This window comes from Microtus pennsylvanicus, chromosome 7 (genome assembly GCF_037038515.1).
Source record: "Microtus pennsylvanicus isolate mMicPen1 chromosome 7, mMicPen1.hap1, whole genome shotgun sequence".
In the NCBI taxonomy this organism is placed as follows: domain Eukaryota; kingdom Metazoa; phylum Chordata; class Mammalia; order Rodentia; family Cricetidae; genus Microtus; species Microtus pennsylvanicus.
In genome coordinates this window covers 88,942,045-89,086,223 of record NC_134585.1, presented here as the reverse complement: position 1 = coordinate 89,086,223, position 144,179 = coordinate 88,942,045, and the positions used below count along the sequence as shown (strand labels likewise).

Here is a 144,179-nt window from a genome sequence, read left to right as displayed (position 1 = left end):
AGCTGATGGCTGATGGTAAAGCCAATCTAGAAAATGTCCCGCCCACCCCAAATTACCGAGATAGTAAAATCGCTGAACTGAGCTACCCAACCATAAAGGACTTCCAGAGGTGTGTAGAAAGTCTGTATTCGTCCTCCCATCTCTACTGATGCGGCACTGTGGTGATGGACAGGAGTTGTGCTCCCTGATATCAAGCGCTTGCTGAAGTTGGTTTCCATCAACAATAGAGGAGAGCGTGGAAGCTTGAGCTAGGGTGTTGCAGTGGAGTCTCCAAGATGGCAGACATCCCAGGGTTGTGAAATGTCTGGGAAGGAGAGCCACAGGCAAGGAGCAGGAGCAGCCCAAGAGAGAGATGTGTGTCGTGGGAAGAAAATCCGGAAGGACGGCGCCAAATGTGCTAGACAGTTTATGTCAAATTGACATAAGCTGGAGTCCTTTGAAAGGAGGGTGAGAAAATGCCTACACAGGATTGTACTGGTAGACAAGACTGTAGACAGTTTTCTTCCTCCCTCCCTCCCTCCCTCCCTCCCTCCCTCCCTCTCTTCTTCTTCTTCTTCTTCTTCTTCTTCTTCTTCTTCTTCTTCTTCTTCTTCTTCTTCTTCTTCTTTCTCTCTCTCTCTCTCTCTCTCTCTCTCTCTCTCTCTCTCTCTCTCTCTCTCTCTCTCCTCCAGTTTCTTGGGACGGGATTTCTCTAGTCTCAGTTGTCCTGGTACTCACTCTGTAGACCAGCCTGACCTTGAACACACAGAGGTCCTCTTGCCTCTGACTCCCAAGTGCTGGGATTGAAGGCATACACCACCACAGCCAGTGTCCATTTTTTAAATGAATATTGATGCAGGAGGGCCCAGCCCATTGTGGGTGATGCTACCCCTGGGCTTGGTGGTCATGGAAAGCAGGCTGAGCGAGCCGTGTAAACAGCATTCCTCCACGGTCTCTACATGGGCTCCTGGGGTTTCAGGCTTCCACTTCCTTGGAGCTCAGGTCTTGCTTCTTCCCTCAGTAGACTGTGATTCAGGATGTGTAAGCCAAGCAAACTCTTCTCTTGCACATCGCTTTTGCTTATGGCATTTCATTACACAAGAGTAACCAACTAAGATGTCATCTCAAGTTCTTTGCTACTGAAGTTCCAGACAATGGATATGGAGCTCCAGGACTTGGGGTTTGTTCTGATGGGTTTCAGTTGTGTTTTGGTTTGGTACTCCCTCACAATGTCCCAGTCCTTACTTGTGGGCTGATAACATGTATTCTGTGGAAGTTTATGTTGGAAGTACATACTTTGCTTTTTTTTTTTTTTAGTTTACAGGCAGTTACAATAAGGAGGTTGCCTTGAGTCTCTGAAGAGACTTTGGACTTTACACTTTTAAACAGTGTTCGGAATGTTAAAGAGGGGCTGGAGAAGTGTCTCAGCAGCTAAGAGCACTGGCTGCTCTTCCAGAGAACCTGAGTTCAGTCCCAGCACCCACATGGCAGCTCACAGGTGTCCTTAACTCTAGTCCCAGGGGATCCAGCATTCTCTCTGGTCTCTGCTGGCAAAAGCATGCACATGGTACATAGACACATGTGCAAACAGAACTCCCATGCACATGAAATTAAGTTTAAAAAATTTTTAATAGGAACAAAAATCTCTAATGGGGACTTTTGAAGTGGAACTAAATGCATTTTTGTATTATGGTATGGCCACAAGCCTAAGGGGGCCAGGGAGGGAATGTGGGGGTTTGAATGAGAACAGGCTCAGATATCTGAACATTTGGTACCTTTGCTGACTCTGGGGGTTGACTGTGAAAGTCTGTAGCCTCTGCCTCTTGACAACTGTCTCTGCTTTGTGTGTATGGCTGAGGTGTGATCCTTCAGCTTCCTGCCTGCTGCAGAGCCTCCAGCCATCATGGAATCGTAAGCCCCAATAAACTCTTCATCCTATACATTTGCCTTGGCCATGGTATTTTATCAAAGAAAGAGAAAAGTAAAATAAGTACGCAGGCTAGTTCATGGGTCACCAGGAAGCTGGAAAAACGGTATCTTCTTTCCAGAATGAGGTTGGCATGTCCCTGGCATTCTCCATGACTTGTTTGTGGGAGAAAAATGAAATGGTAAAGAAGTAAAGAAGTCACGAGGGGCACTACCCTGAGAATTAGCCTTACAGGGCAAATGGTGCTACTTGAGAAAAGGTAACAAACTTTAGGAAGGTCAGATGTGAAAATCCCATTCAGAAGAACAGCAATGTTTGCAGGCATTTCCAAAGTGACCTGAAAACTGACAACCGCCCCTGTCAAGAAACAGACTCACAGCAATGTTCACAGAAAGGCTAGTCATAGCTATCAAAGTTGGAAACATCCAAGAATTTACTCAGGACAACCATACAATGGAACTTTATTAAACAGCAAAAATGAACAATAAGAATGAATCCTGATGTAAACAATGGACCAATGGACTTTGGTTAGTGATAGTGAGCTGTTATGGGGTCATCAATGATAATGAAGGTATACTGATGCCAGATGCCAACGAGGGAAAAGAGGTGGGTAGAAGGGCATAGAGAAGTTCTCCACATTTCCTCGTTTTTCTGCAACTCCCCAACTGCTCTTCAAAAGTAGCTTATCCATTCGAAAGGGAGGAAAGGAGAAGGGGTCCCTCTCCAGCTGTAGCTCTGTGAATTAAAATGCAGGCTTACTACACTTAGAAAAGTTCCTCTGACTGAGTTAAAAACAAGTGTCTAAAACCAAATATGTATGAAAATCAAGAGTAGGACAAGCCATAAAATCAGATTTATAATTCTGTGAAAGAACAATAAAATTTAAATATAAAAACTTAAGCTACTCATTAAAAAATGCTTTCTAAATTCATTTATTGTATTGCATAACTGCTTTGTCTGCAGTTATGTATTTATGTGCACCACATTCATGCCTGGTTCCCACTGAGGTCAGAGAGCGCCCTGGATTCCCTGGAACTGGAATTAGGAAGGCTGTGAGCCAGCACGTGGGTGCTGAGAACTGTAGATGGGTCCTCTGCAGAGCAGCAAGGACCCCTAGCCACGGAGCCTTCTCTCCAACCTCCTACTGCCCTCATTTTCAACTGCATCACATCACTAATGCAATCTCAACCATGTCTTCCTTCATTCTTCCAGGGATTTTAACTTCTGAAAATGTTAAGGCTTGGGGAAAGAACTTTGGCTTTTCTATCGTTCACAACGCAATCTTCCCCAATGTTTAGCTCTGCTGACTTAAAAATCCATAATCCACAGGTCCTGGCCCGGGAGCTTGAGATGCCATCAACTGCAGGTTCAGCTGGAAGCCTGGGAACTGGGAGCTAGGGTCTGTCGCTCTTCATTTGGTCTTATATTTATAAAACTGTGACTCGGTATCTTTGTTCCATCTTCTACCTTCATGGGCAGAAATCATAGGTGAAAAGAATCATAATTCATCAGTAAAAACTAGAAAGATATAAAATAGAAGGTGGGAAAATATTTAAGAAGGAAAAGGATTTTGAAATTCTGAAGACCAGAAAAACAAAGTTGCTTCTGTTTGGTTTTGTCCCAGTCAAAATTCCACCTGAGATGTGATCCTTTTCAAATTTTTATTATAGCAAAACTCTAGTGTACAGATCTTAAGAATATGATCTAATGAATTTCATAAGTGTATGTACATACTTTACCAATGGCTCTGTCAAAATACAAAATGCCTCTGTTAGCCAGACTGCAACGGAGCCATCGCATGGTCAGCCATTGTTTTTGTTTTCCTTATCCCAGGTTAGATTGTTGTTGCTCTTGAACTTCATATGTCTGCAGTTGTATAGTATATCAACCATGTGCTGGGTTCTTCTGCTTAGCAGGTTTTGAGATCTGTCTGTGTTGAGCATATTAACACTTGGTGCTATTCTGAGCTGGATGGTATCCTTCTCTAAGGATAACCATAGTTTGTTTACCCAATATCTTATGTGTATATATGTGTGTCTTCATGTGAGTGCTCATGTATGTGTATGTGCTCATGTGTGACTGCCAGACGTCACCCTTGAAGGTCATTCTTCCAGTGCCTTTGTCTTCTTGAGACAGCCTCTCACTGGAACCCCCAGCTTGCCAGTTAGGCCAGGCAGGCTAGCCATGGAGCCACAGGGACAATTTGTCTCTGCCTTCTCCACGCTTCTAGCACACCAGCTTTTTACATGAGTGTTATGGGGGTTGAATTCAGGTCCTCATGCCTCCATAGCACGCATATTACCATCTGGCCATCTTCCAGCCCCATTTATCTGGAGCGAGTCTTTCTCTGTACCACCAGCTCACTAAAAACAACATGGAAACTTATTATTCATTATGAAACCTCAGCCTATAGCTTAGGCTTGTCCTACTAGCTCTTGTAACTTAAATTCATCTATCTGTATTAGTCTACACTTTGCTCATGGCTTTTTACCTCTCTCCCATCTTGCACCTCCTGTTTCCTCTCTGTCCTCTCTTTCTCACCTAGATTTATCTCCTCTTTCTCTCTCTCTGCCCAGAAGTCCTGTCTAACCTCTTCCTGCCCAGCTACTGGCCATTCAGTTCTTATTAAACCAATCAGAAGAAGCCTTGGCTAGACACACCTTTATAATGTATGAAAAGATGATTCTACAACATTTATCCACTATCTTCATGGTGGCCATCTGGGTTGTTCTAAGTTTAGGTCAATGCATGTTTTCATTTCTCTGTAGTTAAGATTTAATAGCTGGTTCATAGGGTAGGTATATGCTTAACTTCATAAAAAACATCCAAATATGTCTTCAAAGTGGCTGCCTATATGAGGCTCTCACCAGAAATGTATGTAAGCCCCATCACGCCTTGCCCTCACCATCACCACATAGTTAGTCTTTTTAGCTTTAACCATAATTGTGTGGGTGACATAATATTCATAATTTCAATGTCTTTCTCTGATAACGGTAGTGTTGACCATCTTTTTACAAGTTAATTAATGAGCCCTTCATGTCCTTTGTGTCATTTTTATCCCCTTCTAACTAGAGCTCTTGACTCTTTATTATTTCATCGTGTCAAATATACACGCATCTATCATCTATCTGCCCCGTCTTCTGGTTTCTGCCAACTTCTTTTATGTCTTCTCTACAGTCAGAATTTCACTTCTAAAGTTTCTTTGGCTGCTGGCGTACGCCATAATTTGCCTTGTTGGCAAAATGAAGCAGTTTTTTTTCAGTGATCCATAAAGATTGGTCTATAGATAATAAGAGGCAGCATTAAAGTTGATGGATGGTTGTGTTGGTCATCAGGGATGCTTCAGTTGGCACTCAAGACAGGGAAATGAAATATGAATATATGAAAACAATACCAAGAATGAATGCAGGTGAATGTACTGTTTGTAACATAACCAATAAATGGTGGGACTCCAAGTTCTACACAAAGATTTCTATGTGTACTGAGAAAGACAGGAGGAGAGAACAGAGGCACTTCTGCTGGGACGAAAAGACTAATTGAGCCAGTTTTAAAAGCCCAGTATCTGAGATCACATGATAGCTTACTTGATTTAAATCCACTTCATCGAAAGGGCTGGTTCTCTCTTAAGGCTACCAGGGCTCTAATTTCCCTGGATGCATTAACACATTCATCTCAGTCCTTTCAGGACCTGTATTTTGGCTACACTAAAACCAAGACCACAAATCGAGGCATTTGGGAAACTGTACAAACGGAGGAGGAGGAGGAGCTGTCTAAACCATGGGACAGATTCTGTGTGTAAAGGGAATTTTTTGTTGACTTTGCAGATTGAGCCAGTGTTAACATTCATTTCGAGTCTCTCCAGTGCTGAGTGAGAGAAAATGAGGTGACCCATAACGACACAGACACAATTAAAGCCTCCATCCTCCCGTGTTACTGTACGCAAGGCTTAGGCCACAGCTTGTCCAAAATGTAACTTCCAGAGGAGACAACTTACTCCACAATCATGTCAAAAATGAACAAACAGGCAGAGGGTTGTGATGGTCTGGCCTAGTCACGTGGCAAACGCTGCCGCAATCCCTAGATTATATTCTTATTCTATATGCTAACAAGTAGTATATTTTTATCTCATCAGTTGATAAATGGTTACTTTGATATAAGTCCAGTTCTCTCCACTTTTCTGAAAATGACAGAATTTTATTCTTTGAAGTTGAATAATTTTCCATTATATACATGTACAGGAGCAAACATATTTCTAATCTCCCATATTTACTTCAACAATTGTAAAACGTGTATAACTGTATTGAAAGGTAGACTGAATTTTGTTGATGATTCACAATGGATGTTTACAGGGTCGTCTTTATTGGAAGAGCATTTAAAATGGCATCAGCGTCCACCTGTAAGTTGTGGTTTGCTCTGCTTTAGAAACACATTCATTTGGAGAGAAACAAGAGCTACAACTACGGACTCCTGATCATCTAACGGAGCAGGCTTGTTCTGGACCCTGCCAACTTCTCTCCACTCCTTTCTCGAGGTCCCTAAAATACCATACTCTTTGACAGATGACTTGTTTTTATTTTAAGGCTAATTACCTCAGTGGAGGTTCCTCCAAAATGCTTCTGCCAGGTTCGTAAGTCACATGACCAACCATGCCTCTTGGCCAAGTGAGAAGCCCTGTAAACCTCACACAACCTCTGCTTAGAGCAAAGGAGGCTCTCGGTAAAGATATATTAATATATTTAATATATTATTATAATTAACATATCCATTATTATATTTATATTATACCATTTATATATAATGTGTGATATATTATAATAATTTGTAATTATACATATATCATTAATATATATTAAAGTGAATGAGTGAATTGTTACTAGATTAAAGTGAAAACGCAGAGGAGAAATATTTTCCAGTGTGTGTATATGCAGACATAAATACAAAGATTCTCAACAGATAGGTGCACCAACCCTCCATGAGGTTGACGGTTATATAAATGTCATTTCCTTGTGGAGATCATCCCCAAATACAGCATCAGTCCACAGGAAGACCCAGCTGACAGTTTGGGAATGTCTGAAGAGTCCCCAAGGAAAATGTGCCATTTCTACCATAGAAGGAGATAAAAACCGCATGAGAGGGAAGCGAGAATCCCTATCAACCTCATGCAACCTCTCAGCTGCCCAGGGAGCAAAGCCAAGGAGTGGTTCTCAGAGCCAAATGCCAGGATGAGAGAAGGACTCTGGACTGTGGCATCCGAGCCCCGCAGCTAGGGACACACCCTGTTTTTGATCACAGCTGTCCATGCTGTTCTTGGATGGCAAGGGCAAGGAAGAGGCCAGCTGGGTACAGCCTTAGAGAACTTTGGCTAAGGTCATGGGAGTGAACCTGGCAACTGGACTCACTAACTGAGCAAACTGACCTGTGCTAGAATGGACCCATTTTAACCGAGAGCTTGAGCTGGTGGCGCCTTGTTCCCGTTTTCTCCAGCATACCAATGCAACATAGCTTGCGGCAGTCTGTACTTACCACCCCCTGTGTTAACATTCACCTGAAAACAGCAGTTAGGGAGGACAGAAGGCCAGCAATGGGCCTTTCAGCTGCTTGGCTGTAAACAGCTATGTTTTCCGAAATGTACAGAGAGTGTTCTTAGCACATTAGTCTACGCATGCTCTTCTATTTCTAGCCCCAAACGCCCGTTTAATTGCATTCCTGCAAAGGGTGACTTTTCTGGGGGCAGAAAGACTAGCACTGGCAGCTATTTCCCCAGTCACATTGACTCTCTGGTGCCAAGAATGTCCAGGTGATGTTCAGGGGAATGTGTCCCCCCTAAGGTCCCCTTGGGTCACCTGCATTGAGTTTAAGCTCATGGAGCTGAGGAAAATTCTATTGCACACTTGATCCCATGACTCCCAAGCAAACCTTGTTGTCCTGGTTTGACTCCGCACCAAGTAATTCACCTACATGAAGCTGGCAAGCCTAAGCATCCCCAGAGGCACTAGTGTCCACAACTGGTGTGTCGTTTTGTGGCCCTGTGAAACAGGAAAACACCTGAGTGATCGCGTGTGTGCTACAACTTGCTTTTCTAGAGCCGCTACATCAATTCTCCGTCTTGAGAGATGCAAAGAAACCATAGGTTCAAGGGTTAGTTCTAGCTCATTCACAGAGGAAATCACTTTGAAATTTATTAGACACATCTGTTTTCAATTCTCTTAAATCTATTGTGTAGATTGAAATATGGCTAGAGAGGTGCACAGGTGTTCTTAACCTAAGACCAAGGTTCTAGTCCTTTTCTCTTATAGGAAAAGTGGTGATGCCGCAGGAATAAGAGCTTTAGAGCCAAAGTTTAAGGAAATGTTGCTCGAATCGTCTTTAAATTTGAAGTGGGTAGCATGGGATAGGCTTGGTTAGGAAGCACACACACAGGACGGTGGCTCTCAGCATCAGCCAGGCGCTGTGTAATCTCACACAGACAGTGCATGTCTGATGAAGTCTGGTTACCAGGCTTTAAAAGCTCCAGTGCAGCAGTCAGGTCTGAGACCTCGAGGAAGAAGCTTCTGCTTCTACTCTCCATCACCCTTAAGATGGGCAGAATCGCTCCCAGATTACCATTTTTTTCTGGATGACACAGTCAGCCGGGTGAACTCGGGACCTCCCCACGGTGTGGACCCAACTCACAAAGAATCAACTCCTGCCATTAGTTCACTTCAGAGACAACGGAAATGTCAGACAGGTGTGCTTTCAGACAGATGTGCTTTCCCATTGTCACTCCCTGTCCATTTTATCATCAGTGTCTGACATTCCCAATGTAAGCAGCCTGATTTGTCGTGGAGTTCTGAGAAGTATTTTTAAATTAAAAACATTGAGGTCACTTTTATTTCACTCAAGTTTGACATTGCATCTACCCTCTATTTCACATCATATATAAATCAATGCATATAGATTTTAAATTTCAAAGTGAGATCCAACTATAGAAAGCACAAAGACTCTAGAATGTATCTGCACTGTGGGAAGAAAAGGCCTTGCCAGGCATAGGGAAGACTGAAGCTATTAGAGAGAACTCTCCTGACCAAGGAGGCCAAACACTAGAAACAATGCTAGAAGATGAAACTAGGCAAGAAGCGCCCCCCCACACACACATACACACACTCACAGCGAGTCACCAATATTTGTAATAGTTAAATGTTCTTGCAACTTACAGAGGCAAAGATCTTCAACCTAATCAGAAAATGTGTGGAATTCTAGAGCAAGCTATCAACAAACAAAAACAAGACAAACAAGCAGCAACAACAACAACAAAAGAGCAAGTGGTTTGAACAGATGTTCAGTCTCAGCAAAGAAAACACAAATTTAAGCTAAAATTTGAAAGGGACTATCTGGCCAGCCACTGACTAGATGACTATGGAGATACTACCCAGGGCTTCCAGAGAAGGGCAGGAAACAAACACTCAAGACAGAATGAGTCTAATATCCCAGGGGAGAGCAGTTTGGATCGGAAGGCAATTGTCTTGATGCTTCTCCCAGAAATCTAACCTCAGAGACCATCTGAACACATTGTCAAAAATCAGGCTGGGCAGTGGTAGCGCACGCCTTTAATCCCAGTGCTCAGGAGGCAGAGGCAGGCGGATTTCTTATGAGAGGGAGGCCACCTGGTGGTCTACAGAGCAAGTTGCAGGACAGGCTCTAAAGCTATTCAGAGAAACACTGTCTCAAACAAATCAACCAATCACCAACACACAAACAAAAGAGTTAAATTAGGAACTCATCAAGCATTTTGTATAGTACAGCATCATGGTCAAACTTCTCCTGCTCAGGATCTAATTTTGTGGACCAACTCTGTCCGGTCATTCTCTCCCTCTCTCTCTCTAAGGCAGGTTCTACCATAGGACACAGGTTGGCCTGGAGCCCTGAGGCTCCCTTGTCTCGGCTTCTCAAGTTCTGGGAGTGTTTGATGCCGCCTGGTTGCATTTGTTTCCTCTCTTCTCACTCTGTCTTCCGCGAACGCTGCCTCTCTTATCATTGCCCCTTCTGTAGACGTCCCCTCTTCTATTTTCTCCCCACAGCTCTAACACTGAGCCTCGCTCTGCTTCTCATGTCTTCCTTAGTAACTCTACCCTGGGACTTGCAGCGCTGCCCTTGTTTCTCTATGCCCCGTAGTTACTAGAGTTGAAGTAGCCATTGCTTGTAGTTGCCTGGTCCCGTGTTTTCATAGCAGGCTTACCCATCTGTGCAGTTCCTTCTGCAGCCAGTATTCCGCTCTCAGAATGACGCTGAGGCTCATGCCCTGTGCTCCGAGTCACACCCAGTCCAGTTGGGGAGAAATTGCACCTGAGCTCTACTGCAACTTAGTCCTACTTGAACACTGCCAATGTTTCAAATGTAAGATGTCAGTCACCAACATCATCCCAGATGCATGTGTTCCAATGCAGAACACAACAAACATGGACAGTCAAGGCAGTGGAACTCCTTCTGCCATTACCAGTTCCTCAGGACGGGTTCCAATGACAGGGAGTAGATGAGATCCCAAACAAGGACCTTGAAGAATGATTCTAAGAATATGCAGCAAAATCAGAAATTATATGAGTAAACTCCAGAAGGAATTCAAAAATCCACATAGGCAGGCGATGCAAATAAGAAAGAAATTATAAGATCTGAGGGATAAAGTCCTCAGAGAGGTAGAAATTCGGGGAAAAATCTAATTGAAAATTTGAAAATAAAAGGCTCGCTAAGGGAAATTTTTTAAAAATCAGTGCAATTACCCAGCAACAGAATGGATTAAATAGGTTGAGTGGTGGTGGTGCACATCTTTAATCCCAGCGCTCAGGAAGCAGAGGCAGGATCTCTGAGTTCGCAGCCAGCCAGGTCTACAGAGCGAGTTCCAGGACAGGCTTCAAAGCTACACAGAGAAACCATGTGTCAACGCCCCCCCCAAAAAAAAGTAGAATGAATTAGATGAAAGGCAGAATATTATAGTTTGAGAGAGAGTGAGGTGGATAAATTAGGACATTCTGGCAATTAGACAAAATAATAATAAAGTACAAATGAGGCATGTAAGACAGAATATCATTAAAATATTAAGCTCAACATCATGGCATTAAGAGGTAAAATACAAAGTAAAGGTAAGAAAGTAAGTTTATCGCAGAAAAGTGTCAAAGCCTAAAGAAAGATACGGTCATCCACATACAGGAGGCAAGCAGAATTCCAAACAGACCAAACCAGAAAAGAATCTCCCTGTGTCACCTTCCAGGTAAAACATTAAGTACACAGAAAAAGAAAGTTGGAAGCTGCAGGTGAGAAACATCGACTCATCGTAGAGGCAAAGCCACCAGCAAAACAGCAGATTTCCCAACAAAATCTGCACGTTAGGAGCGCATGGAGTGATGTGTTTCAGGCTCTGAATGACAATATCTGCCAACCTGGATTAGATAACCAGCACACCTGTAGTTCATAATTGAAGGAGAAAGGGAAAAATCCAAAATAAACTAAAAGAATCCACAATCACTAAAACCATCACTATGACCAGAAAGGAAAAAACGACGGAAGAGTAAGAGCAGATGAGCATTATGAAAGTACTGAACCCTAAAAAACCCATAAATGGCAGGAATTAATATATAACCCTCAACAACAACTCTAAATGTTAATATCCTCAATTCACTAACCACAGATCTAGACTAACAGATTGGATTTAAAGACAGACTTACCTATTTGCTGCCTACAAGAAATGCATTACACTGGCAAAGACAAGACAAAGCCTTTGGAAGTTCTTTAAAAAAAAAAAAAGCCTTAAGGCAAAAGCAAAGAAAAAACCAATCCAAACAAATGGAGCTCAAAAGCAAAGTTATGAAGCTTTGACTATCTGATAAAGCATTCAGGAGCGATAAAGGCCATGTCGTGTTGATTAAGGAAACAGCCTATCAAGACCTAAAACAACTTGCAGCATACATGCTCTGACATTGGTAAACCCAAGCATTGCTAGATATAAAGACACAGACCGATCTCAATATAATCCCAGCTCTCATCAAAAGATAGGAGATCCAGATGATGAACCAACAATGGAGCGTCTGAGTTAAATGATATTGTGGACCACAGTGACTTAACAGACAACAACAGATGCAACAGCCTGCATGCAACACTTGTAGAATATACACTCTATTCAGCAACCGTGGAAAGTCCTCCAAAATAGACCATACTTTAGGGCACATAATGGATGAATTTCTACATACATAGACAAAAGGGCAAAGAGTTCTCAAAAGATGTGCTACAAATGGCTAATCAACATGAAAAAAAAAATGTTCCATATTCTAAGCCACTAGTGAAGTAAAAAAATCTAAATTATACTGAGATTTCATCTCACTCCACTTAAAACAGTTGAAATCAAGAAAACAAATCACAAGACTAGGACAGTAACTTAGTGGGTAAATCCCTTTCCTTGTAAGCAGGAGGCCTCTACTTCACTCCATTTTACTAGAATCGATGCAAACGTCAACAGCCACAACAAAATGTCGGGTGAGGTAGTGGTGACTTATAACCCAATACTAGCTAGGGGCAGATAGGTTATCGGTGAGCCATTCTAGCAGCCAAGAGAGCCTACTTGGTGAATTCCATGACAGTGAGAGACTCTTTCAAAATAAGTAAGGCAGTAAATAAAAAGGTGGAAAGCACCCGAGGGGAAGAAGGGAAGATTGTTGTGTGACCTCCATACACATGTACACACATGTACCTGCAAACACATGAACAAACACATGCACCAAGAGAGTGAGAGACAGAGAGAGGGAGGAAAAGCAGAATGCAGAACGTGGGAATCTTTATACACTTAGGATGAAAACGTGCATTGGTCAAGCCACTATGAAAATCAACATGGAAATTCAGAAAAACTAAAAATAGAACTACCATATAACCCACAATTATCACTTCTAGAAATATTCCAAAGGAGTTTAAATCTGCATGCTACAGAGATACCTGTCTGTATATCCATGTTTTATTACAACATGGTTTTTTTTTTTACAGTAGACAATATATGGAACTGAGCCTGTTTGACTATCAGTGGATAAGTGGAAAAATGCTGTCTCTTCAGAGACCCAAATTGGAGCACAGGACTGAAATCTCAAGGTCCAAATCAGGAGCAGAAGGAGAGAGAGCACGAGCATGGAACTCAGGACCGTGAGGGGTGCACCCACACACTGAGACAATGGGGATGTTCTATTGGGAACTCAGCAAGGCCAGCTGGCCTGGGTCTGGAAAAGCCTGGGATAAAACCGGACTCTCTGAACATAGCGGACAATGAGGACTACTGAGAACTCAAGAACAATGGCAATGGGTTTCTGATCCTACTGCACGCACTGGCTTTGTGGGAGCCTAGGCAGTTTGGATGCTCAACTTACTAGACCTGGATGGAGGTGGGGGTTCCTTGGACTTCCCACAGGACAGGGAACCCTGATTGCTTTTCGGGCTGGGGGGGAGACTTAATTGGGGGAGGGGGAGGGAAATGGGAGGCGGTGGCGGGGAAGAGACAGAAATCTTTAATAAATAAATTAATTAATAAAAAAATGCTGTCTCTATGCAAATCAAGCTTTAGTCGGCCATAAATAAGGATTAAATTGTCATTTTCAGGAAAGTAGATACAACTAAAGATAACGATAGAGATAACCCAGACTCAGAATGACAAACATATTTTCTTTCACATGCAATCCTAGCTTTAGCTAATCTAAGTCTATGTCATCTATATCTATACATCGTACACATGTATGTAAGAGCAGAAGCAAGAGTTTCTGGGGAATGCAAGGAGAATGGGAGAGGCAAAAAGGAGGAGAGGGGATGGTTGGGGACATGAATATAATCAAGTACATGCGAGACCAGAAGGAGAACATGTTTATGACAAACAACCAGCAGGGTGTTGACACTAAGCAGGTACATAGACCGATGGAACAAGACAGCAGGAGCCTGAAAGGAAACCTACACATCTACAGCCAAGTGAATCTCTTATAAATATGGCAATAATAACACATTGGGGAAATTGTCAGCACGTGTTCCAGGAACTAGATATCTACATGCAAAGAATAAACCTAGACCCCTATCCTGCACACGTTACAAAAATCAACTCAAAAGACTCAAATGCAAGACTCGAATCTAAGAAACTACTCTGAGAAAATGTATGGTAAATGCTCCAGGACACTGGAATGGGCCGGAATATTTCACACCATGGCCTCAAAGGGACAGGAAACCAAAGCAAATCCAGACAGAGGGGAGCACACATCAGGAAAGCGTGCGTAGCCCAGGGAATATCCACATGGCATTGAGAAAAGTGGAGCAGGAGGCACCTTTGCAACTGTGTGGCAGACAAGGGTTGGTATATAAGGAACTCTAGGACATAACAAAGCTCCCAGAATGGGCACCAGATCTAAACAAACACCTCTCAAAAGAAGGCGTATGTTGTGCGAGGCTGCTTCATTTTCTGGCCACCCAGACTCCCGAAATAACCACACAGAAACTGTATTAATTAAATCACTGCTTGGCCAATCACTTAAGCGTATTTCTGGCAAGCTCTTACATACTAAATTAACCCATTTCTATTTTTTCATGGCCTACCAGCAAGGTTCCAGCTGGCAGGGTCTTTTAGTGTCGTTCGTCATGGTATGTCATCCCTGTTCCATCCCCCCCTCTATTCTGCTCTATGCAGACCCAAGACAGTTTCTTTATTAGTCAATGGTATTCACAGCATACAGAGGGAATCCCACATCAGGCACACAAACAGCCAACACTTCCACATCACCAATCACCAGGGAAATGGAAATCAAAGCCACAAGGAAGCATCCCTACACCATAGTGAGGACAGTTATTATCTGAAAATCTAAAAATGATGAAGATGTAGGGGAAAGGGAGTCTTTGTACAGTGTTATAGGAATATGTAAACTTATATTATGGAAACAGTAGGGAGGCTCCTGGAAAAAATTCATAGCTGAACTACTTTATGATGTGAAAATTCCACTACTGAGTATATAACAAAGAAAGTGAAATCAGCATTGAGAAACATCTGCAATCCTGTATTGATTGCAGTGTTATTCATAATAACTAGGAAGTAGAAACAACCTATTGGCTGAAGAACAAGTAAGAAAAGGTGGTATGCACACAACAGAATACTATTTGCTTATAAAAAAATGATGCATGTTTGAAGCAGCCAAGGAGCTGCGACACGCCCACAAAGAGCACTTTGAAAGTAAAAATCCTGGGTGTCCAATTGTGCAAATGTGCAAATTTCTGGGGGTGGAGGTAGGAGTCTACTGAGAGCAAAGGGATGTGGAGATCGGAAGGGAATGTGGGAAGGGGGTTGAAGGGAGCCTGCAGGAAAGGGCATTCCCTGAATGTTCTATTTGTGTTTTCCAGAGCTAAGAAACCTACTCCATCAGGGCAGAGGAAAGAGAAACAGCTGCCATTTGAATGGCACAGGCCATGTTTAAGCGAATACCGAAAATGCCAGTTCCACACAGTCATGTTCTAATAGTACATTTTCAGCGTCCCCTCACCAAAGGGATCACATCGATATCAATGTGCAACTTGCAAGTTCTCACCACTGACTGCTTCACCAGCATTGGTCTGCCTTTAAGAAGCCTCCAAACCTGGTCAGTTCAGGTCACAGAGGCTCTTGTGTTTCTAGTAGCATGTGTTGAACATGCTTACATACACACATACATACATGATACCCAGGTTCTAAGCCCCAATACAATTCCACAAGTCTTTCTCCTTGTCTTTTTCTGTCTCGCTTCTATATATTCCTCTATCCCAGGAAAACCTTGGTTCCAAGATGTCAACTCATGTGCTCATTTGTTTTACCCTAAGATGCAGAGGAAACAGCTTCAGAATCATGGAACCGGCAATACTCCACAAAACAAACCTACCAAAGATGCTCAAGTTGCGTTCTCTTGATTTCCTCAAATCAGGATGGGGATGGATAGTGGGTTTTGTCTTTCCTTTTTTGAAGCTACACTCAACCTCTTTGAGTAACTTGGAGAGACAGAGCAGACTTACTCATTCTCCACCTTCTAACCAAAACTCCAGTATCTCAGACTCACAGGTGATAGAAACGTCCTGTAACAATTTTAGCTTAATTAAAAGCACTTGCCTGAAAACATACAATAAACACAGATTTAGCAAAAGAGAAGGCAGGGACCTCAAGACCTAATAAGAGTTCAGTCCTGAATTTCCATTTATCATTTGTTGTTACTACTTTTGGGTTCTGTGCCTTAGATGTTCCAGCATTAAACTCAACTGGCCAATCCAGCTGTGGCGACCCAACAGACGACAATGACAGCCATAGTGTCATTGTCACTATCTCAGCAAGGCAGGAGGGAAGCATCTCTACAATAACTATTCTATTTCAGTCAGACACTACAGGGACAAGTGGACTCCAACAGACCTATGTCGGCAAAAGCCAAGGAAGATGCCAAGGTTTTTACCTCTGTCATCCTAACCGCTTCTCAATCACAACCTCAAGTGAAATCTCAATTAGCTCAAAATAAAAATGATAACTTAAAAACAAAAAAGGAGCTGGGGAGATAGCTTAGTGGATAAACCACTTGCTGTACAAGGGTAAGAACTGGAGTTCGGGTCCCCAGCAGCCATGGAAAAGGGAAGGGGAGGATGGTGGCCCACCTGTAGCTTCAACATCCAGGAGACAGAGATGGGATACCCGTAGGGCAAGCTGGGCAGCTATACTGGTAGAACTGGCAACCTCTGGGTTCAGCCTCGGTACATAAATGGAAGCCTACCAAGGAAGACATACAATGTCAATCTCGACCAACCCCACAGCCGTGTGCATGTGCATCCACATACTTGCAAAAATGCACATGTGCACGTGCATACACATACTCACGTGCAGGCACGTATACACACACACACACACACACACACACACACACACACACACACACACCCCAAACCCAAATTCCAGTACTAGGAAAGGCAGGGCAGGAGAAACATCGGTTTCAGGCCAGCCTAAACTGCGTTATGAGACCCTGTCTCAAAACACTGAAATCAAAACAGTGAAATTACCTGTATCTTTTTCTTCCTTACTTGAAGATACAGTTGAGGTTCATCTGTTTCTGTTTATATTTAGTATTAATTTTTATTTGCCCATACTAGAGGACTCGTTTCTGGGCTTAGCATGTGTACAGCCGTAATCTGCTTCCAGAGGGGAAACATGGTACTGACAGACACTCAGGACACACTTGCCTTCCCCTGCTCCTTCCTCCCAGATCACACCCTCCACCCAAGTCACCTGTCCCTAGACACGGTGTTCCTTGTCCCTAACCTGTTTTTCTGCTTTCTGTTTAACCTTCCCTGGTTCCTTTTTACAAGGGCATGGAGATTCACGCGGTTGTGTTCATTTCGCTGTCTCTACGAGACGCTGTACTCTTATAGATAACTGCAGCGGGGATAGGAACTTCCTTACCTTTGCAATTTCTTTTCGTTTAGCAATGCAGCCTGCAGGTCTCAGCGTATCAGTTCATGGGCTCCTTCTTTCAGCTTTAGAGTAGCAGAGGCTTCCATTGTGTTAATGTTCTACTTGGTTTTTAAAACTAATTCTTAATACTTGAAATTTAGATATTATTTTTTACAATGACAGATGATACTCGAAAGAATTAATTCTGTGCATCTTATCTTTTTCAAGGAATGTGTTTAGAATGAATTTCTAGAAATGTGATTGCTACCTGCATATGAAATATTTTAGACACTGTCAGGTTCTCTACCATGGTCCTGCACTTTGCATTCTTCCCAGCAGTGGATAAAAGAATGTATCTGTTTCCCAACAATAGAAGAAAGGGGAAAGATTGTGAAGTTTTGCCAAGCATATGAAAGGGAAATATCCCAGATTCTTCTCCTCAATACAGTGCATTTCTCTCCCCATAAATTAAACTCAAAATATGTTAATGTGTTTAGACACAGTGTGTTTTCTCACATCTTACCAACAGAAGTATCTTTCTCCTTTATTTTAAAGATTTATATATATATATATATATATATATATATATATATATCAAGTAATATATATATCTACACATATATCTAGGTATTTTGTGACAGTTTTGAAATATTTTCTTCCAATTCAATCTTCATATTTTTTGCTATGCAAAAGTTGCTTCACTTTTATGTACAAACACATCAATATTTTTGTTGCATTTACATTTTGAACCATAGCCATAAAGTCCCCTTCTAAAGCAAGTTATAGAGAAAGCCCTTGGCATCTATTACATGTGAAGTTTCGGTTTTATAGTTAGAACTCTGACACATACTCATTTTATTCTTTCAGTGTGAGAACTTGATCTAATGCTACCCTTTTCAAGTGACTGATAAATGATGGCGTCACCACCATTTAACCAAAGCTGGTCCCTGTCTCCAGTGAGTTCAGATGCCGTCCTTATCACATACTAAATCTCCACAAATGTACCCTGCTCTAAATGTTAGTGAGGCTATTTCTAGTCATCTTTCCTGGTACCCTATTTTTATATTTGTCTACGTGCTCAAGATAAAAATCTTGCATCGTAAAACCAGGCTTTCCTATCTGGTAGAGATGATCCCTTCCCTTGCCTTTCAATGCCTCAGTTCCCCCCTATGAAGCTAGTGATGACTTTGCCTTGTATTTTCCTGTGCGAGTTCGCCAATGCAGCTAGCAAGACTATGAAGAAGCTCTGCAGTCACCCAGAGGAGAGCGTTCCAGCTCAATCCAGCCTCTCTCTGTGCCCACAAGGACACCAGACGCGTGAGGGAAGAGGTCATCCTGAAAGTGTGTCCTGCCCTAGCCACCCCTGTTGATTGCTATGTAGATCGTGCGGGTATATGAACAGTCCAACTGAGCTTCTTCCAAATGCCTTGCCCGTAAAATTATGTGTAAAATATAATGCTGTTTTAACCTCTCAGTTAACGAGGAAAATCTCTGTTCTCTGTGGCACTGTAAAGGAAAGTTTAGCTTTCTAGAAAATCTCAGCTTGAAGAATGCACAGCCAGGCAGCTCACAGGCCCAGAGGTGAACTTGCTACTATGATTTTGCTAACTGGACAGAGTATAAAATCCGTATTTCTCTACCTGTAGGTTAGTGGAGCTCTCTGACCTCATTGCAGAGTGTCTTTGTGCCACAGAGGTCACAGAAAACCAAAACTGATCAAAGTGCAGAAGATCAATGGAGTGCTCACCCACAAATGAGACATCTGTATCACCCCCTCTCCGCAAGGCTTGAGGACCATCACACAAGAGGGCATGGGCAAGTTCTAAGAGCCAGAGGTCAGGGAGGACTGGACTGAAACAGAGGCTTCTAGATGACACCATTCACTCATGGACTCAGAACGGCTATGGTTGCCTGAACGCGACCCACACGAGATCAAGCCAGTCAAGATTCTAGCACAGATGGGGAAAGGGTTCGTAGGTCCCCACCTGTCATTGAGAAGCTATGGCCCGTTGATGACTTCTAGGGGAGGAGAACAGGTCAGCCAGGGCTCAGGATGACCCCACATCCAGAAGGACGTGGGCAGCACAGCTGGGAGGTGACAGGAGCTGGGAGAAGCTAAAAAGGGAAGAACAGTAGAGACGGGTGTGAGCAAAATAGCTTGTGTGAAATCTCACAGACTTGAGTACAGTAGGCCGTGTGTGTGTATGAAAATAGCTCAGTGAGGCTTGTCATTCTGTCAAATTAATCCATCAATTTCATTTATCTTTAAGGTTTTTCTTTAATGTGTACATATGTTTGCCTGCATGAGTTCATGTTGCAGGTACCCACAAGGGCCAGAAGAGAGTATTGGGTTGCCTGGTACTGGAATTTCAAATGGCTTTGAGCTGCCAGATATGGGTGCTGGGAACTGAATTCCAGTTCTCCGCAAAAGAAGTGAGCATTCTTATGTGCTGAGCCTCCAGCCTCTGCCTGCTAACTTAATAAAGAAAATCTTGCCTTGCTTTTCCTCCCCTCAATTCCCTTGCAAATGAAGCTCCATTCCCTTGTTTATCATTTTAAAGACTTCTGATAGAAGCCTAAAATTTTTAACTTTATAACTAATTTAATATTTCTGTCTGGTGGCCCTGAAAATATTTGGTCCTCAAAGATTAACAGTTTTCATTTTTATATTTCCCGTTTTCCTTGCTTTCTAATTTTGATTTTTGTTTTCATCTGGGTATTAGAAAGGTATCTATTTTGGTCTTGTTTTTAAGTGACTTAGCTTTTCCCCCAATATTGCAATTTTCCCTCTGGACCATAACTTGTGAATAATATCCTTTGACTCACACATTCCTTCAACAGCAGTTATCTTTCTACTCTCCTTCGCCAATATTTACTTTTGATGCCCGCCAGTATTTATAACCTTTTCATGCTCTTCCTTTAGTCTGGATCCATAATTAGATTATTAGATTTCTTGAGTGTCCCAAGTCAGTATTTAACTTGAATTCTCCCCCTTCTGTGTTCTTTCTCCTACTGGCACACTTTTGAAGGGCACCATGCCATGTCAAACTCTCTCTCTTTCTCTCTCTTTCTCTCTCTCTCTCTCTCTTTTTCTCTCTCTCTCTCTCTGTCAACTCTGGCCTCTCTAGCTTCAAGCCCTTCCTCGAGGACCCGCTATGAAGCCCTGAGTTTCAGATCTTCATCCAGTATATTAGCTCCTGTTTGATTGCAATTCCTGGGTGTGATTTCATCTGTGCTGGGCCTTTGCTGCTGGCTCCTCTCCACTCCACCTTGCAGTCCCCAAACCTCTTTCTCTTTCTCACCACAAGCTCCACGCTGCAGCAGGACTCAGGTCAAATTCGGTATTTCTTTCTTTTAAAAGCAATTTAAAGTCCAGGTGTGTTCTCCCTGCTAGTAATCCCACAAAACTCAGGCCATATGTGATATTCGTATTTTATAAGGTTTGTTGCTGTTGTTTGGGAAGGATTTCTAAAGATACCACAATATACAGAGTGTGTTATCACACAGACTTGTTTTCTTGCTTTTTTAGGCCTTTTCTCACCCCAGAAAATATAAGCAGCTCGGCACCATCCATAAAATTATTTTAGGAATATAACTCTTTACTACGGCCATGTTAAATTTTTGGGAAATTGGATAAAACAGAACAAGTAACACTTAATAAAGAGAGTGTTAAAATAACAGCAATAGGAACATTGCTTTTCCATGAAGACTTAACTGAGCTAATGTATTACACCAAGTCAGTGCAGGAACACGGCAGGTTTTCACCTGAGCAAAGTCATGAGTGTGGTACCCTATGCAGAAGGCAGCAAATACAGCAATGAGTCCTACCCCGTTCTGGTTTTGTTTGTTTGCTCTTTTTCTCTTGACCACAGACAATCTGGCCCTCCTTCTCCCCCAGTGTTTACCTGAAGTTAAACAAGGAGTTTTCTGATCTAGAGGAACTAGATGTAGATCATGGCTCTGGTGGTCTTTGCCCGCTGCCCGAATCACAGACCCGGGCACAGCCCATCTGTGGCGTACTGTCCAGCTTGGGCGCTAAGGAGGGCTGAAGCAGTCTAAGCCTGACTGCCCCCTCACCTTCAATGAACTTTGTATTTAATATGAGGTTCAAGCTGGTATCTCAGGCTCGTAGGCCAGCTTTGGGGGTCTTATAGTTCTCCGTTGGGAGCAGTGAGACCCCAGATCCTGAATTTCTTGTAAACAACTTGTTTTCCCCAGCTGCCTATAGCTGCTCTGAGCACGAGACCTTCAGGAGTTCCTGATGGCAGGAGAGTGGTTTCTGGTGTGTTTGGCTGGGGTGTGGCTATCCTTATATAAGCTGCCCCTGGACACAATAATGAGGGCATTCTTGGGGGCATCTCTGGCATCAAGGATGACATGTGTCTCTGTCAGTGTGTCTTTATGTGTTTCAATCTCCAGCCCCTTACCCTGCACACGAACTGTATGGTGGTGCATGTAACGCAGGTGGGTGTGGTGCGCCACAGTTCTCATATGTGAGAAGCTGCTAGCCGAGCCTTCCACTGGAGGGGAATGGACTAGGGGCTCTTGGTCCAGCATCTTCCTTACACTGAGATTCTGGCAATGCTGAGGCATGCGTGGGCAGCCTATGTGGCGGTTCTCTTGACCTTGTCCATATTGGACTTCATGGTCTGAGATGATGAAGATGACTGACCGGGTCTCTCCCTCATCTTCCTTACCCTAGTCTTCCTTATTCTTCCTACTGAAAAGGCCCATAGTCACACCTGTTCCCTTTCTTTCTCCATTCTCAGTTCACCTATGGCTTTTCTGACATTTTGACAGCAGCTCTGCTACATTCCTACACTCTAAATCTCTGTACCCCCTTTCTGTCCTGTGCACAGGTCATTTAACAGCAGAGAGGACAAAACAGCCACTAACTGCTCCCAAGCTATCACCTGGAGTCTTCTTTATTTCACAATTTTTCACCGAGAAGTTTTGGAGTTTAAAAATTCCTTTCATTGGCTGTAATGTAGTATTTTCTGTAATCCTGGTACTCAGAAGGCTGATGCCGATGCAGGAGGATTGTGAGTTCAAGGTCATCCTGGCATATAAAAGGAGAATTTGTATCAAAAGAAAAATAAGCAATCATGAAATATTATTTTATGTATTTATTCAGTTATGTATTCAGAACCTGATGATATACCTGTTATTGGAATTGTGAGTCTATTCCATAATTCATAGTATAACCTTTACCCATAAGAAATTAGCTATTACTAGTTTTTTTAATCTAAATCTCAGTTTTACAATCTATTACAAATAAACACATCAATAAAACTGATCAGCTTTCTGTCTTTAAATTTTTTCTTTGTATTATCTATTCTCTTAATTTCTGTGGTGTGTGCATGTATGAGCATGCGTGTGTCTGTGCAGGCATGCATCCATACATATGTATACTGTGTGCATGCATGCGCGGCGCATGAACATGAGTGGCGCATGAACACAGGTACACAGATGCACACGATCTTGAGAGCACATGCGCACTGAAATGAAAGTCCACCCTTTTGACTAGCCTGTCGGGCCAGCAAGCTCCCAGGACCTACCTGCCTCTGCTGGAGTTATGGGTCAGTTCCAGGCATCCACACGGTCATGCCTAGCTTTCAACATGCTGGGGATCTGAATGTAGGAACTCATGCTTGTATGATACTCTTATCTACAGAGCTGTCTTCTTATCTTTCGTACTCTTTTGGAGACCCATGTCCAGGGGCCAAAATTATTATTTTTTTTAACTTTTGTAAATGTTTTCCAAATTCCAGGACATATTTTCTTGACTCTATTCAGTGCTTACTTTCCCCCCCAACATTTTAAAAACCTGGATATTTAAAGCTGGAGAGATGGCTTAGAAGTTAAGAGCACTGACTGCTCTTCCAGAGAACCAGGGCTCCATTCCCAGTATCGATATGGTGGGTCACCATTGTCTGTAACTCAGTCCCAGGGGATCTGATGCCGTCTTCTGAAGGTCTCCATTGGCACTGCACACTTATTAGATACAGACAAGTTCAGGCAAAAGGCTCATACACATAAAATAAAACTAAATAAAAATTTCAAAAATGAATCAAGATATTTCGATATGTTCCATGGTATAGCCCATGATGACAAAGTAGAATATTTTCCTAAGTGTAAAATATTGTAATCACTGAGGGAAGCATCGTTTCAGTGTGTGTGTGGTACATGTGTCAATAGGGCATCTCTGGGGACCAGAGGGCAACGACTGAGTCAGGCCCCTCCTTCCTTCTTTACAAATTCATGTCATCAGAACACCACCGTCAGGCAGCCAGTGCCTTTACTTCGGAGCCATCTTGCCAAACCTCACAATCATTTTTAATCGGCAGACCCACTGGCTGTGTGTCACTTAGGTTAGCTCAGCACAGTGTCTCCATGAACATTCTTAAGCTGTTCACTGTACGCATTTCATGCTGCCCAATGGGGCTTCAGTCTTCCCTACCTGAGAGAGCATCCTTGAAAGAACAGGATAGCAATTACATCACCAGGATATTTTGACTAAACCTCCTATGTGCTTGCTTTTAAAGAAGATGGCTTTAACTCTTCGTCATGAATTGCAACATACCTCATGTGCCCCACTACTGAGCTCAGGGTAACACAGGGTTTTCTCCTGGCCTCCTGACCCCAGACCATGTCCCTGCCAGCTTTTCTCTGATGGTCAAAATCAACTCCAGGTTGGACTTGATTTTGAAGGAAATCAGTAACGTATTATGTCTGATGTTCCAGGCCTCCTGTCTTGACAAATTGCCTTTGTAAAATATGGACACCTCTCCATAGCCACTGGCAGGCTCGGAAATCTGAAACAGTCTCCCACAGTAATAGAATTCCTAATAAAGTATGAATAATTCAATATCTGAATCTTTAAAAAATCATGATGACAAAATTGAATGACACCTATATCATAGTAAATAAATAAAACTTTATTAACTTTTTTATTTAAAATAAATTAATCTAACATAAAGTGAAGTTAGACAAAATTATTTTGAAAAATTCTTTTTAAAATACTAACTGGCTACAAAACTAAAAGCTTTAGATCATTCGACAATGAATGCACTCATTGGTGAGAGCACCGAGGATACACAGGAGTGGGAGAAAAGGGAAAGAAAGGAAAGAAAGGGGAGGGGGAAGAGGAGGGAAATACAGGAAGGGAGGGGGAAAGGCAAAGAGAAAGATAAAGGCAAAGAGGAGGGAAAGAAAATGAGGAAATTATAAACACAGGGACGTTTTGGAGTCTAAACACAATTTCTTTTTAACAAAAAGATGTTTAGAATTAATAAATTAATTCTCCAGTTACTTATAATTCCTTGGATATAGTGCATTAAAAGCAAACAGATGACTTAGACAGATTTATCAGAACTTGCTTCTTGGATTCCTGACACAACTTTAGAAATCTATCCTATGTCTCAAAATCTTCACCATCCAGGGAATACAAAGTTTGTTGTAATGGTTTCTTCAATAACGTCCTCACTATGCCCCTGTGATTCAGAACACGGGCAGGGTTTCTAGTCACATCCAGGGATGTCAAGGGAACCTAAAGGATGGATGAAATTGTAGATAGAAGAGGAAAACAGTAACTAAGACAGAACAGCCTTGCTTCTCCAGGGAACCAGCCAAGCCAGGTGCTGTGTAGGACAATGTGGTAGCGATGGTCGCTTTCTGTGGGCTGGACTGTGATGGGCAATGCCTGTGTCCTGCCTGTGGTGTGGTGACTTGAGTAAACTTGAGATTATTAGTTCAAAGCCCTCCATCTTGGCAGAAGGACTTGAGCATTCCTGCCCAGGGACTGCTGCCATCTAACCCCAGCAGGGGTCACAGGGCTTGACCTGCCCCTTAAGAGGTCATGTCGCCTCACTGAGATGGTACCCGGACGAGCAGAGGACTCCAGTCACAATATCATGTGATATTGTGATGCTGATAATAGGTTGAATCTAGGAGTCTGTGAAGGGTTCTCCATTGGTGGACAGCCGTCAAGCTCCCCAAAGAGAAGCTGCACCTTAGCCGTCTTCCCTACCTGGCATCATGGTGCCAAGGAACTTCTAGGTGAGCTGCTCCTCTCCACGTCTGGAACTGAAGACTTATCATGTAGCACCCAGAGCTTCCAGACCTTTCCTCCTCACCAGAGCCTGTCCATCATCCCCAGAGGCTGGACAAACTCAAGAATAATTTTGGCAGATTTTGCTCAGTGGCAGCCTCCACAGTAGAGGTGCACAAAAGTGCGAACAGAAGGCAGTAAAGGACAGAATGAAGAACACCTCCAGGCCCACTGGGGAGCAGTCCATGGGGCGGCACCCAGGTTCTTGACCACAGCTAACTACCAGTCACTCTCTCGGTCCTCCCTTAGGAACGGAGGTCATCGTTCATTGAAGTCCCTAATCCCATCTTCTCACCGGTTTTCAGGTATCAGCATTGGCCGCTTGCCCAGGGCCAGCTTTTCTCCTTGGACCAAACATCAAAGATCAGTCAGTTTGGTTAGCATTTCTTTCTGGAAGTGCTGTATAAGATGGATAGGGACCACATGCTGGGGGCATGGCCACACTCCTTCAAAGAGGAGATGACACAGACTAGGAAATCCCAGCCCAGAGACCGTTCTCGGAGTTTGATGGATGCTTCCCTTCCTCACGTCTATGTTCAGCCATACCTCTTTCCAGGTGTTTCTTTCGTAAACAGAATAGAATTTCTCGTAAAGGCTAGCTCTTTACCACGGGTCACAACTATGGCTGTGCTGTGTTAGTCCTGTTTCCTGGGATATCCCCAGGCCAGGTGGCAACACACTGCTGAGTTGCGGTGTCTGTCCTCCAGAATGCTCGGCTGCATACTGTGGCCTTTATTAATCCCCATAGCCACACTACAGCCACTCCTACAATGTGTATAATGCTTGTGAAAAGTTATTTTTAAAAACCAAATAGTATTTATGAAGTCTTTATCCCACGTGTTCATTGGACCTACTTCAATGAATCCACTGACACTTCTCTTTCCAAATGTCAAAACACCCTTCTAGGACAATGTCTTTCAGCCCATTTATGTGGGTCATTACTGCGCTGGCTAGTTTTATGTCAACTTGACACAAGCTAGAGTCATCAGAGAGGAAAGAGACTCAATTTAAAAAAAAAAAAAACGTTCCTCTAAGGTTGAGCTGCAGACAAACCTGTAGGGCATTTTACTAATTAGTGATTATTATGGGTGGGCCTATCTACCACCCCTGGGCTGGTGGTCCTGGGTTCTCTACAAATGCAGTCTGAGCAAGCCATGGGAAGTAAGCCAGTACACAGCACTCTTCCATGGCCTCTGCGTCTGATCCTGCCTCCAGGTTCCTGCCCTGTTTGAGTTTTTGTCCTGACTTCCTTTGATCATGAACTGTGATGTGGAAGCCTAAGCCAAATAAACCCTTTTCTCCCCAAGTTGCTTTGCTAGTGGTGTTCTATTACAGCAATGGAAACCCTGACTAAGACAATTGCATTTATTATCACTTGCATTGTTGAACCAACCCTGCATCTCTGGAAAAAAGCCAACTCAGTCGCAGCAGGTAGTCTTTTTGATGTATGCCTGTGCTAGGATTGCAAGTATTTTACTGAGTATGTTTTGATCCATGTTCACAAGGGCTATTTTGGCCTCTTCTCTTTCCTTCTACCTCGCCTGATTATTTGCTAGCTTTCTTGCTTCCCTGCATCCTTTCTTTGGTTGCCATGTCTTTATCTGGTTAGGGATGAGCATGAAGCTGGCTGTCTAGGAAGAGTTTGAGAGTGCTCCTCCTGTTTGTGTATTTTGTGTTTGTTTCTTGATTTCTTTTTGACCCATTCATCATGCAGTAATGTTTAATCTCTGGTTCCAGTGAACTCGATGCCCACTTCTGTCTTCTGAGGGTACTGGGCACACATTGAGGTCCCCAGATGTGTATTCACGGAAAACACCAACCCCATGAAAAAGAAAATAAATAAAGGAGCAAACCACTATACCTGAAAAACAAAAACAACAACAGCAAAGAAATCTCAGAGGCCTTCCTTCTACCCAGACAATAAAAATACAGGGAGGCAGAAGACAGCTGAGCTTGCAGTTCGTTGGTGGCTGGGCATCTTCTGTCTCTTAAAAGGATGAAGAAAGGAAAGTGAAGGAAGACAATGAGATGGGAGGGGTGGAAAGAAATCAAGAAGATCATTCTTAAATGAACACATCATGAGGCCCAAACAGACAGTCTATCAACTGTGTTAAAAATACAACCGCTAGGTACTGTGTTAAAAATACAGCCACTAGTACTATAGAGATGCTGTTTGTTACTATCCTCATGCTGTACTTAATTTAACTGATACCTGACTTTAAAGGATTAGGGAAGAAACTACATGTTGACACAAGATTCATTAGGGTTTCACGCTCGCACGCCAGGCAGCTGCGGCAAACGCCCCTAGTAAACTCTTCAGAGCACTTTGAACATTCAGGGTTGCCAGTCTTCACTGGCAATGCTAACATCTCTTGACTGCTAACATGTGTTCTTTCAAATGAAGAGGTTAGCTATTGTATTTTTTATAAACTTATTTTAGGAACTAAATTGCCCTAAAATTACTATAAACTTATTAAATACTACTAAGAAATTATTTACTTGGACATCATTTGTGTAATAAAAAATAAAGGTCATTTGTTGTTATAGCTCAGATGTTTCTCAACTAAATTTAAAAATGCATCAAAAAATGGCGTTTGTGATTCTCACAGATGATAGGAAAGTCTGTCCAAAAGTCATCCAACAGAGGGTCTGTGACAGCATTAGATCCCTCGGTTCTTGGCTCACAGTCATTGCACCTGCACAACCTCAGCAATAGTATTCTGGTCTATAATGGTCACACTTAGAGTTCAGCTGAGAGTCCGCACTTGCCCGAGAGCACAGCAGCAACTTCTCTGTGTCATCTCTGTGCCTCCGTGTCCACAGCTCTCCTATACTTTGTGACCTGGGCGACAGAGTCTCAAACTGGATATATGTCTCTTTCGCCAAATCATCTTCCCAGAAAGGGTCTGATGTACATTGTAGTTTACACACTTTATATAATAAAAAACAAATTAGGGGCACGACTATAACACAGGCAGTGCTGGTCACCACGATGAGGAATGACCACTGGGAGTCACGTTCTTCCACTCCGTTGGTAGAAAACACGATACACTGGTCCTTCCGAGGAGCCACTCCTTTGGGACAGACACATGCCACATACTGACTGCCGGGTTCTAGGCCATCTATGGTTGCCTGGTTCTCGCCATAGTCTGCATCCGCTAGCAGCAGGTCCTTCTCTCCGTACTTAGAATACAGCACAGTCACATCAGCCCCCCGTGTGGTGACGTTCCACGTCAAAGTCGCGCTCACTCCAGTCTCGCTGGCCACCCTGAGGTCGGCTATAGAGACATTTGTTTCCGTGGGCATCGCCTGATCCAACAGTGCCAACTCCTCTTTCTTACTCGCGCTGACTGGCGGAAACTTACTTCCGTTCTTTTCTAGCTTTGCATAGCTTTTCCCGCCGGGGTGGAGCGGGAGTGGCTGGTGGCTAGTCCTGACGGTGCTTTCAGAGCTGCTGGTTTTTACACTCGTGGGTGCAGAAGCAACAGAGAAGACAGGAGGCAAAGAGAAGGAAGAAGGAGGTGGTGGAGACGTAGACAGAGCAGTTGAGGGAGTGGAATAGGAAGAAGTGGAAGAGAGGCCGGGTGGCAACCGCGACTTAAGTAGAGGTGGCACGCTTCCTTCTCCCTGCTGAGGATCCTCATCAGGGCGCTCTCCGGGGTTTCTTTCTGAAGTGTCTGGTAATAGGGTGGTAGTAACGGTGCCAACAATGGTCACAGACACCACAGCTTCCGACGTCCCAGCTAGGTTCTTGGCTTTACATCTGTAATCCCCAGCATCCCTGTAGGAGATGCCCGTCAGGCTCATGATGGACCATCTGGCTCCTTCTCCTGGAGACTCCTGGATTACTAGGAGAGAACACACGAGAGCTCTGTGACAGGTAGGAGCACTCATACCAACTAGGATTGACAGAGATTCTGTGTGCGTCCCTCTCACACAGCCGGGGGAAAAGGCACTTTGTACGGCGGGTGAGGATGAGGAAAATGGTTCACATGAAGTCTGGGACCTGCCCAGAGCTGCCGGGTCTGTCTGTTTGAGAAATGACCCCCTAAAAGTGTTTAGGGATGGAAATCAGAAGATCCAGGTCTCCCCAGCAGCACACAGTTGTATGCAAGGAAACTGATATGTACAGACTCAAGTCTCTGTGTTTGGGGAAAAATTCGGATTAGAAAAACTAATCTCAAAATCTCCTTCCAATTCTGATTGTGAATCTATAAAATGTTTATCATAAGACTTAGGGTTACGCAGGAAGACAACAACAAAAAGGCTTTACTTAACGGTTTCTCAAGATTTTTTTCTCATTGTAATTTAATGCATCTATGCAAATACCCAGTAGGCACCAAAGGTCATGTTTTGGCATAAGGGAGCTGTGACTTTTATTCTAAACTATCTGTCCCCTTTTTTGTTTGTTTGTTTGTTTGTTTGTTTGCTTGCTTGCTTGAGACAGGGTTTCTCCAGGCTGTCCTGGAACTCATTCTGTAGACCAGGCTGGCCTCACACTCTGAGATCTGCCTGCCCTTGCCTGCTGAGGGCTGGGATTAAAGGCGTGGGCCACCACTGCCCGGATGTCATCCACTCCATAATAAACTCAGATAAACTAGAGAATTATAAGCTCACTTGTTTGCAGAGTAATATATAGAAATATACAGAAAATTGCAATATTTTTTAGCTAAACACTAGAATGTTATCTGAAATGAAGACAGAAGCTTCCTGGAGGACAATATTACATAAAGCAGGGTACCAATAGCCCAGATGTGAACTCAGTAGCCATGTGTCAGCAGTCTACAGGACTATGGACCTTCACTTTTTATTCCATCAAGCTTTATGTTTTTCAATCTTAATTGTCATTTTATTTTGAAGAGTCCCAAGACTAATCTTATCTTTGCTTAAGTGAGTAGAACTTAATCACCACAGGGTTTAAAAAGCCTATATAATTAATATTTCCAAAAATTATATTTCTGCCCCATAGTAAGCACTCTGTGTAATTGAGTGTTTAAATAGAGTTGTTCAAAATTTGTATAAAAGTCTTTTTAAAAATGTTTCCAAGGTTTTTCACTTTAAAGTGAGTGTATCCAAGGTAACTGAACAGGACAAAAGCCTTGGTGGCCTTCGTTTATTTACCTGGACATGCAAAAAGAGCTCTATGGTCTAATTCTTTTCTAAGTAGTTATATAAAGTGAGAAAATATTGATCAATAAAATGTACTCTTGAAATCCCCTGTGTCCAGGGAGCTAGGACTATAGCACAGAAAGCCCTAGGTTTGATTCCAAGTACCAAAACAAAATTTCATTTGAATTTGTAGGCTAAAGGTATAACTTGCTGGTAGAGCACCTGTCTGGCCCTGGAGTCGGTTTCCATCACTGGAAACAAAACCAGCACTACCAATCTTGGTGTTATAAGAATTAACCAGCCATTTAAAGTTTGTACAAAAGAACCGGATGTGGAGGTGTGGGCCTTTAATCCCAGCATTCCAAGGTAGAGGCAAGCAGATCTCTGAGTTTGAGGCCAGCCTGATCTAAAGGACTAGTAGCCAGAGTCACATGAAGAAGAAACCCTGTCTTAAAAACAAACAAACAAACAAACAAACAGAGATGGCTCAGCAGTAAAGCGCACTGACTGCTTTTCCAGAGGATCTGGGTTCAATTCCAGGCACCCACATGGCAGCTTACAACTGTCTGTAACTCCAAGTTATGACACCTTCACATAGACATATATGCAGGCAAAACACTAATTCAAATAAAATAAATAATTTTTAAAAAAGATGTAAAAAAGAAAAATAATAATAAAATAAAATTTTCACACAAAAAAAACCCCATGAAATGAAATCTACATTTTTGTAAACTTGTTCACGCTGGAATACTAATCGTACCTGTATAATTAACTGGTGAGCCGTTGGATCTGGTCCACGTCAGCTGTGGGGTGGGGTAGCCAGTGGCATCACACCTCAGCAGGACATTACTACCCACAGCTGATGTGATCTTGGTAGCTGAGGTCATCACTGACGGCTTCAGACACTGTTCCAGCTCCGCCCTCTGAAACAAGATTCCTTCGAGGCGCTCGGGTTCACTACAGACCATCAGAGGGTCAAGAAGCACAACGGTGTGGTCAGCAACTTTTGACAACTCAATCACTTTGGAAATGTGACAGTCGCAGAACCAAGGGTTGTCCTGTAAACCTAAAACACAAACACAGAGTGGAAAGGAACAGTAAAGGTCGCCCTGATGAATTAAATTGGCAGTGCACCTTGTCTTGTGGCAGAAGGTTGGCACGCTATCTCCCTAACAGATGAAGCTTTGGGAAGGACAAAGTACATTCACCTGTAGGTCAGCTGAGGTTACTGGCTTCTAGTCCCTCTGTGCCCCAGCTTCTTAACCTCTAAAATGAAAATAATAATAGCAATAATAATCATAATAACAATACCAACTTCCTCATAGGATCATTGGAATTAAATGAGAGGGTAAAGGTTAGTATTTGGAGTAAATGTTGGGAAATAGTAGCTACGAGTATTAACAACTTCGAGTGTTCTGTTCTCTACTTAAGGGAATGCCCAGGAAGAATACTGAAGCTGTTGTTGTGGGAACAGAGGAGCTTCTTGTTAGTAAAGGTGGTCACAGCCGAAGAACCATTCAGTATAAAAGACCCAAAGTCATGGGCCCATTCTCAGCCTTTCCAAAATTACCAAAAACAAAAAAGGCTTTCAGAACAACCTGCAATGAGACTTGGAAAGTTTCTCGGAGAGACCGAGAATAGAACATGTCTCTAAAGATGCTTCCCTGCAAGCGGTGGCCTTATCACAAACTTGAGAAGAAGGTTGGTTTTAGGGACCTGTAGTTACAGCTTTTGCGATAACATGGGACCCGAGCTGAGAAGGGAACAGAGAACTGTGATTTCAGGAGGCCTAGCAGTGCTGGACACTGAATTGACTGCTTGCAGGGCGATGTTTCCACTGTGACTTATGGGTCCTGTAACAGCAGGCCATGAGGGCTCATTCTTCTGCCAGGACTGGTTACTTTTTAATCTCCTACTGGAGGAGTTTGTTTTTCTCCTGTGGGTGCATAACCTTGAGTTCTTCCCTCTTACATTAAATCCTGTGACTCTGTGACTGGTCTGATAATTAATGCCAATTTGCACTCTTTTCTTTTAATACTTTAATTTTAATATTTTAATTTTCTTTTAATATTTTAGTACTGAAGGACCACCCAGTTGTGTTGTAAGCAGACTTCTTGGTTTCTTTCTTATATTAATAACTGAGTATGTCTAGGAAACCTAGGCTGAAATCCTAATTCTAGAAAGCTCCACAACATTATGCAATGTGCGATAATCTCTCCCAGAATGTATATATAATGTAGCTCTTCAGCTGCAGATTTACTTAGGAAAAAGTACACTTAATTAGAAGAAAGGAGATGTCAGAAAAATGAAATATTACAATCTGGTAAACCAGAAAGCCTCTAAAATGATCTTTCTGAATCAGCCTGAACAACAACAAAAAAAAAAAAACATTCCAAAAGAGACCAAAAACCTTTAATATAAGACCTTAAACTAAGAAGCTACCAGAGGAAACATGTCAAGATATAAGCATAAAAAATAAATTTCTAAATAAGACTTCAATACCTTAAGAAGTAATAGCAAGAACCAACAGATGACATTGTATCAAACAAAAAGGTTCTGCACAGCACAGGAAGCAATTAGCAGCAAAGAGACAACCAACTGACAGAATGGGAGAAAATTCTATCCAGCCACTCATCCAGCATGGGAGCCATTACCAGGATTCATGCAGAACTCAAAGAATTAAATAGGAGGAAAGATTTTTCAATCCATCAAAAACATGAAGCCTGTTCATTCCAGTTTTGAAACATCTAAGGTCAAAGTACAGTTTTTAAGATGTGAATAGAAACAGTTTTACAAGGACTGACCACGGTCACACATCCACCTTGTGTTTTTTTCATGGGGACAAAGGTACAAAAAGTCCCAGGGTTAAACTATTACATTCTTTGAAGGAACTACACCAACCACAATCACAGCCTTTGCATTAATTAATTTATTTCATGACTATTCTTGGATGAGGCCACTTCATGCCTTCTGAAAGAGAAATTCAATGTGTTTCATGCATCAGAACAGCTGGGTTACATAGGCTCTTTGATTGTGTGTGTGTGCGTGTGTGTGTGTGTGTGTGCGTGTATGTGTGTGCATGTAGGTATGAGCATGCACACGTGAGGAAAGAAAACAGATTCTTGTACAAAGCTTATTCTGCAAGCCCTGCCCTTCATAGCCAAGCTGAGGCCTCGTTTAGCTTGTGGAGACTGCTGGGCAGCCATGCAATGGGAAAGGAGAGTCTTCAACAAATGATGGTGGTTAGGACAGCCCGACCTCTAGAAAATAACAAACCACTACTCCTGCTTTGCGCCATATACAGAGACTGTCTTGAGGTGTATCGTAGTCATAAGCGTATAAGATAACAGACATAATGTGAAAAATAAATTGCAAGATTCTGCCCTATAAAGAAAGCAGAGTCCCTCCGCGATCTTGAGGTGGGTGGACACCTACTTGGATTTGTCAAACAACACACACACAAACACACACACATACACACACACACACACATCCCTAAAACCATGCATATCAAGATATCTACACATAAGATGCCCAGAAGTTTGTGAGCTCACCAAGAATAATTCTTCTTGGTGGAAGATCCAGGCTTCTAGAAGGTGTCACAGCTAAATGAGACCAGCTCTCCAGGAAATCTGGTGGCAGTGTGGCTATTCTGTTGCTTGACAAATCCAAGTAGGTAAGGTTCTTCAGATATCTGACCACCTCATTTGGCACACGGGTTATTCTGTTATTGTGCAGGTCCAGTGTCCTCAGGTGGGGCATGTCCAGCAGAGACGCCCAAGGGAAAGCAGTCAGAGAATTGCCATCCAAACGCAGCTCATGCAGTTGCTTTAGGTTATAGAAGCTGCCAGGTTCTATGTTGGCCACTGAGTTGTAAGTAAGCCAGAGGTACTGTAGCTCCACCAGGTAGTAGAAGGCCTCTGTGGGGATCCTTTGGACCACAGTCTTCTCTATTCGAAGCTTCACGGTGTCCACAGGGAAGTTTGCAGGGACTTCATTCATGTCCAGGTCATTACACAACACTGACCTGGTGTCACAAGAGCAAGGTCAGAAGATCGACTCTCCAAGACTCATCTTAAAATAAAGCCCTATTTGAAACATGTATCTATTTTTAATTCCCTACTAGTGTTTTACAAAACATTTGGTTAGTCTGGAAAATCTATTTATTAATAATGCCACATTGTCATCATCATCATCTCCTTCCTCACCTTTATCATAATATGGCAACCATTAAATTGAACCATACAAAATGGCCATTCTCATAGTAAAGTTGATCAAATCTGAGCAATTTCATGGTGTTCAATGGGTATTTATGAAGGACTTTTCACGCTAGGACTCTGAAATACAGATTATACCCGTCTCTTTATTAATCATCCTGCCTGTCCAAAGAGGCAGATACTGGATGACATGCCAGGCAAGAGCTGAACCATTGAGCTGTACCTCAGCTCTAATCATTATTCAATTAAAGTTGTGATTTTCTTCTGTTAAAATTTGTTTCAAGAACTCGTTGTTTACTTTAATTGTCAAAGTCCCAAGAATTCATTTATTTTTTAGCAAATATTCTAAAATAAAAAAAAAACACCCAGAGTCTACTGTGCCTGACTAACAAGAGTCCATTTTGTATTTGCCTGTACGTTAAGGGATTCTTGTGCATCCTAAAGGAATTATAATTCTTACTAGGTTAAAGCAATGTAGAGGCTTAATAACTTCTCTGAGGGCCTATAAAGTCTGAACAGGTGCTATTTTCTAAACATAATTTACTTTTGTAAATTCTGTTAAAAAAAACTAATTATTAACCTCACTGACTTCACTCTTGGTCTTCCTACTACCAAGGTATTAGTGAACAATGTCTCCAGATGAAATGGGAAACTCTGAAAGCAGATTACATGGATAAGCTTGCAGCTCCGACCCAGCCTCACTCTCTTGTTCTTTCTGTAACAATCCTGCTCCCTCCCACCCCATACTGAACGTTGATCTCCAGAGAGGAGCGTATTGTGCATGTGAGTGTAATAAATTTTTGCAAGACAGAAAGTTCTTTTGGAATTTCAGAGAATCTTTTGAGGCATCTGAGAGGTGAACTGTTGCTCACAATAAAAATTATAGGACAGTGGGCCACCAGCTAAGAAAAACTGAACCAAGACTCATGGAATTTAAACTTCCCCTGATTTTTAATAAACAATTTGCTTTCATAAAGTCAGGATGATTTGCTTGTGTCCTCTTCACCAGGACAGTCAGGATACTTAGCAGCAAAGAGAGGGCCATACCTTGATCCCGAGCCGTCGTTCCTGCCGTGATGATCACAGGTGCACTGCGCTGGACAGGTGCAGCTCACGCCTCCCAGAAAACACAGCACAAGGCACAGACAGGCAAGGAGCCACATAGCTCCAAAGTGGCCCTCAGAACAGAAGGTGAGAGGCGAGTCAAGAGCATGTGGAAGCTGGTGTGCCGGGATGCCAGCCGACATTTAGCATCAGCAGCTTAGCCAGATTAGCAGAGATCTGCAGCTATTTAACCTTCAAGTGTCTTGCAGGGGATCAATCCACCCAGCCTTTGAATATGGGCTCGACCAGGTAACACGCTTGCCACAGCAGTGAAGATCTCACTCATCAGGAAAATTTCAATAGCTGCCCATGTCTAGATTTGCAAGGAACCCTTATTGGGCCCCTTTCCTGTAGAGGGAACTGTCACCATAGCTTAAGAGCATATCCAGTGTTAAATAGAGTTCAGTGTCGGGCTAGAGAGATGGCTCAGTGGTTAAGAAAACTGACTGCTCTTCCAGAGGTCCTGAGTTCAATTCCCAGCAACCACATGGTAGCTCACAGCCATCTATAATGAGACCTGGTGCCCCCTTCTGGCATGCGGGCACACATGGAAAGAATGCTGTACACATAATAAATAAATAAATAGTTATCTAGATAGATAGATAGGTAAATAAATAAATATAAAAAACAAGAGCTCAGTGTCTTGGCCTAAGCTACAATTTCCGGTAGTTTATTTGTACATCCTCACCTGCAAGTGTGACTTTACTTCACATAGAGTTACCAGCATTGCCCCGCGCTGCTCATCTCCCAAATCCAAGTAAGCTCGACCCATGTCATTGCCATTGTGTGAAGACTCTTGAATCCTCTCCTGATGTGTCAGTGACAGTATGTCCTGAGTCTCCCCAAGGTCATCTCCGTATCCACATGATTTCCCCAAGCATGTTCATTTCTAGTGAAGGTACTTATTTCTATTCAAAACCATATTTCACTCCATGTTTGGAGCACCAAAATCCTAGAGATGAGCTGAGGGCAGAGGATTCAGCTCAGTTGGAAGAGTGTTTTCCTGGTATGAACAAACCACTGGGTCCAGTCTCCAGCACCACATAAAACTGGGTATGGAGGTATGTACATAGTCTCAGCAGTTGGGAGGTGAAGGCAGGACAACCAGATATTCAAAGTAGTCCTCAGTACATAACAAACTGAATGCCAGTCTCATAATGGACACCCCCTAAAGAAGAGTCTCAGAAGGTCAGTTGGCATGTCTTTAACAATGTTTAGCAACAAAATCATCTTTGAGATATTGTCTCACTATGTAGACCAGGCTGGCTTTGAACTCATAGAGCTCTATCTGCCTCTGCTGGGATTAAAAGTCTGCACTACCTCACCCAGCTACAGGGAATAAACTTTTAATCTAACTTAAAATCTACCTCCACTCACAAAATAAGTGAAATTCATGATGATAATAAAAATATTTCATCTTCATAGTATGTGACTCTATCATGTTTAGACATGAGAAGAATGAGTTCTATAAAAATAAGAATATTACGTGATGTTATCAAGCACTCATAGAATTCGTATATAGACAATACAGTCTGGAAAACATTGCTCCTTCTAAAAAATAATCACATTGCAGCTGTTCAGAGACTACACAATTCACTTGGTCAGCAAATATTATTAATGAGTGCTTGCCAACCTCCGAACCAAGTTCTAAAGGAACAAAGATAAGCAACACCTGGTCCCTAAGCAATACCTAAGGAAGCCAAATGATGGAGACACAGGCCAACGAGGAGGAGAAGGAACATCGTGTTCAGACTGTGTAATCAGGCCAAGCTTTCCTGTTGGGTGGCCCCTGAGCTCCCAAGCAAGTAGAGAGAAGCGGGAAAAGGTGTGCTCTGTTTGTCTGTCTGTGTGTGTTTGTGTATGTGTGTGTGAAACTTCAAGAGAACCTCAGGGAAGCACAAGCATTTTCTGTTGCTCAGAGCTAAGCATCTGAGGCTGAGGGTGCAGAGGAAAGGCCTTAGATACCCAGTTAAAGAGCCACACTCAGCCTCCAGACAACAAAAACATAAAGTTTAAGCTGTGAGTGGCTCATCAGGTCAACAGATGACATGAATTTCCTGGTGGCTGTGTGGAAAGGTATAGAGCAGTGATTCTCAGTCTTCCTAATGCTGCGATCCTTTAACACAGCTCCTAATGTTGTGGTGACCCCGAACATAGAGTTATTTTTGCTACTTCCTGTCATTTTGCTACTGTTATGAATTATAATGTAAACATATTGTATGTAGGATATCTGATATGGGAAAGGGTTGTTGGACACCCCCACCACCAAGGGGTCACAGTTCACAGGTTGAGGAGCCCCTGGTTTAGAACAGGTAGGAGGGAAGCTGGAGGCTTTTAAGTAGGCACCACTAGCTATGGTCCAAGTGAACAGCCGTGAGTCACAACCTCCCTGTTCTGGTAAAAAGTGTGGAGAATATGGTTTTGAGAAATAGAGGCGGAAGAATCACTTGATTGGGTGTGGGGATGAAGAAGACTGGATTTAAAAACGATCCCAAGGTTTCCCAGTGCTCGGGACACAGTGATGGGTGGTAACTCTGAGTTAGTGAGCACAAGAGGAAGAAAATAAGCTGGTGGCAGAACTCTGCTCACTAAGTGACCAAAATGGTCTTTATATTATCAGGTTTATGGAGGTTTTGACCTAGAGAAGCAGGACGTGGCCAACTAAGTATAGAAAAGCTGTTTAGTGACAAAGTATCAAGCTAGTTAGCCCAACGGCTACAGGGAACCAGATTCAATGATTATAGTCAGTCTCATTGTATAAATTAGTTGATTGATACAGTGTTAAAATATTAGTGCACCGCTTACATTCATTATATTAAAGTGAAGTTATCCTTTGTTGGTAGACATGAACTCAAAGCTCTGCAAACTAGAACTCACAGTCAGTTCTCTAGATAATGTGTCCAATACTGCTGGCCATCCAACCGCTCTGTGACTATTGTCTCTCCCATCTAACTGCTCTCATGACCCTTGCTGTCATTTTGTCTCTGTAAGCAGCTTAACTGCAGGGGCTGAACAAGCCAGCAGCTCCTGGCACAAAGCTCTCAGGAGTACAACACATTTTAATGTTGTCACAGGAGAATTACAAAAAGATGAGACGTCTCTCTGGGGCCAGGCTGAGGAAGGAAGTCTCTCTGAGGACATGTTCAGGAGAACTTCGACCTTTCAGCTAAGGGATCCTGATGTGAGATTCCCCTCTATGCTATGAATACGTTTTATTACCATTGATTAATAAAGAAGGTGCTTTGGCATATGACAGGGCAGAATAGAGCTAGGTGGGAAAACTAAACTGACTGCAAGGAGAAGGTGGAGCCAGGCAGATGCCATGTAGCTGCCAAAGGAGAAAGATGCCGGAACCTTACCTGTAGTCCATAGCATCATTGTAATACACAGATTAATAGAAATGGGCTAATTTAAGTTGTAAAAGCTAGCTAGGAATATGCCTAAGCTATTGGCCAAACAGTGTTGTAATTAACATAGTTTCTATGTGATTATTCAGGTCAGGCAGCAGGTAAATGAAAAAGCAGTCTCTGTTTACAAATGGTACCCACCATCTGGGGCATAGATCCACATAAGATCTAAAAAAGCTTAAGAAAAAAATAGAGGGCTTCTAGACCAACAAAAACAGAAGCCAAGCATAGCTTCTTGGTAGCCTCATTTGGTTTTTTCAGATAGGCTCTCTTTGTTGGCTGGCCACAAGCAGAGGCACGGCTCCTTTAAGAAATGGCTTCCTGGTCCCTGCTGGATCTTTCAGAGAGGTCCTGCTACCAAGCACTTAGGGTTTGTGAGCAGAGTGCTACAAGTTGTTTGATGGTGACACAGACCCACTGCATCCCTAGAGCTAGGGATGTTAGCATGGTTCAAAGACGCAGTGAACATACCTCTGCCATGTTGGATGGGGCAGACCCAACAGGCAGAATTGGTCCTAGCCACACTACTATAACAGATATAACAACAGGTGTTACACTACTGTAACAGATATAACAACAGGTGTTACACTACTGTAACAGATATAACGACAGATGTTACACTACCATAACAGATATAAAGACAGATGTTACACTACTATAACAGATATAAAGACAGGTGTTACACTACTATAACAGATATAAAGACAGGTGTTACACTACTATAACAGATATAAAGACAGGTGTTACACTACTATAACAGATATAAAGACAGGTGTTACACTACTATAACAGATATAAAGACAGGTGTTACACTACTATAACAGATATAAAGACAGGTGTTACACTACTATAACAGATATAAAGACAGGTGTTACACTACTATAACAGATATAACAACAGGTGTTATACTACTATAACAGATATAACAACAGGTGTTATACTACTATAACAGATATAACAACAGGTGTTATACTACTATAACAGATATAACGACAGATGTTACACTACTATAACAGATATAACGACAGATGTTACACTACTATAACAGATATAAAGACAGATGTTACACTACTATAACAGATATAAAGACAGATGTTACACTACTATAACAGATATAAAGACAGATGTTACACTACTATAACAGATATAACAACAGGTGTTATACTACTATAACAGATATAACAACAGATGTTACACTACTATAACAGATATAAAGACAGATGTTACACTACTATAACAGATATAACAACAGGTGTTACACTACCATAACAGATATAACAACAGGTGTTACACTACTGTAACAGATATAACAACAGGTGTTATACTACTATAACAGATATAACAACAGGTGTTATACTACTATAACAGATATAACAACAGATGTTACACTACTATAACAGATATAAAGACAGATGTTACACTACTATAACAGATATAACAACAGGTGTTACACTACCATAACAGATATAACAACAGGTGTTACACTACTGTAACAGATATAACAACAGGTGTTATACTACTATAACAGATATAACGACAGATGTTACACTACTATAACAGATATAACGACAGATGTTACACTACTATAACAGATATAAAGACAGATGTTACACTACTATAACAGATATAAAGACAGATGTTACACTACTATAACAGATATAAAGACAGATGTTACACTACTATAACAGATATAACAACAGGTGTTATACTACTATAACAGATATAACAACAGATGTTACACTACTATAACAGATATAAAGACAGATGTTACACTACTATAACAGATATAACAACAGGTGTTACACTACCATAACAGATATAACAACAGGTGTTACACTACTATAACAGATATAACAACAGGTGTTATACTACTATAACAGATATAACAACAGGTGTTATACTACTATAACAGATATAAAGACAGCTGTTACACTACTATAACAGATATAACGACAGGTGTTATACTACTATAACAGATATAACGACAGATGTTACACGACCATAACAGATATAACAACAGGTGTTATACTACTGTAACAGATATAACGACAGATGTTACACTACTATAACAGATATAAAGACAGGTGTTATACTACTATAACAGATATAACGACAGATGTTACACTACTATAACAGATATAAAGACAGATGTTACACTACCATAACAGATATAACGACAGATGTTACACTACCATAACAGATATAACAACAGGTGTTACACTACCATAACAGATATAACAACAGGTGTTACACTACCATAACAGATATAACAACAGGTGTTACACTACCATAACAGATATAACAACAGGTGTTACACTACCATAACAGATATAACAACAGGTGTTACACTACTGTAACAGATATAACAACAGGTGTTATACTACTATAACAGATATAACAACAGGTGTTACACTACCATAACAGATATAACAACAGATGTTACACTACTGTAACAGATATAACAACAGGTGTTATACTACTATAACAGATATAACGACAGATGTTACACTACCATAACAGATATAACAACAGATGTTACACTACCATAACAGATATAACAACAGGTGTTACACTACCATAACAGATATAAAGACAGATGTTACACTACTATAACAGATATAAAGACAGATGTTACACTACTATAAAACATATATGAACAATAGACTGGCATGATAGAAAGCAGCTGTATTTAATGTTTGAATATGTTTAAATAATATGAATTAATAATTGATTCTAAATTCAAACTTTAGAGATACTAAAATGTTTTTGCATAGCTGGAAACATTGACCAACTCATTTCGGCAATTAATTATTCAGGATTATAATTTAGATCAGTCTCTTATTAACTTTTCCTAATATTAAAATATTCTAATATTCTAGATGCCATTTCTTGTCTAATGGAAACTCAGCCAAGTTACATGCCATCAACACACTGTAATGTGTGCCTTCTAAAGAGAAAGAAGAGAGGCTGCAGCTTTGTGTGCCTGGACTCATCCAAGGAGCCTTAGCTACGCAATTCTCCTCGAGGACACAGTGAAGGCTCTGCAGCAACTCCTGCACAATGGAGCTGTACTGACTGGGAGGGAGGAAACTGCTGTCAATAAGGCAATGGTGTCTGTGTGCACTTGATCTAAATGAATTCATATTTAAAACAAAATCAATGTACTGCCAAAAAAAACCCAAAGAAGTAAAATATTTGATGTCATATTCTTTTCTCGCATTTCAGACTCTTCCAGGAGTCAATGGGCTTTGAGGCATATCCATTGGTACAGAACTTGTCTCAGGTATTGCTTGGTGAGGCTGGCATTTAAACATGGCAAACACGGCCTTCCTAAACCTGTCATAAACAAAAGAAAAAATGTTAGTCTCTGGTAACATGAAACTTTTTTTCTTTTGTTTTCTTTTTATTTTCTATTTTATTTATTTTTTTTAAAAAAAAGAAAACAAACTATCTCTTTTCATTTTATATACCAATCCCAGTTCCCACTCCCTCCCCTCCTCCTATCCATGGGATGTACCCATCATGGTCTTGACCTCTTTGCTCATATTCTCACTCCTCCCACTCCTCAATTGGACTTTGGGAGCTCAGTCCAGTGCTCCGATGTGGGTCTCTGCCTCTGTTTCCATCAGTTGCTGGATGAAGGGTCTATGGTTATATTTGTCTAAAGAGTCATTACTGTTGATGGGCCTCTCTAAATAAGTCACTGCACCCAATGTCAACATCTCCAATTGAGAGCCTTTATAAATATACAGGACAGATGGATAGTTCAAGGCCAATTTTGTATCACTGATGACAAACATGGAGACATCTGATAAACTCAATACCTATGTATGTTTAAAATGACACATCAACTGCCAAGCGCAGTTACTTGTTTGAATTAAATTATTATTTTACACAAATCTGGTCCTCTGTGCAAAGGCCAGTTGGATCTGAGGGGGCTTGAGAATGGCTGGTCTTGCCCAGAGAACTTCCAGCGGATTCTGATCTCATAATATGTCCTTTGGTCCTCTGTGTGCTCTACCTCATCTTAAGGCTTGTGTGTTCTTTCTCTCACATCTTTGCATTAGCACACACACTTAGACACAGCTGTGGCATTCTGTGGTGTACCAGGATTCAGCACAACAAATTGGTTCATTAACCAACAGTAACAGAAAATGAAATAATCTAAACTTTACCCAGGAGTTCAGTGAGTCTGTGATTGGCCACTCCTGGTAAGTAGACAGCCAATTACCTACGGAAGCCAAGTGTCTTGTCTGGGCTTGCTGCCTGTCTACTCTTTTCTTTGGAAAACACTATTCCACATACCTGGTGGGGCAACCACTCAAACCCAGCTGACCAATGACCAGCCAGGAACTTCCCTGCCACATGGTCATTTGAGATAAAAGCTGTCTTTGTTTGCTGAGCTGGTAGAATTTGGGTCTGGGTTGCCCGAGAATATTTCTGCCACCGTGTGGGAAGAGTCTGTCACAAGAGTAGAGCTCTAAATATGTAAGGTCTTGGCTGTTTTCAATAGTTGTATAAGCCAAATAACCTTAATTAGGTGGTTGTGCTGGCTGGTTTGATGTCATCTTGACATAGGCTAGAGCCATTTGGGAAGAGAGAACCGTGACTGAGAAAATGCCTCCATCAGGCTGGCCTGTGGACAAGGCTATGGTGCATTTTCTTGATTGACTACTGATGTGGGAGGGCCCGGCTCATTGTGGGCGGTGCCATCCCTGAGCAGGTGGTTCTGTAAGAAAAAGGCTGAGCAAGCCTGTAAGCAGCACTACCGCACGGCCTCTGCACCAGCTCCCGCCTCCAGGTTTCTGGCCCGAGTTCCTTCCCTGACTTCCTTCAGTGATAGATTGTGATACAGAACTGTGAGCTGAAAGAAACTCTTTCCTCGGCAAGTTGCTTTTGACCATGGTGTTTTAGCACAGCATAAGAAACCCTAACTGTGACAGTTGGCATTGGTTTCTGTCATTTGCCTCTGAAAGTCCTAGACACTAGTCACACATGGCCTTTAATATTCTTTCTGTGCTATCATTTTGTTCAAAAACATATCAAACACTACTTACTTCTTGTTGGCAGCGACATAAATACAGGGGTTGTAGAATGTAGAGGATTTTGCAAACAGTGGAGCTATGATGGCCATTGAAGGAGGAATCTTTTTGGGGTCTCCAAAACAAGCCCATAAGCACACAATGGAATAAGGGGACCATGCCAACAGAAACATCAATATCATTATCACAGACATCTAAAAAAAAAAGAGATAATCACCAAGGCTAGCATCTAAAGTGTACAGTAGCATGAGCATTTAGGTTAAAGTTTTGTTGGTAATGTAAAAGAAGCTGGGGTTCTGCCTTCACCACTCTTTGTTTCGGCTCCTGAAGCCATCTATGACAACTGCAAAAGTGGCTGTGTTTGGTTTCAAGCAAATATGCAGGCAAAACCTCCCCAACCCACTTCTGGTTTTACTGACAGCTGCCCACCAATTTCAACCAAACAAACTTCCTAAACTCAATCTGGAAACACAGTCCTATCTTAAGTGAGTTCCATTGGGAGCCATTTGGCAGCCTATTTTACTTACTGTACAAATAATGTATAGAGGAGCCCTTTGCCCCTTGTTTGTATGATAAAGGAAAAGTCTCTGCTTACAGAGCATCCTGACCAGGGGAATCAAGGCTCTCAAGGGTACAGGAAGGATCAGCTCCAAGGGGAAGGCAATGTGAACCTTGTGTCTGGTATGTTTGTACATACCAAAAGAAGAGAGAAAGTTTTTTAATCTAACCAAATACCGCTACCACACCTCAGGTTTAGAAAGAAGGGGGTGGGCAGGACCAGGTTTGACTTAGGAATCCTCACAATCTACAGGATGAAGCCCAGGGATCATAGCACACAGAGACATCCAAGGAACAGACAGGCATAGTATTCAATAATATGGGACAAACACCAGCAGAAAGAGCTGAGTAGTAAAATTACGGATAAAGGAAAGGAGCCTGGGAGAAGCCCCAGGACTTTCCAGCTATACAAAGTTAAAGCTTTATTACCAACAACATTTCAAGGATTTTGGCTTCTTACCTTTGTTACATCTGCCTGGTCGGCCCAGTCTCGGTTGAGGTACGCAGTGCAGTTCCGGGCAGGATAAATTCTCATGGACTGAGTGACATGGTAATAACAGTAAAACATCACTGTCAAAGGCACAATGAAATTCACCACAACGACCATCATGGTGTAAGACACGAAAGATCTGGATATGAGAAGAAACGATCATGACAACTCACTGATGCCCTAAACCAGGGGAAGGGAAAGAGGAAATACTTGCTAGAATTAATGGTAACAGTCATTTTATTGTTAAATGTTTAGGAAGTGTGTTTGACTTAGATCTCATACTTCACTCCAAGCATTAAACTACGGCCTCTGAGCTATCTGTTCCTGCCAGTCGACTGTCTTTGTGATAAGGTTTACTAAAACACAGCCACGTACACTCACATACTGTCGAGGGCGCTTTCTCAGTGTGATGGCAAAGCTGAAGCATGGCCTGACGTGTGACTCTTTACAGAAACTACTTTAGAAAATCTTTGTTTTTGTTTTGCTTTTGAGTCATCATTCATTTTCCTTGGTGAACTAAATGATCCTCATTTCCACGGAAATGAGGGGTGTCATTAACCCATGGCAAATCCCTGCAGGGACCCCCACTCTAAGATGAGTAAAGAGTGGGAGGGTGTCGCCATTGCTGCCTGAGGACAGAGGAAGGAACAAAGGATCAAAGAAAGGGGGCAGAAGGAGCCTATAAGCAAGCATAATCCACTCTTTCGTCTGTCTCCATTTGTATCACACTACCAAAGAAGCCTTTGCTGCAGCCTATACAAGGACCCCCATGGGCAGGAGGAGGAGAACTGTCTACCTCAGGAGCATCTGACGATAAGATGTAAACACATCTCTTACGTATCATTTTTCCGCCAGTTTATGGTACAGGTGGCTCCAGTAGGATCTGGGGCATAACTAGCCCACCCCATGATGGGCATCGAAGCCCAAAACAAGCCATTGATCCAGGCACCCAGGATCATGCTGAGGTAAGCGTTGGTGGTCATTCTTCTTCCTGTTGAGAAGCACACTCAGCATTAGTGTTGTTCACAATGACAGGACTCACTTGGTTCCACTGCTGACTCAATGGAATGCATTCTCTACAGAACTCCTTAGAGTGCACGATGCTACCTATGAGGCTTCACGTTCTGACAAAATGGCAACCTAAAACCTGAATGATAAACATGGAGAGGATAGGGATGAACAATAGCTTTCCAGGACACATACGAAAGTCCCAAAGGGTGAAAGTACCCAAGAATGACCCTGGATGAAGCTGGAAAGGCAACCAGGGCCTTACAGGATGCCTAATGAAATCTAGATTGTGCTTTAAGGGTTGTAGGGAGCCATCAAGACTTGTGCACAGACGTTTCTAGAGAAGTAAGACAGTCTGATTACAAACCATAGTCTGTACTTTAAAATAAATAACAAGGTGTTACATAATGAATGACGCCACTGAGAAGGACAAGAAACATGCCATTACCTACATCAGGGCAGCAGATGGTCAGGTACCGGTCCACAGCTACAACTGTGAGCAAGCCAATGCTTACCATTCCAAAAAAGATATTCAATCCAGCATAAATCTGAAAAACAAACCGTTAACAGTCCATCATTCCAAAACCCTCCCATGAAACATTTCCATTTTTATTGTGTATATATGGTGTGTGTGTGTGTACGTGCATGTGCTGTGTATGTGAACATGTGCATGCCATGGCACAGGTTTGAAGGTCAGAGGACAGTTTCTGGGAGTTGGTTCTCTTCTAACACAGAGAATGAACTCGGGTTGTCAGGCTTACACAGCAAATGTTTACCCTCTGAGCCATCTTGTGAGCCCTAACTATTTGTAGTTTTGTCTCATTGTTAGACTACACCTAAAACATATTAAATGGTCATCTGGTGGACAGTGGAACAAAGGTTATGGGGTAAACAGTCACTTTTAGATTGAATTTGAGGCCTGCTCTACAGGAAGGAATTCACGCACTCTATAAATCTGGTCAAAAAGGAGGTGCCTATCACTGTTGTCTTCCCAAATGGGCGAGCTGTTAACTGCCTTCTAAACACCTGTCTGCCCTCAGCAGAAGCTTCTTTCTGCAGTAGTCAGTTCTCGCAAGGCTCTTAACTGGTCCACGTGCTAAGAATAAGTTGCTGGGAATAATTGAGTACTCAGCATTAAAAAAGACAGCTTTATCAATCCCTCCCCAACAAAAGGCTCAGGGCACATCACAAAGGAGGGGGCAGAAAGAATGTAGGAACATGTTTAGAAAGACCACTATGCAATGCTATCTTCCGGACATGACACGGCCGTTACACCCGTGAACTCACAACAGTTATGTTTACCTGCACAAGCCAACAAGTTCAGTTAAAACTCAATAGTCAATACTAATCTCATTCAGTGGATTACAGAGTGTGTGCGAGAGCGAGTGAGGGGGAAGGGAGGACATGAAGGGGGCAGAGAAAAAAGTATAAGCTATTAAAAAATAAATATATCCTCAATTACTGCTGACGCTATTTTCCACAAAAGCAAACCTCTTGTCCTGCAATCTCTTGTTTTAAATTACTGGATTTTTGTTGTTTTGTACGTGTGATGTGTACATACCTGTACATGTGTGTAGGTACACACACCCATGTGTAAACATTTGAAGGGCAGAGGTTGACATGTCTTTTCTATTGCTCACCACTTTTTAGTTTTGTTTTGTTTTATTTTTATTTTTTTGAGTTAGGGTCTCTCCCTGAACAGGGAGTTTGGCTAAACTGGCTTGCCTTGAAGCCTCTGGATCCAGTCACCTGCCTGCCTCTTCTTCCCTCGAGCTGAATTAAAGTTGTGTGCTGCCACCCTGGGCTTTTCCACAGGTGTTAGCATCCTAATCCAGGTCACCTTGCTCCTAAGCAAGCACTTTACCACCCACTGATCCACTTCCCTAGCCCCAGTTCTTAAGATTCTTAAAAAGACATTTAAATTTGAATCTGTTATTTCATCTTGTTTTATTCCAAAGTTCCCCAATACCTGACAGCCTGTATATCCAAATTTCCAGCTTCCATGCAGATCTGAAGCAGCAGACATGGGGTAGCCGATGCTACTGACCCCAATATCCGTGAGAGCCAGGTTAATAATCACTGCATTCGTAGGTGTCCGCAGTGCCTTGTACTTAATGAAGATGCCCAGAACTATTATGTTGCTGAGAATGCTTATTATACCTAGGATACACACAAAAGGACCATGCGTTTTGTTTAACTTTAATATTTAGAATAGAATAAAAATTAAATATTTGTTACTTCAAAAAAGATAGCAATTCAGCTTAGTCCTTCTGTTTGAAGAGGTTCCACTTCTCTTAAGACTGTAACATCTTCTGTGAATGAAAATGGAATTAGAACACAAAGAACCTGTTGACTGCAGAAGCCAGCACTAGAGGCTGGTTTAAACGTCATCACCCACTGACCATTTGTCCCTAAATTCCTCCTGTAGCTTTCCATTAACTCCAATGTACTGGGGTCTTTAGGATACAAGAATAACCAGCCACCCTGTCCTGCGGCAGACTAAATCCCTCTTCATTCTGCCTAGTTTCCTTCCTCAAGCCTCAAACAGCAGTCCATCTTAACAGCATCTCTGTCACTTTTCATATTTTTATGATTCATTATTATTAAGCACATTAAGCTTGTAGTAGTAAGCTTATGTGACTCAGTATTTCTTAAAGTTCAACATGAAAAATTAAAATTCTTCACTCAACGCATGTGCACGCATGCACACACACACACACACACACACACACACACACACACACTATACTAGAATGCATACTGCAATCCCTGACCATCCAGACAACAGGCCGAGACAGATTTCTGGTTCATTGGAATATCACAGGTGATAGCACCATAGCTATCCGATTCTCAACCCTGGAATCAAGAAACTCAGTGTTTTCAGTGTCCCACAGTTGGACAGGTCTAGACAGCTGTATAATTTGAGGACTAAAGTTACTAACCAGCATGCTAGTGTGGTCACTAACAATAAGAACCATCACTGAGCACACTGGGTGCAAATGTTAGCCGGCTCAACATTCTCTCCATGCTGAAAGGATGCATATGTTTTTCATGGGCCAGATGTAGGCCAGTCTCAGGTCCCAGTGGTAGAGGCTGCTGCAAAATCAGTTTCAATAGAGAAGTTGCAACCATTACAGGACTTGTTATGCAACATAAAGGAAGAGAATCGTGTTTCCCAGGAAAATAACTACTTAATGAGCAGTCCCCAGCTACTGTTCAAACCAGTGGGAATAATCCCAAACACCAACACACAGAAGGACCGGCTAAGAGAGAACTTCCATTCTACCTTGGTGCTTCCATCAAAACTTCCTGACTGGCTTCCTTTTACACCAATCTTCCGTATTCCTCTTCTCTCTTCTCCACATGGCTGCTATGCTTGCTGCATCAAATAATAAGCAACAGCTCTACAGAAGCTTCCAGGTCCCCAGTACTGAAGGATGAAAAGCCCGGTGTCCTAACCTGATCGTCTAGGCTCTTTGCCCTAATCTGCTGTTATCCTCTTTCCACGCTTATGAAATAAGCCCACTGTTCTGGAAGTTTTGCAAATACATCAAGCTACAAATCTTGACTTCATATTTTCCCATTTGAAATACCCTGCGCTATTCCTCTGAATGTTAAAGTGCTAGCCACCCTTTAAAGTTCAGGCAAGCACTCTTGGAACATATAGCTTCAGAGCAGCCTCCTATCTTCTCCATAGGTTCCGAGAGTGCTTGCTTATTCTTATTCTTGAGTGATGTCATTCAGCGTTTATGTTGCCCTACCTTATACACCTCAGGCTCCTAATGAACTCTATCTCGAGTATGTGCCATACAGCAAGATTTTGATGATTGGAATGCCACTAACTCCAGTGGGCCCGATTTCTATTATTCTTTAAAGCACAATAGTAGCAAATTTGACAAAATCCTTTGGATCTTTTTAGCAAACATACAAGAACTATTATGGGGGGCAAAAAAGAGAAAAACACATTATAACCTGGATTCAAAAAGGGTTAAATACAGCACATAAATTGCTGCCTAGCCAGCACATAGCCACAAGAAAGCAATTACATTTTGGAGAGTCTCTAATACAATGTTGGTACTAAACAAATAATTTGCCTATTTTCTCTCTTCTCTCTAGCTAACTTATACGCTGCATTATTTCGCAGATTGCAGAGACTTTCTGCTGAGTGGATAGCAGATCTGTCAGTCTAAATTCTGAGCAGCCCTACCCTCCCACCTTTTTAAATCATTCCCCTCCCCATTCCTTTAGCTCCCTCCCATCTCTTTTTGGTCTACCTGATAGTTTTTCTTCAACACCACCACACTAAAATATATATTTTCCACCTCTGTCCTAGACCCCTTTCTTTCCTAATTCAACTTTCTGTGTGGCTTCATTGTGTCTGAGATTAGTGTTGTAAAACAAGGCCATATGTAAAAGCTGAACTCAGACACCACCTCCCACCTCCCACTTGTTTTTCTCCAAATGTGTTTCTATCTCAGTGAACTACATCATCAATTGGTAGCATACCCCAGCCCAACCCCCACTAGAAGTTAAATTTGATGCCCCCTCTTCTTTCCCAGCCGCATAGCAAATCATCAATTCTACCTTCTAGCTCTTGAACGAGTCTAATTTTTTGTGCCTCCACTAAGTCCCCAATTGCTCCAACTTCAGATTACTGCAGTGGCCTAATGGTCTCTTAGCTACCATCACAACATATGTCTGAAATGCAAATCAGATACTGTCTCTATTCAACCCTTCGGGGACTCGCTGTAGCCTTGCAGGTTATGTGGTCCAGTACTGTCTGGTACTCAGTCATCTTTCTCAGCCAACCTCTCACCACAATTTTACAATTCATCCATGATGAATTATTTCAAATCCATCCATTTATCATACTCTCAATTCTCAGCTTTAAGCGATGAAGAGAGAGTACTCAAGCATACTAAATTAACAAGATGTCTATAGCAATGAAAATGGTAAAAGTATATAGGAGCTCAAATCCAAATGAAAGATTAAAATATAAATTAAATCTAGAAGGTTGTAGCGATGGCCCAGTGGCTGAGAGCACTTGTTGCTCTTCTAGACAGAAGACTTGAATTCTGTTCCCATCACCTGTGTGGAACAGCGCAGAATTCCCTGCAATTGTAGACCCAAGGACCTGACGCCTTCTTCTGGCCTCTGTAGACATACATGTGGCGATCATTCACAAAGACACACACAGACAGTTAAGTAAGAACCGATTAATAAAGACACACACAGACAGTTAAGTAAGAACCGATTAATAAAGCTAGGCCAGGCACAGTGACAACATACCTGTAATACTCAGAAGGCAAAAGTGGGAAGACCCTGATCTAGACCAGCATTAGCTACATAGATAGCTCTAGGCTAGAACACACACTACAGCAAGCTCCTGGTTCAAAAGAAATTAAATAAATCATATATTTATAAATAAACTCTACAGTAAAAAAAAATCTCCATAGGTCCATGGCCAAAATAACAAATGGAATGATCCTCAAGTGCACCCTTTCCCTCGGTTTTCATCATCTGGAGCTCAAGTGGATTTTTGTTAAAGGAGGAAGATGCGGGGATGGGAAGCACAAGAGACACTTGACACACAGCACAAAAGCAGAGGTGGGATGTGTTTCCTCCAGTTCCTCTGCAGAAGCATAAGCAAAGACTGCATGCTCTGATGCTTCCTAACAAAGCCGACCTACCTAGGGTTAACCAAAAGGCCTGCTCAAAGCCAGGTAGCCACTTAGAAGCTCCTCACCTGTGTGGATTTGGGAAACAAAACTAAAAAGCAACTACAAGATTTTCTTAGGAAATCCCTTAGCATACTGATCTGGTGAGCAGACTCTTCCCCTTTGAGAAAATCTCACTATGTAGCCCACTAGACTCTGAACTCAACAATTCTCCTGCTTCAGCCTCCAAAATACCAGATTAAATTTTGGATTTTCCCTGTCACCTACAATTAGTTAAACCAAAACTTATATATAGTGTCTCCATGTGATTCTGGAATTTCAGACCCACTATTTGCTCTTACCACATAGAAGTATTCAAATAAATTTGTAGCACTAAAATTAAATTATTTAGAGCCCAAGTCAACTATGAAGTAGACACAAAACAGCTATAAAGTAGACACACAGAGATGTATCTCTGTCTTTAGAAACATGACTGAAAATTTTCATAAGTCAATGCAAAAAGCAATGAGCCCAATAGAAGAGTTACTAAAACTCGCCACTGCCTACAGTTTGGGATGAAGTGATTGATTGTAAAAGCCACACCCACAGACTTTGTCATCTCCCTCATGCTCTTTTCTACAGACAAGCCTTTATCTTAATCTAATATTTGTACGGCAAGAACATATTTGCCCAACAACTATCTATGCCCCTTAGGAGTCTCGATGACATTTAATATACTCTTCCTATCTATCATGACAGATCCCTTTATTATCCTCATTTCACACATGAGAACATGGAAGAGTAAAAAGGCGCACTATCTTTCAAAGCTACCCCCTACAGCCCTGCTTCCCACGACTGCCTGCTAGAGGAGCTGAATTTGCATGCCTCATCTGCACCCTTTCTCTTTCAAACTCTTCCTCCAATACCTTTCAATATTAAGTCTACCAAGAAGAAAACTCTGCAAACTCTGCATGAGAATGGTAAATGACACAAAGCATGCTTTTACCATGGTGCGCAGTATTTATGTTTACATTTAATGTAAGAACCAAATATATGGACAATTTCTCTTCTAAAAATTCATTTTATAGAGCTTTTCTTGCCCCTTTTGCTCTCATTGATTAAAAAATCTTCCATGTCAAGAAGCAGCATAACACTGCTGTCATTTATTCCTTCATTTGCATTTCCTCCGGCTGGTACAGTCCCCTTGTTTACCAGCTAGCCCACTCTGCATGCTTGTACCAAACACCTCTTCTTTCTCCCATCCAAGAAGCAGGTAACTAAGTGAACACCATACCTGCCACAATCAGGTAAGCTGCAATGATGCTGTGTTCCGTCTTTGAAAACACAGAGTCGCCTTCGTTCCTAAAGCCTGAAGTGTTTGAATCTAAAGTGTGGCTCAGCATTCTGGAGAGTCCAGACCACCTTCTGCTGAAGAGCCTTCGGGCGATCGCAATCAGCTTCAGCAGCCTGTCAGGAAAGTTCTTTCAGGACAAATCATTTCCACTTCTAGACCTCAAAGAAAGGCTTTTTCATTAGAGGCCCTCCATTAACACTTAATTGGGCCAAAGAGGAAAACATTTTAATTCCTAGAACAAGGGGAAATCTTCTTAAAGAGAAACCCCAACCACCACACATCTTAAGCAATTTAGGCTCCTGTCTTGTATTTATCAGCAGATTACCAAGCAAACCAGCCTGTTCAAAGAACAAAAACAAAAACACAGAACACATAAACCCAACTCAGAAAGGCAGTCAGGAGCAGCCTGAACTCAAGCCCTCCCCACATCTTCAGAAGGGCTGCATTTCTGTACTAGAAACTGAACTGCCCGAACTGGTTGAGATTCTTCACCTCAGTTCCCTTTGTATTTACTTTTCCTAAAAATTTGAATACTCTATTGACTCCCATACTTCCAAATCTCCCCATGAAAGGCACCAATACTACCTGGCATAATCCTAATGCTTTTTTTTTTTGCTTATGTATTTATTTAGTCACACAAAACTATACCCTAAGAACTTCTTTCCTTTCACACAAAAATGAGGGGATCTACCATGTGGAACCAGTATGTCAGTCTGTATGTAACACACAAACACACATGGTGCAGCTTGTTCCCCTGAAATACCAGTCCATAAATCCCTGCCTAAGCCTAACAGCCACATGTCCCACTGCATGGTTACGACCTGCTCTATGCCGCCTCAGTTACTTCTCCCACGATTTAGCATGCATGAGTTCACACTATTTAGTCAACCACTCAGCTTATCAAGTACAGGATAATCCTAATTGTCTATACTGTCACATAAAAACCTAGTATGAGCACGCATTGCTATGGTAAAGGGGTATAGGTATCTCAGTTACTTTTAGAGCTTCAAAGCAAGGCTCAAATGTCACCAAATTCCATGCAGCATGAAACAGAACCACTAGAGGGCTGCACTTGCTCATCACCACTTCATTGGAGGGCCTTTCTGTTGCAGGGTTCCGTCTAGGGAACAGGTTGGGTTGGCTGACCAGTATTTGAATTTTTAAAGTGATTAAATAGTAGTTATTTTTAATAACTGAATATAAACCTATCATGTAAATCTCCAAAAGTTCAGGAGGTAAGGTCGATTTGAATTCGATTTGAACTGAAATATTTCAACAAAAACCCACACAAAACAGCAAGGGTGAGATACAGAAATGAATGTTTAACCACTTAATTGTTCATGTAAGGTAAAAAGAGAAGTTTCACTGTGCGTGGCACTGCACTCTACAACCCCCCAGCACTGGGTATACAGAATTTGAGGTCAGTCTGGGATATGAGTTATGTCTCAAATAAACTAATTTTAAAAAGTGTGTATTCTCCAGACTTGTGTAGTCTCTACAATCCTGTCACCTTTGCCATGTTCACGACTCTTGCTGATGTTGCGTCCATCCTTGGGTGTTCATGCCCTTCACAAACTGATCAAGTGGACGAGAATGGTTCCTTTGGGTTCATGTTTGAATACTTTGTCCCTAGCAGTGAAACTACTGGGGAAGGATTAGGAGCCGTGTATCCTGGAGGCCAGCTTCCAGCTTTCAGAAGTCCATGCCTTCCCACTGGCAGATAAAGATGTGAGCGCTCACCTGCTCCTGCCACCAGGCCTTTGCTTTCGCCTATGTATTTATAGCACTGCGATCCCATTAACAAAAAGGCAGAACTTAGACACAAAAACACAATTTCACACTGCTAAAACAAGCAATTAAGAATAAGTAACTCATGCTAAAACAGACTTGAGAAGAAACCAACAAGGGAGTAACAGAACCTACAATTGCCAAAAAAAAAAAAAAAAAAAGCTGGGCGGTGGTGGCAGCACGCCTTTAATCCCAGCACTCGGGAGGCAGAGGGAGGTGGATCTCTCTGAGTTCGAGACCAGCCTGGTCTACAAGAGCTAGTTCCAGGACAGGCTCCAAAACCAGAGAAACCCTGTCTCAAAAAACCAAAAAAAAAAAAAAAAAGAACCTACAGCTGGCACACGGTTCCATACTGAGGCAGGCTTGCTTGCTGGCACTCAGTTCCATACTGAGACAGACTTGCTTGCTGGCACACAGTTCTATACTGAGGCAGGCTTGCTTGCTGGCACACAGTTCTATACTGAGGCAGGCTTGCTTGCTGGCACACAGTTCTATACTGAGGCAGGCTTGTTTGCTGGCACTCGGTTCCATACTGAGGCAGGCTTGTTTGCTGGCACTCGGTTCTATAGTGAGGCAGGCTTGTTTGCTGGCACTCGGTTCTATAGTGAGGCAGGCTTGTTTGCTGGCACTCGGTTCTATAGTGAGGCAGGCTTGTTTGCTGGCACTCGGTTCCATACTGAGGCACCCTCACTTGCTGTGGTGCTTAATTTCTGACAACACACTAGCAACGGCAATTTCATGTATAGCATCCCTAACCCAGGATTTGAAAAATGTAATAGGTAGTCAAATATTTTCAAAATAAAGGTAACTTTTCATTAAAAATTTTATTTTAGAAAACCTTTAGTGACCCATATTTAAATTTCTATTCCTAAATTTCTTGAACTATAGTTTTCACATGAACAGAGCTACTCAAATCTTAATAGACTCAAAATAAAAATTTTAAAATAATTCTTAACTGTGGTTACTGAAACAGCTTTAATCTGCGTATTATAAAACACAAAAGTGAAGAACAGCAAAGGCTGCTGTTCTGCTCCTATCCAAAAGGCGTTCTGAAGGAGGAGCTCACTTCTGAGTGATTTTAAAGTGCTGTTCCAACTGCCTGACTTGTGGGTGGGGGGTGAGAAGGGGGTGTTCAATTGAGCTTATCTGGTATCTTTTAGAATCAGAGTATTTTTAAACAAAACTCACCCACCCTACCTTTTCTATCTGTAATTCAATGGGTTTAAGCTTTGCTTGTTCTTCCAAATTTCAACAAATAGGTTTCGATCAATAAACAATAAGTTAAAGAAATAAAAAATTTTATTTAAAAAACTCAAAGTATGCTTCAGAGAAGTCCTGTTGTTCCTTAAGCACCCACCAGGCTTAAGTCCCAGGTACTGCACAAAGAGGGGTCTTCATGCTTTTTCTGGGCACAAACAACTGTTCTGCCCCACTTGTTTCTATCCAGTGCTGACAGACAATTCCGCTCCACTGACAGAGCAGCATCCTCAAGACTCCAGACAGACTTCAATCACAGCAGAAGATCACGCAGAAAAAACAGAAGACGTGAGGTCTGCCAACTGCCACATCTAATGTCCTCTTCCTGATCAAAGGAAAATCAAGAAGGCTTGTTACAGAGCTAATACCCAAATTCAACTTCAACAGGAGTTCCTACAATGTTTGATAAATTTACATTATCAAATACAACTACCATTCATATTACATATTTTTTTGTTTTTGAATGATTAACATAACAAAGTAATTTGGTGAGAAATTAATAAGTAATGGTAGAGAGTGGAGCCATAAATTAAGCTAAAGCCAAGAACATCCCAGTGTTTGCCATACTTGTTGGGAAGAGAAATAAACCTAAACGGAAAGAAACGAACAGACAGCATCGATCTACAAATCCAGTTCTTTAAAGGCATCTTCCTCATACTCACCTCGGAATCCACCACCTCCTCTTCCTCCTCTGAAGCCCCCACCTCCACCTCTTCCACCTCTAAAGCCACCTTAAAAAGGAAATACTTGTTAAATAATGATGCTTCTCATTTTCTGATAAGCTGTAAAAGTTGTGCCATTCCTATAATCATAAAGACTAAATACAGGTTCATCTATTGTGTTTTACAGTAACTTTTAAAAGATAAAGATGAAGAAATAGCAGTTTCCCAAGTGGAGCAGTAGGGTTAACTCAAGATCACCACCTTTCCTGTTTTCCACATCACATGTATTTTCTGCATGTGTATGTATGTGTATATATGTACATGTATGTGCATGTATGCGTGCTAGAGCATGCACATGAAGGTCATTGGAAAACTTGCTAGAAAAATTAAAAGAATATGCTTAGACATTAAGTAGACATAAGGGTAGCCCTTGGCATATAAAATCAAAATACTCATTGATAACTAAGAAACTACAATTTGGTTAGGAAATTTTTATACATAAAATATAAGATAGCGCTTCATGCATAACATATAAGCCTCCTAAAATAATAACGGACCTAGAAAACCCTACTTTTTCACATTGTAGAGCAAGACATGACTCCCACGCTCACAGTACTGTTGGAATATGTAAGCCTAGTCATCTAAGAGCACAGCACATTTAGTTGTGTCCAGCAGCCAATGCCTGACAGTGGTTAAAAACAACTGCTACCGGTTTGTGTATTTACTTCCCTTTATACTGTGACTCTTCAGTACATCCCTTTCGCAAGAAGCTAATCATAAAGCAGCCTGCCCCATTTCACCAGCATTAGCCTCCACCTCACAACCCTCCACTGCACTAAGAAGCCATGCTGAGCGATAACGCTCTACATGAGGATCTGTCTAAGTGTACATAGTGAAACTGGCCACATTGCATTTCTCAGAATGAATCTCTTATTAAGCAATGGGTGACAGTCTCTATTAAAATCTCTATTAAAACAAGAATAATCCAAGGGTCTGAAATCTTGCAAAGGTAAAATTAAATTTTTTCCTCTGTTGAAGCTGTGGAAACAATATGGGCAATATGTAAGAGAAATAAAGGTAAGGGAAGTCTGGTTACATGCTAAACTAAAGTGTACTGTATAAGTCAATCCTCATTAGAAACCCCCACAATAACTTACCACCTCTTCCACCACCTCGGCCACCACCTCCTCTTCCTCCTCCTCGACCTCCCCTGCCACCACCACCTCCACCTCTGGGAGGTCCTTTCTCGCCAGGAGGACGAGGTAGAAACCTCTGCAATGGCAGCAGCTTATACGGATCTATATAAAACTGAAAGTTGAACAGTAGCAGTTAGATAGCCCAGCCTACTTAGGTTCAAATCCCATACACAGCTCTGAGCAAGGACTTTCCCCACCCCTCTAATTACCTAGTTTTCTTATGTATAAAAATGTAGTGCCAATTATAAAGTTCCATGGAGATCATAAGATACATAAATCAGTGCTTTAGATTGTATACATACAAAAAAACTAGAGTCAATTCAATCTCATTTTTTAGTGATACATGTCTCCAAAAATCTACATATTTATTTAAGAGAGCTGACAAGAAAAAAATGATCAAAATTGACATGGGATTAAATTTAAGTTCATGAGATATGTCAGGATATTCAATGTGTCCAGTGCTCTGTGTGACTAACTGTTACTGAATTAACTCCATCACAGAAAGTACAATTAGGTCAAAATGCTATCTTTAGACTTTGTAACAACCTAGGCTGGCTAAGGAGAACCTGAACTCCAAAACACCAGTAGACTGGAAAACAAAATAGAAAACAAGGGATGGGGATTGGGAGGGCTTATATCACTATAGAAATCCTCAAGTAATCTTGCAGTAAGAAAGGCAGGGATCAGCATGGCTTCAAGGGTCTCTAAGGTAACTTTCTACTTTCAAGTCACACAGCCATGAGAAGCCCTCAGCACTGTTTCTCTCTAGGCTCTGCAGCTCCAAACACCCCTTTCAGAGCTATCTACAATCAGTACCACTTGCTATCAGCAAGTCACTGTCTCCACCTAATTTCCTGTTCTGACCTGGCTTCTGGAACCACCACTCCCCCAGCTCTTTGACACCCGACTACCACGCTGTTCCTAAACCCACTGAGTGCTACGTGCACCCCCCTGAAAACTATTCTACTTTAGGGACTGTGTGTACAACATGCATGTGCCCCTCCCCTTTCCTTGCAATTGTGTCAGCCTGCACTAAGACATTTAAATTTGGGACGGGGCCTGAGGCTCTCATGAGAACTCTACTGCTTCCACTCTTCATAGCCTATGTCTGTATATCAACAACTTCCCAGTTTTATTTATTATGCTCCGGCCCCGTGAAGTCCTCATCTTTTGACTATCTCATTGTGCCCCAAATTAAATTCACCATCCTACCTCAACCTATGTTCTCCAATGCTGCCCAAGTCAGTAAGTGGAATCATAACCCACAAAGATGTCAAAATCAAACTTCTAAAAAATGGTTGGTTGAGTTATCACCAAGTCCCACTGATTTTTCCTGTATGTTCACATCCCCACAGCCTCTTCTCATTTTCGTGGACTCTACATAGCCCACAGCATCCCTGGCTTTGTACAGCCTACATGACTGGCCCTTTCTAAGAGTGCTGACCCCTTTCCAATGGGCTTTTCGGTTTCGCCAGTGTTCTTTTAAGCACAAACGTAAAAATCAAGCTCACCCTATTATTTAGAAACAATGCTAAAACTAAAACCTAATCTGTCTCATAGCTTATCAAGCTCCTTCCTATCTCACCAGCCTTTTAATTCAAGAACCTTCCCCACCCACGCTAAACGGTCTATACCCATCAGAGCTTTCTGCAGTTTGCCATCCTGATGCTCCAGTTTTCTCTATGCAGAACCCACCTTCTGCTGTTGCTAGCTCAGTGTGTAAGTACTGGCCTAACCACATCAAAATTCTCTAGCTTCTCTCTTGAAACTGCACGATGGATGCTACTTAAGGGCAACTGGGTCAAATTTATAAGAAGGGGACCTAGGGGGCTGGAGAGATGGCTCAGAGGTTAAGAGCACTGCCTGCTCTTCCAAAGGTCCTGAGTTCAATTCCCGGCAACCACATGGTGGCTCACAACCATCTGTAATGAGGTCTGGTGCCCTCTTCTGGCCTGCAGGGATACACACAGATAGAATATTGTATATATATATAATAAATAAATATTTAAAAAAAAAAAGAAGGGGACCTAAAAGGATGACATCTTAAGAGCTGTCCTCAGGTATCTGAGATGTAAAAATCTTTCCTGGTTAATTCTGAGCTTTCAGTTTCAAAAGTACCACCTCTAGGAAGGCTAGAATTAAATATGGCCCCACTACAGAGTTTCATGGCAACCATTTAATTTTTTTTAGACAGAATATACCATGTTAACGAAATACCTATGAAACCTTTTAGTATCCATCTCCATCTACCAAGTAACTTATATGCTTTTGAGACAGATGATTGCTAAGTATCTCAAGATGGCCTGGAATTCAATATGTAGCTTAAGCTAGACTCAAAGCAACTACCCTCCTGCCTCTCCGGCTCCAAGTGCTGGGACTACTGGCTTGCAACACCATGCCTGGCTAAATCATTACTTTTCAAAACTAGTAAGTTTAGAGGTGTAAAAGCCCATACCTGTAATCCCAGGACTCAGAGGTGAAGGCAGGAAGAGCACATCAGATCAGAAGCCAACCTAATCTCAACAAGTGAGGTCCCAGCCAACCAGGGCCACAGCAGACACTTTGCAGGAATGTAGACTCAGCCTGTGTTACTACACACCAGCTGCAGAGCCCCACTGCAGCACAGTGCAGGAGCCGTGACTGCCTCCCCTAAGACTATCCCTAAAGCATGCACCATTCTCCTCCGAATCTAAGAATTTTAATTATGAGTTTGACTCACCTTTTGGAGCTTTTTAAAGGACGATGCCTTCATGTTTTCTGATAGTTTGACTGAAAAATACTATTAATTATAATTAAGGAACAAGTAAGAAAGAAAGTTGTAAAAAGATAATAAACTTTTGAGTTTAAGCATTTTAAAAAGAATGCCTGGCTATAAGAAATCAAGAAACCTCCAAGAGGAAATGAAATTTTCTTTAAAAACCATAATTTAAAAAAAAAAAAAAAAATCAGTACCTCCCAATCCTATCATGATAGTCTAGTGGCGCCATCATCTGTAAAGCAGCAGCAGAGCAAATACAATCCTGCGGCTTGTATCCAAACGGCCTCCATTCCTAGAACTTTCCATAAAGTCAGTGGGTGAAGGCATTCTCTCCTACAGCCCTCCTTATGGTCTACCTGTAGCATTGCTATCTACTAAACGAAGCAGTGAGTTTGCTTTAGCTGATACTTACCTGGCTGGGGAGGGGAGGGACAATAATTCCTGGATGAGATCACTGGCTCAGCCCATTAGAAAGGATACAAAATCTCTAAGTTGTCCAAATATCTCATCCACTTTCCCAATCTGTTCTTTGTTTTCTAAAAACACAGGAGCGTTGAAGTACGGCACCTTGTTCTCCTCTGTGGTACATTTACAAACGATGTCATCTTCACAGGGATGCATGAACTCACCTAACACTGAAAAGAAAACAGACATGGGCCCATTTCAGACACAGACCAACTTGCTGACCATTTGGTCTTTTCCCACATCTCACCTCCAAGGCAAAGCTTGGTTATCAACACCGTGGTCCTAAGTTAGCACACCATTACTGAGGGCCCTCTTAGAGACTCCCCTTCTCTCTGTGCCCTTGTACATGAAGCTAGTCACATCTCACTGCAGCCACCCTAAGACATGGTTAATCAGAACAAATGAGATGCCTGGGACACGGAGATCACCCAACCCAAGACAGTCACCCTGCCATGGTTACAATGAAAACAGTGTAGTCCACTGACTATCCTTTCTTTTCCCCAGCCTATAAACATCTATCAGCCTGTTTTTGTTGATTGTCCCCTTCTTCCTTAGAACTCATTATTTTTACTACTTCTTCCAATGATTATCCTTTTCAGGAATTACAAAATAATTACCATTGTTTCTATAACCTAGAATTAAACACTGTATTTACAAAAATCACTCCCCATCCTTAACAACTAGAACCTTTCATTCCCGGTATTAGCCAAGTCCTACTTATTATGTTTCCTTTGAAACTTCTTTTCCATCCATCCGCCAAATGTACGGACTTCAGGTCAGCTATGAAGAGTTATGAACGTGGCCAATCACAAAATGGTACACTCACTTAAAACACGATTTTGCAGGGTTGTGCAAGGGAGTTTGTGTGTGAGTGTGTGTGTGTGCTAATCAGGCTGCATGTTTCTGGGGTGTGAACTTCGCCGACACTGCCATGCTGAAATGTCAAAAGGTTGGCCACATCTCCTACCCTCCCACTTTTTCTTCGTGTCACCTTATATTGAACATAAGGCTGCCAGTATCTCCTCTATGGCTTACTACAACACCCCTTGACTTTTAGCCACTCTGTCCAGCAAACCAATCACACATACAGATCCACCCCTCTCTTTCCTCTTATTTCCCAAGACTTCCATCCCACCTCCCGGATAATTATTCAAAATTACTTTAGGTAGGCATTTTCCTTGCTTTCTCCAAAGCAAATTTCCCTGGCTTTTTGGTAACGAACAGCGCGGACCAGGGAGGCTAAAAACCTGGCTTTGGATTTCAATTGTATCACTAGGGATCACAGCAAAGAAACTTAATCCCGAACTCTTTCCTCTCTTTTAGAACGGGCTATCCACTCAATAATGACTAATTCTCGTGTTTTCAGTCCAAACTCAAGTTCACCACCGCACTACTTCAGTTCTCATGATCGCTTCCTCACAGCTCCGATAGGATGCTAAGTCAGTGTGCCCTTTCGGAGACTACCATCAAACTTGCTAGTCACATAAACCCCACCAGACTCCACTCCCACTGCAGAGGAGATTAAGCTCTGAAGACGACTTACAGACGACATGTTCTGGAGGTCCTTGATCTTGGAATTTATTAAAGCCTCCACGACCGCCCCCTCGTCCAAACCCTCCTCGGCCGCCGCCTCTGAAATTGCCGCCGCCACCGCCCCCTCGGAAGTGGTTGTTGCTACCGCCGCCGCCACGGTTGAAGCCGCCGCCTCCGCCACCGCGATTAAAGCCTCCGCGACCTCCTCCTCCTCCTCGGAAAGACATGTTCTCTCCGGCCTGGGGAGAGAGAAGGCCAGCTCCCTCTGGTCACTGCGGGCTCTGAGCATTCATCTGGTCCCCGCAGCGTCACTCAGGACCCCAAAGAGAGGACAGCAGAAACGCAGCCCCGTCACCCGCCCCACAGCCAGTGAGGACCGCGGAGACAGGGGTGTGTCTTCGCCCCAGCCCCGGGGCCCAAGCCTCGCCACCACATCCCCGCCCGCTCCTTCCCACATTCGTCCCCGCAGCACTCACCGCGCCACGTGCGTCTCTAGCCCAGCCAGGCGCGAGCGCGGAGGACGACTTCCGGCGCGCTCAATCCTCCTCGGCCACCGTACCGGTACTACCTGACCAGAAACGCGAAGGCCTGGTCTGCTGGAAGAGCCTGCCACTAGCGGACGCAGCGATCCTAACGCCTTCTCTAAGACAGTGTCCAGCGCCGGAAGAGAAACAATCCAGTCTAACCTCACCTTCCCCAGATCCGCAAAGCCCGGGGAGCGGAAGTGACATAAAATAGCAGCGCCCTCCGTACGAGACGTTTCAGGAAGTGAGGTATCTCGTTGCCCTTGGAGACAGCGGGGCGTCTGAATCCTTACGGTGAATAACTAGTGAGGCGTTCTGTCCGTCGACAGGCTGGTTTGGCTGTAATTGGTTCCCGTCGCTTCACGGGCTGCGAGAAGATCCCGACCTGACTCAGCTCCGCCCTGGTCCGGTCGGGGGCACGTCAGATCCTGCCACCGCCAAATGAGATCTTTGAAGTTTTACCTTCCCGCCTCCCCCCCCCCCAAACCTATGTAACTCTGTGTGCTATATTATGTTTTGTCTTGTTATTATTAAAATAGGAAAAGGTGTATGATCTGATAGAAAGGTTTTAATTTTAATGTTTTAGCATTTAATGTTTTAATATTTAGTCCCAGATAGTTTATTCATTCATCAAATACGTTTTGAACACCAACAGGCTGTGTACCAATCTATAGATACACCTCACCTTTCTTCTCCTTGACCCTCTCGCCTCTGACCTCAGTTTCCCTGTACCACTAAAGCATAATAAATGAAGTGACCTCTAGTTATTAAATTTGATTGACTTGTTTTATCTCTGGATTGTCTGAAACATCTCGATATTTGACAATATCACCTTTTCTTTGAAAGAAGGCAAAGAGTGATCCCCATATCAGAGGGTTATTGTGAATAACTTTCAAAGTTCTTTGTAAGAGATACAAAAACATTAGGAATTGTACTATACCATTCACCCTAAACTATAAACTTCTTGAAGAAGTATATACCAGCCAAACGTATAAAAAGAATCTGGAAAATGTCTTAAATTCAGATGTTATAGCTGCATATATATATATATATATATATATATATATATATATATATATACACACACACACACACACACACACACACATATATATATATAGGTATATCATAGAAAAGTAGAGATATTTCTATTTTTCATTTTGACATTGTCATCTAACATTAAGTTCATGTTTGTGTCTCCATTTGATGTCCACTGTTGTGTCCAACTCAGTATGATAAAAGCATTGTACGTGTACAAGATCTTCAGGAACACCTGGGGCAGCTGACCATTTTTCACCTAAGAACTGACATTCAGAGTAGAGAAGAAACTTCCCTAGCTAGTGAGGGGAACAACTAAAACCTCAAATTCTCATGACGCTATCCTTTCCCTTCTCCCCTTTTTAAAAAAAAAATAATTTATTTTTATCTTATGTACATTGGTGTTTTGCCTGTATGTATGTCTGTGTGAGGCTGTCAGGTCGCCTAGAATAACCACTTTCTCTGCATAGCGTGCCTAATAGGTCTCTGTCTCTCACCCACCGGGAAGCTCCCTGCCTGGGACTGGCTGCCTTCGTGACCTGTGGTCCTTTGGCGTGGTCTCATGCCCTGCTGCCTGCTGCAGCCACTCTGGGAACAGCAAGAAAAACTAATCCAGTCTCTTGCAGTCCTTTTACTACAGAGGAGATTTTATCATTTCTAGGAATAGCTGTCTTCTTTAGTTCCTGGATCCCCTCTTTTTCTCTGCTTGCCTGCCCCCTATAGGAGGCAGCACTAGGTTCTCCACAGGAGTTTCTCCCCCCTCCCATTACTAAGCCCTTTCAGAGACCCCAAGAGGCCCTTATCCAGGCTTCACCTCTCCATCTCCCTAACTCATCCTTTTTCCTTCTATGTAACAGAAAAGGAGGGGTATGCCCTTGGGGTCCTAGAGAATCAGCTGGGACCTTCCTTTGCACCTGTAATGTACCAGTCTGTGGAGACCCACTGAGGGGTATATTAACCAGTTGGAAATTAAACATGGGCGAATTTCCAGTACTCACTGAAAAATTCCCTCCCGAAACTATTCTATATGTTTCTGCGTTTTATTATTTTCATTTGTGTCTTCATATTCTTTACTATATTTCTAAATTCCTACACCTCCACTCTGGTATTTTTGTCGAGGCTGGCCCTGACACCTAAGAAGCTAGACTTTAAGCCAGATGGTGGTAGCGCACACCTTTAATCCCAGCACTCGGGAGGCAGAGGCAGGCGGATCTCTGGGAGTTCGAGGCCAGCCTGGTCTACAAGATACAAGAGCTAGTTCTGGGACGGGCACCAAAGCTACAGAGAAACCCTGTCTCGAAAAACCATAAAAAAAAAAAACTAGACTTTACCACTCAGGGCTTTAGCGACTGCTGAGCTTCTTTTTCATGAGTCAAAGAAATTAACCTTTGGGTCACCCACCACCATCTTTTCCCACCACAACCTGTCCCATCTCTTACCCTCTAAAGGGTTACAAACCTTACCTCCTTCTCGAGTTCTTTCCCTCCAAGTGACACTAGTGGAAGATGCCACAGTCACTTTTTCAATCCTGCCCACTCCACAATATCTCAGATCTTCTCCCTCAACCTAATCCCGACTATCCTCCATCTCATTCCTGCATAGAAACCTCAGAGGAACTACTGCCCCACCCCTCAGACACACAGGAGGACACAGTGTCTCATGCCACTTATGCCTGGCACACAGATGGCCCCTCCTGTTTATATGAGGGAACCCATAGGGCAGGCTTGCCATAGTGTCAGATACTGAGGTGGGGCTGGCACAGGCACTCCCTGCCCATACAACTAACCAGCAGGCTGAATTAGTAGCCCTCACCCGTGCCTTCCAATTGGCACAGGGACAATCCTTAAATGTTTACACAGACTCCAAATATGCTTTTCCTATTCTCCCAGCCCATGCTGCTATCTGGAAAGAGCACGGGCTTCTTACAACAAAAGGAGGATCCATAACTAACTCAGGCCACATTATAGCCTTGTTAAAAGCCTCCCATCTCCCCCAAACTATAGGAATATACTATAGGAATATACCATAGGAATATACTATAGGAATGTACCATAGGAATATACCATAGGAATGTACCATAGGAATGTACCATAGGAATGTACCATAGGAATATACCATAGGAATATACCATACGAATGTACCATAGGAATGTACCATAGGAATGTACCATAGGAATGTACCATAGGAATGTACCATAGGAATATACTATAGGAATGTACTATAGGAATGTACTATAGGAATATACTATAGGAATATACTATCACTGCCAGTCTCATCAGACTGACAGCTCCTTCCAGGAAAAAAAACGAGCTGACCAAGCAGCCAGGGCAGCAGCCCTCCAGGGCCTAGACTTACCTCAATCACCTCAGGGGTTACACCCACATTCTCACAATCACCCCATGATACTACGCAAATTTTGTCCGACCTACATCAGCTCTTTCATCCTAATAGTCAGGCTCTGTCTCATTTTGTCAAGGTTCACCTCCAACCCAACCCCGAGGACATAGAGTTCTTAAAAACTAGTCAGATTCCACAGATCAGGCACAGCAGAAAGAGATCCGACTGCCAGAAACATTGTTCGCTGGCCTCCATGCATTGTTCGCATGCCAGCCATGGCTCAGACACACCTGCCACTCCCCCACATACACAACACAGAAAAGAGAGTACTTATTTTTTTGTATGGGCATTTGTGCCTGATTGTATGTGTTCAAGACACATATGTAGGAGCCTGAGGAGGTCCAGAGAGGGCAGAGTGGGTCCCCTGGACCAGAAACACAGATTCGGGTCATCCCAAATACCATGTCCCGATATAGCGTCAGTCTCATGGTGTTTCTGTAAAAGAGAACAGAGAAAACCATACATCAAGAGTCTTGTAAAGGGCTGGAGAGATGGCTCAGTGGTTAAGAGCATTGCCTGCTCTTCCAAAGGTCCTGAGTTCAATTCCCGGCAACCACATGGTGGCTCGCAACCATCTGTAATGAGGTCTGGTGCTCTCTTCTGACCTGCAGACATACACACTGACAGAATATTGTATACATAATAAATAATTTTTTTTTTAAAAAAAGAGTCTTGTAAATTGCAGTGGTGGAGACATGAGGTAGGCAGGTTCGACCGAAGCTGGAGACCTCTGCTGTAGGGCTGGCTCTCTTGCTGCCTGGCTTCTCTGACTTCGTATTGGCAGAAGACAGGGGTCTGTTGCTACGCACCAAAACCAGCCACAAGGCAGTTAGGCCACGGCGGTGAGCAGCCATAGGCTATTTGGGGTGGGAGATAATACAAAATGATTTGTCTCTGGTCCTGCAACACTCCATCCAGCAAGAAAGTTCACCAAGCCAACGGGGCGAAGGAGAGGGGTGTAGTGTCACCCCTGGGTGTCAGTTGGGGGCGTGGTCTCTGCAGATGAGGGTCGCGCAGGGGCTGCTGCATCCGCAACCTCTGCGGAAATGCGAGGGGTTTCTAAGCGGGCGGCGTGGAAGAGAGCGCGGGTCTGCTGGTGGCAGCGGGGAGCATGAATCCAGTGTGCGCGTCCGGGGCGATCCTGGAAAAAGCAGAGAAGTGACCGTGAGTTCAGAGTGCAGGGCCGGTGGTGCTGAGTGGGGGCTGCGGGTAAGAAATACATATTTACCTGGCAGGGGAGACGCCATGATCACGTAGGTGGTTTTCCCAGGGCGAGGCTTACCCATTGCACTTGGGGTGTGTTGACCCCTGCTATTTCCCCAAATGCGGGAAACACGACTGCATAATTTTTGCTTTGGGGGACTGCGTTCGCGCTCTCCTCCTCTCATCTTCGTTTTAAAGAGAGGTAGCTATTGTTTCCTTCTCCTTACTGTCTCCTTTTATTTCCCTTAGTATGTGTTTAGGTGACTGATCTTGCCTTAAGTGATCTTTTCTTATCTTAGATTTTGGCCTGGTAGTTAACACCTTCCTTGACTCAGCACACCTCTAGCTGAAAGACATCAACTGTTGCTAAGAAGCAATTCTTCTGGTTAATTAAAAACAAAACGAAACGCCCCTCGTGGTTTTATATATCCCTAAACATAAGCTCCAGTCTCTTCATAGTCACCATTCTCACGGAGACGTCCTGAGTTCCACCCGGCTCCGCCTCAGATCCCTGCGGTGTGTGGTCACAGTCTCATCCACCCTCGTCCCTCTCTACTCCAGGTCAAGTCCCTCCTTCTACCCGTCTGTACCGCCTGAGCACTGGCACCGCACTGGCTTTCCCACGCGGGGCCGCGCCGAGGCTCCAGCACACACCTGGGGTGACCAGCTCCTCGCGTGCCCGTGCTCCGGGTTTGCAAATGATCGGACCCTAAGCTCACTTGGTCTCCTTCGCGGAGTCCTATTGGAAGCCTGGACCGTGAGTCCGCCAGCATGGAATCCCCGTGGCCCCGACACCCGGGTAGCTTCGGGGTCCCAGCGTCCCAGAGGCGCCGGGTCCATAACGTTCTCGTGAGCTCGGGAAGCGGCCGTGGAACACGCGGATGCTCGGCCCCCGCAAGGTGGGCCACCCAGGTGTGGCCGCCGCAGTGAAGCCGAAATCACATAGGAGACACGGCAGAGCCTTATGAACTGTGGCTGTGGCACAGTCGGTTAGTGGGTTCTAGTGTTGATCAGAAGATTGGTGGTTCAAAGCCACCCAGGAATTACAACTTTTGGGCGTCTAACTTTTCCAAATTTGCAGCCACTTGTGTGCTAACTTGGCAACTGGAAAGTGCACATCCCTACATCCTTCTCAGAAATTCCCGAAGCCCACGAAAAACCCAGCTCACCTACTTAGGACCTTCCTTACCTGTCACATGCTGTCTCTTTATGGCCTGGCCTCTGGCAGGAAAAACAACAAAGCTAATTTTTTGGGGAGTGGGAAGGAAAATTATGGACAACAAGTCACCAAAGCACAGGAAACGGGCCAGATTTTAATAAAATAGGTAAACTTTCCACCAATGGCTAAAGATATGCATATGACAATTCATATGCATATGAATTAGGCGACCACAGCCTAATTCGTAATCACAAAACCCTGGAACCGATTTATTTCGAAAACCATGGGATGTGGAAAAACCAAAATAAATCACAGAAACGGGCAGGCCCGGCTGTGTTTGGTATGGAGTCTGGGGACTGGCGGTGACGGTTTTGGTCTCTGCCGGTGGGCGGCGTCTAGGGAAGGCTTTGGACCTCTAGTTCGCCCCCTCCCCAGGTGGCCCAGCCACCACGGAGAGGAGGGCAATGAAAGGCTGTCACGTGCTTGGGGGAAATACTACACCTGCAGGAGTGGTATCGATCCACAGACTTCAGTTAGCGACTGCCCTCACCACCCAACCGAGGCACGGACGCGTGCACTCGGCGCCGCTCCCAACCCAGCGGCTTTAGAGAAAACATTTCTGCAGCACAGGCCGGTCCGCGCCGGGCTGAGCTTGACTGAGGCTTGGGTGAGCATCCGCTATAGAGCACATCACTCGGTGTGGCTCGCTGTGATCGTATAGTGGTTAGTACTCTGCATTGGGGCTGCAGTAACCTCAGTTCGAATCCGAGTCACGGCAATTATCGTCCTTCCCGTCTGGTGTGCTGCTTTCTTGGCCCCGTGTCCCCATGCCTAGCTAATATCTTGACACAGACTCCAGTCTCCCAGTCTCCCTAGTTCAAGTCCTGCTGACATGGAGGAACTCAAACACTATTATTACAGTTTGCAGTTTGGAGTCTTCACTGTCGATCAAGCTGTCTCAGGTGGAAACACAAAATCGCCTTCATTGTCAATCACCCTGAGACCAGGGCATAGTAAGCACCATTTTTGAGCAACACCCCTACCCCTGGTTTTGATGCAGGCTCACTCTGAATGTTCCTATCTGGTATTTTGTCTTAGTAATAACACATTAGTGGGAAAGCTTGTTTTCTATGTTCTGCCCTCCCCATTACTAGTGATGGCTCCTAGTAATGGAGTCTCAACTGGCCATCTCCTTCACCAGGCTTCATTCCAGTGGTAGGACTGGGCTGCATTCAATTCCAAAAACTGCAAGTGGGTTCCATTGCTGAGGTAACATCCACACATGGAACATGGGGAAGTCAAGCTGGGTCATACAGGAAGCCTGCATCCCTACTTTCTAGTCTCTTGGCTGAGGGAAGGTACTCTGTGGGCTATTGAAAGAGAAAAGCAGACGCCAACCAACCCAGTCACAAAACCTTTGACCTACAAAATGTCCTGCCTACAAAATATGAAAGACAATGGTGGTGCAGAACGTGTGGGAATAGTCAACCGGTGTCTGATTTGACTTCAGGCCCACTCCACAAGAAGGAACCCACACCCAGCACTTGCTTGGGTAACCAAGAACCAGAGTAGATGATAGACAGATAGTAGATAGGCCAGTAGCAGATAGCCCAGAGACCTAGGGTAAAACCAACACTACTGGTCTAAAAAAAAAGTTTTTGCCCTAGGTCTCTGGGCTATCTGCTATCTATCTATCTATCTATCTATCTATCTATCTATCTATCTATCTATCTATCATTTATCTACCATCTCTCTCCCTTTTTCTAGTCTTGCACAGAAACACTCTCCACAGGCTCCTTTTACTCCAGCTAGTCATAAGGCTCCTCCAAATATTGCTTAGTTAGACTATCAAGAGGGGTTCCTTACCCCACCTCTACCCCCAGCAGGGTCTTCTCAAATTCTGCATTTCATTAGACAGTCCTAACCTGCACTGTCATCCTAGATGAGAGGTGAAGAAAATCCGTTCCAGTCTGACAGTCAGCGATGCTGGGGCTGGGTCCGGAACCTATGTGAGCCCTGCATGGATGTGTGGCAGCCTAAGACAATTAGCATGCCTACTTCATAGACCTGTCCCTACAGGTCTCAAGAAACTTCTGTCTTTGGTTGCGGTGATCCAATCTATCAGCAGAGCACATATGACTGGGAGGAGAAAGTTAAGAGCAGGGATTGGAGAGGTGGCTCATGCATTAAGATCTCTTTTGGCTGTCTAAGAAGACACACATGACAGCAAATAAACGTCTTTAACGTGCATGCCGGTGACATCCACTGCCCTCATCTGGCTACTTTGGGAATTGCATGTATGTAGTGGCAAAACACCCACAATAGAAATAAAAGCACCACAAAATGACCCAACATGTCTTGGAGGACATTATTTCTGCTGGGCGGTTATCATTTTTGCATATCACCCACGTTTCAAGAAAATCAGAGAAAGACTGCTTTGCATTTCCTTATTTTTTGTACACTCTTTTGTTGAATGTTCTCATTTCCCGAGAGGCCAGGAACAATGTAGTTGTGTGATGTCGGACACCCCTCTGTATGCTGTGAATATGTTTTACTGCCATTGCTTAATAAAGAAGCTGATTTGGCCAAGGGTCAAGCAGATTATAGCTATGCAGGAAATCCAAACAGAGATACAGAGAGAAGGAAGACAGAGTCTAGGAGATGCCATGTAGCCAGCCACTGGAGGAGTGGGATGCCAGAGAATTAGTGGTAAATCACAGCCATGTGGCAATGCACAGATTAACAGAAATGGGTCCATTTAAATGTAAGAACTAGCTAGTAATAAGCCTGAGTCATTTGCCAACAATTATAATTAATATTAAGCCTCAGAGTAATTATAAGCGTCAATCGGACAGCACAGAACACAGAAAACCCTCGGCTACAGTTAATTGTGTTTTCCTTTAGTTTTCTCTGCATGATGATGTCATGAACGTGTTGTACAGTGTGTGTACCACATTCTACTGACGCTGAATATATGACCCCGAGGATGCGATATGTCTAGTTTCTCTGTAGACTGCTGGGTATACACGGAGCAGGCCATGCCATCCGTATCCATATCCAAGGTGCCATCTGCCTGTGTAGCCCATGGCTGGGAAATCATTGTGCAGCCCAAGTGGCCTGGAACTTGCTGATACAGATCCATGCCTGTGAGTTGTGGGTTTACTGGAGTGTGACAGCTCGCCTGACTAAAGAAGAGTCTTAAGAGTGGGAAGTTGGAAATTGCTTTTTATTCATAAAGCATTCATTTATTCAATGGGGGCTTTAAGACAGCGGTCATTATAGACAGTGTGTAACCTTAACAAACTATTAAAACAATGGAAAGAACAAAATAAATAACAAAAGATAACAAAACCTTACACTAAGATGAAGAAAACCAAAAAAAACTAATGCAGATATCCCAATATATAAACCAAACCAAAACAATCTAAAACATAACAAAAACAACCAACCAAACAAAATTAAGCAAAATTCCCACTTTCCTTTGGATTTTCTTTAAGTAAAAGGAAATCAATACCATGAGACAAGAGGAAGTGGATTAGTCTCTGTAGGGAATTATCATCACCAACACTTGTGCGTGATATGGGGTCAGCGTCAGCTCTGCAGTAGAGAGAGAATCTTAGGCTTTGGGTGTGGTCTATCTGGATAGCAGTGTGACAGAGTCTTCCTTGTCAGATTCCACATCACATATGGAGTCAGCTTGCCAAAGCCCTTGACAGTAGCTGACAGATTAACTCTTGTTCACCCACATAACTCCCTCCATGTTGTTTTACCCACACCAGGGCCACTAGGTGATGGATGTTAGGTTTCTGTGTAATTCATGGGGTGTCCTCTGAATCTCAAGCTTATTTATGATGTAGTCTTTTCTCTGGATGTGAGCCAACAGAGGTGGATCAGATTGCGGCTGGATCCTCTGATGGTAGGTTGATGTTTTCCTCAATGCTGAATTCACAGCAGAAAGGATGTGGCTTTTTCAGAGGAGGCGTGGATCCTGGAGAGTAGAATGTCATGCCTTCAAGGCGTCTCTGGCTTCCTCCTGCCTTCTCAGTTCTCTTAAGAGGTGCTGTCAGAGAAGAAGTGGAAATCAGACATAGAAACTGTCTCTCTGGGGCATAGGCAAGAAAAAAAATCAGGACCTATTCAACTTTAGTAAAATAAAGTCAAGGAAGAAAACCCACACCATGAATATCCAGGTTGGTGGGAATGGGGCTCCATGGTGGCTCACTTGCCTGGCACATAGTGCTCCTGCTGCAGCAGCTCCATCCTCTCCTCCTGGGCTGTGGTCTCTTCCAGTTCATGCTGGAGATGTTCAGATCTAGAGGAGATGGACAGCTAGGACGGAGGCCTGGTGGGGCCCTGCCATGCCAGCTTTTGAGCCCCCACTAGCTACACAATCCAGCGTCACCTTTTAGCTGAGCTCATTCCCTGTTTCCCCCAAGGGAAAAGGGTCACAGAGACCCTGGGCTGGATGTTTTCTCAACTTTTAAAAACTGCTAAAAGTTGAACTGGAAAATACACTGTGCTGACTAGAAAAAAAAGAGTATATTTTCCCAACAGCCCAAACATTAATTTGGAGAAATGTCAATGTCTGAGTCACAGTTCAGGAAAGATAATCCGGGCCATGATTGGATACCAGGTCAATGTGAACAACCTGTAAAACTCCATGTCTGCCCTCTAGTGGAGCCTACACAACATTGCAGAGAAGGCTCTGATTATTCCTACAGCTCAGAACCTGCATGGGGTTAATTTGTCAGCTCCTAATCTGTTTATGGCCAGAGTAAATCTTCTCACAGGAAACTGATGAACCCTGCAGAGAGCCTGCAACCAGCAGGAGTGGGCTGCATTCAAATCAGCCACAGACTAGAAACTTCTCTCTCAATGTGACAATCCTGAAGGAAAATAAAATGGCAGAGGACACACCATCCCTCACAATTGACCTCCTGCTTCTCACAAGAAGGGGACACGATCCTCAAAAGACCAATAACCAAACATATTGTTTCCTGGACAAAAGTTCCTGGTATTAGCCAACTCGATACTCTGAGGTATTCTTTCCCTGGCTGTGGCTGGGAGCCTTGCCAAATGAATAAAACCCAAAGAGGACAGAGATCCAGGTACAGGGGATCCACTAGGCTCCATCTTCCGCCAGTCCGTGCTCCTACCTCGTCTGGGACTCTGTGAAGTGATGCTGCAGCTTTCCTGCTGAGTCCTTTTGCTGGGTAACCAGTTTTCTCGGCTTCAGTAGGGAATGAAGATGTTTCTCCAGTCTTTGTTGTTCCTAATCATTAGAAAATTGTGTTCTTAGGACAGGGTTGTCTGCACCCACGTAAACATGTGTGCATGCATGCACACAGACACACACAAACACACACACTCCTGAACACACAGAAGTACATGGATGCACACATACAAGCACACTGCATTGCATCCACATGTGTAGTTCCTAGCGAACACTAATGGAGGAAGAGATCACCTGGGATCGTATAGAGAAGAGAGTTAACTTTCATTAGGCCACACCCTCTCCACCTTTATCCTAACCCAGGCACAGGGATGGGGTGATGTGGTGAGAATTGTGAACTCTGTCTCTGTTTTGGTAAGTTTTCATTCTATTTTTGCTTTCTATGTGTGGGTGTTTTGCCTGTCTGTGTGTCTATGCACTACTGCATGCCTGGTCCCTGGGAGAAGAACACAGTGGACAGAGCAGTCAATGTAGTGCTTGCCTTAGAAACCCAAGCCACAAAATGGTGGATGCCAGGGTTCCTTCACCCAGTTAGCCATGCTTGCATAGCAAGTTTTCCAGACTGTACAATAAAGGCTTAGTTCCGTGGTACAGGACCACTGCCTGGTGGTGGACCAGCCCCCTGCTCTCACTCAGTGCTTCCCAGTGACTCCAAGGGGGACAGCTTCCTCCAAAAGGAACTCTCTGAACCACAGGTTACCTCAATTTTGGCCTAATGAGTTCAAGGAATGAGTTCAGAAAACCAGAAAATCTCTACAACCAGGAGTCAAATAAACCTTTCCGTCTAGTAAGATGATTATGTCGGGATTTCTCTAAGTAACAGAAGGCTGACTGACTCATGGCCAAATGAGTGCATGTATTATTTCCTGCTTAACAGTATTCCATGGCAGGGCCTGATTTCACTGAATTTTTACTCATCAATGATGGGCATTTGAATATTTTCTGGTTTGGCGGTGCTCTGAGGAATGTTTCTATAACCCAGGTGTCCCCTAGATTCTCTGTGGACCCTTCCTTCCCATTCTGGGATCACAGGGTCATCTTGAGACTGCAATCCAAGTTTCTGAAAAATTATACATAGCTTCTCCCAGGGCTACACCATTTTACAACATAGCAATGCCAGGGGGGTCCTCATTTCTGCCAACGTTCATCAGGCCAACTTTAACTCAGTGTAAAGAAGCTGGGAATGAAAGCAGCTTCTGAGCACTGTAGACACAACATGCAGTGAGTGCTTTAGACTATGATGAGCCTAAGTGGGCCGCACTAAGACAGCCTGTTCTCACAGCCCAGCATGGCTATGGGACTTCTGCTGGAGGGAGACACCTCTGCAGTTCAGAATTTCATTTATTTATTTATTTATGTTCAGAATTTCTTTTTTTTTTTTTTTTTTTTTTTTTGGTTTTTCAAGACAGGGTTTCTCTGTGGTTTTGGAGCCTGTCCTGGAACTAGCTCTTGTAGACCAGGCTGGTCTCGAACTCACAGAGATCCGCCTGCCTCTGCCTCCCGAGTGCTGGGATTAAAGGCGTGCTCCACCACCGCCCGGCTTGTTCAGAATTTCTTAAAGAATAAAATCCAGGCCAAGATCCAAGGACAAAGCCAACTGAACCAAGATTAGACAAAGGTGAAAGAAAAATGGTAGCAGGCAATGATGAAAAGAAGAACAAAACAGGATGCAGGAAAGTCGTTAGTGGACAGTCACCTTTCACCCAGAGCAGAGAAGGACACACATCCTCAACTGGTCTTTCCTATCAGGTTCTGTGTGGTGAAGCCAACGAGACAAACCAGACATTTCCTGGGAGGTTACCTCAGTTCGGTGAAAGGAAAGAAGTCCACTTTTTGTTTTCAAGAAAGCTCTGGGGTTTGAATTTTTGTATTATAAAACACATTAATTCCAAAATAGTAAAAATGTGTAAAAGTTGAGAGAAAACACCAAGTCCTTTCTCTTTCTTACCAAAAGAAACATTTAGAAATAAGATGATGAGGCAGAAAAAGATAGGAAGCTCTACCTGTGTGGAGATGGGAGATCCAAAGAGCTCTGGCCTGGTAGCTTAAGCGGAACAGAAATATTCTGTTCTAGCAAGCAAATGATCCCCAGCCCCTTGTCCTCACTCACACACTCACTCAAAGCTCTGTGATTCTCCCTATGTGGCTCCCAGCATAGAACCCTTCCTACCGTACTGACATGTAGGTGCGTGAAATGTGATTTACTAATCTCCCTCAATGGACTGCAGCTTCTACCAGAGCAGGATGATTTGTTTTCCAGTCAGGTTGTGTGTTCCAAGAGGTTACTCCCCAGAGAGACTTGTGAAGGATCCCAGATATGAACGATTAGACGGAATGGAGGTGGTCAGCTGGGTAACTGAGTGGACGGTTACATGATGGTGTACATATGTGTGTGTGTGCGATTAGATAGGTGGGCAGCTTGCTCCTGCTGCCTCAGCTTACCTGCTGCTGCTTGCTCCAGAGGTTATAGATCTTCTTATGGGCCTCCTCACAGAGCCTCCTTGTCTCCTCACAGGACTCTTGCAGGGAAATCTGCTCTGCTTTCAGCTTTCTCTTGTCTTCGTTCAACATGTCCACTTTTTCCTTCATCTGTGTCCATTCCCCCAGAAGCCGGCTGTGGAGGGTGCTTAACCATCACAAGCAATGATGAGCTCCAGTCCACCTCCATCTGCCACTCCTACCTACTAATACCACCTTCGCTGCAAGGTCCCATGTCCTCAGATAGCACCTGACTGCAGACCACATTAGCCAGGCCAGTGTCCCCCAGGTGATGCACCTCTAAGAACTCTGCACCCCCAACACACACTGGTCCTACACTGATCATGGTATTGGGAGACCATCATCAGGTATAGAGCAAACATGGTCTGAGGGAGGACAGAGGACCCAAGGTGAATACATTCCACATCTGTGTCCCATAGCAACAGGCTATGTAAGCCCCTGTCAGAGTCCCAGAGACCATTCATGGTGCAAACCATGTTTTCTATCTAGAAGCTCTGGAAGCTGACAAGATCATGTTGGGAGGGGCTCTGGGAACTCCTTGCACTTGGGAGAAATCAGTCTGGGAGGACAAGTACAAGGTAAACAAGCTAGAACCACAGCCCTCACTTTGGTTCAAAGGCAAAGTGGGGAAAGAAGCTATCCTTCCGAAGTACAGGGGTCCCCTCCAATCAGACACTCACCGGTAGGAGTTGATCTTCTCAGTCAGCTCCTTGGACTTGTATGAGCTCTCTCTAATTTCCTTGTGGAATTTCTCCAGCTCTGACATCTCTTTCTGATGATCCATTTTCAGCTCCTCAAGCTCAGATTTCAGCCTATGGTAGAGCATGGGCCCAGGAACAAAGAACCCCATGAACACAGGAATTACGGCTGTGTCTTGAATTATCCTAGTCCACTGGATGTCACATCCTGAATCCTAGGTACCAGGACCTGTTGATGTTTCTTAGACTTGCTAAGCTGCCCCAGTGGCAGAAAGGCAGAGCGTCAAGAGACAGACAGGGCTACATGAGCTTCTTTAGTAGGCCTGGAGGAACAAACTAGCTCTTTTTAAGATGTCCCAGGAGTCTGTGCCACAGGTCTGGGCCTACATGAAACCTGTAATGACATGTCTCCTGTCTTCAGAAAAAAAATGTTTATTCTGTGTTCCTGTTTTCACAGGGATGCTCAGAACTCATAATCAGGATTTCCATGGAGGAAACCATACATTACAATGACTTTATAAACTCCCCAGGGAATTCCATTCAGTCACCAAGGCAACCTCGAAGAATGAGGGCAGGGATGCTCAAAGTGGGACTCTCTGGCCTCAGCACTTATATCACCTGAAACTCTGAGTCAAACAAATCATCGGCCCTACTACCAATCTCTGACTCACAGCATCTGGACGGACACACACACAAACACACACTATAAAGGAACCCCTCAGAGACAGTACAGAACACACTCAGACATCACAGCACAAAGAAGATTTAGTGACTCAGAGGAGCAATCATTGAATGGGGGGGGGGAGCTGCCTCTGAATCAGGCAAGGGCTGAAGGCAAGCAATGGTTTTTTTTTTTTCTTCCAGCCGTGGGTTTTAATGAGATAAGGGGAAGTCTGTGCTAGGATGAGTTGGTGAGACCTGATTGGACAGGTAAGCCAGAACAGCCAAATAATGAATTTTGATTTCTGGACCTTGGTGTTTGTCTTCAGGAATGAGTCAGTGGCCAACGAAGCCCTGGGGACTAATTTTAGGAATGCAATTAAATGTTTTATCAAGGGAGAGGGAAGTGAAAAAGGCAAAACCTGTCACTGCCATATTGGCAATGTTTGGGCCTCTTAGCCTTCACCCACATAAACCCATACAGAATTAGGATGTCAGAAATAGGCAGGTAGGTGGCGTTATCTCAGAGTACAAGAAACAAGAGCAGATGGCTTCCCAGATGAGCTGCAGGCCTCCCATTAACACACTGAGATGGACCTAGTGGACCAGGCCCTGCTCTCCGAGCAACCAGCAAGAAATCACCCAGTCAAAAACAAAGACTCCCCATGAACTCAGCCCCAGCATCTCCCACAAGCCAACACCTATCCAGGCCTCTTTGAAATGCACGTTGTGAGCTCACACACTACTGCCCCATCCATAGAATGTGACTCAGGCAGCAGGCTCTGCTTTTCAGTAAGTGGAGGCAGAGCAGCCTGTGTCCCCATCTCACTCCTGCCCAGGCTTCAGTTCTGCCTCTCAGATGCACATGGGAAAAGTAGTTTGGCCAGGAGGACACTTTGGAGGTGCAGCCTCAAGTGACATGAGGAATGAGGGGTGGACACAGGAGGGTCAAGACAGTCACCAGAGAACTGGACATAATGACTACCTGTTGTCCAAATCATTGTTGGTATAATTGGCCAGGATTGCACGAAGTTCATTCCTCTCATTGGTCATCATCTGGAGCTGAAGGGTCAATTCATCGACCTTGTTCATCTCCTGCTCCTGCTCAGTGACGGAGGTTGAGGTTGATGTTTTTCCAGCACTCCCTGTAGGTAGAAAAACATCAGTGAATTTGTCCAGTTAGATGGTACGGGGCCGTGAGAGATTATGTTGAGTCCCAAAAAGAGGCCTAAGGAAGAGGGAATGCATAAAGACCCCCAAAGAACAGAACAACTGTCCTCAAGTTGGGACCCATAAGCCATGTCTCCTTCCCCAATCACCATTGCTAGATATTTCCATTAATATTTAGAAATGTTATTTTCAGCTGTGTGACTTTTGTTTATGCTGCATTTGTTTAACTCTGTGAAGGTGTGTTACTGTGCCTGTCTAAAATAAAGAGATGTTCAGCCAATAGCGAGACAGGAGCAGGGATAGGTGGGACTAGCAGGCAGAGTGTGTAAACAGAAGGTGAACTCTGAGAGGAGAATAAGGAGGAGCCCAAGAAGAAGACGGGAGGACTCAAGGAGCCAGCTACTAACTCACTCAACAGCTATGGAGTAAGAGCGAAAGTGAGATTTACAGAAAAGAGAGATAAAATCCCAGAGGCAAAAGGTAGTCGGGATAATTTAAGTCAAGAAAAGCTGACAAGAAACATCCCAAGGTAAGTATATAAAGCCTCTGTGTGTGATTTATTTGGGATCTTGGTAGTGGGTCCCCCAAGAAAGCCAAAAGAGTAAAATATCCCACAACACATCAGTCCCTACTGCAGCCCCACTGACCCTAGGAGGTACAGGCTAGCCCAGTCATGCTGGTTTCAAAATGTCAGCTCCTGTCTGATGAGATGCAGGAAGGTCCTGATGCCCTCGTGAATTTCACCTCCCAGACCAGCTAACTTGTGTCCAAGACTAAAAGCAACCGAATGTCTCAGACCTGAGTGCAGGGATGGGGAGTTTCCCTTCCTGATATTCACATCAGATACCCATGGAACCTACAGATATCCATTGAGGAGAAAGTGCAGGAACACCCAACCTTGACGACTCACAGTGACACTGTCTCCTGCTGCATTCTTTCCCACTCAGAATTATAGTAAGGAGCTCCCAGCACAATGGCCGCAGCCTTGACCATTCCTAACTCTTGGCAGAAATCCTCCAATTGTGGTCTGCTCTTTAGGAACCCAGAGAAGAAGCATAGGCCCATTGCTTCAGATGGTCCCACCTACCAAACCCCATTTCTAGAAGGTCCCATTTGAGTCTCACCTTCTTCTTAGAAAACCAGAGATCGCTCTTCCAGTTGGTGTACCTAGTCTTGTACATATCTCTTGGTGAACCGTATAAACAATAAATGCCTCTAGGGCAGTTGGCATTGCCACCACACTGGTGTTGCCATGGAAGATGCCAAGCGCTCTCCAGGATACAACAGAATGTTCAGACAAGAGACTGAACATTTTGGAATCATCATCTATCTGATAGATAGCTTTTTCCCAATTCACAAAAAACCAAGCTACCCTTTCCAGGAGCCTTCCCTGAGTCACAGCCAAAGCTCTTCAGCACCTCTTCCTTTCAATCCAGAGGTCTCCCCGATTATTAGAATCTAGTTCATTCTAATTCACAAGCTCATCCTGGGTGGAGGACAAGATTTACTTTCCAGAGACTTCCCAGGAATGGCTCTTGCCATCCCTAAGACGACTAATCAATAAGATGAGAAATAAAGGATGCTAAGACATTAGCCCAGGATGATGGGGAAGGAAGATCAGATCCATACAGTGGACAAGCACATCAGAGAAGACCCATGGGACTGAAACATTGTATGGGGCGGTGGGGGATTGGGGGTGTCCTTTCAGAACAATAATAAATCACATGGGTAATAATGGAAAATTGATCGAAAGCTTCAGAAGAATACTTTCCAGACCTCACAGTGTTAGCAAAGGCATGATCAACTGTTCATAGGTGAGGCTGAATATACCTAAGGCCTGGGCATCCCCAGGGGAGCCCCCAGACACCAGGAACAAACACTTCCAGGAAGAGTGATAGCCCATTCCTGCACTCTGGTTAGAGGAGAGATGATTGGCTAGCGAGAGGAGAGGAATTCAGAAACCTTAGGGGTCACTGACATGCAGCAATAATTGGTGGCTCCTGCCCAGCAAGGGGTTGTGATGTAAAATGTGAGAACCTACTGCTTTGTCCGGGGGACTTTACTCTCCCTGTTTTTAGTGACACAGAAGCAAAAGAAATCCAGTGACGGTGAAGGGCAGGGCTGGAACTGGAACCTCGGTGATCCTTCTGTGCTTCCCTCACACAGGCAGAGGGAAAGCAGAGGGCCCCCAGCACAGCAGTTGAAGCCTTGACCATCCCTGGCTCTCTGCCAAACACACCATCAGAAATCCTCGACTCTGGATCTGCTCTTTAGTAAGTCAGAAAAGCAGAGAAGACTCCCACCTCCTGAGTCCCACTCCTGAAAGGATCAACTTAAGCCTTCCTCTTCAGGAATCTCTCTGTCCCCTGCCCAGGACTCACTGCGCTTTCTCCGGAACCATTTATTTCTTGATGTGTGACTCGGAGACTGAAGGCCATCTTCCCCGTGCCTCTCTCTGGCCTCCCTGCGCTCTCCATCCTGTCTCCCAAGCAGCCTGTTCAGTCGTGTCAGCATGGCTGTGGGTGAACCACACAGGCACTGAACGAATGCCTCAAGGGCAGTTGGCGTTGCCACAACACTGGTGACATCACAGAATTCCAGGCTCTCCAGGATACAGTAGAATGTCCAGGTGGGAGACTGCTGACGTCATATGATACACATTATTTTACATACAGAATTATTTACACTGTTTGCCTAACCATCTTTCTTCTCTAGACTAAAACATAAAGATTCATCATGAAAGAAATCTGGGGTAGAAGCATGTGGGTGTACAAAAGCCAATGGGATGAAGCCTTCAAGTCTCTTGTTTTACACAGCAGCATCTACGAGAAAGCACCCCAAGAGAAAAAAACATTATTGTTTTTATGACAGTTTGATATCACCCAGACTCAGCCATCAGTCAGTCCAATGTTGGCATGATGAGCAAACCACAGCTGTGGCCTTGGAACCAGGGATGGTAGTTACCAATGAGTTATTTAGCCACTGCCATCAACAAATGCTCAACCCAGTAGTGACAGGTCTAATACTGTGTCCACAAGATGGAACACTTCATCAAAGAGACCAAGTACCAACTCAGCGGCTGACTACATCTGATCCTGCTACATCTGACCTAGAGACAGGAGTCATATATTATCATGTATCTATAATATGTTGCTATATATTGATATGTAATATCAATATTCATCGATATATATTATATATATAATATATATTATCACATATATATTATCACCACATGAGATGTGTTTGAGAGATGGGTGTGCCTCTTGGGTCTATGGGCCTAGTTAGTAGCATGAGTCAAAGAACCTCAGAGTATTCACATCTTCCAGCAAGAGAGTCCACATAAGAACCTGTCTGGCAAGGGTATTCTTGTGACAGCAAAAGAGCTACACGAATCGGCCTACGCTCGTGTATCCCTCTGATCACATACCACACCCACAACAGACAGTAGCATTAGAGGGCCTGCTGACTGCAGAGCTGAGGTTCGGGTTAATAGCTTACTGAGAAAACTGTTGCTATCTTCTGCATTTGATGATGGCCTCTTATTTAACATTGTGTTTCAAGTAGAAAGAAAACCTGTGTCTGGTAACATCCAAGGGATATAGGTAGGAATGACCATGCTTCCCATCACTCAGTGATCAGCTGGGTATTCAATGCTTCCTGTTCTTACTACTGTAGACTCTCTGGAGTTTGAGAGAGGTCCTGGTCCCCAAAAGTACTTTCACCGGGGGTACAGTAAGGATACTCTTGAGCCAAAAGGGATAGCAGATACCTGTAATCCTAGCGCTCAGAAGACAGAGCAAAGAGGCTCCCTGTAAGTTTGAGACCATCTTGGTATGCATAGTCAGTCACTGAAAATAATATGTAAGCAATTCCCTAAGTCTATAATCTACCATTACATGGATGACATTTTATTATCTGATTCAAATGTAGATACTTTAGAAAGAATGTTTAAAAAAGTAAAGTAAGTTTTACCTAAATTGTGAATACAAATTGCTCCTGAAAAGATTCAGAGAGGAGATTCTGTTAATTACCTAGGTTACAGAATAGGTTTACAGAAGATTAGAACACAAAAGGCACAAATTAGGAGAGACCAGCTGTGGACACTAAATGACTTTCAAAGATTGTTAGGAGACATTTCCAGTCTACGACCAGCTGTTGGGATAATACCTGATCTAGTAATTCATTAAACAAAACCTTAGATGGTGACAAAGACATAAATAGTCCCAGAGAATTAACAGCTGAAGCAGAAAAGGAATTGATGATTGTTGAGGAGAAATTATAGGAGGCACATGTGGATAGGGTGAATCCAAATCTTAATTGTGTTCTAGTCATATTGCCTTCCAGAATTTCTCCCACAGGAATTTTAATGCAGAGGAATGATATTACCTTAGAATGGATCTTTTTACCACAGAAATCAAGTAAAAAATTAAAAACTTATATGGAAAAAGTCTCTGAATTAATTATAAAAGGTAAATTGAGCATTCATCAACTAGCAGGTAGAGTCTCAGCAGAGATTGTAGTGCCTTTCACTACTGATGAAATAAAAATGTTATGGGAAGGCAATGAATCATAGCAAAGAGTTTGTGTTAATATTTTGGGAGAAATTAATAGCAATTGTCCCAAAAGCGATAGACTTAACCTTATAAAGAGAACTTCTTGGATTCTTGCCAGAATTGCATGTGATGCACCAATAACCAGAGCCTGTACATTTTATACAGATGCAAATACATCATGGAATGCAGGTTACAAATAAGAAGAATTAAGTAAGGTGAAACAAAGCACTTATAATTCTGTCCAGAAGGCAGAATTATATGCTATTCTTATGGTGCTAAGGGATTTTAAAGAACCTCTCAATATAGTTACTGATTCATAATATGCAGAAAGAGTTGCCTTGCATATTGAAACCACTGAATTTATACCAGATGATACAGAATTGACTTCATTATCCATTCATATACAAGAAAAATCAGGAATAGGCTTTGTCCTATATACATAACACAATCCATCTCATATGGGTCTGCCAGGTCCCCTAGCACAAGGTAATGCAGAAATTGATCAATTACTGATTGGAAGCATATTGCAGGCCTCAGAATGTCATGACAAACATCATGTCAATAGCAACGGTTTAAAGAAAGTTTTCTATTACATTGGCAACAAGCTAAGGAGATTATAAAGTGATGTCCTATTTGCTCTTTCTATAACTAAACACCGTTGCCTGCAGGGAGTAACCCAAAGGGTACTCAAAGCAATGAGATCTGGCAGATAGATGTGTTCCACTTTATGGAATTTGGAAAATTAAAATATGTGCACCACACCATACACGCATATTCAGGTTTTCAATGGGCAACTGCCCTGAGCTCAGAAAAGGCTGATTCGGTAATTACACACTTATTAGAAGTTATGGCCATCATGGGTATTCCTGCACAAATAAAAACAGACAATGGTACAGCGTATATATCTAAGAAAATGAAACATTTTTTTGCTTATTATAATATAATTCATATTACTTATATGCCGAATAATCCTACAGGTCAGTCAGTTATAGAAAGGTCAAATTGAATTATATAAGATATGCTAAACAAACAGAAAGGGATGGAAAATACCCCCAGAAATAGATTGCATAATGCTTTATTAACCTTGAATTTTCTTAACACTAATGAGAAAGGAACAATGGCAGCAGAGATAATGGAAAAAAAAAACTTCTGAATTGAATCATTCAGTATATTTCAAGGCAGTGTTGACCTCACAATGAAACTGGGAGATGTGCTACGTTGGGGAAAAGGTTTCTCCCTTGTTTCCACAGGAGAAGAAAAACTATGAAAACCATCAAAATTAGTAAATATTTGCTTTGAAAAAGAGAAACCTCTTGAGAAAGAGAAATGATGGATCATCTGCAGTGGTAACAACCATATAGGTGGTAAGGAAATCATATAGGGTTGGGGCAGGGTTCTGTTCTTGTCTTTACAGGAAAATACATATCTTCAAAAATTCAAGAGACCCTGGATGTTTGGATGCTGACAGAAGGAAAAATAACTATCCAATAAGGATTATCAAGAAAAAGGAATATGACTTATGAGGACAGGTGATCAAAACATATACATATACATACATACATATATATATATATATGAATATATAGAGCTGGATTTGGAGTTGGACAATGGCTCTGTCCTTCTCTAAATCCAAGTGTGTTGTTAAAAGGAACAGTCAGAGTTCCTGTCTTATGTCAGGAGCCATCTGGTATGGGACAGAAGGAAGATTTTAGGAAAAATTTTACTTTCTCTATGCCTATTTTGTCTATATTGTATTCTTCATTGAATGTATGTTTATATGAATGATGTTTAAGTTTTTCACAATGAACAATAGAGTTTACTAAAGACGCTTTTTCTGCAGTAATCTTTGAAGTTTCCAGTAAGAAGATGGAGCCCCACAGCAACAATTCCATCTGGTTGAGATGTCATCATGATGCCGACAGCGCTACTACAAGACTGTTTTTTGAATACCAGCTGCTGAAATGATGCACCTTCTCATGGCGTTCTGGACAGAACTCCAAATAAGAACTTTGTAAAAAGCCCTATTAACGACTCAGAAATCATTATACTAGACAGTAATCTTGAAACTTAACCATCATTTTACTTTTACAAAATCCTCTAAAAAGAACATCACTCCCATGACAACTGGAAGCAATTCTAGAAGACGACGTCCCCTCTCCCAACAAAGTTTGTTCTCAGGGCTGGGGATACTGTTTAAGGGGTTGTTGACTATTACTTGTCTAAGGTAGAGGGTTAGGGTGGAAGCTATGTAGGCTCAAAAGAATAAAAGAGGGGAAAGTTGAATGGGATAATAGATAATTTAGTGTGAACTTATTCACTAACAATAATAGTGGGTAACAGAGCGAATACTTGTGAGCTATTATTTATGGATAATTTACATTGGTATACTTTTTTGTATATTGATACAAGTTCAAATTATATTTGTTATTTCTGTTTACAATATTTGTACACCTATGCAAAGTTATTCTGTCAGATTGTATACATGCATGTTTCTATCTCTCTTTAGGACATTTTGTATATTGATACAAATTTTAGGGTATATTTTCACATTGCATTATATATTATTCTTACCTCTGATCAAGATACTTATATATTGCTTACATTTTAAGATCATTGTCCTCATTTGTTGCACATTTGTTTACAGATTATTTAATATTTTGACATGAAGTCTTAATCTTAAATTATATAGGTATTAAATATTATAGGTCAATAGTTGTTCATGTTTGTTATACACATAGTTAGAATAATTAGGTTCCTTAGATACATAGAGATTGTATTCTGCCTAGATAGGTAATCTTCAACCACTTCAAAGATCTGTAGAACATTTCATTCAAATAATTTAGGGTTCTTTTGAACCCTAAGAGACATGATTGCTCCTGAAGCACCAATCTATGTCCAAGAGAATGTTGAGCACCAAAGACACTCCACTCTGAGTTTGTTTTCTTCTTGGCACAATTAGCTTTTGGGCAAGGAACTGCCCATGCCTCAGCCACTGACAAAGTACATGGTATCTGCTGGATAAGCAGGACACAAGGAAAAGGACTGCCAAACCCTGCCAAGACAGGGTAAGACAGTTCTGAAAAATGGTCTGTCAGTTACACTAGGCCTTAGCCAAAGTTGGTTGCTTTAACATTGCAAATGAGACTTTGGGTGATTGCTCAGGTAGCCAATTGTCTCTGAAATATACTGCTCACTTTGGAAGCTGCTTGATTGCGCTTCCTGCCTACTCAAGTAATATTATCTCCCTTCTCAGGCTTTCGATGGGGTTGAAGATTAGATAGTCATGGTTACCATCCAATTATGGTTTAGCCAAGCCTATTTCCAATGCAATACTTAGACTCTTGGAATAGAATATCTATTCACATTTTTCATGTGTTCCTAGCTTAATATTGTTGGTTGTAATTTTATACTTGATATCTGTTCCTATTGTATATAGTTTTGTATTGCTCTTATTTAGACAAAAGGGGGAGGTGACGGGGAATCTTTGCCAACCAATTATCTTTAAGAGGTGGTACCAAGTTAGGGTGTGCTTTCTGGGACCAGGAGAAAAACAGTGCATGGCCCAGGTGCCCTTTCTCTGTGTGGTTCTCTCACAGCACAGCTGAGCTTGGACTTCTCGTTCCTGTCTTGTGAGTTTTCCCCTTATAATAAATAAAAACACATTTTATCTTTTAACTAGCCTGGTTATTCCCAGAATTGAGCTAACTTCTACAGTGCACATTGGACTCTGTGTCTAGAAACCAGGAAGAAAGAAGGGAAGCCTGGGTGTTGATGGGGTAATTGGCCCAGCAGAAGCAGAGCTCATATTATCACAGCAGGACAGGGTGTGGGTGGGAGGAGTGTCTCGTGTGCGTGACTGCTGGAATGCCTGTTTTGACAGTACAGGGACAAACACAGCAACTTTGAGCTGAGCATGGAAGTCAGGACTTCAGCCCATTCCTGGAAGAGGCTGTGGGTCATTCCATCAGGTAAGCCACTGAAACCACAGAGGTCAAGCTCAGAGGGAAGGGAATAAGGAATCAATAAAGAGGAGACAGCATAGAAGCATTAACTGTGGGCTCAACATTAGCCATGATGTCCGAGTCAGGGAAGTTTTCCCGATAATGCCCTCTTGTGAGGTTTCTGTCAGGAAGAAGAGGCCCATGGGAATTCTGGAAGAACTGCTTCTGGAATAGACGCGGAAGGAGTTCAATAGGTACCAGCAGGGGACCAGAGGACACAGCTGAGGCACCGGATATGCCCTTTAGGGAAGGACTGACAGCTGCCTGTGAAGTGTGCCAGGAAACCCCCCCCCCCCCCCCCCCCGATGACAAGAATGCAGCATGACTAGGAAAAACCCAGAGACAGGCATTGGAGTTCAAGCTGAAGATCAAAAAAGCAAAGCAGCCAAGCCACGAGAGAGTTCTTACCTCTACCAAGGCTCAAACAATGGGGGCGATCTGTCTTCAGCGTGACTGTAGACGGCAATGCTCGCCACCAAACCTCCGACTTATATTCTTCTCTCTGCCCAACAACATCACACCTATCTCCACCTCCCTAGTGCTGGGATTGAAGGTGTGTGCCATCACTGCCTGGCCTCTAGTGTCTTAGCTCTGCCTTATGCTCTTCAGGCAAGCTTTATTTGTTAAAATACGAACAGACTATCACTACACAAGAACCTGCAGAATCCTTCAGTGTCTTCCTCGGCTAAAGAGAACTGCTTTACCAAAGGGCAAGGCGTCCCTGAGCAGCGCAGCTGGTGACTGAACAAGGTGGGGTGTAACAGTACACAGTACACGCTTTTCCTCTGAGGCAGGGAACCGGCCAGTCACAGTTCTGTAGAGCACCCCATAGGCAGACCACGGCTTTGTTGAACCCATACACATGTCCCGTTTCTCCTCCTGTTCTCCTCTGCTTCTTTCTTCCATGGGTACTGATGCCTGATGGGGGTCTAGCACCCGAAATTGTCTCATATCTTCCCCTAGAGAACACAGAGCGGCAGCATTTCCGCTGCCACAGATCTTCCCTCCACAATCTTAAGTCAAAAAATGTAATCTTATTTGCCAAATGACAGAAAAGAAAAGAAAAGTCGCTTCCATGGTGCTTTCCGTGCTCTGTGGAAAGCAGAAACAGGGCATTGTCTGGGCCAAAATGGAGCAACCAGTCTCCCCTGGTCCAAACACTTCCTATTGGTCGCCTGCCTCAGATAATTACTGCAAAAGCTGTTTTTTTTTTTGTTTCAGTTACGGTAAAACTCTGGATGTTAGCCAAATCCGCTAAGAGTTCAAAAGTACAAAGCTCTTTAGGAGGCTTTTCCTTTTTTAAATATTTTTTCAGAGGTTAAAAATTAAATTTCAGGGGAGCCTGTGGAATGAACATGAGTCTTTGTGGAGACGGCCGGCGCACCTCCAGCATGAAGCTTGCTCTCTTTCTTCTGTTACATTTGCTCCTCCACTTGAGTTCTTACAAGGTGAGTGACGCCAGCGTCAGGGAATTCTCTTAAGGAGACGTTTGGAAGGTTATAAAAATATAGGAAAGTCCTTAAAAGATGTGATTTAGACTTAAATATAACTTTAGGTTAGTTGTTAGGAATGCAAATATACAGTAGCAGTCGTCTTTATTAGCATCTTGTTGAGAGGAGTTTAAGGAAACAGTCTTTTGATACTTGTGCATGCTCATTATTATTGAGCCGAACAAGAGCATCCTTGATTCATTGCTATAAGTTATTGTTCTATTAAATCAGTAAACATTCACTGTGCATCCACCTGTAAGGCATGGTGATAGGAAGATAAGACTGATTCTTCTTATAGTATCCTTTTAAGGAAATTAGAGAGAGATGATTAACTATGTCAAAGGGAAAATAATAAGCAAGACTTAAAGTACATGTGAAAATGCAAAACAAGGGATAATGAATATATATATATATATATACATATATTCTTTACTTGCAATGGTATCACATCCTGATGAACCCATCATATATTGAAAGTATTGTAAGTGGGAAATGTATTTAATGTAGCTGAGCTTCCCAGTGTAGCCTATTTTAATCATGCTCAAAGCACACTGTCCTAAAGTTGGACAGAATTACCTAATAAATGCCCATTTTATAAAGCACGAATTATCTTATGCAGTTTGTTGAAGACAGTTCTGTGTACTGGGCATTTGTATACATATTGTATACATGTCAGGGTGTCAAAACACAGTGTCTAGGATACACTGGCAAGACAATATTGCTCACCTGATGATCATGCGGCAGATGGGGAGTTGTGACCCAATCTTTCACCAGGATTTCCCCACCATCACTAGTCTAAGAAAGATCAAAATTTGTAGCATAGTTTTCTCCTGAATATGTATCATTTTCATACTATTGTAAAGAAAGGGGTTATAAAATATCTCTCTACACCTAATTGGCAAACAGTGAAAACACCAGTTGGCAAATAACTTTAGTGAGAGGACAATTCACCCGAAGCCTAAAGGTCAGGAAGAGACTGTGGGAGGGGGAGGGATTTATGCCAGACCCGTCATTCCAGACTCAAGCTGGTCTTCGGTGAGAAAGAAGGATGCTTTGCGGTCCTTTCAGGAAGAAAAGAGAGCAGATATTTGAAGTGTCGCTTTTCCCCCAGATAAGCAAGTCTAGCCCATCAGAGTGAAGCCTCTGCAGTCTCTTAAAGAGATAAAGCTGCAGCAGTGCACGGTCTCTTAAGACTAAACATGTTTAAGACACTTTATCTGTTGATGACTGTCAACTGGGGTGATCAAGGAACTTTGAGATAGCATTGCCAAAATGTTTTGTCTTCATGCAGCTTGAAGAAGCAACAATGTAACAAAAAGCTAGTTATGAGAACAGGATTATGTATTTGGCGTGTACCATTTAAAATGTTATTATTATATTTATAAAGTGGGACTAAGCTAAACACTTATTTATAAAGTGCATTGAATTACAGAATATTTTGCTATAAAAGTACACATATGTGCATAGATATATAGACACAGACGCATAGATGTATCGCATAACTGCTTCTACATATGACAAGTAAGAGGTTCTTCCAGTGTTTGTGTCAAAGATTTTACAGTTGTTGTCTCTGGGTATTGGGTTTGCTGGTGGTTTATATTTCCTAGGTTTTTAAATTTCACAACTCAAAAAAACCTTTTTTTTAAAAAAAAAATATGTGTTTATTTATTATGTATGCAATATTCTGTCTGTGTGTATGCCTGCAAGCCAGAAGAGGGCACCAGACCCCATTACAGATGGTTGTGAGCCACCATGTGGTTCCTGGGAATTGAACTCAGGACCTCTGGAAGAGAAGTTAGTGCTCTTAGCCTCTGAGCCATCTCTCCAGCCCCCTCAAAAAAAACTTTTTTGTTAAAACATTTATAATTAGAAATTTCATTAAAAATATTTCTATCCTGTTCTAGTCTCATTCCTGCTACCATGATAAATGCCCTGACCAAAAGCTTCTTTGAAAGGAAGGGTTTGTTTACTTCTAATTTTAGGGTATAGCCCATAATTGTGGAAAAGCCAACACTGGGAAGTCAAGCACCACATCTGTGGTCGAGAGCAGAGAGAATAAACACACGAATCCTTGCTCGCTCTCAGCTAAACTCCCCGGGGTACACTGTTGTAGACCCATTTCCTATGGGATGATGCCGCCTGCAAAGACGGGGTCTTTCCACATCTCTTAGCAACCAAGACCAATCCCTTGCAGAGATATGCAGACACGCACTTCACTCTGGCCCACCTGATCTACAGCGTTGGTCGTCGAGAGTCTCTTCTCCTAACTCCAGATCAGGCAAAGTTGGCAGGTGAAACTAGCCAATACGGCCCCATGGGTTCCTGGAATAAATTTAAAAACAAGATAAACACTAATACTACCCCCTTGAAGAAAGAAAAAGTGTCTTTTTTATATTGAACAGTCTTCCAGAAATAAGGTTTTTGTCAGTGTTTTAAGAGCTGGCGTTTGGGACCACCTAAGTAGCTCTATGAGTAAAGACACTTGCCACCAAAGCTCATGACCTGAGTTTGATCCCTCATGGTGCGAGAAGAGAACAAACTCTCACAAGTTGCCCTCTGGGCCGTGGCTCATGTACCTCACTATCCACAAAAACATGGGTGCAGTGAAATAAAAGCACAGTTAATATGAAATTTGCAAAAATCTCAGAAGTTAAAAAAATAGTTTATGAAAGAAAGTGAAATTTTTATTTCACCTTTTATAATGTACCTTATTACAGAGGCAACCTAAATGTGTTCAAATAGCTTAAAACTGTGTTTTCAAAACGAAATTCCAGTCAGCTGGAAGACATTTTTGCTATTTTTAATGCTAGAGGTGGATTTCTTCCTAGGGAAGAAATACCCCTGCCCTTTTTTGGTTTCCTTAAACCAGAGCATCATGATAGATGATGTGAAAATAATTAAGTCAACGAGGACTGACTGTAAAATACACATAAGTTGCTTTTAAGAACCAAGAAAGAATGTTACTAAACGGGACACTAGGTTCTCCACAGGAGTTTCTCCCCCCTCCCATTACTAAGCCCTTTCAGAGACCCCAAGAGGCCCTTATCCAGGCTTCACCTCTCCATCTCCCTAACTCATCCTTTTTCCTTCTATGTAACAGAAAAGGAGGGGTATGCCCTTGGGGTCCTAGAGCATCAGCTGGGACCTTCCTTTGCACCTGTAATGTACCAGTCTGTGGAGACCCACTGAGGGGTATATTAACCAGGTGGAAATTAAACATGGGCGAATTTCCAGTACTCACTGAAAAATTCCCTCCCGAAACTATTCTATATGGTTCTGCGTTTTATTATTTTCATTTTTGTCTTCATATTCTTTACTATATTTCTAAATTCCTACACCTCCACTCTGGTATTTTTGTCGAGGCTGGCCCTGACACCTAAGAAGCTAGTCTTTAAGCCAGATGGTGGTGGCACACACCTTTAATCCCAGCACTCGGGAGGCAGAGGCAGGCGGATCTCTGGGAGTTCGAGGCCAGCCTGGTCTACAAGATACAAGAGCTAGTTCTGGGACGGGCACCAAAGCTACAGAGAAACCCTGTCTCGAAAAAGCATAAAAAAAAAAAAAGCTAGACTTTACCACTCAGGGCTTTAGCGACTGCTGAGCTTCTTTTTCATGAGTCAAAGAAATTAACCTTTGGGTCACCCACCACCATCTTTTCCCACCACAACCTGTCCCATCTCTTACCCTATAAAGGCTTACAAACCTTACCTCCTTCTCGAGTTCTTTCCCTCCAAGTGACACTAGTGGAAGATGCCACACTCACTTTTTCAATCCTGCCCACTCCACAATATCTCACATCTTCTCCCTCAACCTAATCCTGACTATCCTCCATCTCATTCCTGCATAGAAACCTCAGAGGAACTACTGCCCCACCCCTCAGACACACAGGAGGACACATTGCCTCATGCCACTTATGCCTGGCACACAGATGGCCCCTCCTGTTTATATGAGGGAACCCATAGGGCAGGCTTGCCATAGTGTCAGATACTGAGGTGGGGCTGGCACAGGCACTCCCCGCCCATACAACTAACCAGCAGGCTGAATTAGTAGCCCTCACCCGTGCCTTCCAATTGGCACAGGGACAATCCTTAAATGTTTACACAGACTCCAAATATGCTTTTCCTATTCTCCCAGCCCATGCTGCTATCTGGAAAGAGCACAGGCTTCTTGCAACAAAAGGAGGATCCATAACTAACTCAGGCCACATTATAGCCTTGTTAAAAGCCTCCCATCTCCCCCAAACTATAGGAATATACTATAGGAATATACCATAGGAATATACCATAGGAATATACTATAGGAATGTACTATAGAAATGTACTATAGGAATATACTATAGGAATGAACTATAGGAATATACTATAGGAATGTACTATAGGAATATACTATAGGAATATACCATAGGAATGTACTATAGGAATATACTATAAGAATGTACTATAGGAATATACTATAAGAATGTACTATAGGAATGTACCATAGGAATGTACTATAGGAATATACTATAGGAATGTACTATAGGAATATACTATAGGAATGTACTATAGGAATATACTATAGGAATGTACCATAGGAATTTACTATAGGAATATACTATAGGAATGTACTATAGAAATATACTATAGGAATGTACTATAGGAATGTACTATAGGAATATACTATAGGAATATACCATAGGAATATACTGTAGGAATGTACTATAGGAATATACTATAGGAATGTACTATAGGAATATACTATAGGAATATACTATCACTGCCAGTCTCATCAGACTGACAGCTCCTTCCAGGAAAAAAACGAGCTGACCAAGCAGCCAGGGCAGCAGCCCTCCAGGGCCTAGACTTACCTCAATCACCTCAGGGGGTACACCCACATTCTCACAATCACCCCCTGATACTACGCAAATTTTGTCCTACCAACATCAGCTCTTTCATCCTAATAGTCAGGCTCTGTCTCATTTTGTCAAGGCTCACCTCCAACCCAACCCCGAGGACTTAGTGTTCTTAAAAACTATCCTTGCCTCTTATAAAATCTGTCAAAAGTCAGATTCCACAGATCAGGCACAGCAGAAAGAGATCTGACTGCCAGAAACATTGTTCGCTGGCCTCCATGCATTGTTCGCATGCCAGCCATGGCTCAGACACACCTGCCACTCCCCCACATACACAACACAGAAAAGAGAGTACTTATTTTTTTGTATGGGCATTTGTGCCTGATTGTATGTGTTCAAGACACATATGTAGGAGCCTGAGGAGGTCCAGAGAGGGCAGAGTGGGTCCCCTGGACCAGAAACACAGACTCGGGTCATCCCAAATACCATGTCCCCATATAGCGTCAGCCTCATGGTGTTTCTGTAAAAGAGAACAGAGAAAACCATACATCAAGAGTCTTGTAAATTGCAGTGGTGGAGACATGAGGTAGGCAGGTTCGACCGAAGCTGGAGACCTCTGCTGTAGGGCTGGCTCTCTTGCTGCCTGGCTTCTCTGACTTCGTATTGGCAGAAGACAGGGGTCTGTGGCTATGCACCAAAACCAGCCACAAGGCAGTTAGGCCACGGCGGTGAGCAGCCATAGGCTATTTGGGGTGGGAGATAATACAAAATGATTTGTCTCTGGTCCTGCAACACTCCATCCAGCAAGAAAGTTCACCAAGCCAACGGGGAGAAGGAGATGGGTGTGGTGTTACCCCTGGGTGTCAGTTGGGGGCGTGGTCTATGCAGATGAGGGTCGCGCAGGGGCTGCTGCATCCGCAACCTCTGCGGAAATGCTAGGGGTTTCTACCCGGGCGGCGTGGAAGAGAGCGCGGGTCTGCTGGTGGCAGCGGGGAGCATGAATCAATCCTGGAAAAAGCGGAGAAGTGACCGTGAGTTCAGAGCGCAGGGCCGGTGGGGCTGAGTGGGGGCTGCGGGTGAAAAAACATACTTACCTGGCAGGGGAGATACCATGATCACATAGGTGGTTTTCCCAGGGCGAGGCTTACCCATTGCACTTGGGGTGTGTTGACCCCTGCGATTTCCCCAAATGCGGGAAACTCGACTGCATAATTTTTGCTAGTGGGGGACTGCGTTCGCGCTCTCCCCCTCTTATTTTCTTTTTAAAAAGAGAGGTAGCTATTGTTTCTTTCTCCTTACAGTCTCCTTTTATTTCCCTTAGTATGTGTCTAGGTGGCTGATTTTGCCTTAAGTGATCTTTTCTTATCTTAGATTTTGGCCTGGTAGTTAACACCTTCCTTGACTCCGCACACCTCTAGCTGAAAGACATCAACCGTTGCTAAGAAGCAATTCTTCTGGTTAATTAAAAACAAAACGAAACCCCCCTCGTGGTTTTATATATCCCTAAACATAAGCTCCAGTCTCTTCATAGTCACCATTCTCGCGGAGACGTCCTGAGTTCCACCCGGCTCCGCCTCAGATCCCTGCGGTGTGTGGTCACAGTCGCATCCACCCCTGTCTCAATCTTCAAGTCCCTCCTTCTCCTACCCGTCTGTACCGCCTGAGCACTGGCACCGCACTGGCCTTTCCCACGCGGGGCCGCGCCGAGGCTCCAGCACACACCTGGGGTGACCAGCTCCTCGCGTGCCCGTGCTCCAGGTTTGCAAAGGATCGGACCCTAAGCTCACTTGGTCTCCTTCGCGGAGTCCTATTGGGAGCCTGGACCGTAAGTCCGCCAGCGTGGAATCCCCGTGGCCCCGACACCCGGGTAGCTCCGGGGTCCCAGCGTCCCAGAGGCGCCGGGTCCATAACGTTCTCGTGAGCTCGGGAAGCGGCCGTGGAACACGCGGATGCTCGGCTCCCGCAAGGTGGGCCACCCAGGTGTGGCCGCCGCAGTGAAGCCGAAATCACATAGGAGACACGGCAGAGCCTTATGAACTGTGGCTGTGGCACAGTCGGTTAGTGGGTTCTAGTGTTGATCACAAGATTGGTGGTTCAAAGCCACCCAGGAATTACAACTTTTGGGCGTCTAACTTTTCCAAATTTGCAGCCACTTGTGTGCTAACTTGGCAACTGGAAAGTGCACATCCCTACATCCTTCTCAGAAATTCCCGAAGCCCACGAAAAACCCAGCTCATGTACTTAGGACCTTCCTTACCTGTCACATGCTGTCTCTTTATGGCCTGGCCTCTGGCAGGAAAAACAACAAAGCTAATTTTTTGGGGAGTGGGAAGGAAAATTATGGACAACAAGTCACCAAAGCACAGGAAACGGGCCAGATTTTAATAAAATAGGTAAACTTTCCACCAATGGCTAAAGATATGCATATGACAATTCATATGCATATAATTAGGCGACCACAGCCTAATTCGTAATCACAAAACCCTGGAACCGATTTATTTCGAAAACCATGGGATGTGGAAAAACCAAAATAAATCACAGAAACGGGCAGGCCCGGCTGTGTTTGGTATGGAGTCTGGGGACTGGCGGTGACGGTTTTGGTCTCTGCCGGTGGGCGGCGTCTAGGGAAGGCTTTGGACCTCTAGTTCGCCCCCTCCCCAGGTGGCCCAGCCACCACGGAGAGGAGGGCAATGAAAGGCTGTCACGTGCTTGGGGGAAATACTACACCTGCAGGAGTGGTATCGATCCACAGACTTCAGTTAGCGACTGCCCTCACCACCCAACCTAGGCACGGACGCGTGCCCTTGGCACCACTCCCAACCCAGCGGCTTTAGAGAAAACATTTCCGCAGCACAGGCCGGTCCGCGCCGGGCTGAGCTTGACTGAGGCTTGGGTGAGCATCCGCTATAGAGCACATCACTCGGTGTGGCTCGCTGTGATCGTATAGTGGTTAGTACTCTGCATTGGGGCTGCAGTAACCTCGGTTCGAATCCGAGTCACGGCAATTATCGTCCTTCCCGTCTGGTGTGCTGCTTTCTTGGCCCCGTGTCCCCATGCCTAGCTAATATCTTGACACAGACTCCAGTCTCCCAGTCTCCCTAGTTCAAGTAGTGCTGACATGGAGGAACTCAAACACTATTATTACAGTTTGCAGTTTGGAGTCTTCACTGTCGATCACGCTGTCTCAGGTGGAAACACAAAATTGCCTTCATTGTCAATCACCCTGAGACCAGGGCATAGTAAGCACCATCTTTGAGCAACACCGCTACCCCTGGTTTTGATGCAGGCTCATTCTGAATGTTCCTATCTGGTATTTTGTTTTAGTAATAAAACATTAGTGGGAAAGCTTGTTTTCTATGTTCTGCCCTCCCCATTACTAGTGATGGCTCCTAGTAATGGAGTCTCAACTGGCCATCTCCTTCACCAGGCTTCATTCCAGTGGTAGGACTGGGCTGCATTCAATTCCAAAAACTGCAAGTGGGTTCCATTGCTGAGGTAACATCCACACATGGAACATGGGGAAGTCAAGCTGGGTCATACAGGAAGCCTGCATCCCTACTTTCTAGTCTCTTGGCTGAGGGAAGGTACTCTGTGGGCGATTGAAAGAGAAAAGCAGACACCAACCAACCCAGTCACAAAACCTTTGACGTACAAAATGTCCTGCCTACAAAATATGAAAGACAATGGTGGCACAGAACGTGTGGGAATAGTCAACCGGTGTCTGATTTGACTTCAGGCCCACTCCACAAGAAGGAACCCACACCCAGCACTTGCTTGGGTAACCAAGAACCAGAGTAGATGATAGATAGATAGTAGATAGGCCAGTAGCAGATAGCCCAGAGACCTAGGGTAAAACTAACACTACTGGTCTAAAAAAAAAGGGTTTTCCCTAGGTCTCTGGGCTATCTGCTATCTATCTATCTATCTATCTGTCTATCTATCTATCTATCTATCTATCTATCTATCTATCTATCTATCTATTTATCCGTCCGTCCGTCCGTCCGTCCGTCCATCCATCCATCCATCCATCCATCCATCCATCCATCCATCCATCTATCTATCTATCTATCTATCTATCTATCTATCTATCTATCTATCGTTTATCTACCATCTCTCTCCCTTTTTCTGTCTTACACAGAAACACTCTCCACAGGCTCCTTTTACTTCAGCTAGTCATAAGGCTCCTCCAAATATTGCTTAGTTAGACTATCAAGAGGGGTTCCTTACCCCACCTCTACCCCCAGCAGGGTCTTCTCAAATTCTGCATTTCATTAGACAGTCCTAACCTGCACTGTCATCCTAGATGAGAGGTGAAGAAAATCCGTTCCAGTCTGAAAGTCAGCGATGCTGGGGCTGGGTCCGGAACCTATGTGAGCCCTGCATGGATGTGTGGCAGCCTAAGACAATTAGCATGCCTACTTCATAGACCTGTCCCTACAGGTCTCAAGAAACTTCTGTCTTTGGTTGCGGTGATCCAATCTATTAGCAGAGCACATATGACTGGGAGGAGAAAGTTAAGAGCAGGGATTGGAGAGGTGGCTCATGCATTAAGAGCTCTTTTGGCTGTCTAAGAAGACACACAGGACAGCAAATAAACGTCTTTAACGTGCATGCCGGGTGACATCCACTGCCCTCATCTGGCTACTTTGGGAATTGCATGTATGTAGTGGCAAAACACCCACAATAGAAATAAAAGCACCACAAAATGACTCAACATGTCTTGGAGGACATTATTTCTGCTGGGCGGTTATCATTTTTGCATATCACCCACGTTTCAAGAAAACCAGAGAAAGACTGCTTTCCATTTCCTTATTTTTTGTACACTCTTTTGTTGAATGTTCTCATTTCCCGAGAGGCCAGGAACAATGTAGTTGTGTGATGTCGGACGCCCCTCTGTATGCTGTGAATATGTTTTACTGCCATTGCTTAATAAAGAAGCTGATTTGGCCAAGGGTCAAGCAGATTATAGCTACGCAGGAAATCCAAACAGAGATACAGAGAGAAGGAAGACAGAGTCTAGGAGATGCCATGTAGCCAGCCACTGGAGGAGTGGGATGCCAGAGAATTAGTGGTAAATCACAGCCATGTGGCAATGCACAGATTAATAGAAATGGGTCCATTTAAATGTAAGAATTAGCTAGTAATAAGCCTGAGTCATTTGCCAACAATTATAATTAATATTAAGCCTCAGAGTAATTATAAGCATCAATCGGACAGCGCAGAACACAGAAAACCCTCGGCTACAGTTAATTGTGTTTTCCTTTAGTTTTCTCTGCATGATGATGTCATGAACGTGTTGTACAGTGTGTGTACCAAATTCTACTGACGCTGAATATATGACCCCGAGGATGCGATATGTCTAGTTTCTCTGTAGACTGCTGAATATACACAGAGCAGGCCATGCCATCCGTATCCATATCCAAGGTGCCATCTGCCTGTGTAGCCCATGGCTGGGAAATCATTGTGCAGCCCAAGTGGCCTGGAACTTGCTGATACAGATCCATGCCTGTGAGTTGTGGGTTTACAGGAGTGTGACAGCTCGCCTGACTAAAGAAGAGTCTTAAGAGTGGGAAGTTGGAAATTGCTTTTTATTCATAAAGCATTCATTTATTCAATGGGGGCTTTAAGACAGAGGTCATTATAGACAGTGTGTAACCTTAACAAACTATTAAAACAATGGAAAGAACAAAATAAATAACAAAAGATAACAAAACCTTACACTAAGATGAAGAAAACCAAAAAAACTAATGCAGATATCCCAATATATAAACCAAACCAAAACAATCTAAAACATAACAAAAACTACCAACCAAACAAAATTAAGCAAAATTCCCACTTTCCTTTGGAATTTTCTTTAAGTAAAAGGAAATCAATAACATGAGACAAGAGGAAGTGGATTAGTCTCTGTAGGGAATTATCATCACCAACACTTGTGTGTGATATGGGGTCAGCGTCAGCTCTGCAGTAGAGAGAGAATCTTAGGCTTTGGGTGTGGTCTATCTGGATAGCAGTGTGACAGAGTCTTCCTTGTCAGATTCCACATCACATATGGAGTCAGCTTGCCAAAGCCCTTGACAGTAGCTGACAGATTAACTCTTGTTCACCCACATAACTCCCTCCATGTTGTTTTACCCACACCAGGGCCACTAGGTGATGGATGTTAGGTTTCTGTGTAATTCATGGGGTGTCCTCTGAATCTCAAGCTTATTTATGATGTAGTCTTTTCTCTGGATGTGAGCCAACAGAGGTGGATCAGATTGCGGCTGGATCCTCTGATGGTAGGTTGATGTTTTCCTCAATGCTAAGTTCACAGCAGAAAGGATGTGGCTTTTTCAGAGGAGGCGTGGATCCTGGAGAGTAGAATGTCATGCCTTCAAGGCGTCTCTGGCTTCCTCCTGCCTTCTCAGTTCTCTTAAGAGGTGCTGTCAGAGAAGAAGTGGACATCAGACATAGAAACTGTCTCTCTGGGGCATAGGCAAGAAAAAAAAATCAGGACCTATTCAACTTTAGTAAAATAAAGTCAAGGAAGAAAACCCACACCATGAATATCCAGGTTGGTGGGAATGGGGCTCCATGGTGGCTCACTTGCCTGGCACATCGTGTTCCTGCTGCAGCAGCTCCATCTGCAGGAGCCTCTCCTCCTGGGCTGTGGTTTCTTCCAGTTCATGCTGGAGATGTTCAGATCTAGAGGAGATGGACAGCTAGGACGGAGGCCTGGTGGGGCCCTGCCATGCCAGCTTTTGAGCCCCCACTAGCTACACAATCCAGCGTCACCTTTTAGCTGAGCTCATTCCCTGTTTCCCCCAAGGGAAAAGGCTCACAGAGACCCTGGGCTGGATGTTTTCTCAACTTTTAAAAACTGCTAAAAGTTGAACTGGAAAATACACTGTGCTGACTAGAAAAAAAAGAGTATATTTTCCCAACAGCCCCAAAAACATTAATTTGGAGAAATGTCAATGTCTGAGTCACAGTTCAGGAAAGATAATCCGGGCCATGATTGGATACCAGGTCAATGTGAACAACCTGTAAAACTCCATGTCTGCCCTCTAGTGGAGCCTACACAACATTGCAGAGAAGGCTCTGATTATTCCTACAGCTCAGAACCTGCATGGGGTTAATTTGTCAGCTCCTAATCTGTTTATGGCCAGAGTAAATCTTCTCACAGGAAACTGATGAACCCTGCAGAGAGCCTGCAACCAGCAGGAGTGGGCTGCATTCAAATCAGCCACAGACTAGAAACTTCTCTCTCAATGTGACAATCCTGAAGGAAAATAAAGTGGCAGAGGACACACTGTCCCTCACAATTGACCTCCTGCTTCTCACAAGAAGGGGACACGATCCTCAAAAGACCAATAACCAAACATATTGTTTCTTGGACAAAAGTTCCTGGTATTAGCCAACTCGATACTCTGAGGTATTCTTTCCCTGGCTGTGGCTGGGAGCCTTGCCAAATGAATAAAACCCAAAGAGGACAGAGATCCAGGTACAGGGGATCCACTAGGCTCCATCTTCCGCCAGTCTGTGCTCCTACCTCGTCTGGGACTCCGTGAAGTGATGCTGCAGCTTTCCTGCTGAGTCCTTTTGCTGGGTAACCAGTTTTCTCGGCTTCAGTAGGGAATGAAGATGTTTCTCCAGTCTTTGTTGTTCCTAATCATTAGAAAATTGTGTTCTTAGGACAGGGTTGTCTGCACCCACGTAAACATGTGTGCATGCATGCACACAGACACACACAAACACACACACTCCTGAACACACAGAAGTACATGGATGCACACATACAAGCACACTGCATTGCATCCACATGTAGTTCCTAGCGAACACTAATGGAGGAAGAGATCACCTGGGATCGTATAGAGAAGAGAGTTAACTTTCATTAGCCCACACCCTCTCCACCTTTATCCTAACCCAGGCACAGGGATGGGGTGATGTGGTGAGAATTGTGAACTCTGTCTCTGTTTTGGTAAGTTTTCATTCTATTTCTACTTTGTATGTGTGGGTGTTTTGCCTGCCTGTGTGTCTATGCACTACATGCACGCCTGGTCCCTGGGAGAAGAACACAGTGGACAGAGCAGTCAATGTAGTGCTTGCCTTAGAAACCCAAGCCACAAAATGGTGGATGCCAGGGTTCCTTCACCCAGTTAGCCACGCTTGCATAGCAAGTTTTCCAGACTGTACAATAAAGGCTTAGTTCCGTGGTACAGGACCACTGCCTGGTGGTGGACCAGCCCCCTGCTCTCACTCAGTGCTTCCCAGTGACTCCAAGGGGGGCAGCTTCCTCCAAAAGGAACTCTCTGAACCACAGGTTACCTCAATTTTGGCCTAATGAGTTCAAGGAATGAGTTCAGAAAACCGAAAATCTCTACAACCAGGAGTCAAATAAACCTTTCCGTCTAGTAAGATGATTATGTCGGGGATTTCTCTAAGTAACTGAAGGCTGACTGACTCATGGCCAAATGAGTGCATGTATTATTTCCTGCTTAACAGTATTCCATGAAAGGGCCTGATTTCACTGAAGTTTTACTCATCAATGATGGGCATTTGAATATTTTCTGGTTTGGCGGTGCTCTGAGGAATGTTTCTATAACCCAGGTGTCCCCTAGATTCTCTGTGGACCCTTCCTTCCCATTCTGGGATCACCGGGTCATCTTGAGACTGCAATCCAAGTTTCTGAAAAATTATACATAGCTTCTCCCAGGGCTACACCATTTTACAACATAGCAATGCCAGGGGGGTCCTCATTTCTGCCAACGTTCATCAGGCCAACTTTAACTCAGTGTAAAGAAGCTGGGAATGAAAGCAGCTTCTGAGCGCTGTAGACACAACATGCAGTGAGTGCTTTAGACTATGATGAGCCTAAGTGGGCCGCACTAAGACAGCCTGTTCTCACAGCCCAGCATGGCTATGGGACTCTGCTGGAGGGAGACTCCTCTGCAGTTCAGAATTTCATTTATTTATTTATTTATGTTCAGAATTTCTTTTTTTTTTTCTTCAAGACAGGGTTTCTCTGTGGTTTTGGAGCCTGTCCTGGAACTAGCTCTTGTAGACCAGGCTGGTCTCGAACTCACAGAGATCCGCCTGCCTCTGCCTCCCGAGTGCTGGGATTAAAGGCGTGCGCCACCACCGCCAGGCTTGTTCAGAATTTCTTAAAGAATAAAATCCAGGCCAAGATCCAAGGACAAAGCCAACTGAACCAAGATTAGACAAAGGTGAAAGAAAAATGGTAGCAGGCAATGATGAAAAGAAGAACAAAACAGGATGCAGGAAAGTCGTTAGTGGACAGTCACCTTTCACCCAGAGCAGAGAAGGACACACATCCTCAACTGGTCTTTCCTGTCAGGTTCTGTGTTGTGAAGCCAACGAGACAAACGAGACATTTCCTGGGAGGTTACCTCAGTTCGGTGAAAGGAAAGAAGTCTTTTGTTTTCAAGAAAGCTCTGGGGTTTGAATTTTTGTATTATAAAACACATTAATTCCAAAATAGTGAAAATGTGTAAAAGTTGAGAGAAAACACCAAGTCCTTTCTCTTTCTTACCAAAAGAACCATTTAGAAATAAGATGATGAGGCAGAAAAAGATAGGAAGCTCTACCTGTGTGGAGATGGGAGATCCAAAGAGCTCTGGCCTGGTAGCTTAAGCGGAACAGAAATATTCTGTTCTAGCAAGCAAATGATCCCCAGCCCCTTGTCCTCACTCACACACTCACTCAAAGCTCTGTGATTCTCCCTATGTGGCTCCCAGCATAGAACCCTTCCTACCGTACTGACATGTAGGTGTGTGAAATGTGATTTACTAATCTCCCTCAATGGACTGCAGCTTCTACCAGAGCAGGATGATTTGTTTTCCAGTCAGGTTGTGTGTTCCAAGAGGTTACTCCCCAGAGAGACTTGTGAAGGATCCCAGATATGAACGATTAGACGGAATGGAGGTGGTCGGCTGGGTAACTGAGTGGACGGTTACATGATGGTGTACATATGTGTGTGTGTGCGATTAGATAGGTGAGCAGCTTGCTCCTGCTGCCTCAGCTTACCTGCTGCTGCTTGCTCCAGAGGTTATAGATCTTCTTATGGGCCCCCTCACAGAGCCTCCTTGTCTCCTCACAGGACTCTTGCAGGGAAATCTGCTCTGCTTTCAGCTTTCTCTTGTCTTCGTTCAACATGTCCACTTTTTCCTTCATCTGTGTCCATTCCCCCAGAAGCCGGCTGTGGAGGGTGCTTAACCATCACAAGCAATGATGAGCTCCAGTCCACCTCCATCTGCCACTCCTACCTACTAATACCACCTTCCCTGCAAGGTCCCATGTCCTCAGATAGCACCAGACTGCAGACCACATTAGCCAGGCCAGTGTCCCCCAGGTGATGCACCTCTAAGAACTCTGCACCCCCAACACACACCGGTCCTACACTGATCATGGTATTGGGAGACCATCATCAGGTATAGAGCAAACATGGTCTGAGGGAGGACAGAGGACCCAAGGTGAATACATTCCACATCTGTGTCCCATAGCAACAGGCTATGTAAGCCCCTGTCAGAGTCCCAGAGACCATTCATGGTGCAAACCATGTTTTCTATCTAGAAGCTCTGGAAGCTGACAGGATCACGTTGGGAGGGGCTCTGGGAACTCCTTGCACTTGGGAGAAATCAGTCTGGGAGGACAAGTACAAGGTAAACAAGCTAGAACCACAGCCCTCACTTTGGTTCAAAGGCAAAGTGGGGGAAGAAGCTATCCTTCCGAAGTACAGGGGTCCCATCCAATCAGACACTCACCGGTAGGAGTTGATCTTCTCAGTCAGCTCCTTGGACTTGTATGAGCTCTCTCTAATTTCCTTGTGGAATTTCTCCAGCTCTGACATCTCTTTCTGATGATCCATTTTCAGCTCCTCAAGCTCAGATTTCAGCCTATGGTAGAGCATGGGCCCAGGAACAAAGAACCCCATGAACACAGGAATTACGGCTGGGTCTTGAATTATCCTAGTCCACTGGATGTCACATCCTGAATCCTAGGTACTAGGACCTGTTGATGTTTCTTAGACTTGCTAAGCTGCCCCAGTGGCAGAAAGGCAGAGCGTCAAGAGACAGACAGGGCTACATGAGCTTCTTTAGTAGGCCTGGAGGAACAAACTAGCTCTTTTTAAGATGTCCCAGGAGTCTGTGCCACAGGTCTAGGCCTACATGAAACCTGTAATGACATGTCTCCTGTCTTCAGAAAAAAAATGTTTATTCTGTGTTCCTGTTTTCACAGGGATGCCCAGAACTCATAATCAGGATTTCCATGGAGGAAACCATACAGTACAATGACTTTATAAACTCCCCAGGGAATTCCATTCAGTCACCAAGGCAACCTCGACGAATGAGGGCAGGGATGCTCAAAGTGGGACTCTCTGGCCTCAGCACTTATATCACCTGAAACTCTGAGTCAAACAAATCATCGGCCCTACTACCAATCTCTGACTCACAGCATCTGGACGGACACACACACAAACACACACTATAAGGGAACCCCTCAGAGACAGTACAGAACACACTCAGACATCACAGCACAAAGAAGATTTAGTGACTCAGAGGAGCAATCATTGAATGGGGGGGGGGGAGCTGCCTCTGAATCAGGCAAGGGCTGAAGGCAAGCAATGGTTTTTTTTTTCTTCCAGCCGTGGGTTTTAATGAGATAAGGGGAAGTCTGTGCTAGGATGAGTTGGTGAGACCTGATTGGACAGGTAAGCCAGAACAGCCAAATAATGAATTTTGATTTCTGGACCTCGGTGTTTGTCTTCAGGAATGAGTCAGTGGCCAACGAAGGAATGAGCCCTGGGGACTAATTTTAGGAATGCAATTAAATGTTTTATCAAGGGAGAGGGAAGGGAAAAAGGCAAAACCTGTCACTGCAATATTGGCAATGTTTGGGCCTCTTAGCCTTCACCCACATAAACCCATACAGAATTAGGATGTCAGAAATAGGCAGGTAGGTGGCGTTATCTCAGAGTACAAGAAACAAGAGCAGATGGCTTCCCAGATGAGCTGCAGGCCTCCCAATAACACACTGAGATGGACCTAGTGGACCAGGCCCTGCTCTCCGAGCAACCAGCAAGAAATCACCCAGTCAAAAACAAAGACTCCCCATGAACTCAGCCCCAGCATCTCCCACAAGCCAACACCTATCCAGGCCTCTTTGAAATGCACGTTGTGAGCTCACACACTACTGCCCCATCCATAGAATGTGACTCAGGCCGCAGGCTCTGCTTTTCAGTAAGTGGAGGCAGAGCAGCCTGTGTCCTCATCTCACTCCTGCCCAGGCTTCAGTTCTGCCTCTCAGATGCACATGGGAAAAGTAGTTTGGCCAGGAGGACACTTTGGAGGTGCAGCCTCAAGTGACATGAGGAATGAGGGGTGGACACAGGAGGGTCAAGACAGTCACCAGAGAACTGGACATAATGACTACCTGTTGTCCAAATCATTGTTGGTATAATTGGCCAGGATTGCACGAAGTTCATTCCTCTCATTGGTCATCATCTGGAGCTGAAGGGTCAGTTCATCGACCTTGTTCATCTCCTGCTCCTGCTCAGTGACGGAGGTTGAGGTTGATGTTTTTCCAGCACTCCCTGTAGGTAGAAAAACATTAGTGAATTTGTCCAGTTAGATGGTACGGGGCCGTGAGAGATCATGTTGAGTCCCAAAAAGAGGCCTAAGGAAGAGGGAATGCATAAAGACCCCCAAAGAACAGAACAACTGTCCTCAAGTTGGGACCCATAAGCCATGTCTCCTTCCCCAATCACCATTGCTAGATATTTCCATTAACATTTAGAAATGTTATTTTCAGCTGGGTGACTTTTGTTTATGCTGCATTTGTTTAACTCTGTGAAGGTGTGTTACTGTGCCTGTCTAAAATAAAGAGATGTTCAGCCAATAGCGAGACAGGAGCAGGGATAGGTGGGACTAGCAGGCAGAGTGTGTAAACAGAAGGTGAACTCTGAGAGGAAAATAAGGAGGAGCCCAAGAAGAAGACGGGAGGACTCAAGGAGCCAGCTACTAACTCACTCAACAGCTATGGAGTAAGAGCGAAAGTGAGATTTACAGAAAAGAGAGATAAAATCCCAGAGGCAAAAGGTAGTCAAGGCAAAAGATAATTTAAGTCAAGAAAAGCTGACAAGAAACATCCCAAGGTAAGTATATAAAGCCTCTCTGTGTGATTTATTTGGGATCTTGGTAGTGGGTCCCCCAAGAAAGCCAAAAGAGTAAAATATCCCACAACACATCAGTCCCTACTGCAGCCCCACTGACCCTAGGAGGTACAGGCTAGCCCAGTCATGCTGGTTTCAAAATGTCAGCTCCTGTCTGATGAGATGCAGGAAGGTCCTGATGCCCTCGTGAATTTCACCTCCCAGACCAGCTAACTTGTGTCCAAGACTAAAAGCAACCGAAGGTCTCAGACCTGAGTGCAGGGATGGGGAGTTTCCCTTCCTGATATTCACATCAGATACCCATGGAACCTACAGATATCCATTGAGGAGAAAGTGCAGGAACACCCAACCTTGACGACTCACAGTGACACTGTCTCCTGCTGCATTCTTTCCCACTCAGAATTATAGTAAGGAGCTCCCAGCACAATGGCCGCAGCCTTGACCATTCCTAACTCTTGGCAGAAATCCTCCAATTGTGGTCTGCTCTTTAGGAACCCAGAGAAGAAGCATAGGCCCATTGCTTCAGATGGTCCCACCTACCAAACCCCATTTCTAGAAGGTCCCATTTGAGTCTCACCTTCTTCTTAGAAAACCAGAGATCACTCTTCCAGTTGGTGTACTTAGTCTTGTACATATCTCTTGGTGAACCGTATAAACAATAAATGCCTCTAGGGCAGTTGGCATTGCCACCACACTGGTGTTGCCATGGAAGATGCCAAGCGCTCTCCAGGATACAACAGAATGTTCAGACAAGAGACTGAACATTTTGGAATCATCATCTATCTGATAGATAGCTTTTTCCCAATTCACAAAAAACCAAGCTACCCTTTCCAGGAGCCTTCCCTGAGTCACAGCCAAAGCTCTTCAGCACCTCTTCCTTTCAATCCAGAGGTCTCCCCGATTATTAGAATCTAGTTCATTCTAATTCACAAGCTCATCCTGGGTGGAGGACAAGATTTACTTTCCAGAGACTTCCCAGGAATGGCTCTTGCCATCCCTAAGACGACTAATCAATAAGATGAGAAATAAAGGATGCTAAGACATTAGCCCAGGATGATGGGGAAGGAAGATCAGATCCATACAGTGGACAAGCACATCAGAGAAGACCCATGGGACTGAAACATTGTATGGGGCGGTGGGGGATTGGGGGTGTCCTTTCAGAACAATAATAAATCACATGGGTAATAATGGAAAATTGATCGAAAGCTTCAGAAGAATACTTTCCAGACCTCACAGTGTTAGCAAAGGCATGATCAACTGTTCATAGGTGAGGCTGAATATACCTAAGGCCTGGGCATCCCCAGGGGAGCCCCCAGACACCAGGAACAAACACTTCCAGGAAGAGTGATAGCCCATTCCTGCACTCTGGTTAGAGGAGAGATGATTGGCTAGCGAGAGGAGAGGAATTCAGAAACCTTAGGGGTCACTGACATGCAGCAATAATTGGTGGCTCCTGCCCTGCAAGGGGTTGTGATGTAAAATGTGAGAACCTACTGCTTTGTCCGGGGGACTTTACTCTCCCTGTTTTTAGTGACACAGAAGCAAAAGAAATCCAGTGACGGTGAAGGGCAGGGCTGGAACTGGAACCTCGGTGATCCTTCTGTGCTTCCCTCACACAGGCAGAGGGAAAGCAGAGGGCCCCCAGCACAGCAGTTGAAGCCTTGACCATCCCTGGCTCTCTGCCAAACACACCATCCGAAATCCTCGACTCTGGATCTGCTCTTTAGTAACTCAGAAAAGCAGAGAAGACTCCCACCTCCTGAGTCCCACTCCTGAAAGGATCAACTTAAGCCTTCCTCTTCAGGAATCTCTCTGTCCCCTGCCCAGGACTCACTGCGCTTTCTCCAGAACCATTTATTTCTTGATGTGTGACTCAGAGACTGAAGGCCATCTTCCCCGTGCCTCTCTCTGGCCTCCCTGCGCTCTCCATCCTGTCTCCCAAGCAGCCTGTTCAGTCGTGTCAGCATGGCTGTGGGTGAACCACACAGGCACTGAACGAATGCCTCAAGGGCAGTTGGCGTTGCCACAACACTGGTGACATCACAGAATTCCAGGCTCTCCAGGATACAGTAGAATGTCCAGGTGGGAGACTGCTGACGTCATATGATACACATTATTTTACATACAGAATTATTTACACTGTTTGCCTAACCATCTTTCTTCTCTAGACTAAAACATAAAGATTCATCATGAAAGAAATCTGGGGTAGAAGCATGTGGTTGTACAAAAGCCAATGGGATGAAGCCTTCAAGTCTCTTGTTTTACTCAGCAGCATCTACGAGAAAGCACCCCAAGAGAAAAAAACATTATTGTTTTTATGACAGTTTGATATCACCCAGACTCAGCCATCAGTCAGTCCAATGTTGGCATGATGAGCAAACCACAGCTGTGGCCTTGGAACCAGGGATGGTAGTTACCCATGGGTTATTTACCCACTGCCATCAACAAATGCTCAACCCAGTAGTGACAGGTCTAATACTGTGTCCACAAGATGGAACACTTCATCAAAGAGACCAAGTACCAACTCAGCGGCTGACTACATCTGATCCTGCTACATCTGACCTAGAGACAGGAGTCATATATTATCATGTATCTATAATATGTCGATATATATTGATATGTAATATCAATATTTATCGATATATATTATATATAATATATATTATCACATATATATTATCACCACAGGAGATGTGTTTGAGAGATGGGTGTGCCTCTTGGGTCTATGGGCCTAGTTAGTAGCATGAGTCAAAGAACCTCAGAGTATTCACATCTTCCAGCAAGAGAGTCCACATAAGAACCTGTCTGGCAAGGGTATTCTTGTGACAGCAAAAGAGCTACACGAATCGGCCTACGCTCGTGTATCCCTCTGATCACATACCACACCCACAACAGACAGTAGCATTAGAGGGCCTGCTGACTGCAGAGCTGAGGTTCGGGTTAATAGCTTACTGAGAAAACTGTTGCTATCTTCTGCATTTGATGATGGCCTCTTATTTAACATTGTGTTTCAAGTAGAAAGAAAACCTGTGTCTGGTAACATCCAAGGGATATAGGTAGGAATGACCATGCTTCCCATCACTCAGTGATCAGCTGGGTATTCAATGCTTCCTGTTCTTACTACTGTAGACTCTCTGGAGTTTGAGAGAGGTCCTGGTCCCCAAAAGTACTTTCACCGGGGGTACAGTAAGGATACTCTTGAGCCAGAAGGGATAGCAGATACCTGTAATCCTAGCGCTCAGAAGACAGAGCAAAGAGGCTCCCTGTAAGTTTGAGACCATCTTGGTATGCATAGTCAGTCACTGAAAATAATATGTAAGCAATTCCCTAAGTCTATAATCTACTATTACATGGATGACATTTTATTATCTGATTCAAATGTAGATACTTTAGAAAGAATGTTTAAAAAAGTAAAGAAAGTTTTACCTAAATGGTGAATACAAATTGCTCCTGAAAAGATTCAGAGAGGAGATTCTGTTAATTACCTAGGTTACAGAATAGGTTTACAGAAGATTAGAACACAAAAGGCACAAATTAGGAGAGACCAGTTGTGGACTCTAAATGACTTTCAAAGATTGTTAGGAGACATTTCCAGTCTACGACCAGCTGTTGGGATAATACCTGATCTAGTAATTCATTAAACAAAACCTTAGATGGTGACAAAGACATAAATAGTCCCAGAGAATTAACAGCTGAAGCAGAAAAGGAATTGATGATTGTTGAGGAGAAATTATAGGAGGCACATGTGGATAGGGTGAATCCAAATCTTAATTGTGTTCTAGTCATATTGCCTTCCAGAATTTCTCCCACAGGAATTTTAATGCAGAGGAATGATATTACCTTAGAATGGATCTTTTTACCACAGAAATCAAGTAAAAAATTAAAAACTTATATGGAAAAAGTCTCTGAATTAATTATAAAAGGTAAATTGAGCATTCATCAACTAGCAGGTAGAGTCCCAGCAGAGATTATAGTACCTTTCACTACTGATGAAATAAAAATGTTATGGTAAGGCAATGAATCATAGCAAAGAGTTTGTGTTAATATTTTGGGAGAAATTAATAGCAATTATCCCAAAAGCGATAGACTTAACCTGATAAAGAGAACTTCTTGGATTCTTGCCAGAATTGCATGTGATGCACCAATAACCGGAGCCTGTACATTTTATACAGATGCAAATAAATCAGGGAATGCAGGTTACAAATCAGAAGAATTAAGTAAGGTGAAACAAAGCACTTATAATTCTGTCCAGAAGGCAGAATTATATGCTATTCTTTGGTGCTAAGGGATTTTAAAGAACCTCTCAATATAGTTACTGATTCATAATATGCAGAAAGAGTTGCCTTGCATATTGAAACCACTGAATTTATACCAGATGATACAGAATTGACTTCATTATCCATTCATATACAAGAAAAATCAGGAATAGGCATTGTCCTATATACATAACACACATCCATCTCATATGGGTCTGCCAGGTCCCCTAGCACAAGGTAATGCAGAAATTGATCAATTACTGATTGGAAGCATATTGCAGGCCTCAGAATTTCATGACAAACATCATGTCAATAGCAACGGTTTAAAGAAAGTTTTCTATTACATTGGCAACAAGCTAAGGAGATTATAAAGAGATGTCCTATTTGCTCTTTCTATAACTAAACACTGTTGCCTGCAGGGAGTAACCCAAAGGGTACTCAAAGCAATGAGATCTGGAAGATAGATGTGTTCCACTTTATGGAATTTGGAAAATTAAAATATGTTCACCACACCATACACGCGTATTCAGGTTTTCAATGGGCAACTGCCTTGAGTTCAGAAAAGGCTGATTCGGTAATTACACACTTATTAGAAGTTATGGCCATCATGGGTATTCCTGCACAAATAAAGACAGACAATGGTACAGCCTATATATCTAAGAAAATGAAACAATTTTTTGCTTATTATAATATAATTCATGTTACTTGTATGCCAAATAATCCTACAGGTCAGTCAGTTATAGAAAGGTCAAATTGAATTATATAAGATATGCTAAACAAACAGAAAGGGATGGAAAATACCCCCAGAAATAGATTGCATAATGCTTTATTAACCTTGAATTTTCTTAACACTAATGAGAAAGGAACAATGGCAGCAGAGATAATGGAAAAAAAACCTTCTGAATTGAATCAATCAGTATATTTCAAGGCAGTGTTGACCTCACAATGGAAACTGGGAGATGTGCTACGTTGGGGAAAAGGTTTCTCCCTTGTTTCCACAGGAGAAGAAAAACTATGAAAACCATCAAAATTAGTAAAGATTTGCTTTGAAAAAGAGAAACCTCTTGAGAAAGAGAAATGATGGATCATCTGCAGTGGTAACAACCATATAGGTGGTAAGGAAATCATATAGGGTTGGGGCAGGGTTCTGCTCTTGTCTTTACAGGAAAATACATATCTTCAAAAATTCAAGAGACCCTGGATGTTTGGATGCTGACAGAAGGAAAAATAACTATCCAATAAGGATTATCAAGAAAAAGGAATATGACTTATGAGGACAGGTGATCAAAACATATACATATACATACATACATATATATATATATGAATATATAGAGCTGGATTTGGAGTTGGACAATGGCTCTGTCCTTCTCTAAATCCAAGTGTGTTGTTAAAAGGAACATTCAGAGTTCCTGTCTTATGTCAGGAGCCATCTGGTATGGGACAGAAGGAAGATTTTAGGAAAAATTTTACTTTCTCTATGCCTATTTTGTCTATATTGTATTCTTCATTGAATGTATGTTTATATGAATGATGTTTAAGTTTTTCACAATGAACAATAGAGTTTACTAAAGACGCTTTTCCTGCAGTAATCTTTGAAGTTTCCAGTAAGAAGATGGAGCCCCACAGCAACAATTCCATCTGGTTGAGATGTCATCATGATGCCGACAGCGCTACTACAAGACTGTTTTTTGAATACCAGCTGCTGAAATGATGCACCTTCTCACGACGTTCTGGCCAGAACTCCAAATAAGAACTTTGTAAAAAGCCCTATTAACGACTCAGAAATCATTATACTAGACAGTAATCTTGAAACTTAACCATCATTTTACTTTTACAAAATCCTCTAAAAAGAACATCACTCTCATGACAACTGGAAGCAATTCTAGAAGACGACGTCCCCTCTCCCAACAAAGTTTGTTCTCAGGGCTGGGGATACTGTTTAAGGGGTTGTTGACTATTACTTGTCTAAGGTAGAGGGTTAGGGTGGAAGCTATGTAGGCTCAAAAGAATAAAACAGGGGAAAGTTGAATGGGATAATAGATAATTTAGTGTGAACTTATTCACTAACAATAATAGTGGGTAACAGAGCGAATACTTGTGAGCTATTATTTATGGATAATTTACATTGGTATACTTTTTTGTATATTGATACAAGTTCAAATTATATTTGTTATTTCTGTTTACAATATTTGTACACCTATGCAAAGTTATTCTGTCAGATTGTATACATGTATGTTTCTATCTCTCTTTAGGACATTTTGTATATTGATACAAATTTTAGGGTATATTTTCACATTGCATTATATATTATTCTTACCTCTGATCAAGATACTTATATATTGCTTACATTTTAAGATCATTGTCCTCATTTGTTGCACATTTGTTTACAGATTATTTAATATTTTGACATGAAGTCTTAATCTTAAATTATATAGGTATTAAATATTATAGGTCAATAGTTGTTCATGTTTGTTATACACATAGTTAGAATAATTAGGTTCCTTAGATACATAGAGATTGTATTCTGCCTAGATAGGTAATCTTCAACCACTTCAAAGATCTGTAGAACATGGCATTCAAATAATTTAGGGTTCTTTTGAACCCTAAGAGACATGATTGCTCCTGACAGCACCAATCTATGCCCAAGAGAATGTTGAGCACCAAAGACACTCCACTCTGAGTTTGTTTTCTTCTTGGCACAATTAGCTTTTGGGCAAGGAACTGCCCATGCCTCAGCCACTGACAAAGTACATGGTATCTGCTGGATAAGCAGGACACAAGGAAAAGGACTGCCAAACCCTGCCAAGACAGGGTAAGACAGTTCTGAAAAATGGTCTGTCAGTTACACTAGGCCTTAGCCAAAGTTGGTTGCTTTAACATTGCAAATGAGACTTTGGGTGATTGCTCAGGTAGCCAATTGTCTCTGTGATATATTGCTCACTTTGGAAGCTGCTTGATTGCACTTCCTGCCTACTCAAGTAATATTATCTCCCTTCTCAGGCTTTCGATGGGGTTGAAGATTAGATAGTCATGGTTACCATCCAATTATGGTTTAGCCAAGCCTATTTCCAATGCAATACTTAGACTCTTGGAATAGAATATCTATTCACATTTTTCATGTGTTCCTTGCTTAACATTGTTGGTTGTAATTTTATACTTGATATCTGTTCCTATTGTATATAGTTTTGTATTGCTCTTATTTAGACAAAAGGGGGAGGTGACGGGGAATCTTTGCCAACCAATTATCTTTAAGAGGTGGTACCAAGTTAGGGTGTGCTTTCTGGGACCAGGAGAAAAACAGTGCATGGCCCAGGTGCCCTCTCTCTGTGTGGTTCCCTCACAGCACAGCTGAGCTTGGACTTCTCGTTCCTGTCTTATGAGTTTTCCCCTTATAATAAATAAAAACACATTTTATCTTTTAACTAGCCTGGTTATTCCCAGAATTGAGCTAACTTCTACAGTGCACATTGGACTCTGTGTCTAGAAACCAGGAAGAAAGAAGGGAAGCCTGGGTGTTGATGGGGTAATTGGCCCAGCAGAAGCAGAGCTCATATTATCACAGCAGGACAGGGTGTGGGTGGGAGGAGTGTCTCGTGTGCGTGACTGCTAGAATGCCTGTTTTGACAGTACAGGGACAAACACAGCAACTTTGAGCTGAGCATGGAAGTCAGGACTTCAGCCCATTCCTGGAAGAGGCTGTGGGTCATTCCATCAGGTAAGCCACTGAAGCCACAGAGGTCAAGCTCAGAGGGAAGGGAATAAGGAATCAATAAAGAGGAGACAGCATAGAAGCATTAACTGTGGGTTCAACATTAGCCATCATGTCCGAGTCAGGGAAGTTTTCCCGATAATGCCCTCTTGTGAGGTTTCTGTCAGGAAGAAGAGGCCCATGGGAATTCTGGAAGAACTGCTTCTGGAATAGACATGGAAGGAGTTCAAAAGGTACCAGCAGGGGACCAGAGGACACAGCTGAGGCGCCGGATATGCCCTTCAGGGAAGGACTGACAGCTGCCTGTGCAGTGTGCTAGGAAACCCCCGATGACAAGAATGCAGCATGACTAGGAAAAACCCAGAGACAGGTATTGGAGTTCAAGCTGAAGATCAAAAAAGCAAAGCAGCCAAGCCACGAGAGAGTTCTTACCTCTACCAAGGCTCAAACAATGGGGGCGATCTGTCTTCAGCGTGAATGTAGACGGCAATGCTCGCCACCAAACCTCCGACTTATCTTCTTCTCTCTGCCCAACAACATCACACCTGTCTCCACCTCCCTAGTGCTGGGATTGTTTGCCATCACTGCCTGGCCTCTAGTGTCTTAGCTCTGCCTTCTGCTCTTCAGGCAAGCTTTATTTGTTAAAATACGAACAGAATATCACTACACAAGAACCTGCAGAATCCTTCAGTGTCTTCCTCGGCTAAAGAGAACTGCTTTAACCAAAGGGCAAGGCGTCCCTGAGCAGCGCAGCTGGTGACTGAACAAGGTGGGGTGTAACAGTACACAGTACACGCTTTTCCTCTGAGGCAGGGAACCGGCCAATCATAGTTCTCCAGACCACCCCATATGCAGACCACGGCTTTGTTGAACCCACACACATGTCCCTTTTCTCCTCCTGTTCTCCCCTGCTTCTTTCATCCATGGGTACTGATGCCTGATGGGGGTCTAGCACCCGAAATTGTCTCATATCTTCCCCTAAAGAACACAGACCGGCAGCATTTCCGCTGCCACAGATCTTCCCTCCACAATCTTAAGTCAAAAAATGTAATCTTCTTTGCCAAATGACAGAAAAGAAAAATCACTTCCACGGTGCTTTCCGTGCTCTGTGGAAAGCAGAAACAGGGCATTGTCTGGGCCAAAATGGAGCAACCAGTCTCCCCTGGTCCAAACACTTCCTATTGGTCGCCTGCCTCGGATAATTACTGCAAAAGCTGGTTTTTTGTTTCAGTTACGGTAAAACTCTGGATGTTAGCCAAATCCGCTAAGAGTTCAAAAGTACAAAGCTCTTTAGGAGGCTTTTCCTTTTTTAAATATTTTTTCAGAGGTTAAAAATTAAATTCAGGGGAGCCTGTGGAATGAACATGAGTCTTTGTGGAGACGGCCGGCACACCTCCAGCATGAAGCTTGCTCTCTTTCTTCTGTTACATTTGCTCCTCCACTTGAGTTCTTACAAGGTGAGTGACTCCAGCGTCAGGGAATTCTCTTAAGGAGACGTTTTGAAGGTTATAAAAATATAGGAAAGTCCTAAATATAACTTTAGGTTAGTTGTTAGGAATGCAAATATACAGTAGCAGTCGTCTTTATTAGCATCTTGTTGAGAGGAGTTTAAGGAAACAGTCTTTTGATGCTTGTGCATGCTCATTATTATTGAGCCGAACAAGAGCATCCTTGATTCATTGCTATAAGTTATTGTCCTATTAAATCAGTAAACATTCACTGTGCATCCACCTGTAAGGCATGGTGATAGGAAGATAAGACTGATTCTTCTTATAGTATCCTTTTAAGGAAATTGGAGAGAGATGATTAACTATGTCAAAGGGAAAATAATAAGCAAGACTTAAAGTACATGTGAAAATGAAAAACAAGGGATAATGAATATATATATACATATATACATGTATTCTTTACTTGCAATGGTATCACATCCTGATGAACCCATCATATATTGAAAGTATTGTAAGTGGGAAATGTATTTAATGTAGCTGAGCTTCCCAGTGTAGCCTATTTTAATCATGCTCAAAGCACACTGTCCTGAAGTTGGACAGAATTACCTAATAAATGCCCATTTTATAAAGCACGAATTATCTTATGCAGTTTGTTGAAGACAGTTCTGTGTACTGGGCATTTGTATACATATTGTATACATGTCAGGGTGTCAAAACACAGTGTCTAGGATACACTGGCAAGACAATATTGCTCACCTGATGATCATGCGGCAGATGGGGAGTTGTGACCCAATCTTTCACCAGGATTTCCCCACCATCACTAGTCTAAGAAAGATCAAAATTTGTAGCATAGTTTTCTCCTGAATATGTATCATTTTCATACTATTGTAAAGAAAGGGTTATAAAATATCTCTCTACACCTAATTGGCAAACAGTGAAAACACCAGTTGGCAAATAACTTTAGTGAGAGGACAATTCACCCGAAGCCTAAAGGTCAGGAAGAGACTGTGAGAGGGGGAGGGATTTATGCCGGACCCGTCATTCCAGACTCAAGCTGGTCTTCGGTGAGAAAGAAGGATGCTTTGCGGTCCTTTCAGGAAGAAAAGAGAGCAGATATTTGAAGTGTCGCTTTTCCCCCAGATAAGCAAGTCTAGCCCATCAGAGTGAAGCCTCTGCAGTCTCTTAAAGAGATAAAGCTGCAGCAGTGCCCGGTCTCTTAAGACTAAACATGTTTAAGACACTTTATCTGTTGATGACTGTCAACTGGGGTGATCAAGGAACTTTGAGATAGCATTGCCAAAATGTTTTGTCTTCATGCAGCTTGAAGAATCAACAATGTAACAAAAGGCTAGTTATGAGACCAGGATTATGTATTTGGCGTGTACCATTTAAAATGTTATTATTATATTTATAAAGTGGGACTAAGCTAAACACTTATTGATAAAGTGCATTGAATTACAGAATATTTTGCTATAAAAGTACACATATGTGCATAGATATATAGACACAGACGCATAGATGTATCGCATAACTGCTTCTACATATGACAAGTAAGAGGTTCTTCCAGTGTTTGTGTCAAAGATTTTACAGTTGTTGTCTCTGGGTATTGGGTTTGCTGGTGGTTTATATTTCCTAGGTTTTTAAATTTCACAACTCAAAAAAACCTTTTTTTTAAAAAAAAAATATGTGTTTATTTATTATGTATACAATATTCTGTCTGTGTGTATGCCTGCAAGCCAGAAGAGGGCACCAGACCCCATTACAGATGGTTGTGAGCCACCATGTGGTTGCTGGGAATTGAACTCAGGACCTCTGGAAGAGCAGTTAGTGCTCTTAGCCTCTGAGCCATCTCTCCAGCCCCTTCAAAAAAAACTTTTTTGTTAAAACATTTATATTTAGAAATTTCATTAAAAATATTTCTATCCTGTTCTAGTCTCATTCCTGCTACCATGATAAATGCCCTGACCAAAAGCTTCTTTGAAAGGAAGGGTTTGTTTGGCTTCTAATTTTAGGGGATAGCCCATAATTTTGGAAAAGCCAACACTGGGAAGTCAAGCACCACATCTGTGTTCGAGAGCAGAGAGAATAAACACACGAATCCTTGCTCGCTCTCAGCTAAACTCCCCGGGGTACACTGTTGTAGACCCATTTCCTATGGGATGATGCCGCCTGCAAAGACGGGGTCTTTCCACATCTCTTAGCAACCAAGACCAATCCCTTGCAGAGATGTGCAGACACGCACTTCACTCTGGCCCACCTGATCTACAGCGTTGGTTGTCGAGAGTCTCTTCTCCTAACTCCAGATCAGGCAAAGTTGGCAGGTGAAACTAGCCAATACGGCCCCATGGGTTCCTGGAATAAATTTAAAAACAAGATAAACACTAATACTACCTTCTTGAAGAAAGAAAAAGTGTCTTTCTTATATTGAACAGTCTTCCAGAAATAAGGTTTTTGTCAGTGTTTTAAGAGCTGGCGTTTGGGGCCACCTAAGTAGCTCTATGAGTAAAGACACTTGCCACCAAAGCTCATGACCTGTGTTTGATCCCTCATGGTGCGAGAAGAGAACAAACTCTCACAAGTTGCCCTCTGGGCCGTGGCTCATGTACCTCACTATCCACAAAAACATGGGTGCAGTGAAATAAAAGCACAGTTAATATGAAATTTGCAAAAATCTCAGAAGTTAAAAAAATAGTTTATGAAAGAAAGTGAAATTTTTATTTCACCTTTTATAATGTACCTTATTATAGAGGCAACCTAAATGTGTTCAAATAGCTTAAAACTGTGTTTTCAAAATGAAATTCCAGTCAGCTGGAAGACATTTTTGCTATTTTTAATGCTAGAGGCGGATTTCTTCCTAGGGAAGAAATACCCCTGCCCTTTTTTGGTTTCCTTAAACCAGAGCATCATGATAGATGATGTGAAAATAATTAAGTCAACGAGGACTGACTGTAAAATACACATAAGTTGCTTTTAAGAACCAAGAAAGAATGTTACTAAACGGGACACTAGGTTCTCCACAGGAGTTTCTCCCCCCTCCCATTACTAAGCCCTTTCAGAGACCCCAAGAGGCCCTTATCCAGGCTTCACCTCTCCATCTCCCTAACTCATCCTTTTTCCTTCTATGTAACAGAAAAGGAGGGGTATGCCCTTGGGGTCCTAGAGCATCAGCTGGGACCTTCCTTTGCACCTGTAATGTACCAGTCTGTGGAGACCCACTGAGGGGTATATTAACCAGGTGGAAATTAAACATGGGCGAATTTCCAGTACTCACTGAAAAATTCCCTCCCGAAAGTATTCTATATGTTTCTGCGTTTTATTATTTTCATTTGTGTCTTCATATTCTTTACTATATTTCTAAATTCCTACACCTCCACTCTGGTATTTTTGTCGAGGCTGGCCCTGACACCTAAGAAGCTAGACTTTAAGCCAGATGGTGGTGGCGCACACCTTTAATCCCAGCACTCGGGAGGCAGAGGCAGGCGGATCTCTGGGAGTTCGAGGCCAGCCTGGTCTACAAGATACAAGAGCTAGTTCTGGGACGGGCACCAAAGCTACAGAGAAACCCTGTCTCGAAAAACCATAAAAAAAAAAAAGCTAGACTTTACCACTCAGGGCTTTAGCGACTGCTGAGCTTCTTTTTCATGAGTCAAAGAAATTAACCTTTGGGTCACCCACCACCATCTTTTCCCACCACAACCTGTCCCATCTCTTACCCTCTAAAGGCTTACAAACCTTACCTCCTTCTCGAGTTCTTTCCCTCCAAGTGACACTAGTGGAAGATGCCACACTCACTTTTTCAATCCTGCCCACTCCACAATATCTCACATCTTCTCCCTCAACCTAATCCCGACTATCCTCCATCTCATTCCTGCATAGAAATCTCAGAGGAACTACTGCCCCACCCCTCAGACACACAGGAGGACACAGTGTCTCATGCCACTTATGCCTGGCACACAGATGGCCCCTCCTGTTTATATGAGGGAACCCATAGGGCAGGCTTGCCATAGTGTCAGATACTGAGGTGGGGTTGGCACAGGCACTCCCTGCCCATACAACTAACCAGCAGGCTGAATTAGTAGCCCTCACCCGTGCCTTCCAATTGGCACAGGGACAATCCTTAAATGTTTACACAGACTCCAAATATGCTTTTCCTATTCTCCCAGCCCATGCTGCTATCTGGAAAGAGCACGGGCTTCTTACAACAAAAGGAGGATCCATAACTAACTCAGGCCACATTATAGCCTTGTTAAAAGCCTCTCATCTCCCCCAAACTATAGGAATATACTATAGGAATATACCATAGAATATACCATAGGAATATACCATAGGAATATACTATAGGAATATACCATAGGAATATACTATAGGAATATACCATAGGAATATACTATAGGAATATACTATAGGAATGTACTATAGGAATGTACTATAGGAATATACTATAGGAATGTACTATAGGAATGTACTATAGGAATATACTATAGGAATATACCATAGGAATGTACTATAGGAATGTACTATAGGAATATACTATAGGAATGTACTATAGGAATGTACTATAGGAATATACTATAGAAATATACCATAGGAATATACTATAGGAATGTACTATAGGAATATACTATAGGAATGTACTATAGGAATATACTATAGGAATATACCATAGGAATATACCATAGGAATATACTATAGGAATATACTATAGGAATATACTATAGGAATGTACTATAGGAATATACTATAGGAATATACTATCACTGCCAGTCTCATCAGACTGACAGCTCCTTCCAGGAAAAAAACGAGCTGACCAAGCAGCCAGGGCAGCAGCCCTCCAGGGCCTAGACTTACCTCAATCACCTCAGGGGGTACACCCACATTCTCACAATCACCCCCTGATACTACGCAAATTTTGTCCTACCTACATCAGCTCTTTCATCCTAATAGTCAGGCTCTGTCTCATTTTGTCAAGGCTCACCTCCAACCCAACCCCGAGGACTTAGAGTTCCTAAAAACTATCACTGCCTCTTATAAAATCTGTCAAAAGTCAGATTCCACAGATCAGGCACAGCAGAAAGAAATCCGACTGCCAGAAACATTGTTCGCTGGCCTCCATGCATTGCTCCCATGCCAGCCATGGCTCAGACACACCTGCCACTCCCCCACATTCACAACACAGAAAAGAGAGTACTTATTTTTTTGTATGGGCATTTGTGCCTGATTGTATGTGTTCAAGACACATATGTAGGAGCCTGAGGAGGTCCAGAGAGGGCAGAGTGGGTCCCCTGGACCAGAAACACAGACTCGGGTCATCCCAAAACCATGTCCCCATATAGCGTCAGCCTCATGGTGTTTCTGTAGAAGAGAACAGAGAAAACCATACATCAAGAGTCTTGTAAATTGCAGTGGTGGAGACATGAGGTAGGCAGGTTCGACCGAAGCTGGAGACCTCTGCTGTAGGGCTGGCTCTCTTGCTGCCTGGCTTCTCTGACTTCGTATTGGGAGAAGACAGGGGTCTGTAGCTATGCACCAAAACCAGCCACAAGGCAGTTAGGCCACGGCGGTGAGCAGCCATAGGCTATTTGGGGTGGGAGATAATACAAAATGATTTGTCTCTGGTCCTGCAACACTCCATCCAGCAAGAAAGTTCACCAAGCCAACGGGGCGAAGGAGATGGGTGTGGTGTCACCCCTGGGTGTCAGTTGGGGGCGTGGTCTATGCAGATGAGGGTCGCGCAGGGGCTGCTGCATCCGCAACCTCTGTGGAAATGCGAGGGGTTTCTACGCGGCGTGGAAGAGAGCGCGGGTCTGTTGGTGGCAGCGGGGAGCATGAATCGAGTGTGCGCATCCGGGGCGATCCTGGAAAAAGCGGAGAATTGACCGTGAGTTCAGAGTGCAGGGCCGGTGGGGCTGAGTGGGGGCTGCGGGTAAGAAATACATACTTACCTGGCAGGGGAGATACCATGGTAACGTAGGTGATTTTCCCAGGGCGAGGCTTACCCATTGCATTTGAGGTGTGTTGATCCCTGCGATTTCCCCAAATGCGGGAGACTGGACTGCATGATTTTTGCTAATGGGGGACTGCGTACGCGCTCTCCCCCTCTCATTTTCGTTTTAGAGAGAGGTAGCTATTGTTTCCTTCTCCTTACAGTCTCCTTTTATTTCCCTTAGTATGTGTCTAGGTGACTGATCTTGCCTTAAGTGATCTTTTCTTATCTTAGATTTTGGCCTGGTAGTTAACACCTTCCTTGATTCCGCACACCTCTAGCTGAAAGACATCAACCGTTGCTAAGAAGCAATTCTTCTGGTTAATTAAAAACAACGAAACGCCCCTCGTGGTTTTATATATCCCTAAACATAAGCTCCAGTCTCTTCATAGTCACCATTCTCGCGGAGACGTCCTGGGTTCCACCCGGCTCCGCCTCAGATCCCTGCGGTGTGTGGTCACAGTCGCATCCACCCTCGTCCCTCTCTACTCCAGGTCAAGTCCATCCTTCTCCTACCCGTCTGTACCGCCTGAGCGCTGGCACCGCACTGGCCTTTCCCACGCGGGGCCGCGCCGAGGCTCCAGCACACACCTGGGGTGACCAGCTCCTCGCGTGCCCGTGCTCCAGTTTTGCGAAGGATCGGACCCTAAGCTCACTTGGTCTCCTTCGCGGAGTCCTATTGGGAGCCTGGACGGTGAGTCCGCCAGCGTGGAACCCCCGTGGCCCCGACACCCGGGTAGCTGCGGGGTCACAGCGTCCCGGAGGCGCCGGGTCCATAACGTTCGCGTGAGCTCGGGAAGCGGCCGTGGGACACGCGGATGCTCGGCCCCCGCAAGGTGGGCCACCCAGGTGTGGCCGCCGCAGTGAAGCCGAAATCACATAGGAGACGCGGCAGAGCCTTATGAACTGTGGCTGTGGCACAGTCGGTTAGTGGGTTCTAGTGTTGATCAGAAGATTGGTGGTTCAAAGCCACCCAGGAATTACAACTTTTTGGGCGTCTAACTTTTCCAAATTTGCAGCCACTTGTGTGCTAACTTGGCAACTGGAAAGTGCACATCCCTACATCCTTCTCAGAAATTCCCGAAGCCCACGAAAAACCCAGCTCACGTACTTAGGACCTTCCTTACCTGTCACATGCTGTCTCTTTATGGCCTGGCCTCTGGCAGGAAAAACAACAAAGCTAATTTTTGGGGGAGTGGGAAGGAAAATTATGGACAACAAGTCACCAAAGCACAGGAAACGGGCCAGATTTTAATAAAATAGGTAAACTTTCCACCAATGGCTAAAGATACGCATATGACAATTCATATGCATATGAATTAGGCGACCACAGCCTAATTCGTAATCACAAAACCCTGGAACCGATTTATTTCGAAAACCATGGGATGTGGAAAAACCAAAATAAATCACAGAAACGGGCAGGCCCGGCTGTGTTTGGTATGGAGTCTGGGGACTGGCGGTGACGGTTTTGGTCTCTGCCGGTGGGCGGCGTCTAGGGAAGGCTTTGGACCTCTAGTTCGCCCCCTCCCCAGGTGGCCCAGCCACCGCGGAGAGGAGGGCAATGAAAGGCTGTCACGTGCTTGGGGGAAATACTACACCTGCAGGAGTGGTATCGACCCACAGACTTCAGTTAGCGACTGCCCTCACCACCCAACCGAGGCACGGACGCGTGCACTCGGCGCCGCTCCCAACCCAGCGGCTTTAGAGAAAACATTTCTGCAGCACAGGCCGATCCGCGCCGGGCTGACCTTGACTGAGGCTTGGGTGAGCATCCGCTATAGAGCACATCACTCGGTGTGGCTCGCTGTGATCGTATAGTGGTTAGTACTCTGCATTGGGGCTGCAGTAACCTCGGTTCGAATCCGAGTCACGGCAATTATCGTCCTTCCCGTCTGGTGTGCTGCTTTCTTGGCCCCGTGTCCCCATGCCTAGCTAATATCTTGACACAGACTCCAGTCTCCCAGTCTCCATAGTTCAAGTCCTGCTGACATGGAGGAACTCAAACACTATTATTACAGTTTGCAGTTTGGAGTCTTCACTGTTGATCACGCTGTCTCAGGTGGAAACACAAAATCGCCTTCATTGTCAATCACCCTGAGACCAGGGCATAGTAAGCACCATCTTTGAGCAACACCGCTACCCCTGGTTTTGATGCAGGCTCACTCTGAATGTTCCTATCTGGTATTTTGTGTTAGTAATAACACATTAGTGGGAAAGCTTGTTTTCTATGTTCTGCCCTCCCCATTACTAGTGATGGCTCCTAGTAATGGAGTCTCAACTGGCTATCTCCTTCACCAGGCTTCATTCCAGTGGTAGGACTGGGCTGCATTCAATTCCAAAAACTGCAAGTGGGTTCCATTGTTGAGGTAACTTTCTAGTCTCTTGGCTGAGGGAAGGTACTCTGTGGGCTATTGAAAGAGAAAAGCAGACGCCAACCAACCCAGTCACAAAACCTTTGACCTACAAAATGTCCTGCCTACAAAATATGAAAGACAATGGTGGCACAGAACGTGTGGGAATAGTCAACCGGTGTCTGATTTGACTTCAGGCCCACTCCACAAGAAGGAACCCACACCCAGCACTTGCTTGGGTAACCAAGAACCAGAGTAGATGATAGACAGATAGTAGTAGGCCAGTAGCAGATAACCCAGAGACCTAGGGTAAAACCAACACTACTGGTCTAAAAAAAAAGGTTTTTCCCTAGGTCTCTGGGCTATCAGCTATCTATCTATCTATCTATCTATCTATCTATCTATCTATCCATCCATCCTTCTATCTATCTATCTATCCATCTATCTATCTATCTATCTATCTATCTATCTATCTATCTATCTATCTATCTATCTATCCATCCATCCATCTATCCATCCATCCATCTATCTATCGTTTATCTACCATCTCTCTCCCTTTTTCTAGTCTTGCACAGAAACACTCTCCACAGGCTCCTTTTACTCCAGCTAGTCATAAGGCTCCTCCAAATATTGCTTAGTTAGACTATCAAGAGGGGTTCCTTACCCCACCTCTACCCCCAGCAGGGTCTTCTCAAATTCTGCATTTCATTAGACAGTCCTAACCTGCACTGTCATCCTAGATGAGAGGTGAAGAAAATCCGTTCCAGTCTGACAGTCAGTGATGCTGGGGCTGGGTCCGGAACCTATGTGAGCCCTGCATGGATGTGTGGCAGCCTAAGACAATTAACATGCCTACTTCATAGACCTGTCCCTACAGGTCTCAAGAAACTTCTGTCTTTGGTTGCGGTGATCCAATCTATTAGCAGAGCACATATGACTGGGAGGAGAAAGTTAAGAGCAGGGATTGGAGAGGTGGCTCATGCATTAAGAGCTCTTTTGGCTGTCTAAGAAGACACACATGACAGCAAAATAAACGTCTTTAACGTGCATGCCGGGTGACATCCACTGCCCTCATCTGGCTACTTTGGGAATTGCATGTATGTAGTGGCAAAACACCCACAATAGAAATAAAAGCACCACAAAATGACCCAACATGTCTTGGAGGACATTATTTCTGCTGGGCGGTTATCATTTTTGCATATCACCCACGTTTCAAGAAAACCAGAGAAAGACTGCTTTGCATTTCCTTATTTTTTGTACACTCTTTTGTTGAATGTTCTCATTTCCCGAGAGGCCAGGAACAATGTAGTTGTGTGATGTCGGACGCCCCTCTGTATGCTGTGAATATGTTTTACTGCCATTGCTTAATAAAGAAGCTGATTTGGCCAAGGGTCAAGCAGATTATAGCTATGCAGGAAATCCAAACAGAGATACAGAGAGAAGGAAAGCAGAGTCTAGGAGATGCCATGTAGCCAGCCACTGGAGGAGTGGGATGCCAGAGAATTAGTGGTAAATCACAGCCATGTGGCAATGCACAGATTAATAGAAATGGGTCCATTTAAATGTAAGAATTAGCTAGTAATAAGCCTGAGTCATTTGCCAACAATTATAATTAATATTAAGCCTCAGAGTAATTATAAGCATCAATCAGACAGCGCAGAACACAGAAAACCCTCGGCTACAGTTAATTGTGTTTTCCTTTAGTTTTCTCTGCATGATGATGTCATGAACGTGTTGTACAGCGTGTGTACCACATTCTACTGACGCTGAATATATGACCCCGAGGATGCGATATGTCTAGTTTCTCTGTAGACTGCGGGGTATACACGGAGCAGGCCATGCCATCCGTATCCATATCCAAGGTGCCATCTGCCTGTGTAGCCCATGGCTGGGAAATCATTGTGCAGCCCAAGTGGCCTGGAACTTGCTGATACAGATCCATGCCTGTGAGTTGTGGGTTTACAGGAGTGTGACAGCTCGCCTGACTAAAGAAGAGTCTTAAGAGTGGAAAGTTGGAAATTGCTTTTTATTCATAAAGCATTCATTTATTCAATGGGGGCTTTAAGACAGCTGTCATTATAGACAGTGTGTAACCTTAACAAACTATTAAAACAATGGAAAGAACAAAATAAATAACAAAAGATAACAAAACCTTACACTAAGATGAAGAAAACCAAAAAAACTAATGCAGATATCCCAATATATAAACCAAACCAAAACAATCTAAAACATAACAAAAACAACCAACCAAACAAAATTAAGCAAAATTCCCACTTTCCTTTGGAATTTTCTTTAAGTAAAAGGAAATCAATAACATGAGACAAGAGGAAGTGGATTAGTCTCTGTAGGGAATTATCATCACCAACACTTGTGCGTGATATGGGGTCAGCGTCAGCTCTGCACTAGAGAGAGAATCTTAGGCTTTGGGTGTGGTCTATCTGGATAGCAGTGTGACAGAGTCTTCCTTGTCAGATTCCACATCACATATGGAGTCAGCTTGCCAAAGCCCTTGACAGTAGCTGACAGATTAACTCTTGTTCACCCACATAACTCCCTCCATGTTGTTTTACCCACACCAGGGCCACTAGGTGATGGATGTTAGGTTTCTGTGTAATTCATGGGGTGTCCTCTGAATCTCAAGCTTATTTATGATGTAGTCTTTTCTCTGGATGTGAGCCAACAGAGGTGGATCAGATTGTGGCTGGATCCTCTGATGGTAGGTTGATGTTTTCCTCAATGCTGAATTCACAGCAGAAAGGATGTGGCTTTTTCAGAGGAGGCGTGGATCCTGGAGAGTAGAATGTCATGCCTTCAAGGCGTCTCTGGCTTCCTCCTGCCTTCTCAGTTCTCTTAAGAGGTGCTGTCAGAGAAGAAGTGGACATCAGACATAGAAACTGTCTCTCTGGGGCATAGGCAAGAAAAAAAAATCAGGACCTATTCAACTTTAGTAAAATAAAGTCAAGGAAGAAAACCCACACCATGAATATCCAGGTTGGTGAGAATGGGGCTCACTTGCCTGACACATCGTGTTCCTGCTGCAGCAGCTCCATCTGCAGGAGCCTCTCCTCCTGGGCTGTGGTCTCTTCCAGTTCATGCTGGAGATGTTCAGATCTAGAGGAGATGGACAGCTAGGACGGAGGCCTGGTGGGGCCCTGCCATGCCAGCTTTTGAGCCCCCACTAGCTACATAATCCAGCGTCACCTTTTAGCTGAGCTCATTCCCTGTTTCCCCCAAGAGAAAAGGGTCACAGAGACCCTGGGCTGGATGTTTTCTCAAATTTTAAAAACTGCTAAAAGTTGAACTGGAAAATACACTGTGCTGACTAGAAAAAAAAGAGTATATTTTCCCAACAGCCCCAAAAACATTAATTTGGAGAAATGTCAATGTCTGAGTCACAGTTCAGGAAAGATAATCCGGGCCATGATTGGATACCAGGTCAATGTGAACAACCTGTAAAACTCCATGTCTGCCCTCTAGTGGAGCCTACACAACATTGCAGAGAAGGCTCTGATTATTCCTACAGCTCAGAACCTGCATAGGGTTAATTTGTGCTCCTAATCTGTTTATGGCCAGAGTAAATCTTCTCACAGGAAACTGATGAACCCTGCAGAGAGCCTGCAACCAGCAGGAGTGGGCTGCATTCAAATCAGCCACAGACTAAAAACTTCTCTCTCAATGTGACATTCCTGAAGGAAAATAAAGTGGCAGAGGACACACCGTCCCTCACAATTGACCTCCTGCTTCTCACAAGAAGGGGACACGATCCTCAAAAGACCAATAACCAAACATATTGTTTCTTGGACAAAAGTTCCTGGTATTAGCCAACTCGATACTCTGAGGTATTCTTTCCCTGGCTGTGGCTGGGAGCCTTGCCAAATGAATAAAACCCAAAGAGGACAGAGATCCAGGTACAGGGGATCCACTAGGCTCCATCTTCCGCCAGTCCGTGCTCCTACCTCGTCTGGGACTCCGTGAAGTGATGCTGCAGCTTTCCTGCTGAGTCCTTTTGCTGGGTAACCAGTTTTCTCGGCTTCAGTAGGGAATGAAGATGTTTCTCCAGTCTTTGTTGTTCCTAATCATTAGAAAATTGTGTTCTTAGGACAGGGTTGTCTGCACCCACGTAAACATGTGTGCATGCATGCACACAGACACACACAAACACACACACTCCTGAACACACAGAAGTACATGGATGCACACATACAAGCACACTGCATTGCATCCACATGTGTAGTTCCTAGCGAACACTAATGGAGGAAGAGATCACCTGAGATCATATAGAGAAGAGAGTTAACTTTCATTAGCCCACACCCTCTCCACCTTTATCCTAACCCAGGCACAGGGATGGGGTGATGTGGTGAGAATTGTGAACTCTGTCTCTGTTTTGGTAAGTTTTCATTTTATTTCTACTTTGTATGTGTGGGTGTTTTGCCTGCCTGTGTGTCTATGCACTACATGCACGCCTGGTCCCTGGGAGAAGAACACAGTGGACAGAGCAGTCAATGAAGTGCTTGCCTTAGAAACCCAAGCCACAAAATGGTGGATGCCAGGGTTCCTTCACCCAGTTAGCCATGCTTGCATAGCAAGTTTTCCAGACTGTACAATAAAGGCTTAGTTCCGTGGTACAGGACCACTGCCTGGTGGTGGACCAGCCCCCTGCTCTCACTCAGTGCTTCCCAGTGACTCCAAGGGGGGCAGCTTCCTCCAAAAGGAACTCTCTGAACCACAGGTTACCTCAATTTTGGCCTAATGAGTTCAAGGAATGAGTTCAGAAAACCAGAAAATCTCTATAACCAGGAGTCAAATAAACCTTTCCGTCTAGTAAGATGATTATGTCGGGGATTTCTCTAAGTAACAGAAGGCTGACTGACTCATGGCCAAGTGAGTGCATGTATTATTTCCTGCTTAACAGTATTCCATGGAAGGGCCTGATTTCACTGAATTTTTACTCATCAATGATGGGCATTTGAATATTTTCTGGTTTGGCGGTGCTCTGAGGAATGTTTCTATAACCCAGGTGTCCCCTAGATTCTCTGTGGACCCTTCCTTCCCATTCTGGGATCACAGGGTCATCTTGAGACTGCAATCCAAGTTTCTGAAAAATTATACATAGCTTCTCTCAGGGCTACACCATTTTACAACATAGCAATGCCGGGGGGTCCTCATTTCTGCCAACGTTCATCAGGCCAACTTTAACTCAGTGTAAAGAAGCTGGGAATGAAAGCAGCTTCTGAGCGCTGTAGACACAACATACAGTGAGTGCTTTAGACTATGATTAGCCTAAGTGGGCCGCACTAAGACAGCATGTTCTCACAGCCCAGCATGGCTATGGGATTCTGCTGGAGGGAGACACCTCTGCAGTTCAGAATTTCATTTATTTATTTATTTATCTATTTATTTATTTATTTATGTTCAGAATTTCTTTTTTTTTTTTTTTTTTTTTTTGGTTTTTCAAGACAGGGTTTCTCTGTGGTTTTGGAGCCTGTCCTGGAACTAGCTCTTGTAGACCAGGCTGGTCTCGAACTCACAGAGATCCGCCTGCCTCTGCCTCCCGAGTGCTGGGATTAAAGGCGTGTGCCACCACCGCCCTGCTTGTTCAGAATTTCTTAAAGAATAAAATCCAGGCCAAGATCCAAGGACAAAGCCAACTGAACCAAGATTAGACAAAGGTGATAGAAAAATGGTAGCAGGCAATGATGAAAAGAAGAACAAAACAGGATGCAGGAAAGTCGTTAGTGGACAGTCACCTTTCACCCAGAGCAGAGAAGGACACACATCCTCAACTGGTCTTTCCTGTCAGGTTCTGTGTTGTGAAGCCAACGAGACAAACCAGACATTTCCTGGGAGGTTACCTCAGTTCGGTGAAAGGAAAGAAGTCCACTTTTTGTTTTCAAGAAAGCTCTGGGGTTTGAATTTTTGTATTATAAAACACATTAATTCCAAAATAGTGAAAATGTGTAAAAGTTGAGAGAAAACACCAAGTCCTTTCTCTTTCTTACCAAAAGAACCATTTAGCAATAAGATGATGAGGCAGAAAAAGATAGGAAGCTCTACCTGTGTGGAGATGGGAGATCCAAAGAGCTCTGGCCTGGTAGCTTAAGCGGAACAGAAATATTCTGTTCTAGCAAGCAAATGATCCCCAGCCCCTTGTCCTCACTCACACACTCACTCAAAGCTCTGTGATTCTCCCTATGTGGCTCCCAGCATAGAACCCTTCCTACCGTACTGACATGTAGGTGTGTGAAATGTGATTTACTAATCTCCCTCAATGGACTGCAGCTTCTACCAGAGCAGGATGATTTGTTTTCCAGTCAGGTTGTGTGTTCCAAGAGGTTACTCCCCAGAGAGACTTGTGAAGGATCCCAGATATGAACGATTAGACGGAATGGAGGTGGTCGGCTGGGTAACTGAGTGGACGGTTACATGATGGTGTACATATGTGTGTGTGTGCGATTAGATAGGTGGGCAGCTTGCTCCTGCTGCCTCAGCTTACCTGCTGCTGCTTGCTCCAGAGGTTATAGATCTTCTTATGGGCCCCCTCACAGAGCCTCCTTGTCTCCTCACAGGACTCTTGCAGGGAAATCTGCTCTGCTTTCAGCTTTCTCTTGTCTTCGTTCAACATGTCCACTTTTTCCTTCATCTGTGTCCATTCCCCCAGAAGCCGGCTGTGGAGGGTGCTTAACCATCACAAGCAATGATGAGCTCCAGTCCACCTCCATCTGCCACTCCTACCTACTAATACCACCTTCCCTGCAAGGTCCCATGTCCTCAGATAGCACCAGACTGCAGACCACATTAGCCAGGCCAGTGTCCCCCAGGTGATGCACCTCTAAGAACTCTGCACCCCCAACACACACTGGTCCTACACTGATCATGGTATTGGGAGACCATCATCAGGTATAGAGCAAACATGGTCTGAGGGAGGACAGAGGACCCACGGTGAATACATTCCACATCTGTGTCCCATAGCAACAGGCTATGTAAGCCCCTGTCAGAGTCCCAGAGACCATTCATGGTGCAAACCATGTTTTCTATCTAGAAGCTCTGGAAGCTGACAAGATCATGTTGGGAGGGGCTCTGGGAACTCCTTGCACTTGGGAGAAATCAGTCTGGGAGGACAAGTACAAGGTAAACAAGCTAGAACCACAGCCCTCACTTTGGTTCAAAGGCAAAGTGGGGGAAGAAGCTATCCTTCCGAAGTACAGGGGTCCCATCCAATCAGACACTCACCGGTAGGAGTTGATCTTCTCAGTCAGCTCCTTGGACTTGTATGAGCTCTCTCTAATTTCCTTGTGGAATTTCTCCAGCTCTGACATCTCTTTCTGATGATCCATTTTCAGCTCCTCAAGCTCAGATTTCAGCCTATGGTAGAGCATGGGCCCAGGAACAAAGAACCCCATGAACACAGGAATTACGGCTGTGTCTTGAATTATCCTAGTCCACTGGATGTCACATCCTGAATCCTAGGTACTAGGACCTGTTGATGTTTCTTAGACTTGCTAAGCTGCCCCAGTGGCAGAAAGGCAGAGCGTCAAGAGACAGACAGGGCTACATGAGCTTCTTTAGTAGGCCTGGAGGAACAAACTAGCTCTTTTTAAGATGTCCCAGGAGTCTGTGCCACAGGTCTGGGCCTACATGAAACCTGTAATGACATGTCTCCTGTCTTCAGAAAAAAAATGTTTATTCTGTGTTCCTGTTTTCACAGGGATGCCCAGAACTCATAATCAGGATTTCCATGGAGGAAACCATACAGTACAATGACTTTATAAACTCCCCAGGGAATTCCATTCAGTCACCAAGGCAACCTCGAAGAATGAGGGCAGGGATGCTCAAAGTGGGACTCTCTGGCCTCAGCACTTATATCACCTGAAACTCTGAGTCAAACAAATCATCGGCCCTACTACCAATCTCTGACTCACAGCATCTGGACGGACACACACACAAACACACACTATAAGGGAACCCCTCAGAGACAGTACAGAACACACTCAGACATCACAGCACAAAGAAGATTTAGTGACTCAGAGGAGCAATCATTGAATGGGGGGGGGGAGCTGCCTCTGAATCAGGCAAGGGCTGAAGGCAAGCAATGGTTTTTTTTTTCTTCCAGCCGTGGGTTTTAATGAGATAAGGGGAAGTCTGTGCTAGGATGAGTTGGTGAGACCTGATTAGACAGGTAAGCCAGAACAGCCAAATAATGAATTTTGATTTCTGGACCTCGGTGTTTGTCTTCAGGAATGAGTCAGTGGCCAACGAAGGAATGAGCCCTGGGGACTAATTTTAGGAATGCAATTAAATGTTTTATCAAGGGAGAGGGAAGTGAAAAAGGCAAAACCTGTCACTGCCATATTGGCAATGTTTGGGCCTCTTAGCCTTCACCCACATAAACCCATACAGAATTAGGATGTCAGAAATAGGCAGGTAGGTGGCGTTATCTCAGAGTACAAGAAACAAGAGCAGATGGCTTCCCAGATGAGCTGCAGGCCTCCCAATAACACACTGAGATGGACCTAGTGGACCAGGCCCTGCTCTCCGAGCAACCAGCAAGAAATCACCCAGTCAAAAACAAAGACTCCCCATGAACTCAGCCCCAGCATCTCCCACAAGCCAACACCTATCCAGGCCTCTTTGAAATGCACGTTGTGAGCTCACACACTACTGCCCCATCCATAGAATGTGGCTCTGGCCGCAGGCTCTGCTTTTCAGTAAGTGGAGGCAGAGCAGCCTGTGTCCCCATCTCACTCCTGTCCAGGCTTCAGTTCTGCCTCTCAGATGCACATGGGAAAAGTAGTTTGGGCAGGAGGACACTTTGGAGGTGCAGCCTCAAGTGACATGAGGAATGAGGGGTGGACACAGGAGGGTCAAGACAGTCACCAGAGAAGTGGACATAATGACTACCTGTTGTCCAAATCATTGTTGGTATAATTGGCCAGGATTGCACGAAGTTCATTCCTCTCATTGGTCATCATCTGGAGCTGAAGGGTCAGTTCATCGACCTTGTTCATCTTCTGCTCCTGCTCAGTGACGGAGGTTGAGGTTGATGTTTTTCCAGCACTCCCTGTAGGTAGGAAAACATCAGTGAATTTGTCCAGTTAGATGGTACGGGGCCGTGAGAGATTATGTTGAGTCCCAAAAAGAGGCCTAAGGAAGAGGGAATGCATAAAGACCCCCAAAGAACAGAACAACTGTCCTCAAATTGGGACCCATAAGCCATGTCTCCTTCCCCAATCACCATTGCTAGATATTTCCATTAATATTTAGAAATGTTATTTTCAGCTGTGTGACTTTTGTTTATGCTGCATTTGTTTAACTCTGTGAAGGTGTGTTACTGTGCCTGTCTAAAATAAAGAGATGTTCAGCCAATAGCGAGACAGGAGCAGGGATAGGTGGGACTAGCAGGCAGAGTGTGTAAACAGAAGGTGAACTCTGAGAGGAGAATAAGGAGGAGCCCAAGAAGAAGACGGGAGGACTCAAGGAGCCAGCTACTAACTCACTCAACAGCTATGGAGTAAGAGCGAAAGTGAGATTTACAGAAAAGAGAGATAAAATCCCAGAGGCAAAAGGTAGTCGGGATAATTTAAGTCAAGAAAAGCTGACAAGAAACATCCCAAGGTAAGTATATAAAGCCTCTGTGTGTGATTTATTTGGGATCTTGGTAGTGGGTCCCCCAAGAAAGCCAAAAGAGTAAAATATCCCACAACACATCAGTCCCTACTGCAGCCCCACTGACCCTAGGAGGTACAGGCTAGCCCAGTCATGCTGGTTTCAAAATGTCAGCTCCTGTCTGATGAGATGCAGGAAGGTCCTGATGCCCTCGTGAATTTCACCTCCCAGACCAGCTAACTTGTGTCCAAGACTAAAAGCAACCGAAGGTCTTAGACCTGAGTGCAGGGATGGGGAGTTTCCCTTCCTGATATTCACATCAGATACCCATGGAACCTACAGATATCCATTGAGGAGAAAGTGCAGGAACACCCAACCTTGACGACTCACAGTGACACTGTCTCCTGCTGCATTCTTTCCCACTCAGAATTATAGTAAGGAGCTCCCAGCACAATGGCCGCAGCCTTGACCATTCCTAACTCTTGGCAGAAATCCTCCAATTGTGGTCTGCTCTTTAGGAACCCAGAGAAGAAGCATAGGCCCATTGCTTCAGATGGTCCCACCTACCAAACCCCATTTCTAGAAGGTCCCATTTGAGTCTCACCTTCTTCTTAGAAAACCAGAGATCGCTCTTCCAGTTGGTGTACCTAGTCTTGTACATATCTCTTGGTGAACCGTATAAACAATAAATGCCTCTAGGGCAGTTGGCATTGCCACCACACTGGTGTTGCCATGGAAGATGCCAAGCGCTCTCCAGGATACAACAGAATGTTCAGACAAGAGACTGAACATTTTGGAATCATCATCTATCTGATAGATAGCTTTTTCCCAATTCACAAAAAACCAAGCTACCCTTTCCAGGAGCCTTCCCTGAGTCACAGCCAAAGCTCTTCAGCACCTCTTCCTTTCAATCCAGAGGTCTCCCCGATTATTAGAATCTAGTTCATTCTAATTCACAAGCTCATCCTGGGTGGAGGACAAGATTTACTTTCCAGAGACTTCCCAGGAATGGCTCTTGCCATCCCTAAGACGACTAATCAATAAGATGAGAAATAAAGGATGCTAAGACATTAGCCCAGGATGATGGGGAAGGAAGATCAGATCCATACAGTGGACAAGCACATCAGAGAAGACCCATGGGACTGAAACATTGTATGGGGCGGTGGGGGATTGGGGGTGTCCTTTCAGAACAATAATAAATCACATGGGTAATAATGGAAAATTGATCGAAAGCTTCAGAAGAATACTTTCCAGACCTCACAGTGTTAGCAAAGGCATGATCAACTGTTCATAGGTGAGGCTGAATATACCTAAGGCCTGGGCATCCCCAGGGGAGCCCCCAGACACCAGGAACAAACACTTCCAGGAAGAGTGATAGCCCATTCCTGCACTCTGGTTAGAGGAGAGATGATTGGCTAACGAGAGGAGAGGAATTCAGAAACCTTAGGGGTCACTGACATGCAGCAATAATTGGTGGCTCCTGCCCTGCAAGGGGTTGTGATGTAAAATGTGAGAACCTACTGCTTTGTCCGGGGGACTTTACTCTCCTTGTTTTTAGTGACACAGAAGCAAAAGAAATCCAGTGACGGTGAAGGGCAGGGCTGGAACTGGAACCTCGGTGATCCTTCTGCGCTTCCCTCACACAGGCAGAGGGAAAGCAGAGGGCCCCCAGCACAGCAGTTGAAGCCTTGACCATCCCTGGCTCTCTGCCAAACACACCATCAGAAATCCTCCACTCTGGATCTGCTCTTTAGTAACTCAGAAAAGCAGAGAAGACTCCCACCTCCTGAGTCCCACTCCTGAAAGGATCAACTTAAGCCTTCCTCTTCAGGAATCTCTCTGTCCCCTGCCCAGGACTTACTGTTCTTTCTCCGGAACCATTTGTTTCTTGATGTGTGACTCGGAGACTGAAGGCCATCTTCCCCGTGCCTCTCTCTGGCCTCCCTGCGCTCTCCATCCTGTCTCCCAAGCAGCCTGTTCAGTCGTGTCAGCATGGCTGTGGGTGAACCACACAGGCACTGAACGAATGCCTCAAGGGCAGTTGGCGTTGCCACAACACTGGTGACATCACAGAATTCCAGGCTCTCCAGGATACAGTAGAATGTCCAGGTGGGAGACTGCTGACGTCATATGATACACATTATTTTACATACAGAATTATTTACACTGTTTGCCTAACCATCTTTCTTCTCTAGACTAAAACATAAAGATTCATCATGAAAGAAATCTGGGGTAGAAGCATGTGGGTGTACAAAAGCCAATGGGATGAAGCCTTCAAGTCTCTTGTTTTACACAGCAGCATCTACGAGAAAGCACCCCAAGAGAAAAAAACATTATTGTTTTTATGACAGTTTGATATCACCCAGACTCAGCCATCAGTCAGTCCAATGTTGGCATGATGAGCAAACCACAGCTGTGGCCTTGGAACCAGGGATGGTAGTTACCTATGGGTTATTTACCCACTGCCATCAACAAATGCTCAACCCAGGAGTGACAGGTCTAATACTGTGTCCACAAGATGGAACACTTCATCAAAGAGACCAAGTACCAACTCAGCAGCTGACTACATCTGATCCTGCTACATCTGACCTAGAGACAGGAGTCATATATTATCATGTATCTATAATATGTCGATATATATTGATATGTAATATCAATATTTATCAATATATATTATATATATAATATATATTATCACATATATATTATCACCACAGAAGATGTGTTTGAGAGATGGGTGTGCCTCTTGGGTCTATGGTCCTAGTTAGTAGCATGAGTCAAAGAACCTCAGAGTATTCACATCTTCCAGCAAGAGAGTCCACATAAGAACCTGTCTGGCAAGGGTATTCTTGTGACAGCAAAAGAGCTACACGAATCGGCTCGTGTATCCCTCTGATCACATACCACACCCACAACAGACAGTAGCATTAGAGGGCCTGCTGACTGCAGAGCTGAGGTTCGGGTTAATAGCTTACTGAGAAAACTGTTGCTATCTTCTGCATTTGATGATGGCCTCTTATTTAACATTGTGTTTCAAGTAGAAAGAAAATCTGTGTCTGGTAACATCCAAGGGATATAGGTAGGAATGACCATGCTTCCCATCACTCAGTGATCAGCTGGGTATTCAATGCTTCCTGTTCTTACTACTGTAGACTCTCTGGAGTTTGAGAAAGGTCCTGGTCCCCAAAAGTACTTTCACCGGGGGTACAGTAAGGATACTCTTGAGCCAGAAGGGATAGCAGATACCTGTAATCCTAGCGCTCAGAAGACAGAGCAAAGAGGCTCCCTGTAAGTTTGAGACCATCTTGGTATGCATAGTCAGTCACTGAAAATATGTAAGCAATTCCCTAAGTCTATAATCTGCCATTACATTGATGACATTTTATTATCTGATTCAAATGTAGATACTTTAGAAAGAATGTTTAAAAAAGTAAAGAAAGTTTTACCTAAATGGTGAATACAAATTGCTCCTGAAAAGATTCAGAGAGGAGATTCTGTTAATTACCTAGGTTACAGAATAGGTTTACAGAAGATTAGAACACAAAAGGCACAAATTAGGAGAGACCAGTTGTGGACTCTAAATGACTTTCAGAAATTGTTAGGAGACATTTCCAGTCTACGACCAGCTGTTGGGATAATACCTGATCTAGTAATTCATTAAACAAAACCTTAGATGGTGACAAAGACATAAATAGTCCCAGAGAATTAACAGCTGAAGCAGAAAAGGAATTGATGATTGTTGAGGAGAAATTATAGGAGGCACATGTGGATAGGGTGAATCCAAATCTTAATTGTATTCTAGTCATATTGCCTTCCAGAATTTCTCCCACAGGAATTTTAATGCAGAGGAATGATATTACCTTAGAATGGATCTTTTTACCACAGAAATCAAGTCAAAAGTTAAAAACTTATATGGAAAATGTCTCTGAATTAATTATAAAAGGTAAATTGAGCATTCATCAACTAGCAGGTAGAGTCCCAGCAGAGATTATAGTGCCTTTCACTACTGATGAAATAAAAATGTTATGGGAAGGCAATGAATCATAGCAAAGAGTTTGTGTTAATATTTTGGGAGAAATTAATAGCAATTATCCCAAAAGCGATAGACTTAACCTGATAAAGAGAACTTCTTGGATTCTTGCCAGAATTGCATGTGATGCACCAATAACCGGAGCCTGTACATTTAATACAGATGCAAATAAATCAGGGAATGCAGGTTACAAATCAGAAGAATTAAGTAAGGTGAAACAAAGCACTTATAATTCTGTCCAGAAGGCAGAATTATATGCTATTCTTATGGTGCTAAGGGATTTTAAAGAACCTCTCAATATAGTTACTGATTCATAATATGCAGAAAGAGTTGCCTTGCATATTGAAACCACTGAATTTATACCAGATGATACAGAATTGACTTCATTATCCATTCATATACAAGAAAAATCAGGAATAGGCTTTGTCCTATATACATAACACACATCCATCTCATATGAGTCTGCCAGGTCCCCTAGCACAAGGTAATGCAGAAATTGATCAATTACTGATTGGAAGCATATTGCAGGCCTCAGAATGTCATGACAAACATCATGTCAATAGCAACGGTTTAAAGAAAGTTTTTTATTACATTGGCAACAAGCTAAGGAGATTATAAAGAGATGTCCTATTTGCTCTTTCTATAACTAAACACCGTTGCCTGCAGGGAGTAACCCAAAGGGTACTCAAAGCAATGAGATCTGGCAGATAGATGTGTTCCACTTTATGGAATTTGGAAAATTAAAATATGTGCACCACACCATACACGCGTATTCAGGTTTTCAATGGGCAACTGCCTTGAGTTCAGAAAAGGCTGATTCGGTAATTACACACTTATTAGAAGTTATGGCCATCATGGGTATTCCTGCACAAATAAAGACAGACAATGGTACAGCATATATATCTAAGAAAATGAAACATTTTTTTGCTTATTATAATATAATTCATATTACTTATATGCCAAATAATCCTACAGGTCAGTCAGTTATAGAAAGGTCAAATTGAATTATATAAGATATGCTAAACAAACAGAAAGGGATGGAAAATACCCCCAGAAATAGATTGCATAATGCTTTATTAACCTTGAATTTTCTTAACACTAATGAGAAAGGAACAATGGCAGCAGAGATAATGAAAAAAAAACCTTCTGAATTGAATCAATCAGTATATTTCAAGGCAGTGTTGACCTCACAATGGAAACTGGGAGATGTGCTACGTTGGGGAAAAGGTTTCTCCCTTGTTTCCACAGGAGAAGAAAAACTATGAAAACCATCAAAATTAGTAAAGATTTGCTTTGAAAAAGAGAAACCTCTTGAGAAAGAGAAATGATGGATCATCTGCAGTGGTAACAACCATATAGGTGGTAAGGAAATCATATAGGGTTGGGGCAGGGTTCTGCTCTTGTCTTTACAGGAAAATACATATCTTCAAAAATTCAAGAGACCCTGGATGTTTGGATGCTGACAGAAGGAAAAATAACTATCCAATAAGGATTATCAAGAAAAAGGAATATGACTTATGAGGACAGGTGATCAAAACATATACATATACATACATACATATATATATATGAATATATAGAGCTGGATTTGGAGTTGGACAATGGCTCTGTCCTTCTCTAAATCCAAGTGTGTTGTTAAAAGGAACATTCAGAGTTCCTGTCTTATGTCAGGAGCCATCTGGTATGGGACAGAAGGAAGATTTTAGGAAAAATTTTACTTTCTCTATGCCTATTTTGTCTATATTGTATTCTTCATTGAATGTATGTTTATATGAATGATGTTTAAGTTTTTCACAATGAACAATAGAGTTTACTAAAGACGCTTTTCCTGCAGTAATCTTTGAAGTTTCCAGTAAGAAGATGGAGCCCCACAGCAACAATTCCATCTGGTTGAGATGTCATCATGATGCTGACAGTGCTACTACAAGACTGTTTTTTGAATACCAGCTACTGAAATGATGCACCTTCTCATGGCGTTCTGGCCAGAACTCCAAATAAGAACTTTGTAAAAAGCCCTATTAACGACTCAGAAATCATTATACTAGACAGTAATCTTGAAACTTAACCATCATTTTACTTTTTCAAAATCCTCTAAAAAGAACATCACTCCCATGACAACTGGAAGCAATTCTAGAGGACGACGTCCCCTCTCCCAACAAAGTTTGTTCTCAGGGCTGGGGATACTGTTTAAGGGGTTGTTGACTATTACTTGTCTAAGGTAGAGGGTTAGGGTGGAAGCTATGTAGGCTCAAAAGAATAAAAGAGGGGAAAGTTGAATGGGATAATAGATAATTTAGTGTGAACTTATTCACTAACAATAATAGTGGGTAACAGAGCGAATACTTGTGAGCTATTATTTATGGATAATTTACATTGGTATACTTTTTTGTATATTGATACAAGTTCAAATTATATTTGTTATTTCTGTTTACAATATTTGTACACCTATGCAAAGTTATTCTGTCAGATTGTATACATGCATGTTTCTATCTCTCTTTAGGACATTTTGTATATTGATACAAATTTTAGGGTATATTTTCACATTGCATTATATATTATTCTTACCTCTGATCAAGATACTTATATATTGCTTACATTTTAAGATCATTGTCCTCATTTGTTGCACATTTGTTTACAGATTATTTAATATTTTGACATGAAGTCTTAATCTTAAATTATATAGGTATTAAATATTATAGGTCAATAGTTGTTCATGTTTGTTATACACATAGTTAGAATAATTAGGTTCCTTAGATACATAGAGATTGTATTCTGCCTAGATAGGTAATCTTCAACCACTTCAAAGATCTGTAGAACATTTCATTCAAATAATTTAGGGTTCTTTTGAACCCTAAGAGACATGATTGCTCCTGACAGCACCAATCTATACCCAAGAGAATGTTGAGCACCAAAGACACTCCACTCTGAGTTTGTTTTCTTCTTGGCACAATTAGCTTTTGGGCAAGGAACTGCCCATGCCTCAGCCACTGACAAAGTACATGGTATCTGCTGGATAAGCAGGACACAAAGAAAAGGACTGCCAAACCCTGCCAAGACAGGGTAAGACAGTTCTGAAAAATGGTCTGTCAGTTACACTAAGCCTTAGCCAAAGTTGGTTGCTTTAACATTGCAAATGAGACTTTGGGTGATTGCTCAGGTAGCCAATTGTCTCTGTGATATACTGCTCACTTTGGAAGCTGCTTGATTGCTCTTCCTGCCTACTCAAGTAATATTATCTCCCTTCTCAGGCTTTCAATGGGGTTGAAGATTAGATAGTCATGGTTACCATCCAATTATGGTTTAGCCAAGCCTATTTCCAATGCAATACTTAGACTCTTGGAATAGAATATCTATTCACATTTTTCATGTGTTCCTTGCTTAATATTGTTGGTTGTAATTTTATACTTGATATCTGTTCCTATTGTATATAGTTTTGTATTGCTCTTATTTAGACAAAAGGGGGAGGTGACGGGGAATCTTTGCCAACCAATTATCTTTAAGAGGTGGTACCAAGTTAGGGTGTGCTTTCTGGGACCAGGAGAAAAACAGTGCATGGCCCAGGTGCCCTTTCTCTGTGTGGTTCTCTCACAGCACAGCTGAGCTTGGACTTCTCGTTCCTGTCTTGTGAGTTTTCCCCTTATAATAAATAAAAACACATTTTATCTTTTAACTAGCCTGGTTATTCCCCGAATTGAGCTAACTTCTACAGTGCACATTGGACTCTGTGTCTAGAGACCAGGAAGAAAGAAGGGAAGCCTGGGTGTTGATGGGGTAATTGGCCCAGCAGAAGCAGAGCTCATATTATCACAGCAGGACAGGGTGTGGGTGGGAGGAGTGTCTCGTGTGCGTGACTGCTGGAATGCCTGTTTTGACAGTACAGGGACAAACATAGCAACTTTGAGCTGAGCATGGAAGTCAGGACTTCAGCCCATTCCTGGAAGAGGCTGTGGGTCATTCCATCAGGTAAGCCACTGAAACCACAGAGGTCAAGCTCAGAGGGAAGGGAATAAGGAATCAATAAAGAGGAGACAGCATAGAAGCATTAACTGTGAGCTCAACATCAGCCATCATGTCCGAGTCAGGGAAGTTTTACCGATAACGCCCTCTTGTGAGGTTTCTGTCAGGAAGAAGAGGCCCATGGGAATTCTGGAAGAACTGCTTCTGGAATAGATGCGGAAGGAGTTCAAAAGGTACCAGCAGGGGACCAGAGGACACAGCTGAGGCCCCAGATACGCCCTTCAGGGAAGGACTGACAGCTGCCTGTGCAGTGTGCCAGGAAACCCCCGATGACAAGAATGCAGCATGACTAGGAAAAACCCAGAGACAGGCATTGGCGTTCAAGCTGAAGATCAAAAAAGCAAAGCAGCCAAGCCACGAGAGAGTTCTTACCTCTACCAAGGCTCAAACAATGGGGGCGATCTGTCTTCAGCGTGAATGTAGACGGCAATGCTCGCCACCAAACCTCCGACTTATATTCTTCTCTCTGCCCAACAACATCACACCTGTCTCCACCTCCCTAGTGCTGGGATTAAAGGTGTGTGCCATCACTGCCTGGCCTCTAGTGTCTTAGCTCTGCCTTCTGCTCTTCAGGCAAGCTTTATTTGTTAAAATACGAACAGAATATCACTACACAAGAACCTGCAGAATCCTTCAGTGTCTTCCTCGGCTAAAGAGAACTGCTTTACCAAAGGGCAAGGCGTCCCTGAGCAGCGCAGCTGGTGACTGAACAAGGTGGGGTGTAACAGTACACAGTACACGCTTTTCCTCTGAGGCAGGGAACCGGCCAGTCACAGTTCTGCAGAGCACCCCATAGGCAGACCACGGCTTTGTTGAACCCATACACATGTCCCGTTTCTCCTCCTGTTCTCTCCTGCTTCTTTCTTCCATGGGTACTGATGCCTGATGGGGGTCTAGCACCCGAAATTGTCTCATATCTTCCCCTAGAGAACACAGACCGGCAGCATTTCCGCTGCCACAGATCTTCCCTCCACAATCTTAAGGCAAAAAATGTAATCTTATTTGCCAAATGACAGAAAAGAAAAGTTGTTTCCACGGTGCTTTCCGTGCTCTGTGGAAAGCAGAAACAGGGCATTGTCTGGGCCAAAATGGAGCAAC

General features: G+C 43.4%; 4 protein-coding genes, 2 long non-coding RNA genes and 5 other non-coding genes across 13 annotated transcripts; 7 read left to right on the top strand and 4 right to left on the bottom strand.

Annotated features, from left to right (window-relative positions):
- Positions 1 to 24,264: 24,264 nt before the first annotated feature.
- Positions 24,265 to 39,769, bottom strand: Lrit3 (leucine rich repeat, Ig-like and transmembrane domains 3). Its single transcript, XM_075981352.1, has 5 exons — positions 36,565 to 39,769; positions 35,820 to 35,950; positions 34,110 to 34,582; positions 31,316 to 31,621; positions 24,265 to 29,294 (listed from the first exon to the last, which is right to left on the bottom strand). Exons 1-5 carry the CDS (start codon positions 36,646 to 36,648, stop codon positions 28,153 to 28,155), a joined length of 2,136 nt encoding a protein of 711 aa, XP_075837467.1. The 5' UTR covers positions 36,649 to 39,769; the 3' UTR covers positions 24,265 to 28,152.
- Positions 39,770 to 41,947: 2,178 nt separating this feature from the next.
- On the bottom strand, positions 41,948 to 56,677 carry Rrh (retinal pigment epithelium-derived rhodopsin homolog). 2 transcript variants are annotated; one of them, XM_075981347.1, is made up of 8 exons: positions 56,538 to 56,677; positions 53,333 to 53,505; positions 48,351 to 48,541; positions 46,830 to 46,929; positions 46,211 to 46,364; positions 45,344 to 45,512; positions 44,341 to 44,519; positions 41,948 to 42,619 (listed from the first exon to the last, which is right to left on the bottom strand). In XM_075981347.1, the coding sequence occupies exons 2-8, from the start codon at positions 53,439 to 53,441 to the stop codon at positions 42,505 to 42,507; spliced, it is 1,017 nt and encodes a 338-aa protein (XP_075837462.1). In that variant the 5' UTR covers positions 53,442 to 53,505; positions 56,538 to 56,677; the 3' UTR covers positions 41,948 to 42,504. The 2 variants fall into 2 exon arrangements, with proteins under 2 accessions (XP_075837462.1, XP_075837464.1); XM_075981349.1 differs by having other exon boundaries at positions 53,333 to 53,544; positions 56,538 to 56,597.
- Gar1 (GAR1 ribonucleoprotein) lies at positions 56,458 to 63,962 on the bottom strand. Of its 2 annotated transcripts, none has more exons than XM_075981351.1 (7): positions 63,743 to 63,962; positions 63,062 to 63,290; positions 61,534 to 61,688; positions 61,015 to 61,074; positions 58,257 to 58,407; positions 57,100 to 57,168; positions 56,458 to 56,762 (listed from the first exon to the last, which is right to left on the bottom strand). In XM_075981351.1, exons 2-7 carry the CDS (start codon positions 63,276 to 63,278, stop codon positions 56,749 to 56,751), a joined length of 666 nt encoding a protein of 221 aa, XP_075837466.1. In that variant the 5' UTR covers positions 63,279 to 63,290; positions 63,743 to 63,962; the 3' UTR covers positions 56,458 to 56,748. The 2 variants fall into 2 exon arrangements, with proteins under 2 accessions (XP_075837466.1, XP_075837465.1); XM_075981350.1 differs by having other exon boundaries at positions 63,528 to 63,960.
- A 4,268-nt stretch (positions 63,963 to 68,230) lies between these two features.
- LOC142855212 (U1 spliceosomal RNA) lies at positions 68,231 to 68,393 on the top strand. The gene has a single exon (XR_012911475.1). It is a non-coding gene; the product is annotated as a U1 spliceosomal RNA (small nuclear RNA).
- A 4,673-nt stretch (positions 68,394 to 73,066) lies between these two features.
- On the bottom strand, positions 73,067 to 77,892 carry LOC142853832 (disks large homolog 5-like). Its single transcript, XM_075978997.1, has 4 exons — positions 77,785 to 77,892; positions 77,048 to 77,231; positions 74,529 to 74,644; positions 73,067 to 73,432 (listed from the first exon to the last, which is right to left on the bottom strand). Exons 1-4 carry the CDS (start codon positions 77,886 to 77,888, stop codon positions 73,423 to 73,425), a joined length of 414 nt encoding a protein of 137 aa, XP_075835112.1. The 5' UTR covers positions 77,889 to 77,892; the 3' UTR covers positions 73,067 to 73,422.
- Positions 77,893 to 89,411: 11,519 nt separating this feature from the next.
- Positions 89,412 to 114,036, top strand: LOC142853831 (uncharacterized). Its single transcript, XR_012911267.1, has 4 exons — positions 89,412 to 89,637; positions 109,301 to 109,763; positions 112,939 to 113,217; positions 113,527 to 114,036. It is a non-coding gene; the product is annotated as an uncharacterized LOC142853831 (long non-coding RNA).
- Positions 95,597 to 95,760, top strand: LOC142855204 (U1 spliceosomal RNA). Its single transcript, XR_012911467.1, has one exon. It is a non-coding gene; the product is annotated as a U1 spliceosomal RNA (small nuclear RNA).
- On the top strand, positions 97,443 to 97,514 carry Trnap-ggg (transfer RNA proline (anticodon GGG)). Its single transcript has one exon. It is a non-coding gene; the product is annotated as a tRNA-Pro (tRNA).
- A 2,991-nt stretch (positions 114,037 to 117,027) lies between the features above and the next one.
- Positions 117,028 to 140,974, top strand: LOC142854917 (uncharacterized). The gene is made up of 4 exons (XR_012911386.1): positions 117,028 to 117,106; positions 136,681 to 137,143; positions 140,313 to 140,591; positions 140,899 to 140,974. It is a non-coding gene; the product is annotated as an uncharacterized LOC142854917 (long non-coding RNA).
- Positions 123,032 to 123,195, top strand: LOC142855216 (U1 spliceosomal RNA). Its single transcript, XR_012911479.1, has one exon. It is a non-coding gene; the product is annotated as a U1 spliceosomal RNA (small nuclear RNA).
- On the top strand, positions 124,884 to 124,955 carry Trnap-ggg (transfer RNA proline (anticodon GGG)). Its single transcript has one exon. It is a non-coding gene; the product is annotated as a tRNA-Pro (tRNA).
- Positions 140,975 to 144,179: the final 3,205 nt, after the last annotated feature.

Excerpts from the sequence above, each read along its gene's own strand:
- LOC142853832 (XM_075978997.1), bottom strand. The coding sequence starts at position 77,888 with ATGGATCATCAGAAAGAGATGTCAGAGCTGGAGAAATTCCACAAGGAA. Across the intron at positions 77,232-77,784 it reads GAGAAGATCAACTCCTACCG|CACCCTCCACAGCCGGCTTC; the intron begins GTGAGTGTCTGA and ends GTGATGGTTAAG. Across the intron at positions 74,645-77,047 it reads TCTGGAGCAAGCAGCAGCAG|GAACAACAAAGACTGGAGAA; the intron begins GTAAGCTGAGGC and ends TCTAATGATTAG.
- Lrit3 (XM_075981352.1), bottom strand. The coding sequence starts at position 36,648 with ATGGGTCGAGCTTACTTGGATTTGGGAGATGAGCAGCGCGGGGCAATG. Across the intron at positions 35,951-36,564 it reads AAGTAAAGTCACACTTGCAG|GGCCACTTTGGAGCTATGTG; the intron begins GTGAGGATGTAC and ends TTCTGTTCTGAG. Across the intron at positions 31,622-34,109 it reads ACCAAGAAGAATTATTCTTG|GTTTACAGGACAACCCTTGG; the intron begins GTGAGCTCACAA and ends TTTGTGTTTTAG.
- Gar1 (XM_075981351.1), bottom strand. The coding sequence starts at position 63,278 with ATGTCTTTCCGAGGAGGAGGAGGAGGTCGCGGAGGCTTTAATCGCGGT. Across the intron at positions 58,408-61,014 it reads CCTTTAAAAAGCTCCAAAAG|TTTTATATAGATCCGTATAA; the intron begins GTGAGTCAAACT and ends TTCAACTTTCAG. Across the intron at positions 57,169-58,256 it reads CCGAGGTGGTGGAAGAGGTG|GTGGCTTTAGAGGTGGAAGA; the intron begins GTAAGTTATTGT and ends TTCCTTTTTAAG.
- Rrh (XM_075981347.1), bottom strand. The coding sequence starts at position 53,441 with ATGCTGAGCCACACTTTAGATTCAAACACTTCAGGCTTTAGGAACGAA. Across the intron at positions 45,513-46,210 it reads AACTGGCGGAAAAATGATAC|ATCTTTCGTGTCTTACACCA; the intron begins GTAAGAGATGTG and ends TCTCATATCCAG. Across the intron at positions 42,620-44,340 it reads TATGTCGCTGCCAACAAGAA|GTTTAGGAAGGCCGTGTTTG; the intron begins GTAAGTAGTGTT and ends TGTTTATGACAG.